The sequence below is a fragment of the Prinia subflava genome, chromosome 1 (assembly GCF_021018805.1).
Source record: "Prinia subflava isolate CZ2003 ecotype Zambia chromosome 1, Cam_Psub_1.2, whole genome shotgun sequence".
Lineage (NCBI taxonomy): Eukaryota > Metazoa > Chordata > Aves > Passeriformes > Cisticolidae > Prinia > Prinia subflava.
Genome location: NC_086247.1, coordinates 138,307,232 through 138,451,410, shown reverse-complemented (window position 1 = coordinate 138,451,410; position 144,179 = coordinate 138,307,232). Strand labels below are relative to the sequence as shown.

At 42.4% G+C, this 144,179-nt stretch overlaps 3 protein-coding genes across 8 annotated transcripts; 1 reads left to right on the top strand and 2 right to left on the bottom strand.

Moving 5' to 3' along the window:
* Positions 1-39,289: 39,289 nt before the first annotated feature.
* BAMBI (BMP and activin membrane bound inhibitor) lies at positions 39,290-43,945 on the bottom strand. The gene is made up of 3 exons (XM_063414446.1): positions 43,636-43,945; positions 40,530-40,820; positions 39,290-40,085 (listed from the first exon to the last, which is right to left on the bottom strand). Exons 1-3 carry the CDS (start codon positions 43,709-43,711, stop codon positions 39,667-39,669), a joined length of 786 nt encoding a protein of 261 aa, XP_063270516.1. The 5' UTR covers positions 43,712-43,945; the 3' UTR covers positions 39,290-39,666.
* A 29,634-nt stretch (positions 43,946-73,579) lies between these two features.
* WAC (WW domain containing adaptor with coiled-coil) lies at positions 73,580-128,725 on the bottom strand. Of its 3 annotated transcripts, none has more exons than XM_063414377.1 (14): positions 128,620-128,725; positions 128,453-128,489; positions 126,882-127,077; positions 108,693-108,799; positions 107,815-107,930; positions 107,091-107,203; positions 105,353-105,661; positions 90,720-90,965; positions 88,667-88,789; positions 87,552-87,700; positions 84,137-84,255; positions 79,389-79,575; positions 76,172-76,299; positions 73,580-73,781 (listed from the first exon to the last, which is right to left on the bottom strand). In XM_063414377.1, exons 1-14 carry the CDS (start codon positions 128,658-128,660, stop codon positions 73,712-73,714), a joined length of 1,941 nt encoding a protein of 646 aa, XP_063270447.1. In that variant the 5' UTR covers positions 128,661-128,725; the 3' UTR covers positions 73,580-73,711. The 3 variants fall into 3 exon arrangements, with proteins under 3 accessions (XP_063270447.1, XP_063270457.1, XP_063270465.1); XM_063414387.1 differs by having other exon boundaries at positions 79,389-79,572; XM_063414395.1 differs by lacking the exon at positions 90,720-90,965.
* A 555-nt stretch (positions 128,726-129,280) lies between these two features.
* LOC134559546 (microtubule nucleation factor SSNA1-like) lies at positions 129,281-143,179 on the top strand. Of its 4 annotated transcripts, none has more exons than XM_063414417.1 (2): positions 129,281-129,434; positions 130,389-143,179. In XM_063414417.1, exon 2 carries the CDS (start codon positions 130,435-130,437, stop codon positions 130,777-130,779), a length of 345 nt encoding a protein of 114 aa, XP_063270487.1. In that variant the 5' UTR covers positions 129,281-129,434; positions 130,389-130,434; the 3' UTR covers positions 130,780-143,179. The 4 variants fall into 4 exon arrangements, with proteins under 4 accessions (XP_063270487.1, XP_063270478.1, XP_063270495.1 ...); XM_063414408.1 differs by having other exon boundaries at positions 129,282-129,438; XM_063414425.1 differs by having other exon boundaries at positions 129,283-129,438; positions 130,394-143,179.
* The last annotated feature ends 1,000 nt before the right edge of the window (positions 143,180-144,179 follow it).

The window sequence follows — 144,179 nt, the reverse complement described above, 5'->3', positions numbered from 1 at the left end:
GTGGTGACACACGTGAGCTGGTGAAAACTGGGGCTTCCAGGTAGGCTTCAAAGAAATCTGGTCAACAATGAATGTATCTTCATTTTTTTGTAGACAATGGGAAAACTGATTCATCTGAAATCTATAAGGTTCAGAAGGCCCTCAGCTGAAACCAAGGCTTGTCAGAGTCTATTTTCCAGAGGCTCAAAGATCATAAACAAGCAAACAAAAAAACACCTACATAACAAGCAAAGGAACATGAACATGATAGCAGAGGGGAAAGCTTGTGCTGAAGAAAAGGGGCAAGTTGTGGTTTTGGCTCTATATTTCATTGCAGAAAGCAAACACAGCATAATGGACACACTAGTGCTCCAAAAACCACATCTCTGAGATACCATTAGCTCAGGACATTCACAGCATATGTAAGCTGAAAAAGACAAATATATACTTTGTGTAATCACAGTCCAAGTAAAGACTGCAGAGACCATTACCACACCAGAAGGATAACCCAGCCAACCACAGTCTCATAGGTTATAGAAAACTGCATTCAAGAAAGTAAAATAGGCTCCACAGAGCTCTTGAAATGACAGAAATGGCAGGAAAGCAAAAGCATTTCTGAACTGAAGGGACAAACCCTGCCCCACCAGTCATACAGCACAGTGTGAGCTGTGCATAATTATCTGGGGACAGAGACATAAAGAACAAGAAAATAATTCTCTTTAAAGCCAATAATTGTTTCCTATGGTTTCACAAAGCTGTGCTGAATAAAATGCATTTGTTATATTGTGACCGTGGGTCACAGAAACCGCAGTAAGGGAGGAAAATGCAGAAAGATTATATGTTGCAAGGAGACATAGCTGCACTAAAGATGAACATAAAAAGCAAAACTGAATAGAGATCTAGAATTTCTAAATTATCCTTGGCCCAAATAACTGGCTTACCACTGAAATAGTATAATTATAAAGCTGGCATAAAAACAGGACATGGATCTGGTTACTAATTTCTTACTAGCAATAGCAGCAAAACAGTTTCTGCCAGTAGCGGGTCTCTTGACAAAAACCTTGTGTCTTCTACATGATATGACCTATAGGGAAAACTGTTTTTAATCAGGCAAATCTATAAATGGTATGCAGTTGTGGTTGGTCTTCTCAGATGTCAAAAGGAACAGAGGAGAAAGTGGGGGAAAGGGAGGAGGGATATTCACTGTAAATTCTTGTTTAACACTTCACTTTCTCTGAAATACACACTGAAATTTTGTAGGTTTAGGAGGCTGCCCTTTTCATTTAAAAGGCAGGCCAGTGATGGCAAGAGTGTTACCTCAAAAGCTAGGTGAAAAACATAGATTAAATAAAACCCCAGCCTCTTCCTTAGCCCTTTGTTCCACTTCAGCTTTGACTGCAAATACAGGGGGCTTTTCATTGCTGCAGTTCTGAACTCAGTCATTCTAATCTCTTGTTTTCCAGCACACACTTAAGCCCAAGCACATGAGCTACACCACTAAAGTCAATGGCATTGCTCCAGTGCCAAGAAGTTAAGCATGTGTTCAGGTGTCTCACTGGGCCTGTCCAAAGAGCTTGGACAGAAAGTAATTCTAAATAGTTTTCTTTCTGTGTGGTAGGTGTCCATGAAACAGCAATCAGTAGAGTGGTGTCAGTGAAATAACAACATTTAAATGTCTTACACTGTACCACAGCTGATACATAGTGTAAGGTCGTGTGGAGATTTTTGTCCTGCCTCTTTACCAATGAAAAATTGTGTTCAACAAAACTGGATTTTTTTGCCATGTTTCTGCTTTTTACTGGGGTGTTTGAGCCCTTGACAAAACCTGAACTCCTGAAAACCTAATAGCTTGGCTGCACTGAAAAATGCAGAGTTTATGGTTAAGAAAACCTTTTAATCTTCTGATGGAAAGACAAAATTTTGTGCAGAGCCAAATCCCAGTCATTCAGCTATTGACCTGAACGCATTTTCTCAGGCAACACATGGCAATTAGATTAATATTAGGCATAGCCCTTTTCACATCAACCATCTGAGTTCTAACCCCAGCTTTGCAAACCTGTGATCTATACTTGGCACTTAAAATTTTGTTTATTTATGTGTGTGCATATTGAATGTATATATAACTCCCTGTTATTCTGCCTTGAGTATGTTGAGGGCCTTCCAATGCCCAAGAGCTGCCAGGGTACTTAAGCATTTATGACCTGTGAATCAGAGTGGGTCTGAAGGTCATTAAAGGCTGGGTGAGGAAGCGGGTTCACGCAACAGCCAGTTTACCATGGTTGATTCCTGTGCTGTAAAATATTATGAACCCTCCCCATTAACTCTTTTTTCCTGCAGAGGGCCTACAATGGTGGTGAAATCCATGAGGGGCAGCTGTGTCAGAGCAGGGGCACAGGCAGCACTTGTCCCTTTGGCTTTTCCAAATGGTTTTCTGAGTAACGTCACTACATTGGTGCAATGCTGAAAAAAATGTCACCAAGGCTGGCAAATAATGATTTTCAAAAGCAAACAAAACCCATGAGTTGAACAAATGCTTTTGCTCTTTAAAAAAAGTCCACATGCACCTCCCCAGCCAGGCAATAAAAGGGTTCATTGAACTGTGCTATGCTAGATGATGTTATCTTGCCAGGCTCATGGACAAAGGTGATCCAGGAGTTCCTCCTCCCTCCTGCAGCAAACAAAACAGACACAACAGCATTGTAGAGGTTTAACAATGATCACCCATGCTGTGTGTCTCATCCCACTCTGGACAGAGTTATAATTTTCTCAGGACAGGTTTATTCATTCCTTCCAGGTATTATTAGCAGAGCCTTGCTGCAGTGGTGTCCCTGTGCTTGCAGCCTGGGACTGTCCTTTTATGCTGCACCAAGGCCACAGCCCACTCCATATCATCCTTTCTTCCAAAAACCCTGAGCCTGTAAGAGACATGCATCAAACAGCAAAACCAAAAATCAGGTGTCTCCCAGCACCATCTCCCAGCACTCAGCACAGGTGAGAGAGAGGCACTTGCTTCCACACCTCAGCACATGTCCAGACACAGTGTCCCCAGCAATAGGACCTCACACATAACCTATTGGCATCCATATTCTTACCATAAGACCAGACATTCACTGTATTGGTGACACAATAAACACATAAACAATGACCAAGGAAAAAGAGGCTCCAGCATAAGTCTTTTCTAAAAGAGAAAGCTCTGATCAGCTGTTCCTTTCCCACATCTACCCCAAAACAGAAAAACAAGCAACTCCACAGGCTGGAGCACAAACAGCAGATCAAGTACTTCTTTTCTTTATATGTCACTGATCCCTTCTTACTACAGTGTTCTGTCACAAAATCCTACCACACACCTACGAGCAGCAGCCTAACCCTTGCCTGGTCCCACTGCAATTTATGGTCCACTGTCAGGCATAGGCCCAAAGGAATGAGCAGGTTCACTCAAAGAGCAAAACCATTTGTGAATAAAAGCAGCAGTATCCAATATTTAATACAAAACCCCCAGATGTCATCTGCTCCCTCTCATGATCTCAGTTCTCGAGTTTGCAGTCTGTATTAAAAAAGTGTCTTGTTTGCCCTGAGATGTCATTCACATCATCTCAAAGACCAGGCTGGGAGTCTTCAAAGGAAAAGTTTGTTTAAGCAAAAAGACATCTTTTTTTTGTCCCATGCTTTCAGATAAGGTGATTGACATTTTTGGCTTCTGCTTAAAGTAGAACTTCAGATTAGAGGGAAAATATTATAGAAAACAAACTCCAAACAATCAGTTTTTTAAAGGTCATCTTTTTATTTATAAAACAAAAGTAACTTTTTACTTTTACCCACACCTATTATGGAATCATTCTGTGCACCAGTAAAACCAATCAGAAAAAAAATACTTTCTCTGACAGAGCTGGAAAGTAAATTCAGCTCAGCAAGAAATGTTTGTTTCCACAGGCTTTGAGCCTTTTATAAGTTACATTTAACCATCTCTCTCCAATTATTATAGACATAAATTACAAGGTGAGCTAAAACATGTAGTCCTTTTTTTAGAGCAAAATGCCAGGGTTAGTTCTCTTGGTTTCTCTGAAGAATAAATTGTATCATTATAGCCTTCTTCTGGGTCTTGTTATTCTGACTTTTTGACTCCTGCTAGCTGCAGTCTATACAATGCACAACTGTATTTGTTCACAAGGAATGCTTTCGTTCCTTTTGACTTTTTCTTTTCCACTTCCTAATGGTTTACATGTAGCAGCAGAGCTTTTGAAAAAATGCCTAACACACACTATGTTTAATGAGTACATTTAAACGTACTTTAGCTACAAATCTTATCAGCTGATTATTTAACCTTTGTGAATAGGCTAAATATTTTCTTCAACGCTTAAATAAATATGATACATGGTTCCCGTGGAAAGCCTAATGAGAAGGAAGTTGTTTTTAAACTTAAGTCAAGACTTCTCCTTTAATTTATTTTATCAGTATTTTCTTCCAAGTGATCAAAGCAAGCAGTTTGTATGGCAGACCTAAATTGTTAAAAGAAAAATTAAGTACTAAAATATTAATGCTGCTGGACTTTATTTGGGGGATGGGAGTTGCCCACCATCTGCAAGGACAGTCAAGAGTTTTCTGCACACTACGAAGCACATGGTATGAGGTGCGAAGTCAAAATCCTGCCATCTGTCAAGGTGAATTTAGAGAATTAAAATCAAGATGTGTGCTAGTCTTTCACATTTCAATAAAGCATGTCTATAAAATGTCTGGCTCCTTCAAATGCCTTATGAACCAAGGCTCTCTCAAGAGCATCAGTCTCCTTGCAGCAGCCTGAGTGACTGGGACTGGGCACCCAGTCTGTTGGGACCACATAGGAGATACATGTGAACCTCATGTGATACATGTGGTCACTCAATAGACATGGGCTGCAGCCCTTTCAGACCCCCAGGTACAGCAGGGAGCCAGAGCATCCTTCCAGGCCTTCTGTCCCAGCCTGGTGCTCTGTCCAGGGCACTGGTGCTCCACAGACTCAGGAGATGCAGGTGCTGCAAGGTGAGGGGCTGGCCCAGAGCTTCCCCTGTCCCACATCTGAGGCTAAGTGTGTATGACACGTGCTCACACGTGTACACCACCAATATATCCACTGCTGCAGGAGAGGGTGGCTCAGGCTAACCAGAGCAGGAGGCTCCTTTGGGGCACAGGTCCTTTGATGGGCCCAGCCCTACTCCCCAGTGCATCTGCACGAATTGTTAAAACACCCATGACACGGATCTCCTTTCCCTCTTGAAACCAAAACAGGACACACACACAGGAAATCACTCAGAAAGCAAGCAGGAGAAAACTTGGGCTTTATTCTGGGCCAGACTGAAGGAGAATGTGAAAATGCACTGACGTCATGAAAAAAAGAAGTTGAATAGGTCAAGAAGCAGAGATGTGAGCTTAAGGAAATGGCAAGGCACACAAGGAAAGATAAGGGAGATTGTATAAATAAATAAGCACACAGAAAGGAGCTGAGAGCTCTGTGAACAAAGCCTTACTCTTGAGCTAGAGTTCACAGTCCCTTTTCAGCCTGAGAGCCCCTAAAAAGTTTTAGAGGAGTAGTGGAACCTTTCAGAAATTTCACATAGGGACACCACTGTATAGCACCCACAAACTTCTTTTCCTTTGTACCCTTTTTCGACCGAGTAGGAGTGACCTGCAGGCATCCCCACTCTTTCCCCTAGTTCAGAGACCCTTGGCTGGAAGGAATCCTACTTTCATAATTAAAAATGAAAAGAAGCAAGACAGCAAAGGGAAAATAAACAGTACAAGGGAAACTGGCTTAGCACGCCTTGTGTAGCCTGATCTTTTCAGAAGAGAGAAAACAGAGAGGTAACTGAAGTAGTATTAGTTTAGTCATTATTGGCAGCACATGTCTCCTCAGCTCAGAAACTGAAAAATAATGAGCACACTTACAGAGTTTTAATTAGTGTTCATAACTCCTGAGTGTAAACTTCATCTGCCCACAGGGAATCTTCTCTTCATTGCTGGAGATAGCTGTTAGAGGCATGTAATAATCATGGAATAGGTTTGCATCTTTTGCACTGTGGTGGCTTTAATTTACAGTGACATTTGTTAGATCATTTTTTGAACCACAATAATTTTATGTCCTTCATGCCAGAAGCAGATAAATACATTGTTCCTGAAACTAGGATAGTGGTGCAGGCAGACATATCCCACCAAACCCATATACTCCCTGTGCTTTGTCATTAAACTGAACTGGATCCAAAGAAACAAATTGGAAGCCAGTTCATGGTTACTTCTGCTGATCATCTGAAAGATCTGCCCATAGAAAAGGTGCCACTGGTTCTGCAAACTCACCAGTGTCAAGTTGTGTTGGTGACTTGCTGGCACGTGTGTGTCTCCCCACCTCCCTGCACCAGCTGAGGTCTGCTCCATGGACAGTCCAAGAGAAAATACAAATATTGACAGTCTAATTTGCTCTGCCTAACTTAGAAAGTATAATGAGGTGCAGAAGTGATTAGTGGGTGGTATTCTGGGCCTCCCATCACTGGTTCTTGATGTTCACTCACAGGACAACAAGCTCTTTATGTGTCCCTGGGAAGAATTGTCAAGCTGGAAACACAGACAAAATTCACTCTGCAATGAGCTTGCAAGTTGAATAGAAGCAATGAGATATGTTTCAGGTGTATGAAAATCAACATCCCGGCCTTAGTAATGCTGAGATGGGACTTGAGCAGCAGATTTTCATTGCCTCTAATTCAAAACAACCTGGGTTGAAAAACTCCCATCTTGGAGAATAAAAGAGAGGTTATTTGTGCCATAAATATATTCCAGCCCCTGTGGAGTAAATCCCTGGTTTGGAATTTTTTTGAGGGAAGGAACTTAAAACACAGAAACAAACTAAAACTGGAAGAAAATGCAACATAACCCTAACAAAAGGCAGCTTCTGCCTGTCTACCATAATGCTCTTATCTGATTTTGCACACAAAGGAACTATGGGAAGATGTCATTTATATGGACTAGAACAAAGCATTTGGTACACTGCCAGATGGAAACTATTGGTTCAAGTAGAAAAAGTGAGGATTAAGATAAGAATTTACAAAGTAGTTAAGGAATTGGCTAAAAGGGAGGTGACAATGGGTTGAGCTGAAAGGGAGGAAATCTTTAGCAGAATTTCGTAAGAGTCAGTATCAATCCTTTTTATATCTTTAACAATTTTGACACAAAAGAGTGCCTAATGAAACTTTCTGTTGACTGAGGTTGGGCATCCTTGCCCGTACTGATAAGCAGCAGTATTTTACCTAACAACAGCCAAATGGTCTTCAGAAACAATAGACATGGAGGGAAATGTTACTATTCAAAGTAAAAAGTGTGCACTTAAGAAATCAGGAGTAGGAACTTGTGTTAGCCATGCATCCAGTAGTGTGGCCTGACCACTTGAAAAGGTAAATGTCACCTATAATTATTTCCACTACAGGATGAAAAGTATTCCTGAAATCAATAAATTCCAGGCACAGGCTGGACCTCATCAAAGAAGACCCTGACCACTTTTAGTCACCAAGGCTCTGTGTGTGCTACTAAAAGAAAACATGCTGGGGGGGCAGGTCCCCCCTGGCTTGTAGGCCATGCAGCACAGAGCTTGTCTAAACCACTAAATCTTCTCACCTTGTCAAAAGAGCTCAAACAGCCTTTTAGGAATGTCCCCAACCTTTGCTGGTTCCAAAACCAAGTCCATGTATTGCCTGGGAGAATGATAATACAGGCAAAAGCCATGAGGACAGTAAACCATGTGTGGGTATCTTTGGCACAATCCCTTGCTCTGTTTAGTCTTCTGGGGTGGCCATAGCCCAGTGTGCCCAGCACTTGTGCTGGATTACTGCAGGAAATAATCTAAAACTGGAGGAAGTAACCCAAACTGTAGGAGGAAGACTACTAGAATGAAAGGAAAACTGGAGAACATCTTACAGGAGGAGATGAGAGGCACTTGTACCATCTAGCAACACAAAAACTGGGAAAGAAGATGAGTGAGATAAATAAGAACTAGGGAAGAAATACTTTAGTCAAAAGACAGCTCTTGCCATGAGTAGGTTAAGAAGCATGATGAGCTTCTCCATTCATCCAACAAAGCAGAGTTCATATCCCAGATGTGTTCTTTCTCTTCAGACTTATTCTCTGATACGAAATTATGTACATAAATCCAGCAATCCAGCACGGAATGGAAACACCTTCTGGTTTTTGTTTTGTTTTAGTTTTTGGTTTGTTTTTTTTTTCAGAAGAATCACTGAACACAGTATATTCCAATTAAAATAAAATGGTTTCAAAAAAAAAATAATTCAACCAAAAAACATCGTCTAGCTGCTGGATTTTTTTTTTCCATTGACCTATAAAACCCATCAGGAAAAAGAAGTTGCTATTTGACATTTCAGTAAGAACTCTTTCCTTGTGATGCACTGTGCTACAGTACAAGGGTGTAGTCAGACATTTGCTAAGCAGACTGTAGTTCTAATTTTTAATTTCCTAGAGGCAACATTCCCCTTCACCTCTCCCAAACCCAAGTCTCCTATAAGGCACTGTCATGGGCTGTTGCCATGCCACCAGCCAGCCACTGATCTTTTTTGAGAACAAATGTGTACTTATTACAAAGATTAAAGTGGTGACACAATTTATCCACATGCCAGACACCGAGGGTACAGCATCCCCATGCTGCTTTTGAATGACATTAATCTGACCTCGCCTGACCATACTCTTCACAACAGCACAGTTTCTCCTTAGCCAGAACCAAAGCTCAAATGAATTGCACTTTATTCACTGTAAAGCCCTGACCCTTCATCTGTCTGCACAAAACTTTCTCAATATTTCCTCTAAGTTTACTAAACTTTTCTTTGTTTTCAAGGCACAGAGAATTTGCTGGAGAGTGAGAAGGGGTGTGAGGGAAGCCCTCTGGCAGCAGCCTTCATCACTCTTGTAAGGATGATTTCTCACGCTCCATAAATCTGACCAAAAAGTTTCCAGTCTGGGAGGTCTTCCTCAAGACAATGGATTTTGTACCTGCACCTCAGAACATTAACTGTGGAAGAGGAAAACATTGTTTGACTAACAGAAACAAGGGAAGCACTGGAAGTGCTCTAACATTAGAAAAACTTCACCCATACGAGACCTCAGGAGCAGTCTGTGTGATGGAACAGAGCAATGGTTTTGAGCAGTTGGTGCTCAGGATGAAGTCTCAGAGGGTAGAAACTGTGTTTGGAAGGGAGAAAGGACAACAAATCTGATGACTTTCAGTAGCCTTTCTTGTTTGTGTTCAGCCCTGTTGTCAGGTGTGCCAGCTCCCTGCTCCTGAAAGGTAAGCACAAAATCAGAAGTGGTGTTTTGCTCTCTTCCCTGCCTTCCTGCTGGCTCCTGTCCTTCCCCTCCCCAGAATCCAGCATGTTTCTCCTTGCTGGCACAGATTTCACTGGCACCAGAACACAACCTACACTGGCCTCAGCAGCCTTTTTCTCCTTTGTTAGAAGAGTTCCCAGTCATGCCACCTCTTTCTCATCCACTTTTACTGCAACCCATGGGAGATGGAGCGAGAGGAAAAGGGAAGATGTAACAAACCAAGTTTTGTAATGCTTAGAAGCTGTTTCGCATCCAGGAAATGTGAGCTCCTCCAGCTACAGGGCTGACAGCATTACAACAGAAGCCACGCATCCTAATATAAATGTTAAACAATGTGGTTCTCTGACCTAACTTTCCTTCAGTCTTCCCACAAAACCACAAAATATAGGAGGGGAAGAGTTAACACATTTTCTTCTAGGTTTTCTTTAACAAATGTGACAGCCTGTCACCAAAGGATAGGCAATTAAAAGTGTGATGGATTGGTTCAAGAAAGGCAAGTCCTGCATCTGTCCTGTCTATCCAGGTCCAGCAGGACCTCTCCCACACTGAAAGCTGTATGGAGAAGCAATATCTGCCACAGCACCAATCAGGATCCTGCCGGGTGCATTGGACCTAAAGCAGCAGCAGCATCCCCAAACCTGATCCTGTATGTCTGCATGAGAAATCATGGGCTGGTTCCTCCTGCCACCAGAGTGGAGAAGAAGAGGAGACATCTATCAGAGCCCTGCAAAGAAGAACAACGCCCTCCCTTGGCTGCCCTGCCCTGCCTCCCTGCAGAAGCACTGCCGTCTGCACCAGTCACTGAGGGAAGGGACAAGCCACTGCACGAGGTCCAGCCTTGCATGCAGCATCAGCCCCAGGAGTTATTTCTGGTCTCTCAGGAAGTGGCGGGGATGTGGATGTGAATGGAGGGAGATTCAGACCAGATGTCCCCGGGCCCTTTCCAAGGGAGCCCACATGAATGTGCAGCTGTGTCAAACCGCTGTGGTTACCCAAGGACCAGTGCGATAGCGCCGAGCCAGCCTGGAGCAGGGAGAGGATTCCTGACTGAATGGAGTCCTCCACCAGGGAGAACAATGCGTGTCGCTGGGGCTGCACTGTGAGCCCCTGTGCCAGGAGTGGCCTCCATCTGCTCGCGGGCCAGAGCTGTGACCCTCACCCAGGCCGGACACAGCTGCATCCCACAGCTCCACCACCCTCCTCTGCCCAGGAGCCCTCACTGCTGGACCTGGGCTGGCAGAGATAGAGAGCTCCTCCGAGCACGGGGTGTGCTCCTTGTGTTTCCAACATTGCCAGTGAACCCCAAGCTCTCACCACAGCCTCATTGTTGCTGTTACCAAGAGACCAAGTCCACAATAACTGCATTTTTCCGATGATGGTTCAACAGATGCACTTGGCCAGCAAGGGGTTTTGTTGTTTTTTTTTAAAAAAAGAAGGAAACCAGCTTTGCGTGTGTTAGCTTTTGTTCAGTGGAATTAGAGGGAGGTCCTCAGATGTTGAAATCAGAGAAATGTTACCGAAGTCAACAGGGTTCACACTCTGTGCAGCTGAACTCTGGACTATAGTTTCACCAATGGGTGGGTGATGAATATACCATTAAACCAATCCCAAACTTAAAACCAGGAGACAGTTGCTACTTTACTAATGCCAACAAAAAGGAGCAGCAAAAACTAAAACTGAAAGTGAAGGGAGCCAAAGGAGGGAAAAGGAGAAGCCTGCTCAAATAGGAGAGCCTGAAATGACTTTCCCAAAACAACCCACAAACAATGCTAAAGAAACTCCCCTGACACACACCTCTATCACTAAACTCTCTGGATTTTTCTGTAAATCCCTATCCCTGAGCAGTTTCAGCTGCTGAGCGTGGGCTCCTTGCTGCCTGGGATGGCATGAGGTAAGGCACAGGAGGAAGAGCAATTGTTCATCTGAGCTGGCTCAAGACAAGGAAGGACTTTCTGCACCACTCAGTTACACAAAGCTCAGATCCTGGAGTCTTTCTAAAGACATGGCAATTTGCCCATCTGTCACAGTTTCAGAACCTATTGGAAAGCCCAGCACCATAGTGAGAGATTCTTAAGATAAAATAAGCCATTTAGAAATAAAAACAAGACATTCAGAAAAACTGAACTGAAAATTCAATAGAAGAGGAAGTGTTGCAGAGGTTTGGAAAGTTCCATCTGCTTGTGGTCTTTTCTAAATTTTCATGCAACTCTGCACTGCCCCATTAGCCAGATTCAGAAGCAGAAAAAACTCCCTAGAAAGGATGGTTAATTACCTCCCAAAGAAATCTGTTATTTACCAGCCAGTTCCAGGTAGTACAATTGAACTTCTAAATTTAGTTAGAAATTCATCTAAATTTATTGCAAGCTAAGCCTAGTTTTGCTTCCCCTTGGAACAAAATTATTTCCTTCCTCTAGAGTAGCACTTGCCTGTACCCAGAGTGGGGCAGATAGTCCTTTTTCCTCCCTGCCTGTTACAGCAGCTACAAACCTAAGCTGGAAAGGTTGGAAAGGAGCACTCTCCAGGCACTGAGCTCCAGCCTAATGCAGAGATGACACAGACCTGCATCGCTGCTGCAGGCAGCTTTTGCAGCCTCCTGGGGAGCATAGCTGAAGTGAATGCTGGGGGAGGATGGCCCATTCCACACCAGCTTGTCATTTGGGGACAGCTGGTTGAGATGAACAAGCACCATACATGAGAAAATGCTGTAAGGGGAATGTTTCATCCCAGAGTCCTGTTTACTCATGGTTTGCTTCAATCTTTTATGCAGAAAATCAAATAATAAATGGATCTTTCCTGTGTGTAGCCCCATCAGCTCAGCACCCAGCATATTCCCCGGTCATGTTTATCCAACTTTCCCTTCCGGTCTCATTTGTACTGATACTTTCGTTCTTGGAATAACAATTATTAAACCACTTGGTGCCTTTCATGGTTAATTATTTCCTTTCCTTAACATTGTCTGTCTCCAACTGTAGGCTAGGTCTTGAACACACCTCAACATTCCCATTTTCACTTCCTAAGAGAAACCATGTTGAAAGATCCTTGTTAGTGAACTATGGAATTTTGTCACATACATTTCTTCCCAAAGTTTCATCATCTTGAATTTTTAATGACCACTGTAAGAACACTTTCTGTCTTTTGAACCTGCTTTTCATACATCTCATGAAGATAAATTTCCTTGGTTTTGCTGTTTCTCACATACAAAAGTTAACAGGTCACTGGACTGACTTTCCTGTCGTATGATCAATGCAGTAATAAAAATATTAAATAAATAACTGCTGTGAAATGCACAAAACTTGAATGTGTTCTTTGGCCTACATTTCATGATTTTTATATATCAATTACCTTTAAAATCTAACTTGTATTTACTATTCCTGCAAGAAAAGCCCAGATGACTCTTTCAAAAAATCTTATAGAGTTCTTTTCTACTTCAGCTTTAAATGGTACAAAGAACCAAATCCTGTCTTAAATTATCTCTGTGTGATACAGGGCAGAAGCACATTACTTAATTTAATAGTACAATATTGGTAAGTACTGAGATGGTCTTCTTATTTTTCAAAGATATGCCTTAGGCTTTGTTCTCTTTTAGTTAGATAAAGTGTGTCACACTAATGTGCTTAAACCAACAGACCCCGTTTACATTTCAAAGCTGTAGGTAGTAGTGCAGAGCATATTGCTAGAACTGCAGTCATACAGAGACTCACACAATAATTGAACTTGAACTAATTCAGAAACTTGTGCAGATGTGACCCACATTATTGCTACTACACAAATTATGACACCAGCATTGATCCAAGTGATCAGAGTAACAGGGGCCAGTCCCTTGGGCAATGAGAGGCTGGAGAGCCGTGCCACAGAAAGGGACCTGGGGGTCCTGTCCATGACAAGCTGAACCTGAGCCAGCAGTGCCCTGGCAGCCAGGAGGGCCAACCCTGTCCTGGGGACATCAGGCACAGCCAGGCAAGGGAAGGGATTGTTCTGCTCTGCTCTGCACTGGGGCAGCCTCACCTCAAAGCCCGTATGCAGTTCTGGCACCACAATGTAGGGAGGATGTAAAGCTGTGAGAGAGCATCCAGAGGAGGACAGCAAAGGTGGTGAAGGGACAGGAGAGGAAGCTGTATGGGGAGAGGCTGAAGTCACTTGGTCTCTTCAGTCTGGAGGAAACTGAGAGGAGATCTCATTGCAGTCTACATCTTCCTCATGAGGGGAAGCCTGATCTCTTCTTTGTGGTGAGCAGTGACAGAACCCGAGGGAATGGCCTGAAGCTGTGTCAGGGAAAGTTTAGGCTGGATATTAGGAAAAAATTCTTCACCCAGAGTGTGTCTGAACACTGGAACAGGCTTTCCAGGGAAGTTGTCACAGCACCAAGCCTGACAGAGTTCAGGAAGGATTTGACAATGCTCTCAGGCACATGGTGTGACTCTTGGGGTTGTCCCGTGCAGGGCTAAGAGTTGGACTTGATGATCATTATGGGTTCCTTCTAACTCAGAATATTCTGTGATTCTGTGATTATCCACTGGCCAATATATAGTCTACAATGAGAAATGAAGATACACTTGTCAACCCATTGTAGTGCAAATGTTACACAGTAAAGGACAATTTGGGATGAGTTTTCCAACATTTGGCAGTAACTAGATTCTGCTCTAAACTGCCAAGAATTATGTGTATGTGTGTACTTGCTGCTCTTCATCCTGTTACCTCTTCCTCTGCTATGTACCAACATCAGGCTTTCTTCTGTAGTAGTTTCATTTATCACATAAACCAAGATGTAGTAAGAGGAAAAAAAAATACATGTCAATAGGTTTTATAGCCTTTTCTGCAAGACTTCAAGAGACACTATTCCTCATTACCTTTACAAAGAGGAAGTTAATGGTATGCTATATCCTTCCCAGGGGATAATCCCATGCCAAAGGCAAAGCTGAAGGCTAGGGAACATCACACCCACTTCTGTTTCTCTGAACAGCAACCAAGTGTCCTAGCATTTTTCTAAAGGAGCTGCCTGACAAATGCACTTATCACCACTGCATTTCTTCATTTTCCTCATATCAGAACTTCCAAATACGAATTTCAGCTAAAGACTTTCCCAATGGCTACTTCACTTGGCTTCAGGCATTCATTTAGGCGGTGCTTGACACCTTTGGGTGGCGGAATCTTTCTGACAATAGAGTCTTTTCAACTTTATTTCACAGACTGTCTCATAAAAACCATTGGGAAAAAACTAAAAATGCGGTGGGTCAACACAGAAAATTCAGCCTTTTTTTTTTTTTTTTTTTTCTTTTTTTCTTTTTTTTTTTTCTTTTTTTTCTGAGAGCAGCCAGTTCAAAGAGGTGCCACGTTTTGGAGAGGACACAGCAAAGGAAGGATAAATCCTATAGCCAGAGCTTGCAGTTATTCTTCACAGGCAAGGGGATGTCTGCCCTTCAAAGGAGAGAGTTGTTTGTAAAGAATCCTGCTAATGACACCCAGGATAATCAGTGCAAACAGGTCTTTCTACTTCTGGGCTCCATGCCATCCGCTCATTCAAAGGTCGGATAGCTGAAGGCAGGGCACTCGAGGGCTTCACTGCTTTGGGAGGTTCGGGTGGGAATATACCTCGGGGATGGGAGGGTTTACGATTAGAGAAGGTGATACAACCTTTCAATTTAAAAGTGTGAATTTAGCAAACCTGGTCTCTTTGTGGTGCTGTATGTTAAGTAATTATTGACTCCAACCCTGAATTTCTTAGGAAGTTTCCCTTCAGATCTCTCTGTATGAGGAGCTTGCCTGCGTGATAACGAGGTGCAAACTGGTGGTCCACTTCTACTGCTGAGTTTGTAAAGGCTCGGTGCAGTGGGGTCCTGACCTGCCTGGTTGGTGTTCCCACCATTCTGCATGTCCCCAAAAGCAGACTCCCTTGTCCATGCCCGGTGAGTTGGCGCTCCAGGCACTGCTCACACGGTGTGCCCCGCAGCACTGCACACTCCTGTGTCCAGGACAGAATCTCCTGGGGATGTCCAGAGCCAGGGACTGCTCACACGGTGTGCCCAGCAGCACTGCACACTCCTGTGTCCAGGACAGAATCTCCTGGGGATGTCCAGAGCCAGGGACTGCTCACACGGTGTGCCCAGCAGCACTGCACACTCCTGTGTCCAGGACAGAATCTCCTGGGGATGTCCAGAGCCAGGGACTGCTCTCTTCCTCCCTTCATTGCCACTCATCTGGCACTGCTTCCTGCTAAATGGTAAGCCTGTGCTGCTGAACTCAAGTGATCTCACATCAAAGAACTGTATCTGGGCACCCAAATAAAGGCTCAGAAGACTGACCAGGAACACTGATTGTGAGACTCTTGAGCCTTTGATTTCATGCTCTTAAGGCCAAAGAACTTTCTTTAGAAGTCAGAAATAATTTTCAAGCAAACAAAGCATGGAGAAAATTCTCAGTAGTGGAGTACAAAGCATCCAAGATACAGTGATGTCCAGAAAGACAGAAGAACAACTTTGTTAACATTGGGGTTTAAGGCCTGAATACCAAAACCCGTGGGGAAAAAATCTTAAAAACTAAAAAGCAGCATTGCTGCTCTTTGGACCTTCTGGAAGTCTTTAACTGGTGACAGCAATTCCAGACTCCAGGCTACACCAGAAAAATCTTGGTCCTTCACCTAAGCTAATTGACTTAGTATTTTGGCAAAGTGTTTACTCACCCCGCCTCCCCCTCTCCTTTTTTTTTACTACCTTTTCTATTTTAATGCTGTAAAACTCAACTAACATCTTAAAAAAAAAACAAAAAACAAACTTTTTTTCCAGTGTTTGTTAGACCTTCTCCACCTAGTTAATGACTGGCTGGAATAGCAGCGAGGCCAGGAATGCTTCATGCTCTGGGCACTCACTAATTGGGTTGTTAGCAGACTAGAGAGACAGGAGGAGATGAGGAAAAGCACTGCTATTATAAGCCACTGAGTGTAAAGAAAAAGAAAGTGAAATAAATATGGAATTGTTATGTTAGGGAAATTACGGTACTTAACGCCCCGTTTTTCTAAAAAAATAGCTCCCTCGGGACATCTTGCAAGCGCTAAAAACAAAATAGACCAGAAATACAACTGGCTTCATTTTTTATAGCAAACTCGGGGGAAAAAAGATACATTTTCTTTTCTGAAACAGCTCGTCATCCCCAACCCTGCCTCGGCCTGGCGATGGCTGAGGCTGTGGAGAGCCGCTGACGGCATCCAGGCTCCGTGTGGGTGAGCTGGGAGCACTGACCAGCAGGGTCCTGGCAGACAGCACCAGCACCACGCTGTCTGTACACCCTCTCCCGAAGTTCCTGCAGCTGAGGAGCACCATGCAGGCCCAGCATGGTGGGTTTGTGCTTCTGAGGCTCAGGGACCTCTCCGACCACGCAGCCATGGCCCTGCACCTCGCCCACGTCCCATGGCAGCAGCAGAGGGTTGATCTCTCTGGAGAAGGGGCCCAAGGCCTGCAGTGCAGGAGATGGATGAAATGGGCACAGATCTGCCCTGTTTGTGGTTTGCAAGCTGCCAGCAGTCGCTGTGGAAGGGTATCAGCCACCAGCAGGTGCTGTGGGCTCTCCTCTGGCACTGCTGGGGAGACACCAGGCAGGACACATGTAAAACTTCAGCAGCACGACAAGATGACAGGTTGGTTCATGCCACAAGAAGCTCACACACACCACGGTGCTGCAGGGCCAGCAGCCAGAGCCACCAAACCCCTTTGCCCACTGCACGCCTGGAGCTGTGGTCATAGAATCCTAGGATGGTTTGGATTGGAAGGGACCTTAAAGATCATCTAGTTCCAAACCCCCTGCCATGAGCAGAGAACCCTCCACTGCACAAAGTCACTCATAGCCCGATCTAGCCTGGCTTTGTGCAGGGATGGGGAGTCCAGAGTCTCCAGCCCTTCACAGCAAGAGAGCCGGCCCTGGGGCAAGCCAACAAGGCAAAGGCTCCATCCACTCCCTATTGTTCCTCAGCACCAGGAGGGCAGCAGGAGTCAGGACTCACCCAGTCTTATCCTTTCACCCCAAACTTCCCGAAGTTGCTGCACAGTGGGCTTTGTGTCCGTGGGGGCTGTGTCCTTACAGGTGCATGTGTCTGTGTGTTTGTGTAGGCTCCTGTGTCTGTGGGTGTGTGTGCACAGGCACATGTGTTTATCACCAGCCCTCCCTGGCCCCTTCTACAAGGTGTGAATTTCACCTCAGGTGAATTATTTCTCCGGGGATTACATAACAAAGTGATTGTGAAAATACCATCATCTGTGTTATAGAAACTTAACAGAGCCCCTGGAGTCTTTAAATTAAAACATTGCACTCGAGTGCTTTTTTGCCATGTATCTCCTCCTACACACAGCTCATTCTAGTCTGAAAAATAAAAAGGCAGGACAGCTTCCTACAGGCTTTCAAAGAGAAGATCCTACCCTAATTAACTATAATCTTGTTCAGACAGCATTTTCCTTCGAGATTCAAAGACTAGCAGGGGGCTGGGGCTAGGCAGAAAAGGAGATTATTAAAACTTTAATAACATGAGCCTTTGAACCTTTCAAATTCTTTACAATTTTCTCACATCTCTAACCCAGATGTCTGCATTTAAAAACTGTGCCAACAAACATGAACGTTTTGTTTATGCTTTTATATCTTTCAATGAACAGCCTTTTTTTAAATGATAGGAAACATCGTGCCTGCAGTTCACAAAGCCGGATGACAGGGCTGAAGATTAAAAAAAAAAAAAAGGGAAAAATGAAGGTTCCACAGGCTCTGTTTCCAGAAGGTGAACTTGTTCCAGGAGACACACGCAATGCCCCCACAGAGCTCCAGGCAGAGTTGGAACTGGGTGAGAAATGGTTTTCCTGTTCAGTAAACAATTCCAAGAGTTCAAAAATGTTCTCATGGAGCATCAGAGCATAGCTGAGACCTTGAGAATTTTTTTCTAATGGAAAAACCAAACCAAAAAAAAAAAAAAAAAAAAAACAAAAAAAACCCACAACACCAGAAACCAACTTATACACATGCCTGTAAAAAAAGTGCTCGTAGAAGTTAGCCCAGTGCAACAAGGGCTGCCGTGACTGAGATAATTCTCCAGAGTCATGATAAGCTCTGAGAGGTGATCTGAGCAAATTTCCTTTTCTGGGAGATTTTTATTGCTTATCAAGGGAAGAACAGCCTCAGTAGCAGAGCCATAGGAAGGCACCTCCAGCAGCCCTGGCGAGAAGGGCCAGGGCTGCAGCCCTGTCCCACCAGGAAGCCATCAGACCCACCCGGTCAGCAGCATTTCTGGAGAATGGCTTTTGGCATGCTGCCATCCAAAAGCCTCTGATAAAAGGAATAAAAGGCTCTTCTAGCCAATGCTCCCCAACAGCTCCAACTGCAGTTCAAGGGAAGGACCAAAACCTCACTAGCTATTAGGCCCTAAACCTGACCTAACCCGGCAAGATCTCACCAAACCTTATGACACAAGAGTAAAAATGGCAGCTATCCTGACATGCACTGCACTGCCAGCTTTTCCATAAGCCTAAGAGGGAAAAACACCCCTTTCCTTTCTACAGTTATTGCCCTGGGATCCACTAGTCAACAACTTCAAGTCATCACAATTGTTCCAGCTTTGGAAAACAAGTGGTTGTTCAGACACAAGTATTTGTTGTCCTTGTGTCCTGATCCCACAGTGGGCACAGGGGAATGAGCTATTCACCAGCCAAAAGCTCAGGTAAGCTTCTCAACACTGCTGGAGCCCTGCTGTCAGTACCAGCTGCTGCTCTGGCTCCAGGTGGCCAGGGTCTGCAGAGGGCTTTGCTGAACATGTAGCCAACAACCTCAGATCTGAAAGTGCCTTTTATTTGGGCTAGGGATGGGAAATTCATGTGAGGATCCTGACACAGGTTGCTACAACACATCAGGCTGTAAATCCTTCCTGGCTGGCCAGGCCTGCAGTGCCAGGCACCCTCCAAACTCCCACCTGGTCACCATGCTGCTTCTGTCAGAAACATTTACTGCTCCACATTTAACTTCTGTTTCTTCTTGCTTACAGAACAATGTTTTTAAAATTCAAATGGTCCCTAAGGAAAGGGCTCCTTGGCAAAGCACGTCCTGCAGTCACAGGACAGTTTGGATCTGCCAGGGAGAGCTGAAAATGGCAGAAGTCAGCAATGTTCCCAAGAAAAAAATCTCCAAATAGGCTTCAAAAAGACCATGCTCACATCCAGACAAACTGTTCATGTGTCTCCAGTTTTATGGTACTTAATCTTGCCTCCCTAGTGATCATTTTCCAGTTGTATCTCTAAGCTTCAACAAAAAGTGAAAATGATTTATTTAACTATTTCTTTCAGAATATGATTGGTGAAATATATCGGCCAGTTATGTGAAAAAAAAATACTCTTTTGTGGTTTCTGCGCAGATAAACCAGACATGCTCAGGTTAACCAATGAACACAAGCAGACTGAAAAGTGGAGCAGAGGCTGAGGCATGTGTTCTTCCAGAGTTCCCTAAGCAAGTGCTCTTGAAGTGCACACATACCAGCACCCAGAACTGCAGCAGGGTTTGAAAAAAATGTGTTGTGACTTACATCTCTACGTTTGGAGTTTTCTGAGTTCAAATCCCAACACACAATGCAGTAATCCACGGTTGTTCCCTCCCTTTCCTTTTCACCCACTCTGCACCTCCACTGAAGCCAAAGGAAGGAGAAAATTCCTCTTTGCCTGGATCAGGGATTCCTGGTCCTGCTGTCAGCAGGAGAGGTGATGGGCTGGGAAAGTCACAACAAGAGGATGTGACTGAGAGCAGGAGCAGAGTGATGCAGCTGCTCCTCATGAAACCCATCTGGAGACACATCATGACTGACCCAGCAGCCCAGGAACCTGGGAGCACCCCCAGACCCTCATCCCACAGGGCAGGAGAGACAGAACTGGGCAAAACCCCGCAGAGGAGTGAGAGCTTCTCATGCACCCATTCAGACTGCAGAAGCACTGACAGGCCTTAAAGTACGTGGATTTTAATCTGGATTTACTGGAGACAAGCAACTGCCCAGAAAGCATTGCTCAAAACATGTCACTTGGCTCCTCAGCCAGGTTTTTCAACCAGAGGCTGGTCAAATGCTGGAACAGGCTCCCCAGGGAAGTGGTCACAGCACCAAGCCAGACAGCATTAAAAAAGTCTTTGGATGGTGCCCCCAGGCACATGGTGTGATTCTTGGGGTTGTCCTGTGCCAGGCCAGGAGCTAGACTTGGTGGTCCTTGTGGGTCCCTTCCAACTCAGAATATTTGTGTCTGATGGAGAAAGAAAAATTGGGGAGTTTGGAGGTTTTTTGGGTTTTTTAATATATTGCTATTGGATATTACATATCTTGGTCTTGAATTCCTTACCTTGGGCTTTCACTTTAAGTGGCTCTTTCAGGCAACTTCCCAGAAAAAGGAAAGCTCATTTCTCAGATAAAATGCATGACATGCTCACACCAGCCTACCCCATTTCATACCATAACCCCCTTAGTGCAAGATATTAAGGCAGGGACAGGCAATCCAGTCCAAGATTTATTCTGCTCTAATCAGCTCAGGCTTTGAGAATCTCCTTGTGGATTTGAGCTTGTGTTCAGTAGCTCATTGACTGCTGTTTTAATACTGAAGCCTTTCCAACCCAGCTGCAGTAATTACCCCCACGGAGAATGAGGAATCTCAGTTATAAACTAGCTGGCAATCTTGCAAGAATATGTCTCCTAGAGGACTTCAGGATATTTCTCTCTGAAGTTAACCCTGTTAAATCATTCCTAAGCTATCTTCAAATAAAGAATGAACCTTCAGAATAACCCTTGCTTTGGTTTAAAATACTCTCTTTTCCCTTTGTAAGTCAGCTGATCTTTGGAGCCGTCAAATCTGTCAAAGCTATTTCAGTTAAATAATCCCTATTTCTCCCGAAATGGTGTAAACATTCAACAGGAAAGCTTAGAAAAGACATTAAGAGCTGTTAGACTCTAAGTCAAAGCTTAACACAGCTTGTGCAGAGACTATATCCAGTTATACTCAGCCAGACAGGATACTTTCACTCAGTTTATATCAGAGGAGTTTTTTTGCAGAGCAAACATTACATCAAGGCCTTGGCCGGCAGATCAAAATTCAGCTCTTGACGTTCATGTTCTGCTAAACTTTGTACAGGTCTGAGTAGAAATGGCACTGAGCTGTGGAGCTTCTCTTCTTCACCTGCATAAATCCAATCTGGCTCAGAAATGACTGTGACCCATTCAATGACACCTCCAAAGCAGCTACAGAAAAGTGTGATGCCTAAAGAGCAAGCAGCCAAGAGACTTAAGCCACGATAATGCCAAAGCTAATCCTTCTTGTCCCTCAGAGGGGAGAAGAGATGGGTGAGGAACACAAACCTGTGATAATCCAATTCCTGCAGTCCTAGAGGCAACTCTGTTCAGGTGAGCTCTGAAACCTCCCTGGCTAGCAGAGCTGATGCCACCCAAACCCGTGTTGTGCCTTCCCTGCAGAAGCAGAGCTCTTGGAGCCAGACACCACTCAGAAATGTTCACTGGCCAATTTGCTGAGGAGATACAGGTCATAAAAGGCAGTCAGTGCAGGCGTTCTTTCTGCAGTGATACATACTAATGACTTTTTAAAGCCTTTTGGCTTTGAACAAGTAACTGAAAATTAAACTGTGTGTCACCTAATCCCCGTGCTGGGTCCTTGGGTATATAAACTTGACTAGTCAGTTCCCAGACCCCTAAGGACTCTGGGCAGCCTTCACCTGGAGAGTGTGGACTCCAGAGATACCCAAGGAGAGGGAGGCTGCACAACAGAGTGTTTCACTACCACAGACCCCCATTAAGAAAGATATGGAGATAAAATAAAAATGGCTTCTTACTTCTCAGGTTGCTTTTAAATCCAGTCATGGTGAGTTTGACCATTGCTGTTTTCAGATTGCCATACAAAGAAATAGAAGCATTTTTAAATTGCTCTTTGTATATTTCTCTGAGTGAAAAAAAAAAATCTTTCAAAACATATTATTTAGTCATTGCTAGGGCAAATTTGGTAATATTTAGGCCAGATAATTTTACTGTGTAATGGGGAGGTAATGTTATTGTCTTTCCCAATACACTTTCTCAAGCTCAGTCCTACAGCATTCTCCACAGCTGCTCTCTCTGAATTTTTACACTTTTGTACAGAGTTGTTTGTTTTTCCCACTGATGGACTCCACAGGGAGCCAGGGATGGGATGAGCAAGCAAATGTGGCATTAGCACCACGTGTGGGGCAGTTGAGGGATGAGGGGCCTCAGGGCCACCCATGCTTCTCACAGACCAAATTCAGACCTGTCAGGAGGTCTGAAGACTTTTCCAAAGCAACAGAACTTATCAAACTGCAGAGAACTGGTTGATAGAAAAACTTCCTGAAGGACAATTAAACTCTTGCTGTGTGGGGTGTCCAGCAGCAGTTATCAAAGCCTTGTAGCAGGCAGTGCTGCTGAGACTGAACTAGGGAGATAAGTCACAAGTCAGCCCCTGTTAATTATCTTGGCCCTGCAGTTGCTCTTTGCCAAAATCAGGAAGGTTTAATTCAACATGCCAAAAAACCCTTTCTATGTCAAACAACATCTATCTTGACCTGAAGGGATGGTGGGAAGGGAAAGATATTTTTCAATTAAAAAATAATAATAAAAAAGACTCATATACACAAAGCAAAACACCTTCTGTTTGAATCAAGCAGTCCCTAAGAGACATCTTGGAGCAGCAAAGGAGCTGGGCAAACTTTAGTAAAGGAATTCTTCAGAGACTAGAGCTTTGCTTTCGTTGCTGTCTGCCTCCCGAGAAGAGAAAACACTACAGAAATGAAATATGATCATGCACCATTGTGGCAGAGCATTTCCAGTTCTTTCCCTTGCCCATGTGAGTAACACTTCCTTGTGTAAGGAGCTGCATTTCATAGTTACAACCATGGCAGTGCTTCACCACAGGTGACATTGCTGCATTCTTTCACCTGCCACTCACCAGTTGGGAGCTCTAACCAAACTACTTATTTTTACCTAAGATTTGAAGGATGTAACTCACTTACAGAACTTGCTCATGGCATTAGAAATTCCATGTCAGTCAGAGTTTTGAGACAAGGCTCTGCACCCTCTCCCTGCTCACACGTGTGCTTTGCAGCCACTCCTGCATGGCATGTCCTCCCAGAGCCAGCATGCACCATGACATGCTGGTGTCACCCCAGCCAGCCCATCCCATGCAGAGTTCCCCCATGGATTCAGCCTGCTCCTGCCTGTCCCCTGCCAGGGCAGAGCTGGGACCAAACTAGCCAGCCCCAAGGAACAGCTCAGTGTGGATAGAAACCCCCACCAGCCCATCTCTCCTCCAGCTCTCCTCCTGATACAGTAATCTCTAACAATCTGGCTTTCTTTTTTACTTTTTTAATCATCTTGTCTAAAATAATTAAAGGGGAAAAGCATTCCCCAAATAAAAATACCAACAGCCAAGTTTCCCCACTTTAGTCTGTGCTCCTCTGACAGCTGAGACCCTCCTATTTGCACTGTGCCAGTGTGTGATTTCCTTACCTGAGTAGCTGATTGTAGAGTAATTACAACCTTCCCTGGGCTGATGATTTTTTCTGTTTGTTTCAATTTCAACTTCCACAAATGGTAGGAAGTCCCTTTTTTGTTCCTGCCTTACTCTGCTGTGGTCTGTATGTTCCCAACCCCAGATTTTTCCCCCTGGTGAAGGGAGGGCTGGCTAACACTCGGGTGTAATTCCTGCCCCCATCACGTGTAATTTCATAGGGAATGAGTAAAGGTTCCTGTAATGTCACCACTGTCTCCCCGCTGGATGGTGGCACTCTGACACTGTTACCTGTTTGTGTCCCAGAGGCAGAAGCACTGCTGGCAGCCCTGCCCGTGGCTGTTCATGTGCAAGGAGTTAATACCCTGGCACTGCAGTGCCCCTTGGTGAAACTGTAATTAGGCACCGGTTTTGTTTCACTGCCTGTGAACACTCCCTGACAGCACAGCCACTGGGTGCCTTCCAAACTGCTGCAGTTTCAGGTCCCAACCTGAAATTCTCATTTAGAGGAGGACTTTTACTGCAGCTAATCCCTCAAGTACCTCTCTGAGGCCCTAAATTCCTGGGGGGTGCTGGGGCATGGGGCTGGGCTGGCAGGGCTGGCAAACAGCAGGGTGAGCCTCTCTGCTCTGTCCTGGGTGATGGGGGACAGATCCCTGGAGGGACACGGTGATGCTGCTGGGCTGAACAGCCAGGGCAGGGGCTGCAGGGTCCCAGAGCAGAGGGCTGAGCAGGCTGCTGGCCCTGGGAGCCAGAAGGCTGCTCGTGAGTGCTGGTGTGGGCACAGCAGCTCTGCGACCGCCAGCACTGGTGCCCACGGGAGCAAAGGAGGAACGGCAGAACAGCAATGCTCTTTTTGTCAGGGGAGCTATTTTAAACCATCTGCTTTGTGGGTAGCCCTTTTGGCTCCCAAGTCTGTCTGAGGCAGAGGTGTAGAACATGTTGGAGGGCAGAACATCAGAGCAGCACTACAGGAGGACAAAGACAGTCTGTCTGCTGAAGCACAGGTTTGCACAGGACTGAGAGGCACACATTGCACTTGCTCATTTGAGACTAAGGGAACAAACATACCCAAGGCTTCTGTAGTTACCTCAGAGCTACTGTTATTAAGGCATTTATTTGGGGTTTTTCTTCTCCTTCCAACACCAAATGCCCCTCTTCTTCAACAACCTCCTTGCAAACCATGGAAACACGCATGGCCCTGGAGGACACCAGCTCACAAGGACCTAATAAAAAACTTCTTCAAACCACTGCTTTTAGGGCTACTCAGATGACAGGCAAAGGAGCAGAGTATAAGCAACTAGGGTGAAGATTTATGGACAAGAAGAGTCACTAAGTCTTTTGTCTACAGTGACAGGGAAGCGGAAAGCCAAGAACAAGGCAGGGACAGATCCTGGAACTGCAGGCAGCCCTGTAGTCACAAGGGTTAGGCAACCTTGTTGAAGCACCTTGGGACTCACGTCACCAGCTGGGTACCTACCAGCCCCTGGCCAGGGCCTGGACGTCTCTCATGGCAGGGAACAAGAGCTGGGAAGTCTGAGGGGAAGGGCAGAACTGAGCCCTGGAGTGCTGGATGGCTGTCGTGCCACAGCACTGTCAGAGGAGCCCAGTACCCCTCTGCCAGGGGATGCCCACGCTGTGGGACATCTGCTTTCTCATGGCACACTGGGCACTGGCAGCCCTGGCATGCATGGCAGGGGTTGGAACTAGATGATCCTTAATATCCCTTCCCAAACCATTCTAAGATTCTGTTGCAATCCAGCTTCAGACACATCAAGAAATTAGAGTGTCCAAAGGAGGGCAGTGAGGATGGTGAAGAACCATAAGGGGAGGCTGTGTGAGGAGTGACTGAGGTCACTTGGTTTGTTCAGTTTGGAGGACACTGAGCAGAGACCTCACTGCAGTTACAACTTCTTTGTGAGGGGAAGAGGAGGGGCAGACACTGATCTCTGCTCTGTGGCAAGACCTGAGGGAATGGCCTGAGGCTGTGTCAGGGGAGGTTCAGGTTGGATATTAGGAAAAGTTCCTTCACCAGTCAGAGGGTGATTTGGGCACTAGGCACTTTCTCACAGCACCACAACTGACAGAGTTCAAGAATCTTTTTGACAGTGCTCTCAGCACATGGTGTGACTCTTGGGGCTGCCCGGTGCAGGGCCAGGAGTTGGACTCCATGGTCATTGTGGGCCCCTTCCAACTCAGCTTATTCTGTGATTCTGTGATCCTGTGACCTCACGGCAAGCAAATTCCCAGCTTTCAAAAGCCTGTCAGATTGTATTTCCTTCACACATTCACTCACAGCAGTGACTTACATTTCTGACATATGGACAACATGCTTGGCTGTCCCAATAAAGTATGTCTATGCCTTCCCATCTTCAGCAGAGACTGCAGGCATTTCCAGTGCAAGGCAGAGCTGCAGCAAGTTCTGCCTAAACTAACATTTCATTTCCTTGCTACAGCTCACTTCTATTGTCATCACTTTCATGCCTCTAATTAACTTGCATCTGTTTCGTGTTTGAAGTTTGTAACACTTGCCCACTTTGGCTACAGTAGTTTATAACCCAATGCTAAACATATGTTTATGTTTACTGCACACTAGCTCTGAATCCTTTGACTCAGCATTGTATCAGTTCATTATACCACTAATGGAGAACCCCAAAGACAGGGCTGGAGCTTAAGTGGCAATAAATTGGGGAATCATTTGGAGGTGGTTGAAGAGAGGTGGCCAGTGAGGACATGCCTGGCCTGACATCCAGAAATGTTGAGCACTTGCCACCCACCCTATAACCACTGGGATTTTTAGCACTTCCAAACATGAAACCACAAGAGCTTTCAGCAAAACTGTCATCTGGATCTTAAAGAAAAGACTAAAATCCTTTGCCATCTTTGTTCCAGAGGCCTTCAGCACATCCCAACTACCTCTAATCTAAGTGCCCATTGTCTTTGCAATAGGGCTAATGAGATCTTCAAAAGGATTTCAGAAGGCCAGGAGGGAGAGGGGTCTGTGTAATGTACCATATTACACATGTAATATATAGCATATTGCTAGGTGGTACTCAGCACCTGCCCTAGATGTTAGGTGACAGGCTGGTGATCTGGCACCAGCTGAGGTGAATATTAAGGTCCAGTTGGCCATTCAGACCAGTTTTACATCCATTAGCATCAGTGAAGTAAGCTGTTTTCTTCTGTTTTCCACCAGACATGGTAATAATGCCAACATCTGGGTGAAATAAGCACACCACCTCTCATAGCCAGAGCCATGGTGGTGGTGCCCAGACAAGTGTGGTGCCTAGATAAATGTGTTTATTTTTCATACAGATAACAGGATGCTCCTTAGGGCTAATAAGTATTTACTTTCCCTTACATTGCTATTATCTCCCTCATTGAGAACTGTAATTAACATCATTGATCATTTGTGTAGTTTGCCTTTTAATCTTTTTTTTTTTTTTTTTTTTTTTTTTTTTTTTTTTTTTTTTTTTTTTTTTAATCTTGTGCTATGGTGGACTGAAACTGCAATGTGCATTATGTCAGTACAGGAAAAGTTAGATTTAATCTCTGCCTTTACACTGGTCTGATCTATCTGGGATCTGCACTGTTGCTGTGACACCCCACAATATTTTACACAGTACCTCAAATTTAAAAGGGACCACCATATATTTTCCATGCAACAAAAGTACCCTTGCTCATAACACTGTCACCAAACACTTGTATTAGCTGCTTCCACTTCACTCATGGTTTCTTGATGGGGATAGACAGCCAAACCCTGAGGTTCTTCTCGGAGCAAATTTCTACCACCAAACCACAGGGCACATGGCATGCAAATACTGCTGGGGGCCCAAAGGTGAAAGGACCTTCCCCTCACTCTCTCTCTGCACAGGCACCACTCTCAAGAGGCTGTTTCAGACAGGACATTTTCAGCAAGAATGTGATCCCCATCTGACAATTGAAAATGTCAAGAGTCTTCCTGCACGGACTGCATACAGTGAGGATTAACTAAAGCCCTGGCCATGATGTGTGAGGACACACTCTCTCACAGAGCCTGAGATGCACAAGTTGGTGCTTTCCTGCTGGTCAATGCCACAAAGCTGGTTTGCAACAACAGATATCTGCCCAAGCATCTCCAGGGCTGCTGTTCCTCCTGTCCAGGAGAAGGCATCAGTTGACAGCCATCTATGGTCATTTGTTTTATTCAGACAGCAAGAGCTACACAAATAATATATTAACAATAATAAAATCTGTGAAGTAAATTCACCTGGAAAGTAAAATCTGCACAGCTTTTATTTTTTTTTCTGACCTCCATGTACTCACATAAGTGTGAGCACACACTGAGAGGCACACTGTGAAGAACCTCTGTTTTCCAAGGAGTCTCTGAGGAGAAAAGCCATCCCAGGGATGAGGGCCATTACAAGACCTCAGCACCTTGGAAGTGTGGCTGGAAGGGGTGTCAGCTCCCTCAACATCCCCCTGCAGAAAGGGGCATCATTGGAGTCCAGCCAAGCCAGTCACCTAATCCAGGACATCAACTAATCCAGGACAATCCATCCCAAAGCCTCTTAGCTGTGCTTCCCCTCTGTACCTGGCTCTATGTGCCTTACACCTCAGCTGCTTTCCAGTAAGAAGCAAGCTGGAAGAGAGTCCCCCCAGCTTCTGTTTCATCTACCTGCATTGCTTCCTAACCTATTAGAAATATGGAATGGGAAAAACTTCTTATTTCTTTTGGTTTGCTTTTCTCTCATCTTGTTGGCTAGGAAATGCCCAGACTCTTCCCTAATTTGGCATAAATTCAATGCACCTATTCTCAAACCTTCAGAGCAGTGAAGAATCCATTAAGCTCATTTCCATTTGTTCTAGCAACAAATCAGTATATGGAGACATGAAGAAAATAATTTTTAACTACTTCTTCCATTATCTAGTTCTCACTTCCTGCCATTTCCCGTTTGCCTAGCCTGGCTTCTTTATTCTCCTTGCATCTAGCCCATAGCAATTATCTCAATAGCTAGGAAAAAGCATTAGGTTTTAAGATCTCAGGCTCCCTTTTGACAAAGGCTTTGCAATCCAGAGACACTAAGAGGAGAGGATTAAACTTCCATCTGTTTGCCTTGAGGGCGCAAAGTAGAGAAATTAGAGAGAGGTTTCAAGAGATGCTTGTGTGATAACATTTCACACTCTCTAGGCAGGAAAGTCTCAGGTAAGGTGTATTTGCTTGGGAGTCATCCCAGTCACCAGCTGGAGCAGTTTCTTAAAAATTCACTTTATGCACAGCAGACTAGAAAGATTCCTTCAGGTCCCTTCCTCCGAAGTGTCTGATTGTCTCTCTAGACCTGTGCCACCTGCAGATGCAATTTTTTGGACAGCAGAGAGGATGTGGCTTGTCCCTGCACTCTGCTGAAGCTGGAACAGAAACACCAGTGTGGCTACACCCAGAGGGAGCAGAGAAATCCCACAGAGGAGCAATCCAGTCCCTTTGTAGGGGTGATCATCCCTGGCACAGACAGAGCACAACCCCTGCCCTGCAGCACCCCAATCCTGGGGTCACTGTCCCTGAGGAGAGGGGGAGCAGGGGCCATTGCACCCTGTCTCCTCCACCCAGAGCTGGCACTGACCTTTCTGGGGACAGAGCTGAACGTGGCCATGACTCAGCAGCATCCTCTCCCTCACCAGTGGCTGGTGACTAATTTTATTTAGTCCCATTCTTCATTCTTGTTTTGGGGAGAACAAACATAAACAGACTCAGCAGCAATTGTTGCTATGTCTCTACTGTTTCCTCCTCTGGCTGGGTAGGGGTTTTCCCACACATAATTTTAGAGCAGCATTTTAAGTACTTTTTCTTATTTTCAAGAAATTGTGTGACCATTTCTTGACTGGTGGGAAAAGAAAGAAGGAAATTTCAAAGAATAATTTCTGATTTTGTGCAGACTCTGAAGGAAAAGTTTCTCTAACCTGTCTACAGAACAGGGCTGGTCTGCTCTGGGCAGTTTTGCCATGACACAAAGCAGATTGCTTACCAGCACCCAGGAGAAGTCCACATCAGCCCTGGAAAGGTCAGCTGTAAGGATGACTTCTCTAAGGACATGGCCCAGAAACACGATGCCCCTGGAGGCAGCTCTCCTGAGAGGAACATTGGTCATCCCAAAGGCTGATCTGGAGAACTGTGGCTGCTGCCAAACATCCTGGCCTGGGAAGTGCATCCCTACAGACCTCTGGCTTCTCACACATGCTTGTGCAGGTACAAGTATCACTGCACATAGTGATCCAGTATTTGAAATCCCATTCCCACATCCCATATTTGGTGGGAATCTGTAGCTCATATCTGGAATGGACCTGCAAAGTTCTTGAGAGCTGAAGCCTTCTTCCTAGCTGGAGAACACACAGATTGGCCAGAGGAGGTAGAGAGAAGAGCAAAGAATGAGTCTGGGGTCAGCTGGACAGGGCACTCCACTCAGGTTCTATTGGATATGCTGTTAATTATACAAAATATTACACAATTGAAAAATAATTTGTTTACCAGCAATATAAAAATTAATCACATAATCCTCATAATCAGATAAAAGGCTTAGATGATTTTAGTTATAAATTTTATAAACATATATTTTTATGTATTTTAGAATATGTTTAACCCAAAGTTCACCAAGTCAGACACTTTCCTGAGGGACAGGAGACCTTTGGTCCAGCTTTCACTTACACAATACCCAGAGGACTGTTTAGTGACAGTGACAGTGTCCCTGCAAGACAATCGGACCCAGGCTGGCCCCAAGCACAGTCTGCCAGCCTTTGCAGCCTGCAGTTAAGTGTAAAATCCAAGGTATGGGGTTATCTCTGTGCTCTCCCTGCAAGCTGGCCAGTTTAAGGAGCTGATATCTTGGTGCCAGACACCTGCTTGTGCTGTGCACCCAGCAGCTCTCACTGCTGCTGGCTCTGCTGAAGGATTTGCCCCTCTCTGGGAGCTGTGAGCCTTGGGGGTGATGCCTGGGGCAGTGCCCATGAAACACAGCACCACCAGGCCCAAACTCACCTGATCCACGTGCTGTGTAATTCAGGATCAGCAAAGAGCTGTTGCAATTGAGTTCAACCCTACATGCTTCCTCATGCTGGCTGCAGCCATCCCATCAGATCCTTGCCCAGTGCAATCATCCACAGGCTGCAGCAGAAGCCTCCATATGCCTTGGGAGCACTGAAGGCTAAAAGCCAACTTGTCCATGTTGTATTACAGTGCTAGGATAAGTTCATCTGCTGCTATTTCTTTTAATTCTGTATAGCACACATGGATATTTTCAGGGGAGAAAATAGATTTATGCATGCTCTGATCTTCCCTTTGTGCCAAATTCTTCCACCTTCGTCTGGGCAAAAACTCCCAGTGACTTTTTTTCTGTCTGTATTCCACCATTCTGTTCTGAAACCCCACATTTCACTGCTACTACTGCTGTTTGACTGTACCAGACTTTTAGAAAGCTGTTGGCAAAACACTAGCAAAAATCAAGGAAAAATGGATTTAGTACCTATGAGTCCAGGTGGGCAACTGAAGAAAGTGCCTGGCTGTGGAAGGAACCAGTGAGATAAGATACTCAAGTGAAGACTGAAAACTACCTCTGTATATTGTATTTCTGATTAATTTTCACTCAATAATATATGTAGCAGATCCCTGTAATCTTGCTGTTGGATGTTTTTACCCACTGTGACAAAAAACCACTGACAGCATCCCCAGCTGTGATCAAGCAGATACCAGTCCATCTGTCCTGCAGCAGCACTTTCCTCAGGAGCAGACAACTCAGGAATCTCAGTACCGGCAACTACATACAAATTTGTCATGTGTAATGAAACACTCTGGAAACTATTTGAGAGCAAACAGCTCGCAGGATATTTCATTAGTGATTACAGATTTGCAAATTGCTCGGAATGATGGAGCATTAATGTGCAGATAGGGCGCAGTCCCAGCAGGGATGCACGGCTTTGATAAGAGGCGGGCCGTGCTCGGCGGGCACCCGCAGCTCATCGATTGCCGCTGTAAAACAGGGAATGTCACTCAGTGCTTGGCCGTGTATTGCAGATTACTGGGGCACTCTGACCTGCCTGCTGAGACACTCGGAGGAGCAGGGCGAGTGCTCCCCACGTGTGGAGATGCTCTGTCCAAAGGCTGCCGGGGCGGCGGCTGCGCTGCCTCCAGCACGTGTGCAGCTCCGAGGTGGGGCAGACTGTTTTCCTGATACCATGTACATAACGCTCCACCCAAGCCTCCCTGTGTAAATAAAAAATAAAGTCAAATTATGCTAGTAAAGAGTGGATTACACTGGTCACTGGGAGTGCTTGTGTATGTTCAGCCATAACCCATGATAAGATGCTTGCCATAAAATTCCTCCTGGAGCCTGCAGCTCTCCTGGAAGCTGCAAGATGCCAGCAGAACCGCCAGCGTTTTGCTTCACACAGTGGGGGCAGCAAGGGGGGCATTGAGGAATGGATTAGACACCCAGGAGGCTGCATAAATCCCTGGGGGACCCTCTCCCTTGCAGGAGAAAGACAGGAGTGCCAATTGCCACCAGCAGATATACGGAGACAAAGTTCAGTTCAAAGAGGTAAAGGGTGACAACCTTTCTACAGACCAAATTATCCTGCAGTCAGTAAAGCACAGCAGCAATCAGGACAGATAACAGAGCGAGTAATGAAGGCAGAGATTACAAAACTCTGCAACCAATCCATCCCATAGCCAAAAGCTGCTGTAAAGCAATTTTAACCCAGCCTATAAACACAATTAGAAATGTTATGCTTTGGTACAAGATGGTTTTTTAAAGAAATATGGCAAGTTTCATTTGCATTATGATAAATGAAGGTCTGAGCAGATTCAAAATTTGGTGCATTTTTTACAAACAACAACAACAACAAATTATTTCTGTAATCTGTTGATGTAGAAAAAGGAAGAGTTTCCAGCTTGGTATAAAAGTTTCAAAAAAAAAACCACTTACAAGGGAGTGGTTTGTACTTTTTATTTATGAAGAGGAAGACCCGAACGTTTGGGCCTGTCCCATCCCAAGAGGAGACTGCTTGTCAGTGGAGGCTGGCAGAGCCTGGCTCTGCTCATCCACCTGGGAGTCTGTCAAGAGGGAGCCACTGTCCTGTCTGCCCTCCCACTACACAACAGTCAGGTGCAATTGAGTTGGAAGAAACGTAATTGTGGCTGTCCCCTAGAGTCCCCCAGGGAAAAAAATCAAATAAGGGAAAGGTTACAGTGGACTGATAACAGCTAGGGAGGCTGGGAACAGTACCTGTTGCCAGGGAGAGTTTGCTCTGGCACAGGCAGGGCGCCCTGCACCTCCAGCCCTCTGGGAAGAGCAGAGAAAGGCATCCAGGGGAGGGACAGCCAGAGCAAGGACATGAGATGAAGAGCTGCAGAGAGATTGCAGCCAGCCAGACCAGGACCCAGGCAGTTGGGAGGGAGATTCAATAAGGAAGTTTTGTGAAAAAACCATTGCATACATTCATGTAATTAAAACTGCGACCATCACACATTGTGTGTGACAGAGGGGACTGATAGCTGAGAGCACAGCTTTGGGCACTGGGTAGACCTAGAGGGCTGATCTTCTGCAGGCTTGGCAGTCGTGATTTCTTCTGGGCAAAAGCATAAAAGGTTTTAGGTGATGGAAACTGTCAGATTGCTCCTCCCTACACTGCAGAAAGGGCCAGCTGTAGTCTAGGAAAAGGCTCTAGAGCCAGGTGAGATGCTGCCCAGACAACATCCACACTACTTTGGCCCCTGAATTGTGCCAGCATGGGCTTTTGCTCCCCCATCACCAGCCACAGGCAGGGCAGCCAGGTCACTGCTCAGGGGAAAACATGAACTCGATGGCCACCAGTGGTGTGACTGTGACAGAACGCTGGCATTAGCTCTCAGTTCCCCTCCACGCTTTAGCAAAGCAAATGCCATGGCCAGCAGGGACTCCCCCCAGCCTGCTGCAGCTCCTCCAGCCCTCTGAGAGAGAAGGTACCCAGCACAGAGCTCAGCAAAGCCCTGCCAGCAGCAGGGACAAAACAGCCCCTGGGACCGGAATGAATTATGCACACCCTTAAGTATTTACAGGATAGAGGCCTTAGCTCACTGGGTTCAAATGCCAGAACAATATAAAACACCTCCACCTCTGGAACCCACTGCACTTCATAAAAATGCCTGGGACCCTGCTGGAGCTAAGCCATTGTCGATAGCCATAAAAAATTGGTTAATAAATCTTCTTCCACTGATGAAATAGCTACTTCACAGCCAGAACTCAACAAATTGAGCATTTCAAAGCAACCTGCTTGACACAAGCCCTGATTTGCACACCAATACAAGCATCCCCAGCCTGGGCAGGACCCCGAGCCTGTACTGTTCCTGCCTCCCCATTGTCACAGCCAAGTACCAGGAGGAGATTTAGTGCACCAATATTTTCCTCCCAGTGACAAGAAGGGAATTACATCTGCAGCCCACAGGCCTTTGGAGTGAAAAGATCCCAAAAGCAGAGACTGGCCTGGTGCTCAGCAGCCACACTGGCTACACCACTGCCTCAGCCAGGGTGACAGTCCCCTGCCTCCCAGAGCCTCTCCCAGACAGACGCTAGTTCATCATAATGCCACTTCCACCTTTTTTGTTGTTGTTGGGAAACAGGTAAAAACTCATGTTAAGAGAAAGGCAAGTGCTCATCACCTTGCTGCTTCACAGACACTGTCCTGAAATTTTAATCTAATAATAGGTAAAAAAGCAATTACAGGAGAGGCTCCATTCTTAACATGCTGTCACAAGTCAGTATTTTTTAAACACAGCCCATAGCCAAGGGGAGTGAAATAATACATTTCACTCACTTTTCCCAACTGCACGGCCGTTGATGTATTTAAGTAGTGTGATAACGAGAAAGAGAAAATTACTCTAACATTTCAGTTTAAATAAAAAACTTCTTCAAAAATTGAGTCACTCTATATTCATGCCAGTGTGGTTTTTTATGAAGTCAGGGCTGACTTGTTCTGTTCCTTTCTGTCCACAGGGAAAAGAGCAGGGCTCGGCTGGGAGGCAGGACCTGCTTCCAGGCAGAAATATTTATCCAGTGAAAAGTTGCATTTAAATATTGATGTTTCAACAGAACTTACTATTTGCTTAACCAAATGTTACAGATTTGCCTAGACAATCACAATGGGGAAGAAAAAGTACATTTTTAGGCCCTTTTAGCAACACTGAATGACTTAGAAACAGTGATGAGCAAATCCTAAACTTTTCAAATCCATGTGAGTTGTGGCTCAAATTTCATGATAAGTTGTTAGGATTTGGGTTTGCAAGACAGGTGTTTGGCATTTCTAACTCCCTGCTCCCTTTAAGAGACATCAAACCGAGCAATGAACTCCTGCAGTCTTGAAAGTTCAAGTCAAGGTGGTTTTTGTTTTGCTTTTCCCCCTGAAGGTCAGTTCAGGATTGAATCCTTTTGTCAAGGTTGGCTGGAGAGCAGAAGGCTCTGTTAATCTGCAGGCACTGCGGCTCCCTCCTGGCTTCCTTCCCTTGCAGTTTGTTTTACTTCAGGATTCACCCCCTGGGATTGTAAAGGATGCAGATGAGGGTTAGAGGTGAAACAAAGAAAAGAAGGTTGGGTGTTTATTTAGAGGGAGCCAGAATTCATAATGTTGGAGACACTGGGCCCCTCCCAAGAGATAATCATACTTTACCAGCACCTCTCTAGGACTTGTTTTTCCCCAGAAGTAAAACACAGTGACACATCCAAAATACTACTTCCCCAAGTAGCTGCTAGAACCAAAACAAGGAAGAATTTTTTTCTGCCAAGTGACCAGACACTGCAACAATACAAATATGCTTCCAGTGATCTCCATGTGGGAAAGTAACTGAAAAAAGAAATAAAGGCAACCTTGCCTTCTTCAGAGAGTTTCTTTTTTTATTCACTCAACTTGTGCCTTATTATGGTGGGGTTTTTTTTGACCATAGATTCTTTTTCTAGGTAGATTGCCTTCTTATCCCTCCCCCTTTTCAATGAGAAGGCCAAATTTTGCTTTCATTTTTTCACTGTGGAACCCCACTGAGTGGTAGTTAACAGGCACATCCCATCTCACACAGGCAGCCTGGTGGTATATTTTCCCTTCTTCATACCTTGTTTTAATTATCACAAGAGCAGCAAGTGAAGGTGCAGATGCATCCATTACACCTAAGAAAAAAACCTTGCTCTTTTCCCAGGCTTTTTTTTTTTTTTTTTTGGTGTTTGGCCTCTAGGGCATCATCCATTTGCAATGAGATCCCTGGATTTACAACAGAGCAAGTGGTTCTACAACACCAACTGGATTCCGGGGTCCTGATAAGAGAAAACAAGAGTCCTGCGACCAGAGCCTGACCAGTCTCCCCGCCGCTAATCTGGCTGAATCAGCTGACGTCCGTGGTTTTCTGCTAAACACACACCGGGGTGAAAAATGAGAGTGGCGCTCGGCTCCGGCAGCCCAGCTCCAGCGCTCTGCTACCAGCAGCGGCTGCTTACTTTCAAGCTCTCCGCACAGCCTGTAATCACTCAATATTGAAACCAGATTTACAAGCTCTTTAGAGGAGAAGTTTGTGATTTCCAAAGCAGACGCATTTGGTATTTCAGAAAAAGGTCAAGCCCCCTGTGGAGTAAGGGGGTTTTAATAGAATCAGTTCAGCAGGAGTTAAGAGGAGACATACCAAGCCAGCGGCTCGCAAAGCCAGGAGCGGCAGAGGCATAAGAAAAGCTACAACCATTATTGTTTTGAGGAAAGAATCAGAGAAAGGCACCGGGTATGCTAAATTAAATCTTGGACATTTAATTTCATTTATTCCAATCCGAGAGACTTTCTCAGTTGGAAATAGAGGGCTGTCCTTCTGCTCTCAGGCTTGCGGGGGTTTCAAAGAAAGGAGTGTTTGTTATTGTCTGCAGGGGAAACCTGAGAGTGCTTAGCACAATGGCAAATCCAGGCTCTTAACTCAAATGCATTTAAAAGGATAGCCTTCGATTACTGTCTCACCTCTTCAGCCATTAATATTGGTTGCCTGCCTCAGTAGGTCGGGTGCAGTGCTTGTCTAGGACTGCTTTGTTCCATGCTGGTCCGGCACCCAGCAGCCGGGAAGCCCAGGGAACATCACTAAGGACCCTCCTTGTCACAGCAGTACAATTTTCTGAATAGTGCTGAGGCCGGCTACACTACAGAAATCCCAGCAATGAAGCTGGCGACTGCTCACTCCAATGCCCTTTGGACTCGGCAGTCAGTGGCTTCAGTGAAAAGGTTTGGGGCTCATTCCACAACTCACAGAGCTGCTGCCAGACAGACACCAGAGCCATAACACAATTTCCTGAATATAAAGGCTTTTAAATAAATTGGAAATCCACATTTCATACAGTCCCGCTTTTGGCTGGGATAGAGTTAATTTTCTTCTTAGAAGACTCATAGCCCAGAAACTCCTAGGCAGTATCAGCTACCACACCTAAACTCGAAGTACCACACCAGGAGATGGCAGCTGCTAACCCAAGCCCCAGCGCTCTGTGGCCCTGCTGCCATGACTGCAGGGGATGGCAAACAAGCTCTTTTCTTCTTCAGGACATCTCCACAGCAAGGGGCCAATTAGAGCATCCTGGTCTTACTAGCCTTTTAATGGCAAGCAAAAATAGGCCCTTATGTATTCAAATCAGCGGCAAATGAGTGGTGAAGGTCACAGGATGCTTAAATGACTCTACAACATGCTCCCTCTGATTGCTGAAGAAGGCACTTAAAAGGTTTAGCCATCAAATTTTCTAACTTGTCTAGTCACACTAACTACTGGTGCAGCTACAGACGGTATTTCAGGTTTGTCTCTTTCAGCATCAAGTTCCTAGTCAGCCATTCCCAAAAAATAATACACTTGGCAGAGCAGACAGCTGCCCTAGATTTTCAGATCAGTGCAAAGGAAGGGCAGAGCTCTTATAGGAAAGCAGCACTTTGAAAGGTCAGCCAGAAGACCACAGGCCAGATTCCAAGAGAAGTTGTGGCCACGTAATTTCTTAAATTTCAGCAGTAGAAAGAGGTAGAAATCAGTTATAATTCTCTGCATTAAAAGCAACTCTCCGGGCATGTTGAAGCAGTAAGAAGGCTCACTAGCTTAAGGTACACAGATGCAACTAATCCTTCTAAACTGCACTTTGATATTGCAAACGTGGGCATAGTGGGGCCTTGGCATTCCCAAGGCTCTCACTGCACTCAGCCCACATTAGGGGTAGGTTTGCAATATCAGTACTCTGTTTGCACAGCCAAGTGACCATCTTAGTCTCCAACAACAACCCTAGCACACTGTTTAAGTGTGCTTTCAGGAACATGAGCCTGTGACTTAGAGGGGCAGGTTTTCTTTGCTTACAGCCCCTTGCATTTCAGCCTGCACATCCCAAAGCAATCCACCACGGCAAACAGCACAGGGGCTCAGAGCACTGCTGCAAGGCTGTTGTAACCCTGTGTGTGCATCCCCTTCTCACTGCTGGTAAAGGTAGGGCCTCAACTTCACAGCCAGAACAGGAGGCAGAAGCATTTCTAAGGCTTCTTAAAACATAGATTAATACTAAACTCTTGCCAGGTTTTATCTTCTGAAGCAGCATTTTGGATGCTTCTTTCACCATGATGTGGCTTCAGCCTTTTAAGCGAGTACACTTTAATTATTGCAAAGCCTAATATAGCAAGAAAAACAAATACAATAAATTCCTTGAATAATCCAGAGGTTGGTTGTTTTTAGCAACTAAGCATTGAATAAATGAAACAATCAAGTCCAGCCAACTAGCAGAAGGAGTAAGAAACAACTAAGTGAACAAATATTGGCCAGGAAGAAAAGCCACCTATGCAAGAACAGCATAAAGGAGGAGCCAAAGATTAAAGTACAGTGTTGTTTCTTCAGTCCCACACAAACCTAGGAGCATATGATACTTAGTTACATGATAGAAGAGCAAGGCAAATGCCTTCCACTGTGCCCAGAGGGGCTATAAACAGAAAAAAAAAATCCAAACCTAATAGGCAGTGTGGTTTTGGGGTTTCCCTCTCCTACCTCAAAAAAAGTTTGGGTGTAAGAGGTACAAAAGGCAAATACATCATAGAAACAAGAATTGTGAGACAAGGGAGGAAAGCCAGCTATAAAAATGTAGGAGTCACTTTCTGACACATTTTGCACAGAGGAAGTCTTTCCTCATTAACAGAGGAAGAAAAAGCTATCACACAAAGCTTTGGAAGAGTTCACTGAGGTCACCAAAAAAATGCTACAGCCAATAATCAAGGATGTAAGTTCACTGCAACTTGAAGTACAAAACAAAGCTGCCACCTTCATTCTCAAATAACTGCCTAAATTCCTTTGCAGAGTAGGAAAAGAGCCTGCTTTCAGAATCTAATTGTTATGCATGGCATTACCATGCACACCTTGATTTGTCTTCCAGTATCACCCACAAGAAAACCCATTTTCCAAAACAAAAGTCACAAGCAAGTTTCAGACAAAATATATATATTTAAAAAAATCTTTACAATAAGTCAGGAAACATAGGAGCTTGCATACAGTTTATTATAATAACTCACTTCTCAGCTCCCTATAGTTCAGATAACCCTGGTGACAGTGTTTACAACTTCTAACTTTTGCTTTCACAACTCTGAAGCAAACAATACATTTGAGTGTATTTTACTCTGTGCAAATAAGACAACTTTTGGAATCCTTCAGAAGAAACATCCAAGATTATGTTTGCAGAGGTCCTTTGTTTCTCAAAGATGATTTATGAGAGTTTTTAAGATAAAGTGCTCCTGTCCAGTAGAACCCAAAGGCCTTCAAGAGTTCAGAGAGTAAGTTTAGCTCAGATTAAAAAATAACTGGTCATACAAATTCCAGCTTCCCATGTCCGCTGTACATTCCCCAGTGGACCAGTGAAAGAATTTTATCATTGCTGAGGTCTGAATGTCTCATTTTATCACAGGTCATGCAGCAGTTCTCGTGACCAGTCACAGGCACCATGCATTCCAAGTCCAATTTTGCCACCTGCCCTTTTTTCGAATGATGTCCATGAAAACTGTAGTGCAAACGAGAGAGCATTTGCTGTCGCTGATCCTGCAGTCTCTTGTTTTCACTCCTGAGCATCCTCAAGGCCAGCATGATAAGGAGCACCAAGATTAGCCCACCAGCTATTGGAACAGCAATTACAGCTGCCCTGAACCATAACTCTTTTGAAGAAGTCAGTTCTTGCACTTTGGTGATGAGATTCCTGCTGCTGTCATGTTGATATCTGCTCCCTTGTCCTGCAAAGGGGAAAGATGTGATGCTCATTTCAGTTCATACACAGACTGATTTACATATAAGCAACTCCCTTAAATCCCACACTGACAAGTTTAAGGAGCAACTGCTACACTCTGCAGTATATACAAAAAATAGCCCTGTAAAGAAAAAAATAGTTCCTAAGTCTGCTTATAACATGGAATTTCTTACTCCAATAGCCAGTTTAACTAGGAACACAAGTGCCACTGATTCTTAGAAGTCATGTCAAGATGGCAAGAGAAACTTCCAATTTTAATGCAGACAAAAAAGTTAATGGGCTGACATGTTTCCCTGCATTCATCTACCCTCTTCTCCCTCTGGTGTCTCTACTTACATTAACAACTAAATCAATAACAGCAGATGCACAAGGTTTGACTGTTGCTGGCCTGAGGGCCAGAAGAGGCTTCACTGAAGTTTTATTGCCCTACCTGAAGCATCGCCCCTGGAAGGAGACAAAACATCATGCAGTCCTCTGTAATTGCACATATCTTCATGACAGCATTCCAACGTGGACATGGTGGTGGTGCCAGAGTGGTTTTGTGCTTGTTTGGCTTGGCAGAGCTCAGCTGTGCTTGCAATAGAGTCCAAGCAGCCATGAGTAAGTGGGGAATGTGTGTTCTGAGGATCCAGCAGTCTGGAGAAGCAGGCACTGAGCTCAGATTTGCACATATAGCCAGTTGCAACACAGTGTGCAGCATCACAGTAGCATCTGATTTCACCTAAAAAACAAAAACCATGCAAGAAAGGTAAGAATTTGGTCCTCTAAGGACATCTCACCATATATCCTTATTAGCCACACGCATTACACAACCAAACTTGGTGCCAGTTTTGGTGTACTTCCCTGGACTGCAGGCCCACAAGAGCCGGGGTTGTTTCCTTCCCATCACTGTACAGCGCCCGCCTCGCTGTAACCTTAATCCCTGTAAAGGCCCTGGGGCACTTCTTTAATGACCAGTACTGTAGTTCTTTGAATTAAAGCAAGGGCACTTCGCTAAAACGGGGACTGGGGGAGGAAGGTCACAGTGGCTTTTTTTTCCCCTAAGGTAAAGAACTAACAAGATCATTTTATAGCTACTTCCACTCGATGTCAGCGGTTGCATTTAACCACATTTAAAGTGAAATACCAGTTCTAAAAGCAACACACACTTTCAGTCCTAGAAGAAAGTCACATCTATGTTTTAACCATTACTCCAGGAACAGCATTCTATTTTTATAAAAGTAATATTTCTTTTAACTGTGCATAAGCAGACAACAAAAATACCAGGCTTAAATATTTATGTGACAAATGAAAAAGAAAAAAAAATCGGAACTGCTGAATTGTTTATTACCTCTCAATACTGCGCCAAAATTTAAAAGGTTTAACTAACACCTTATAAAGCTATTAGCTAGAACCATTACCATCTAAGTCTCTCAGTCAGGAAGGTTTTTCTGTGTGAAACTGAGCAACTATTTGTAATTTCTACAGAAAGAGAAAATCTTTAACTAGTTATTCATGCAAAAAGACCTTTTAAATTAATATTATAAAACAAAAAAGTTCCAGTTTATAATTATTCTGTTCACCAGAGATAATGACTCTCAACTCAAATGTCAAGTTTTTTAATGGAGTGAAACTGCAAGGCTAAAGGCTCCCCCTTGCCTCTCCCAGTTTCACATGCAATCCAAGATGCAGTAGAAAAGAGGAAACACTTAAGATTGAAAATCCTCTACCGGCTCTATGAAAAAAATCTCAGGAAACCTCAAAAATTTCTGAAGGAAGCGATAAAAAAGTTCCCTTCATAAAATTCTTCATTTTGTGCTCTCCAAACTGCTCTGGTATGAATTAAACATGTCCTGTGCTGTAGTGAAAACTTACTCTTTCTAGGCAAGTTGCAACTCAAACATAATTCAGCGTGCCATCGAGCCAAGGTTTAAGAGCAAGGCAGATTTTGAGACATCCTTGGAAGAATGGACTTAAAACTACCTCCAGTGTGCCTACTGTACCTGCCACCATAGCAACACCAAGGTTTTCAAAGCTGACTGAATAGCCAGATGTCTGACTCCTACAGTCTGGGCTTCAAAAATCAATCTACAGGCTTCCCTGCTGCTACCCCTTCTTATGGTGTTACCTACCAACTATATATATAAAAAAACAAGACGTTAAAAATCATCCCAAACAAGTCAGCTTCCCCTCGTCGGGCTACCTTAATACTTTCCCCAAAATGCTACTGCAGGCTCCAGGCCTTGAAGTTCCCGCTGCTCTTTAATAACTTTGCTTAATAGAAGCCAAATGATGGAGTGTCTCACTGTCTCCAGTCCAACTCCCTTGGGCTTTCAGACCAAGTAACCTAATTTTTCATGAATTCACACTCACTGTCATCCAGCATGTTACAGAAAGAAAGAGTAAATCAGTTTCTAAGCATTCTATATGAGGTCTTCCCCCCACCCCCCTGAAAAAAAAACAGTTTTCGTAATTTTTACACTGTTAAATGTAAGATGCAAACATGGCACAGTAACAGAGCTGGCAGTTCTTTCATGAATCTCGGCACACTTGGGGTATAAAGTGAAACAATACACATACTTTCAATTTAACTACTTATACAATCACGTTGAAAAACCTACATTTTATTGCCCAAAGACAATCTTACAAACAAATTTTGACAGGCTAGTCATCAGGTTAATTCAACTGCTTTTTAATTAAAGCCACGTTTTCAGTGAAACAGAATGGACTTTGTGTTACTGTATTTCTGTCAATTCATAAAGTTTCTTCCTGTGCTATGCAAAAGGCCAGAAAGGGTATTTAGTATTTTGAAACAGTGAACAATGCCCTTCTGTTCCCTCCTCTTTCTTGTTACTGTATGTAGCTATTAAAGAAAAATGTCTGCTTTTAGTCAAGATGGCTACAGGAGAGACTGCAGGCTTCTCTTAAAGCTTTTGAAGTCAACAGCAGCCAGAAGTCTGTGATCCCCTAATTATATCATTATCAGGCACATAGTTTCAGTATCTGCGACTTCACATCACTCAGTCACTCCCTGTTCTGCCCGCTTTGATGGGGCCAGCAGGCTCCCCCCTGCACGCTGCAAGGCTGTTATTTAGGGTTAATTACAGCCTTCCTTCCAAAATAAATAAATACCGTCGCACATCACCACCACGCTAACTTATCCTTTACCCTCCTCCCCGGAGCACGAGGACTACCGGCAGCCTGCGGGTCGCCTCTGCCCCGGAGGGCGCTCCCCGGGCAGCAGAGCACAGAACACAGCCCCCGAGCCCCCGCAGAGCCCCCACCGGGCGGGGACAGGCCGGGCGCGGCCGCCCCCGCCGGGAGCCCGCGGGGCCGTGACTGCCCGGCACCGGCGGCCAGGTGGGAAGGGCGGGACGGAGGGCGGCAGGCACAGACCCGGCGGCTCGGCCGCCAGCACCGCTCGGCGCGGGGTCCCGACACAGCGCCGGGCCCGGCTGCTCCCGGGCGGCAGCCCCGGGCACCCCGCTGCCGCCGGCGCGGCCCCGCAGACCACGAGCCCCGCAGGCGCCCCCGGGTGCCCCGCCGCGGCCCCTCACCTCTGGTGAGCAGGACGGCCATGGCGCACAGCTCCAGTTGCAGCCAGATGAAGATGTAGCTGGAATGGCGATCCATTTACCCGGCGCCGCTCGCCACAGCCCGCAGCGCAGGCACGGCCGAGCCGCCGTCGCCCGCCCGCCCCTGCCCCGTCGGAGCGCTCAAGAGCCGCTCGCCTACGGGCAGAGCCGTGGTGCGGCCACCGCTGCGGCGGCGGGCCGGGAAGACGGCCGCGGCTCTCTGCCTTTCCCTCGCCGCTCCGCCGCGGCCGCAGGAGCAGCACCAGGAGCGGTGGCACACACGGAGAGCCCGGCGGGCGCTGCCTCACTGACACGGCCGCGGCGCCGCCCGCCCCGTAAATACGGCCGGCGCCGGGCGCGGACTGGGCCGCGCCGCCCCGCCCCCTGACCCGCCCCAGCCTTCCCATTGGTTGCTCGTGTCAGGAGTAGGCGGGGACTCGCCTCGCCCCGCCCCCGTCCGGCCCCTCGGCGCGACCCGAGCCCCGCCCGCGGCGCCCCCGGGCGGCGGCGGCGGCGCCGGGCGGGCTGGGAGCGCCCGGGCCCGGCCAGGGGCTCGGAGCGCCCGGAGCGCCGCCGGGAGAGCGGCCGCTGGCTGCACCGGGCGGGCTGAGAGCGTGCCGGGCCCGGCCAGGGGCTCTGAGAGCCCGGAGTCCCGCCGAGCCGCTGGCGGCACCGGGCACCCTCGCTCGCCGCTTTAGGTTCGGGGCTCTCCGGGTCCGGGGGGGGGGGGAACGGGCTCCGCCGGGTCTCCGAGATAATTCCCTACGGAGGCAGCAGCGCGGGTTTCCACTAAAAGACATCATGTTCTGACTGCGAGTTCGGCGCAGCCGCGACGGTCGGACGGACGGACGGACGGACGGACGGATGGATGGATGGATGGATGGATGGATGGATGGGCGAGCAGCCCTCCTCCCCGGGTCGCGGTGACGGGCAGCGCGGGAGCGGAACGCGGCGGCGGCCGAGCCCTCCAGCCCGCTGTCCCGGCGCTGCCGCCAGCCCGGCCGCTGTCTGTCCGCTCCCGCCCCGCAGGGCTGCTCCCGAGCGGGAACAGTTCCACTGCAGCCGGGGCTCTTTTCCCGAGGTTATGGAAATCCTGCGCTTGGGCGCAGCGCGGACCGAGAGCCCCCGGCGGGAACCGCGGTGCAGCTGGGCTGTCCGTGCCCGGCCCCACTGCCCCGGCCTGGGGTCACCCTGCGGCTCGGGGCTCCTCAGCCCTCAGCCCCGCAGGGTCTCACCCGCTGCTGTCACATTCACGCAGCAAGGACTGGCCCGTGGTACAGAGCTAGTGGCGAATATACCCCTCAGTAACTATTCTCCTTCCAGTATCTCCTTCCCAAGAACAGCTGTCAGGAATGGAAGCACGAGCTGGTGTTCTACCATTGAGCTCCAGTACAACTCCTGTGGGTCCTGTTTAGCTTGGACAGTTTTCCTTCATGTGTTGGTCCTGAAAAAAATGTGCTTCTCAATTAAAATTTCTTTGCTAACTTAGTTTTCTTATTTCTTTGCTCATTACATTTTATAAGCCTTGATTTCTACAGCACAGACTGTCACCCATTTATGGGCAAAATGCTTTACATATTTGGGTCTACTACTAGTATTAAAGCTGTTGGGCGATGTGTAGATAGTAAAAAAAATTACTTGAGAATTTTAATTTGAATTTTTTTGTGAGTCTTTAAAGACATTTTCAATAGGGGACATAGTACCTCATGTTGGAGACATTCCTCCCTGAAAGAGAAAGGAGGAAATATGAAATCTGAGATTGAGATAACTCCAGTTTACTTTGGCAGAGAGGAACAGACTGGATCTTGGCTAATTAGTGCTGATGCCATCATATGTTATAATGGTTTTACTGTGAGTCTTATTATTTGCATATGTATAAGATAGATACATGTGTGCTGTGCTGCAGTCTTTACACTTGTGTTAGATATATTTGCACTCCACCACAAACTAATTTTCTAATTCTTGTTTCTGTTTAGAAATTACAAAAACAGCAAGAACAGCCAAGCCATATCTCCCAGTCTGGCACCAGCTATCACACACTCATTTGCAAACATACGAAATATCATTCATTACAACTTAGCATAATAACAGCAACATGTGCAATTCTGCTTCTCCTGTTCCTGTCAACGGTGACAAGCGCATTTAACAGATCTCATTTGTTACATGCAGTACCGACAGACTGGAAATGGCTTTTATTCATGGAGCCACATTACTGCACTAAGTAACATGAGAGACTCCCTGAGTATTATAAACATCCTGGCCGAGGGAGCACAGACAGACTAACCAGAGGGCAATGTGCTTGAGATCAGTTTTGAACAGCAAATTTCACTGACAGCTGTCAAATTTGAATTGTGAGGTAAAATTTACTGTAAAAAAACTCTGATTCTGTATGCTCCAAGCATGCATGAAATACGGAAAATGAAGGAGGGACAGCTTGGATCACTGCCAAGCTTTAGTTTCCCCAAAGCAACTAAAGGCCCTTTTGGAAACCTGTGCATTGAATCAGTGTCAGGAGAGTTTGACCGACTTACTGTGTCTTTTCACTCTCTGGTACACTGCTCAGAGACACATGGAAGGATTGTGTGGGGTCCTCTGACAGGCTATAACATAAACGAGATAATTCAGCTTCTGCAGTGCTAATTTGCTTTTGTTTTAGAGACAAGAGCTAACAGGGCCAGATTGGCCTCTAAAAAAGGGACAGCAGACAGACCCAGCACAAAGCAATAACAACAACATGTTCTGCAACCAGAAGGAATGTGGGGTAATGACTACAAGGACCCATCAAGGAAAGCGTCAGGAGCCTGAGGCCGCATTGCATGTCTCCAGCAGCCATGGGAGAGCAGCCTGAAGCCTCCGCGGGGACGGGCTGCAGAGCCTGCAGTCAGAGCCTGCGGGGCACAGCGCTGCCCCCTCCACCAGAGACAGGAGGTCTTTGAAGCCAACACGAGCTGAAGGACCTGGTTGCAAAATCAGCCTCAGGGCACCTCAGGGAAAGGGACTGCTTTGGGCAGCATCTACAGGAGTACGTTCTCTGCATCAGCTCGAAGCTCTGTCACAGATGCAAAATCTTGTCTTTAAAAAGAAATTGCAAACTAAAACAAGAGATGCATCCAACAAGTCCTTGCAGGCCACACAAATGCTGGTTTGATTCTTTTACTTCATTTCATAACCCAATAGCCGCAGTGCCAAGTTTCTGGCAGGAGGACTTTAGAACTTACAAGTCCTTTTAAAAGACCAATTCAGATGAGCACTCAGTGTCCTGAACTATTCCAGACCAGGATTTCTCCTATCAGGCAAGCAGCAGCTCAGGACAGCTGCTCTCCTCTACAATCACATTCCAGAAGAGGCTCACTATTTTCCTCCAGGAGTTGTGAGCAGTGCAGCCATGCAAGAGTCTCCTTCCAAATGTCGGGTGAAATCCCTCCAGTGAAGTGCCAAATCACACCCATCACCTCCAGAATCTCCATGTGCCTGGGAGTTCCAGCAAAGGCATGAGAGGATGGCTGCCATGAGGGGTTTAGGCCTTTCCTGTGTCAAGGAGGAAAATAAAACAAGCCAAGACAGAGGTCAACCTTGCAGCACTTTCTAAGTACAGAACTTTGAACAAGAGACAAGCTCATCTCTGGCTATGAGAACACAGCTTTAGAAAATTCAACTTCCTCCCATTGTTTTACTTCTTTCTCTTTCTCACACGAATTGGCATTAGTACCTGTCCCTGCTGCTACTGCATACCGTTTATGTGCCACCACAGCAGTCTGTCTGTGAAACAAAGTTACAACTCCAGCTGCAGGTGCCTCAGCTTAAAGTAACTCACCCCAGAAAAACAGTTTGGAATCAAAAGTAATTCTTTCATCTGGCAGCTTTGAGCACTATCATGAATTCCTCACCCCTCTATAAACTTTCATGGTATGCTGGCAACTCACCACCATTTCCCCAAATGATTGGATGTAACCCTTCTGTCGATTTCTAGTAAAAAAACACATTTTCACAATATTATTCACTTGTTTGAACCTTTCAACAATGAAGGCATTGCTGCCAGCCACCACCCCCCCCCCCCAAAAAAAAAAAAGAAAAATAGGCAAAAATATAAATTGATTAGAACTGCAATTTGGAAATCCTTTTTACAATCACCTCTCTAGTCAGGGTATCACTGCAGCCCTGTCCCGGGGAGACCCACATTCCTCAGGGAGATGAGGATTTGCATGCTGCTGGATCTGCATGCACACACCAGCATTTGTCAGTGCTGCCACATCAGATGCTCATTGCACTAGCAAGGGAAGGTTAGTACTGCTGCTTTGGAGTCACTTCAAATTGGTGTCAAGAGCAACATTTGCACACCATATCCACTCCTTTTTGCACTTTACAATTATGATTCAGCTGGGAATTTCTCATTTGGAAATTATGTGAAGTTAAAAGCATTGGGACTGTTTAAAGCATCTTTAGAGCAACATTAGTCAGAGTAGTTCGGGGTTTTTTTGTTAACTACTTAACACTGGCCAACAAACAACCATTGTTTTTTGAGTTACTTTGCTAGCATTCGGGATATGATACACACAAGTTAATTCTACTGAATTACATTTCTTCATGCTGATTATTGCCTTTAAAAAAATAATTAAGGCTTAAGCTAGCTTAGCTTGGCATAAAGCCCAGGGGGCAGGGAACATAATGCGACTGTGCAATTCTTTTGGCTTCCCACTTCTGGGTCTGGCCGTGGATTTACTGAAGCAAGGAGCCATGTCAGGATCTAAGGCTATGCAGAGCCCGAAGGCCGGCTCCTCCAGCCGCCCCCTGTGACAGACAGGCTGCTGAGCAGGTTCCCTCAAGGTTAATAACTCCCAAGGAGCTTTACTCCTGTAACTGAGGCAATTCAAGGAGGAGCACATTAGTCCCTGCTCATTTTCAGCAGCAATTAGTGTGTCCCCAGTGAAACCCAGTTACCTTCAAACTGGAGGAGGGGAGCTGCGTTCCAGGGATGATCAGTGATACATGTTCACCTAAAATAAGTAGGAAAGCAGAATAATGTGTATGTCGCAGGATCCACCTCTCCATGCATATGATATATTGTCCAGATGGCACGAATCTGCATTCCCCTCAGACACAGGACATGATAAAGAGACACCACTTAAGAGGCCCAGAAAGTGAAGCATTTCCTGCCACCCTCATCACTTTACTTTTTTTTCCATTTAAAACTAATCCTCCCTCCCCCAAACGAGCTGTACTCCTACTCCTCCCAATCAATAGGGCGATTTGCATTTATCCTCCTGGAGGCGTCGCTCCTAGAATCGGGGCCAGAGCGATCCAATCGATAGGAGAAAGCTGGAGCAAGGCTGGAAAAGAAGCAGCAGAGAGATTTCCCCCAGGGAGAAATGCAAAACACTGGAGAGAGGCAACAATTATTGTAATTGAAGGTAATGAGGCCGAGGCGCCAGCTCCGGCTCTGCTTAGCATCATTCAATACAAAGCGAGACGCACATGAAGGAGCCGGCCCGGCCCCGCCCGGCCGGCTCCGCCGGCAGCCGCACGCTGCTCCCGGGACAGGCCTGTCTCCTGTGCTGCTGCGTTTGGGGTCACTCTGGATCTGCCAGGGCCCCAGAGGCCTCCTTTCCCTTTCCCGTGTCTGTAAAACTCTCCGTGTGTTCATTGTCACGGCGCGTTGAAAGTCACCCGCTGAGCCCCAAATCCCTCTGCCGGGGCCAAACGCCGTCCTGTCCCGAAGCAGGACAAGCTCAGCCCTAATTCCTTAACCTTCAGCCCTTCCTGCAGACACCCTCTCTGCCACCGCAGCCTCTTCCCTGCAGCTCCCCGGTGTGAGGTGTGAGTCCCCGGGAGGAGAGCGGGGATGCCGGAGAGGAGAGGGGGGATGCCGGAGAGGAGAGCGGGGATGCCGGAGAGGAGAGCGGGGATGCCGGAGAGGAGAGCGGGGATGCCGGAGAGGAGAGGGGGGATGCCGGAGAGGAGCTTCCCCCGCCCCGCGGCTCTCCCTGCGGCTTTGCCGGGGCGCGGTGCAGGTGTCTCGGTGTCTCTGCCCCTGTGCCCAGCCGGCACCTTCCTGGTCTCGGAGCAGAGTTCGCACAGGGTCTGCACTGGACCTACTCAGTTGCGCCTTCGCCTTTTATTCCTCAGGCACAGAGGGGGCTCAGGGAGGCACCGACACCGGGGCAGGCTGATCGAAGTCCCCGTGGGGTTAGGGCGGCCTGGCGGCGGGGCTGAGCGCCGCAGGGGCTGCCGGAGCCCGGCGGGGTGCGGGCGGGCGGGCGGCGCTCCCGGCAGCGCTCCCCGGGCCGGCCGCGGCTCAGGCGGGCACCTCTTGCCCTCTGCCGGCAGAGCCGGCCCTAGCAGGGACAGCGGAGCCTCTCCCTCAGCCAGGAACCTGTCCCTGCCGGGCCAGGGCAAGGGAGTGCCGGCTGGAGGTACGGGAGGATGCGGCTGCCTGCAGGCGCAGAGATGAGTAACCCATCGCCAGAAGAGTAAGAGCAGTGCGGGTGCACCGGGGCTCACATCAGCATCTACCCCCAGACACATCCTGCACGAGGGAGTTAACATCCAGTATTCAGCCATCACCCTCGGAAACATCCATGTAAAGGTGTTACATGTCAGAATTTATAAACGGTACCTAAAAAGTCAAGCACCACCTATCAGATCTGAGTTAACAGGTGTCTAGAGATAAGGTATGGCAAATATTAGGAATTTGCTTTAGATCACAAGCAGGAGAAACCATTAGACACATCCTGCCACAGCATAATGTGCACATGGGGGAGGAGCGCTGACACTGGACATGGCCAAAAACCCCTGGAAATAGAGCATCACTGTAGCAGGACAGAATAAGCAGTGCAAGTAACATTTCTTACAGAAAGCTACAGTTTGGATATAGAGCATGTAGCAAAACAGGCATGTTTGCCAGTGAAACCAGAGCCTTTTGAATAAGAGCTTATTGCCTAAGCGAGAGTCTCAGGCTTATATTTGCACATGCAAGGCAGACTGTCCATGAGTCTGAACACAAACACCAGTTCCTTGGAGGACTTATCCTAACCCTTGGAGTACTTACACCCAGCAGTCAAACCCTGGGTGCTCTGCAGGGCCTGAGGGATATCTGACACTGTTCTACACTCTGGCAAATCTATTGTCAGTAGCCCCTTCACAACAGCAGCTCTAAAACTTTTGATGCAGGTAAAGAAACTCTCCAGAGATACATTACTTCATATTAGTCAATATTTATTGCTCAAGCTCTGTTTTCTGAGTCGCATATTTCAGAGCCAAATGCCAGAGACAAGGCAGTCAATGCGAGTCAGGAAAGCCTTTACACATTGGAACAGGCTGGAGTCTCAGCTACTTAAATAGGCTGTACCCTGCCAGATTACACCAAGCTCCAGTTCTGACCGACATTTGCAAATACAGGAGAAAAAAGTGAGGGCTGAGCTAGATCTCAGAGCAAGGACCAGCAGTTTCAAGAAGATGGATATGTATCTTAATAAGATTTTAATAGTTCAGCCCCACAAATCTGCTGTTTGAAATAGAAGGCAGCAGGACATCTAAGCACAGATGTGCAATAAGAACAAAACCTTAATTCTCACTTTACCATGAAAATGAGAAGGGAAAAAAGTATTTCTGAGAGGGGACATGAAGAGCTAAGTCAATAAAGGCTGTGGACCCACTTAAATTCTAGCAGTGTGTGATGGTGTGCTCCAAAGGGAGAGCGTGGACACTTCCCTGCCCTGGCTCTAGGGCAGGATCAGTAAGTACATCAGAGACAGCTGGTAATTCTGATAACTCTGAGTCAGAATAATTGTAAAAAGGACAAGTTACAGGGCAAGGGGAGCTTCAGTGAGCTTTGGCAAATATGTAAGAAGCTGAAGGCATTTGATATCTGGGATGCCAGAGAGGGCAGCATCTGAAGGCCCAGGCCCACCACCTCTGGTGGCTTTAACCAGGGAGGGTGAAGGTAGTGACACCCTCAGCTTTCTGCCAGCCCTCTTTGAGCCCTCCCACCCTTGTGACAGGGACTGCAGATGGGATCACCCATCCCTGTCATATGCAGCCTGGTGCTGAAGCACCCAGGAACAGGTTTGGGCACCCTCTAAGTGAGAGGATAATTTCAGGCAGGGGAGAAGGATATGCAGCTTGCTGCCAGTAACACCTCAAGAAGCCACAAGGATTCATCTGTAGGAAGGAGCACTGTGAGATCAAAGGCAGATCAGGCAAAGGAAAGGGCGGGTGAGGAGAGAAGAGTTGGCAGAAAGTGATACCAAGTGCAACAGAAATTCAGATTCTTCACAATCCAGGCCTCAGAGGCAGCGAGGGGGCAAGAAGGCTGAGTTCAGAGAGCTGTGAGTCCTGGAAGGGGGGAGGAGTGTGACCTCTATGTTTTCATAACCACAACTGCAAGACATTAAAGTTACAGAGTACTAAAACAAAATTAAGAAGCTTCAGAAAGAGAAAGCCGTCCTGATTATTTTCAAAGCACCTTTTGTAACGAGTGTTATACAGCAGAGCAGGATATTAAACCAAGGTCTTCTCCACGGGTTGCAAGGCAGTAGTGAAACATGAGAACTGAACACACTGGAGGTGGGGAAGCAGGACAGGGCTGCCCAGAGTCCCAAGGCCAGAGCTGCTGGGCAGCCACCCCCAAGCCTTGCCCCCAGCCCCCAGATCACAGCTCTGCACTGCAGAACAGAACTGGTTCTGCCTCCACCAGGCTGCACCTCCTCCTCTGCCATACCTGCAATGTGCTGCTCTTCTACTTTAGTGTGCTCAGTGCTGTTATATGTTTATGGAGGAATATTTTTCCTTCACTTTGACAAAAAGAAGTTAAAAAAAGGAGGTAGTGAGTGTGACCATCTGAGACCCAAAGGGAGCTTCAGAGATGGAGTACCAAAAGCAATGAAGGGACTAAATTATGGCCTTCAGCAAATGTACCAATCTGCCCATGGACTGTGAACAGGCTGGCCAGCTGCTTTGTCTTATCTCTGTTGCCTTTGATGCTCATGGCAGAGCCGTGCTGCCTGTGGCTGCTGCTGTCCTGTGCTGAGTCCTGCTGCTGTGCTGCCCCTGTCTGGCACTTGCCCCTCTGCCAGCAGCCCATCTATGACCACCTCCTCTTCTAATCAATCCAATAATAACCTAGTTTTCACTTTCATCTTCATTATTGAGTCCTAATGAAACAAAATTCTATCAATCTCTCTAAAGACCCGTTCAGACTGATATTAAGTGTGTCTCTTTGCATCCCCATGGAGAGCCTGGCAGGAAGGTTGATAAAGTACAAAATGTCCTTTTTCCTCCTAAGGGCAGATTTTAAACTCTTCTTGTTCTAACCATGGGAATAACATATGGGCTGATATCAGGAGCCCGGTCAAGGGAAACTGCTGCTGAACACTTAACAACTGAATGGCTATTAGCATGATAGAAACAGACACAACAATCTGCATTAATTAGTATCCCTGTTGTTAACCCCAGATACCTGCATTTCTAAATAAATACAGATAATGTCCATCTGAATTGCATTCCTATGAATAAAGCAGGACTGAAGCTCTGTGCCAAAGAAAGAAGGAGCCTGTGGGATGCTGTTTTCAGAGCAGGGCTGGCAGAGGGGGACACTGGCAGCAATCCTGTCCCTGTGCTATGTCCAGCCACGGCCATTTCATTTCACCAAATCTCTTTGCCTTTCCCGAAACCCTCAGGTTAAAACAACATTGGCTAATTCATGACATGAGTGCTAACTGGAACATTTCTATTTCCAGTAGCAGGAGGTAACACTTGATCCAGCTCTGAGGAGGCTGGGCCAGGGTTTCTCTGCCTATCTGCTGGCAGCTCTGCCTGTCCAAATGGTGAGGAGCTGAGAATAACTTGCCACCAGCTTTGTTGGGCTGCTGGGCACCCATGTACATCTCTGCTCTTCACATGTGGTCAGAACCAGAAAATCATCCCTACTGACGTGCTCTTCAAACCTCTCCCCAAAGACCTGAACCTCCCTTTACCCCTGTCACTCACGCTCTTTTTCACTGTATTTACACATAAAGCTAGAAAGTAGCACCAGCAAGAAGAACTGAGCTGCTGAACAAAGTGAAGTGGAGTGAAAACTGGCCAAAATGGAGAGGAGTCCCAAAAGCTAGCAGGGAAGAAAGATGAGGAATGAGCCACCCGAGTGAAAAGCAGTGAGTGATGTGAGCACAAACCTCGCAGTGAGAAAAGCTGGTCCTGGCACTCTGCTGAGGGAACAGGGGGTGATGTGCCAGGAAAAAGAGATGTGGTAATGAAGGCTAAGGACTTTGTGACTGACAGGCACTGGCACTGCCAAGCACTGATGTGTGAAAAATCATCCTCAGTGTCTCCTCTACTGGCTTGCAACCTGACAAACTTGGGAGCCCAGCTGGAACCGAGAAGGTGCTTGGAAGATCTGGGGACAAGGAGTAGGCACAGGGAGAACACAAATATGAAGTGCACCTGAAGTTTGGGCAGCAGATATTTGGCAGGAGGAGAGAAGCACTCAGGGACACTGTGCAGGACAGTGCTGCCAGGATCCCTCTCTCAGCTGAGAGGGCCCCTCTACATCCATCTTGGCAAATCTGCAAGAGTGCTCATACATTCATTCCTAAAATCTAGGACCATGCTCCAGAAACAGATCATTATTTCCAGCATGGCAAGCTCAGAATTTTTCACTGTGCCCAGAAAACAAGTCTCCTCGTGGCCTACTCCATCCCTGACAGTCCTGCAGGAACACTTGGGTGAGGAATATCTCACCATGGCTGAGTTTTTCCTTTCTGATTTGAGTGACATAATTAGGAAAGCACAAATGATGTGGCTTTTGGAGAAGGCATGCTCCCTCCCTCTTTGCTGGCACATCTCTAACAGTCCTTCTCACTACATTTATGTCAGAGATTTACTTCATTTGTGTTGAAAGAAGGGGTTGTCACAAGTCTGAAAATGGAAACTGAGCCAGGGTCCTACCTTAATCCTTAAAACTACACAGCTGCCTCAGACTGCCTCACACAGATTGCTTAAAAATGTGGTGGTATGCAATGACTTACCATCATCAACCAGCAGGGACTGGCAGATAGTGTGTCAGGAGATACCCTAGCTTATAAAGCATGTTTCTTCTAGAAGGTCTCTAAAGCCCAGTATTAGAAACAGTCGGCAAAAATGATTAATTCTCATGATATTTGATTAAAAACCTTCGTTTTGTCAACTGTGGTAGAGGTGACGATCCTTTATAAAAATGCACATGCCAATTCTGAAGCAAGAGAAATAAATGTTAATTGATCCTCTATAAATTGGGAAACACGTAATTCTGTCACCAGCCCCCATGGCTCTTATCACAATATTAAACTTCACTGGACCATTACCAAAAACAATCCTGAATCCAAACAAGCTGATTCAGAAAGCTCAATAACTCCTTCATGAGCTTTTTATTTCCTCCAAACTCGGTGATTAAGAGTGGGATCCTTCAGGGGGGTTTAATGATTCCGGGCTCCCACAGGAACACTGGTATGTCCCACGGGGTGATGGTGACAAACCAGGGCTGCCCGGGGAGGACACGGGAGGCAGAGCAGGCTGTCAGTGAGAGCCCTGCAGCACCTACAGCCAGGATGAGTCAGTGAATTTGCACACCCAGCAGTAAACACCCATTCAAGCATCCCCACTGGAAAATGTCACACTCACTTCAACAGAGAGTTTCCCTCAGCAGAGCAGAGTCCTGTGGACAGTGCTCCACTGCAGGGGTCCAGTTGACCTCCATACGAAAGACCTTCTCTTCACCTGACTTTCCCTTGAACAGTGCCCTTAGAGAAAAACTTTAGGAAATACTAGGCATATCCCTGCAGAAATCATCAGGGACCATCCTGTTTGACCCTTTAAGAATAGATGGAACAGAAATGAACCATTTTTCTCAATCCATCAGCAGAAATAATTCAGTTATGCAAAGTGCTGCCCTACCCCACGCAAGACTCTTGCTCTAGTACATAAAATAATGTGTGAGATTTGTTCAGCATCCAAAATTGAAGTCATCAAGTTCTACAGATGTTGAAAGTTCATCTACAATCATCCAGAAATGACAAGGAAAGAGCTGTAGGCAGCTATAAAGTATCATGGCATACATAATCAATTCAGAGCCAAAATAAAATAAAAGTAACAGTTGACTAAAAAAAAATCCAACATAGTGTAGTCAGAGCTGCTTATTCCTTGTCCTACTTGTCAAGGAAAGAAAAACTTACGCTTCTTGTAACAGCCCTGTATATATTTGAAGATTTGTATTTTGCATGTTCCCCTCTTTCACCCTCAGGCTGCCCCAGGCTAAGCTGTCCTTCTCTGTCAGTCATGTTTTGGAGATCAATGTCCTCGTTCTCATCCAGATTCTTTCCAAAGTGCAGTCTACAAATACAGACTCCACCCTACACCTCAGACCCTCCTTGCCTGATTTTGCAGGAATTTAGCATATACCTCTGAATTTGCTGCTTTTCTGCAACAGCAACACCTGAGACATATCCTGAACGGGTCTGCAAAAGGAAGAAGTTAATCTCCCTGCTGCAAATTTTAAGGCTATTCCAGAGGATATTCCTGAAGAGTTGTCTAGCTAAGGCAGATTTCAATGTAGGAGATAACTGCTGGCTGGGAAGGGAGTTTGGGAAAGCTGGCATCAGCCAAGGTGTGTGTGACAGATACACAGCCAGTACCACATTCAGCCTGTGAGACACAGAAGGGCTCTCAGACATCCTCCAAAGGGCTGCTCCCCACAGCTGCTCCCCAGCCGTGTTCCTGTGGTGGGCTCTCTTCTGTGCACAGATGTTCTTTTCACCAAGGAGTTTCATTATGTGTTTTTCAGGAAAAAATACTTTTCACTATCTGTACACTCCTACCTTCTGAAAGAAGAGATTGCATTTTAGCCAGTATCAGCCCTTACTGCTTTTTCTTTCCTTGGTCCATGCTAGAACAACTTTTGGCATTCTTGGGACTCATATTCTAATTTTTACTTAAAGGAATTGCCAGCTCTGGTTAACTCCCTTTTCCTTCAGGCTTCCTCCCTGAAATCACCTACTAATTCTGATTTTACTCAAGACTTTTGTCTATAGTTTGCTCTTCTCTCACTTTGTATTCCTGGATGGTAAATACCTTTTATCTTCATAGTCAACCTGTTTTGTTTTACTGGTTAGACTCAGACCTAGAATTTACCTTTTAAAATTACTTCTTATATATATAAAGAAGGTGAAAAAGTATCTCATTCATATAGGTAGGAATAGGCACATATATTTATGAAGTGCATTATGGCAACAAGTGCTGGAATTTCTCGCCAGTCTGCATCCCACTCATCCTTTCCCAGCAGATGTGCAGACAATTACAGCCCTCCCTGACTGCCCCCCACACTCTGTGCTTTGGATGATATTGCTGGGTGTTGAAAAGCAGCCTTGTTCACCTGATTTCCCTACTACAGAAGCCTGCAGGGACATGTGCAGCCATAGTGCTCCTTCTTTCCCTGTCATCCTCCCTGGCAGAGCCAGTGGCTCCTGTGAAAGCCTTCACCTCTGCTTTGGTGCAGCAGCCATTGAGCAGGTGGTGTTTCCTGCACTGGTGGTGTTCAGTCCCCATTTTGTGTTTGGACAAGGATCTAGTCAATCTTTCCTGGTAGGGAACAAGTTCCAACTTCCCTCTCTCATTAGCAATGTGCTGCAAACCCTCAGCTTTCCAGCTTTTGCATTTTCAGCATCCCCTCTCTCTGGGTCTGTGGAATGATGATACTTTCTCTACCTGACTTTTCCTCACCCAGTTCTTGCAGTCTGCAGAAGTTTCCCCAGAACTGCTCTCCACACTGGAGGATGTTGGTCTCCTCACCCTCACCGGGAGTAAATTGTGGAGTTCAGTCCTTGGTAACCCAGCCAGGATCCAGGCTGAAACACCACGTGTTTGTGGTGACCGTGCTGGCCTGGCCCTCAGAGAGTCAGGTCAAGGCAGGTGTGGGCTCCAGCAGCACTGTGTTCCACCATTCCTGCTTTCAGGCCCTGTCCAGCCCACCTGTCAGTCATGTGAAATTGTCCTTTGTCACCCCTGTTCACTCACAGATGCTGGGGCTGGGGGTTCACAGGCTCTCTCCCAGCCCAGCTGCCTCCTGCTCTCTTATTAGGTTGCAAAAGGAGGGCAGGGATGCTACTCCTCATTAAACTGCTGTAGCTGGGGGAGCTGCAGCAGATGGCTCTGGCTGGAGGGATTATATGGCTGTGCTGGGATTCCCCATAAATTCATCTCAGTCAGAACCAGTTTCCTCATAATCTGAAAAGGCTAAATGAGATAGTCTCTTAAAGCAGCTGAGGAGTAGGAGCAGCATTAGAGCCACAACAAATCCCCTTCATTAGCTTCTGAACAAGGGTATTGCTTCTGGCTGCCAGTGCAGCTTGTCTCACAACAGCAGAAATGGGGCTGCTTGCACCAATTCTAGACATCAGCTCTCTTCACTACGAGATTACCTTGTTGGAAGGAGAGCCAAGATTCACCTAGGTGAGCTGGTGTCTCCTTTAAATAAGTACCTGCACTATGTAAGAGAAGCCAAACATTTGAGGGACCTGGTTTTCCTCACAGTGTGCACGGGTACCATTGGCTTTGTTAGCAGTCAGTATGTGTGTTAGGTGTTAAAACCACTAATATTCAAAAGGAGTCAGGTGAAAGTTTTCAGCTGTGTTATTTTAGCTGTTTTTCTCACCATTTATCTCCAATATCTCTGAAAACATAATGAGGTTGGCTCTTTCTGTGTTGAACATTATGAAGGAGCTGGTAACTGTCCCTCTACTTTTTTTACAGTCTATTCTCCAGACAGGTTACATTTTAACCTACCACAGGACACCAAGTTTCTCCAGACTCGGAAGGACTGGGCTAAGATCAAGGTTATACCTCTCTAGCCCAAATGTGGACAGGTGGCTACCAAAACAGGGCCATTTCCAAACTGTTTGTGAGCCAATGCTTTAAATTCTTTTACAAAGAATCAGGAATAAATAACACAAGGTTGTGTCTCCCCTCAATGTTGAAAGAAGTGTTCCTATGTATTTAAGTCAAGAAATTGCTGCAAACCTACATATTTTTTGACATCTCCAGAAACACTTAGGGGTTTGGATATATTGGGTTTTTTTTAACTTTGCAGTGGGCATCTGCACCATGGTACCTCAATTACAGGATGTGGGAAAGGCTGAGCTCTCAAAGGCAGGGGCTGCTGGGGAGTGGGGATGTGATAGGAAAGGGAAGGCAGCTTATAGAGTTGTCACTGATGGTAATGTAGATAAAGCAGTGTAGGCATGGGGGGATAATCATGCCTAGGTTAGAAGATCTATCCCAAAATTCATCACTTAGATGCAGCAAATGTTAGAGGAAATTTTAGACAAGCTAATTCACCTAATATACTAAATTGTTGCAGATAGGGGTTCAAACTGATTAACAATCAAGCTAAGGTACCCAGTTTCCTCTTTCTTTTCTCAGTACTTTTAATGGCTGTCATTGCATCTTGTTTTAAAAGCTACTGGCTGTGCAGTGTGAGGGTTATTTCCTAGTTTCTGAAATGCTCCAAATCCCTTCTGGGACTCAGAAGCATCAGTTTCCTATCCTCAGCTAAAATTATGAGGGCAATTCCCGTAATTTCTCCCAAATCTAGGCAAGTTTTCACTCAGCCTGAGCACTGACCAACTGTTGGCACAACCCAAACCCACAGAAGACATTGTGACCCTTTCAGCTGCAGGGCTGCCTTTGACCCATGAATGAGCAAGTAAGGGACAGGATCTCCACCCAGGTCACTCCCAGGGAAATGTATTCTTAATCTGAGATATGACTTTGTGATACAGAGGAGGTATTTTGGCTGAGAAACCAGCCTGTGTCCAAGCATATTTGGGAAGTCAAATATACAGGAGCCAAGTCTCAGTTCCCACATTAAAATCAATCAGTTGGGTTCTTAATAATCTCATTGCAACATTCTGTTTATGCTGCCAAGCTGGGCTGGTCAACAGAATTTGTTTTGTCTCCAGTATACCCCAGGATGAGTGTAACAGGCTAGAAAATTCCACATCTTGTGGGAGCTGCCAGGGCCTCCTCCTTTGTGAAGACAGAAAGATGACAAATCTTTTTGATTTTTTTTTGTCAGGGCAGAGCACAGAGCAAAGAGAACGGGCAGTCACACCATTCCCAGTCTCTTGTCCGAATTGTCTGCCTCCCAGATTGCAAAAGACAGAAGTAAAATGAATTTATGCAACCCTACAAGAAGCAAGGGACACTTAGGCAGAAATGCAGAGGAGAGCTGAGATCATGGAGCAACAAGCTGTGCTAAAAGAGAAGATGCATCCAGGAAAACAAAGCTGACTGGCAAGGCCCAGGGGAACTTTCTTGCTTTGTACCCAGCATGGATATTAACCAAAACCACTTTCAAAAGCACATATTAACCTTCCTTCAAGGAACAATGGCTCTCCTCCATGAACAGAAGCACCTTGTGAAAATGTCCCTGGGAGTCACAGCCTGCAGTCCCCCTCTCACCAGCTTTGCACTGAGAATGCTCCTCCAGCAGGTGCCAGCAGGAGCCAGAGCCTCCCCAGCAGAGGCTGAACACTGCCACACTCTGCTTCCAAGCCCAAGGTTCTAAGCACCTCAGAATTCAATTTCTCAATGCACAGAAGGTTTTTGACTCAGGCTTTTTGTCAAGCCATAGCCTTAGTAAATGGAGCTTTGATCAAAAACTATTCCTCCGTCTCTAGATACCCTCAGCCCCCTGGTATATTCTCTCATGGTCAGAAACTCTTAGCTTCACATCACAGTTTTCTGGCATGGCACCTCTGTAAAGAAACAGGCTGCAGCTGTACCCAAGCATTTGGCTTAGCTCAGCACAGCAGGAGATGCTGGAAGCAGGGGGTTAACATGTTGGAGGAACCACAGCCCTTCAACTTCCCCTTCCAGCCAAACTCAGAACCTGCCAAGTGCTGCGTTCCAATAAAACGCAACTCACACAATCTGTAAGTGCAATAAAATAGCTGTTAACAATTCTGTAACTCTCTTTTAGCTTGTAAAAGCCTGAAGGTCAGCTGGAAGTCAAGCTGCATTTCTTTGGAAAGAGGGCAGGCCAACCCTGGCTGACCGGTTCCTGTCCTTTTGCCTCCTCCTCTGGGGTTTCTGAAGGGCAAGCATCGTGCCTGGAGGGGGTCTTCTGCCTGACTCCCACCACAGGGGAGCAAACAGAGCACAAGGGTGTGTGGCCAAAGGGCAGCAAGTACCAAAGGACCTTGCCCATTCCAGGTCAGCTCAGCTCTGCCTTTCACCAGCGGTGACACCGAGCGAACATCTCGGTTTGGTCGTTTGGGGGAAAACGAGCTGATGTTTCCCCTTCTCTGGACTTGACACTGCAGACACTCAGGACCATGGAGTGAAAAGAGAAACGATTTCAAACCCTGCCCCTCTAGGAAGGAGCAAGTCTTAAAAGCACCTGGTGACTTCCAGGCTGGCTGATGTCTGGGGCTAGGTACGCACAGCCAAACACAGTGCTCCTGCAGTCATGTGTGTTGAAATTTAGCATCACACTTCAAGGGCCTGAAGCAGCTCTACCACATAGAAGAGTGGAGACATGGGATGGGTGCAGAGAGGAAGAACAAGGGTAGCAGAGGCAGGAAAAAATCATCACCACTCCCTCATCAGAAGACACTTCATTTCCAGTTTGGCAAATCAAGTAAATTTACTTGTCATCTCCAGGGTCAAAAGCCTCCTCATTTAATCACTGAGATTTGGAGGGACAGAATGTGCCAACACTAGGAGTAAAAAACAACCAGTATGAAAGCAATGTTTTCCCCAGTAATTTCCCAATTGTGTTCCCAAGTATATAAAATTCTTGAAAGAAAGTACATCCAGACAGGCCAGACTGAGGGCTGAGCCACACCACTGGAGCAGCCCTGGTGAAAGCTGCAGTCGTTGCACAATGGCATAACCCACTTCAGTTAATTACCAGTTGAGAGAGCAAAGCCTTCATGGCTGAAACCTTTTATTATTTTAGCAAATGCTATGTTAATACACTATTTTACATTAAAACTCTGATTATTTCAGGTAAGAAAAGAGGGACTCAAAGGAGAAAAACAAAGAAGTGCACTAACCTGCAAAACCAGTTCAAACACAGGCTTTGAAACAAGCATTTTTTCCAGGATGACATAGGAATACTCTAAGTCCTGCACTTCCTAACAGGATTTTTCTTGCCATTACTTTATAGTAGCTTAGGCCAGGGTCTTCAGGTGCAGATTTGGATGAGGGAGGAGGAAAGGTGAAGCCAAACACCATCAGCAGGCTGTCTATTGCCTTCCCCTCCAGGTGTTGCAAGCCCCTGTGCACAGAGGAGAGCCTAAGGTTTACACAGATGTGCAGCACTCACACAGACCAAATGCCAACCTTTTAAAGTCTTTCTTTTCTTTGAAGAAGTGCCCTTCAGAAATGCCATTTGCCAGAACACCTTTGGGAGAAAGATACAATGGCAGCTTAGGTAACAGTAAGATGCACTACAATAATGATGAAACACATTCAGTTTTTCACCCAGCCTTGTGTCTTCAGTCCATCTTTAATCAGGGAAAAAGCTGGGTCCCTTGGGGGTTTGAAACCAGCTCTAGCACTGGAAGAAGACAGAGCTTTTCCAGAGGGAGCTGGTGGGGTTTGTGCCTGGTACAACAGTACTACAAAAGTTCAAATTAGCCTCAAATCAAGCTCTGTTCTGTGCTCTCTTATGGGAAACAGCATGGAGACACGGTTAAGGTGTGGGTGGTCAAGAGCTGGTGAAAGAGCACATGAAATGGAAAACAGCCCCAGGATGTGTCACACGAGGCTGACATCCATCACCTTCATCCGCCAGTGTGTGCCTCCCCTCCCTGCTGCTGCTGCCGCCACTTTGGGGAAAACTGCTGGATGAGGTGAATTTTGTCCTGAGCCCGGCAGGATCCCCTCAGCCCAATCTCACCTTGCTGGGGCAGCGGGGGCACAGGGAGGCAGGGGTGGTGGGGGTGATGGAGGGGATGGATGAGGTGGATGCAATGGAAGCGATGGATGTGATGGATGTGATGGAGGCAGAGGGAAGTGATGGATGTGGTGGAGGCAGAGGGAAGCAATGGATGCTATGGATGTGATGGATGTGATGGATGCGATGGATGTGGCGGATGCAGTGGATGTGAAGGAGGCAGAGGGAAGTGATGGATGCTGTGGATGTGATGGATGCTGTGGATGTGATGGATTCTATGAATGCGATGGATGTGGTGGATGCAGTGGATGTGATGGAGGCAGAGGGAAGTGATGGATGCTGTGGATGTGATGAACGTGGTGGAAGTGGTGGATGCGGTGGATGCGGTGGAAGCGATGGATGCAGTGGATGCTGTGAATGCGGTGCATGCTATGAATGCGGTGGATGCAATGCATGCTATGGATGTGGTGGAAGCAATGGATGCTATGAATGCAATGGATGCAATGGATGCAATGGATGCAATGGATGCAGTGGATATGATGGACACGGTGTAAGCGATGAATGCAGTTAATGTGGTGGATGCGATGGATGTGATGGATGTGATGGATGCGGTGGGGGCAGAGGGAAGCGATGGACACGGTCGAAGTGATGAATGCTATGGATGCAGTGGATGCGGTGAATGCGGTGGAAGCAGAGGGAAGCGGTGGAAGCGATGGATGCAGTGGATGCGGCGGAAGCAGCGGACCGGCGCTGCCCCGGCCGGCGCGGACAGAGCCCGTGCGCGCAGCGCCACCGAGCGGCGGCCGGCGGGTCCCGCCGCACGGGATGTCCCGGCGGGAGGCGGGCGCTCCCGGAGAGCGGCGCTCCCGCAGACCGGCGCTCCCGCAGACCGGCGCTCCCGGAGACCGGCGCTCCCGGAGACCGGCGCTCCCGGAGAGCGGCTCACATCAGCGACAAAAGGAGCTCCCGCTCTCCGCTGGATGCGGGGCGAAACACAGCGCCAGGGGATGAGGAGGAGGCTGAAGGACTGAACGCCCCGCTGGCGCAGGTTTCCGCAGAGCAGGTGTTCTGGGGGTACTCAGCCCCTAAGGTGGAATGGGAGGATGGGGAGCAGAATGAAGCCCTGTAATCCAAGAGGAAATGGCCGTGACACGTTACACTGATCGGCCAAGAAGGCAAATGGTATTTTGGCTTGTACCAGCAACAGTGAAGCCAGCAGGGCTAGGGCAGTGATGGTCCCCTGCACTCGGCACTGGCGAGGTTGCACCTCGAGTACTGGGCTCAGTTTTGCTCCTCAGCAGAAGAATGACAGTGGTGGAGCATGCCCAGAGAAGGACAATGAAGCTGCAGAAGGGTCCAGAGCATAAGTCTGATGAGAAATGGCTGAAGGAGCTGGGGCTGCTTAGCCTGGAGTAAAGTAGGTTCAGGAGAGACCTTACCTCTCTCTGCCTGACAGGAGGCTGTAGAGAGCTGGAGGTCAGTCTCTTCTCACACATGGGAAGTGACAGGAGGAGAAGAAATCATCTCAAGCTGCACCAGGAGAGGTTTAGACTGGATCCTAGGAAAAATTTCTTTATGAAAAGGGTGGTCAAGCAGTGGAAGAGACTGCCCAGTGAAATCACCATCCTGAAAGTGTTCAGAAGATGGGCAGATGGGACACTTGGGGACATGGTTTAGTGGTGAACATAGCAGTGATCAGTCAACAGTGGCATGCAGTGATCTTGGAGGTCTTTTCCCTTATGATTCTGTATTTCTACATGTGCTGCCCACTGAGGGCTCTGTGAGAGTGATATGAGAATTGTCCTTTTACAGTAGAAGGAGACTGACAAAAGGAGGTGAGAGCAGCAGGAAGACTGAATGAGGCAGAGGACAAAGAGGCCACGATAGTCAAAACTTCAGCAGCAAGATCATAAAAATACAATGGAGGATAAAATCCTACCTAGGAAAAGAGAAATTGCATGACTGAAATATCCCGGCAAGACACTTTGGTGCAGGCATGAAGAGGGGACACAATCCCTGACCAAAGATCAGGATCACTGACAGGATGTAGCAAGAAATTTAAGAGACATAAAAGTGTGCTGAGAAGAAAAAAAAAAAAGCCTCAAATAATTAAAAGGAAGACTAACATTTTAAATGAAAGGGCTCTGATGGCTCAAAAGAGAACAAAAAATCAGGCTGATTTCTCAGTTCAGGGAAGTCTCTAAAGCCACTATAGCCTACTTCTGCATTGATTAAAATCCATTAATAATCTCTGAGTTTTATATTAATATTGTAAAGCAGATTCAGTTAAAAGTATTTCCCATAGTTCACAAAAGTCCTGTCACTCATCCCAGGAAATTCCACAAAATGTAAAAGCACACAGAAAAGGCATTTAATGATATTGAATACAACTTCACTGAAAATTTCCAGTCTGTGCAGAACTCAAGTGTGTAACAAAATGAAAAGGCAAATCTAATTTAACTTTTACCTTTGTCCTCCCCTCAGCAAAGTACTAGACTCTCTAGACTCTCCCAGCTTTTTTTTTTTTTTTTTTTTTTTTTTTTTTTTTTTTTTTTTTTTTTTTTTAATTCAGGAGTTTCAGGGTACACTGTTTATAACAACACTTCTCATTTATGTACAATTTGCTTGAAAAAAAATATGAAGGTATTAAAAAAGCACATCAAAAGCATCACAACTCTGCTTGATTCCCAGGTAGAAATTCTGTCTCTTGAATAACTCTTGTGTAAGAGAATTAATCACTCCACCTCTAAAGAGAAAATCTTATAAACTCTACTATGAAGAGGTACAAAATATGATGTTATTTCAATATTTCTACTTGTCAGCCTGGAATGCCATTTCTGAAAAAATGTGATGAACAAAATTTCCTTGTGAAAACTCTTGCAATAATCCAAATCCCACTGGAGTAGAACAAGGCAGTAAAAAGAACACAATGTCATTAGATACATGAGATTTTTTTTCTAAACAATAATGTAAAAGTTAATGGCAGGTTTCTTTTAGGTGTTCCCCATCTGAAACTATATATCACCACAAAAACCTGAGGCATCTCAGTGTTTTCACACTAGATCTTACAAAATTCAGTACCCATGGGTTGGCACACAGGATGTGAGCAGAAGTTAATCTTGTGATAGGAGTAGCTTACCTAAAAATAGTAGCAGCTATTTGGGTCAATGCATGATAATGAAAATTGTTTTCAGACTACTAAATGTTGAATAAGCAATCTACAGCATGCCTGAAGTACAGTCTCTTACTAAGTCTCTTACTATCCAGGGATGATGTGTAATACTACTACTCCTGACTGGAAAAGGCAGATTCTTGTGAGACTAAGACCACCCTCACACTTTACCAGTGCCATGGAGGGCAGACATGTGGAACTGCACAAGCACAGAACAAGCTCCCATGAACCACCTATCAAAATGCTGCCCTCCAATCAATAAACTATTTTAAATGGAACCTTTAATCTCAAGTAGCTTGAAACAATTGCTGACATTTCAGATTAAAATAAGTCAGTCACAAAACTACACCTCACATAATAAACTCCACTTAATCTTATATTGATCAAGGACAATCAGTACTGACCCTGGATACTAGAGAATGTAAACAAACTCAAATATATTAACAATTAGGAGAGAAAGCCATGAATATTATGCAGGAGAGAAATACAGAGATTTAGGAGCTTATACCAAAGATCATTCTAGGTGGGGTATCAGAGCCCCAAAATTTGTGACATTGATTTTTAAGCACAAGGAAGCCAGTTTCCAGAGAAACAGTGGTCTGGCCTAGCATTACCAAAATTAGATCTGAGTTGGCCATAATAGCTCAATACAGTTGAGGTGAGTGCTGACCCTGATGTGGTTTTCTGAACCCTCATTTTGGTGGCTCTCTTGCCCTGACCCTCCAGAGCTGGATTGATTCCCAGGTAGAATCTCTCTGTGTGTCAGAGAGATTCCTGCACTTTGGAGTTTCCTCAGCTACTACTGCACTAAAAACTCCAGTTAGGTAAAGAAATGCCAGCTGAAGCAGAGGCTTTTTGTCAGGCTAGGTCTGTCTCTGCTGAGCCAGGGGCAGCACTGCTCCAGCTCAGGTACCGTGTCCTGCACACCCCCTCATGCCCCAACTTGGCACTGGTTTCAGCTGCCATAGAAGTGAGGCAGATTGTCTGGAGAGTGAGAGAAAACACACGCAGAGACAGAGCCTGTGCCTCCCCAGGTACCAGCACAAGGGCAGGGGGCTGCCAGGCACCTGAGCTGGCCCAGGAGCCGTGGCAGGTCCCCAGCCTGGCTCAGGACCTGCAGGCAGGGCACGTGCTTGCTCACAAGGCTCCCGCAGGGGAGGCTGTGAGATCCTCACACAGCAATGAGGAGTGCAGGAAATGCTCCAAACTCATCAGATGGCAGATGAGGACAGCCAAGCAGATTTTCTCTCTCTTGGGAGAGGTTTGGTATCTGATGAGGCACTCCAGGGTGAGAATAGCAGTTCAGTGTTAGTTGAATAAGGAGTAGTAGTTGAATAGCACTTCCTTGGAGACACTGCTTCCTTCATGTACCAAACCTATTGAAGATGCACTGTTTACTTTGGGATGGGTGCTTTGTTTAAAATATATTAAGAGCATGTTTGATAGTTAGACCTTGATTTATGCCTTTTGAGTTTATAGCTGGCCCAAGCATTACTCTGACCTGCCCTTGCCTGGCTCCTCAGTGTGAGCCCTGTCAGCCTCTCAAGGCAGCTGACATATTACCAGGCAGGTTTCTGCTGGGGCTTTACTCCCTGGACCACTTCAGAGCTGGCAAAAAGGACTCAGCAGGAGCACATCACCACGAGCAGGGAAGGAGTAAGCAAGGGTCTGCTCTTTCTGCAGGGAGCTGGGTGGCAAATAAGCCTCACCCTCCGAGCAATTCTTTCAGTGAAACAACTGTGAGGCAAACCAGAGTCCTGAAAGATCTTGTCCTATCAATGTGATACGAATATTCCACCCTACACACACCCATGCCCCTGTCTCTAATTACTCAGGTGAGGAAGTGCCAGGGGATGTAAGAAATACACAACAAATTAATCCTCTTCTTTTAATTAAATGAAATTCAGACACCACCATAGTGAACTTTGGGAATTTTTACCCTAAAACCAGTGCAGTATCAAGAGGTTCAGTTATCCATGCTTCTACTGGAAATGTTAGTGCAAGCAGAAAGGCAGTTTTATTTCATAAGTGAAGATAGGGACGTGCTGTCAGTGGTTTAATAGCTTTTCCACTTAAAAAAAGATAGAAGACATACTGTAAAACTGAATCTCCAACACGAACAAAAAGTTTAATAAACCTTCCAAAATGTGGAAGAAAGGAAGAGTCTTTATTCTCAGGATGCAGAGCAGCAGCTAAAGAAACCTGTGTGGAATTGATGGCCATCAGAGCCCCTTGGCATCATCATGTAGTCCAGACTTGCTGACAACACATTCACCTTCTGTAGCACCATCTGCCATGGGCTTTGGTCGTTTTACCAAGTAACTCTTCCCAGGACAAGTTTTCTGCTAGTAACGAGGATACCTCCAGCAGAATAGAAACCCCAACCACATTCTGACAGCATCCCAATTACACTGAAAAAAAGATCCAATCACAGATTTTTGCCCAGAGAAGTATGTAAGACCTTGTCAGCAAATCTGCCTGGCCAGGCAGAAGAAAACTGTCCCAGCTATTCAGAATTCTGAGGCAACACACTAACTGAACCTCTATGTGCCAACTTTAGAAATTTGGGAGAATGAGAATCAATCTGTGACTTGCACTTAAATTCCAGCTGCTGATACAGAGGACTGTGACAGTGTTTTCCATGAATGATTTTCTTGTAACACACAGTGAAAAAGAAGATTAAACATTTTGAGCATCACTGTATTAACAGACTTACACAGCCCAGATTCTGGGATTTCAAACTGGAGCACAGGGATTAGTCTTTGAGCATGGTGCTGCATGCAGGAGTAGGTAGCATCCCTTTGCAAATGCTCTTTGGCACGTGTGACTAACAGAAGGTGACAAAATACTGTCACACATATTGAGTAACTGCTGGAAAGATCCGGTTGTTCAAGCTGTGTTTGCAAACCTGCTGCGCTAACTCTGGTAAATGGAGCTGTGTATTACAGCTGCTCAAGGCCCATCAGCTCCAGCTAGGACCCGTCCAGGATGCAATGTGACTTCCTAGGATGGTCCTAGTTCCCATGGGAGACAAAATCTGAGAGTTCATTCTCTAGAAAGTCCTAGATCAGGTGGGTTAGTGCCCTTATTAGGGAGGAGAAAAGTGCTGACTTCCAGATTCTCAGCTAGCTGGAGCCCCGAGTGGTAGAGAGCCTACATCAGTCTTTTCCCTCAACGTGCTCCCCAGACAAAAAAGCAATAGTTGGAAAATGCAGAGATCTGTAAACAGTTCCAGACGGGTTAGTACAGCAGCAGCAATACCAGCATCCATGGAGCTTAGGATAAAGCTGATGCCTACAGCTATGAAAGACTGAATCTTTTTGAGCATCTCTTGTAGACCAGAGACAAAGATAAGCTTAACAGATATCTAAAAAGAGTGATGTGTAACGGGAATCCAAAACTAACAATGCTGAAAATATTTTCTTTGCAGCAGTCAACATCTATATAGATCTCAGTTGGAAATGAGAGCTTTTGCTTGACTAACTACAGAAAAACAACTGTCAAGAAAAGGAATTTATTTTCCTTTTGCTAGGCAACGAAACAGATTCCTCCCACATCAAAAGCTCCAATTCCTAGGAAATAATATAAAACAAATAAGAAAACCAGAACAAAAGAAACATCCACGTATCATTAATCAGCAATGATGGGCAGAAGAGTAGTGCTGCTATCAATGAGATGGCACTTCAGCTCAGAACATTCCTCTGCTCAAAACTTCCGAAAGTTGAGGCATTCTTTTTAAAACATCCAGATTGGCCTCATTATCACCTTGTACCTGTAAATGAGACTGATTTGGTGAGGACAGAATATTACCCCAGGATCAGCAGTAAGGATGACATATTCACAGAAACATCCAGCTAATTCCAAGAGTGGACCTGATATTTAACTATACATAAAACAGTTGTGTGTTGATACAGAGCTGCAGTGACTGTCCCTTACACACAGCAGATTCACGAGTCCCCTGTGGCACCACGGCAGTGATGCTCAGGGTACACCAGTCCCTCCTTCCTTGCAGCAGAACATGCAGCACTGGCCACGGCAGCCAAATCCACAGCAACAAAGGACTCTGCTGATTCCTCAGGCTGTCATCACAGGCAAGGCAACACTGAATAAAAGGGTGACAGTAAAACATGGCCTTTGTCCCACTGACTTAAGAGGCACGGCACAACTACCCAGTATTTTCTCACGTATCTTTTATCTTTTATCCTGCAATGAGGCTGCTCCAAGAAAGAATGGGTATTTTAAAAATTCTTCCTGGCCTCAATTACATGCTCTTTCTGAATATATTTTTGATTGCAACAGTAAAGACAGCAGTATCCACCAAAAGGTAAGATGCTCCTACCAAAAGAGATGCAATTAATAAAATGAGTCTGAAAGGAAAACTGCATCGCTACAGATCAGTGTAGGCAGGGAAAGTTGATGCAAATTGAGCAGTTGACCACAGCACCCTCAGATCAGGGTCAGTGAAAAGAATACATTCACCTGCAGAATTATTAGAGTGCCTTAACAATAAAGTGAAAATAGGAATTCCTTGGATCAGTCATGCCATTTTATAGTCACATTAAGCTGCTCTTGCTGCAGTCCTTGAGTATGCCATGACATCTGATAAAGTACTACCCCAAGGGCACTGCTTGCAGTATGACTGTACCAGCTCAATCTCCTCAGTGATTCTAAAGGCTGTTTATGACACTAAATAGTTGCTTAGCAAATGCATAATAAGAGAATCAAGAGCAACATATGCAACCACAGCTCTTTCCCCAGTTTTTCATCACTCTTCCTTGACCACCTCTATTAAGCAATAAATACAGAAAACACATCCCACAGCTCCAATCAACACCTTCCCAACACCTGCCTAGGAAAAATACAAGGTTTGATCCAGGGGAATTTCACTTGATTTGACTTACAGGTGTAGAGCAATTCAATAAACCCCCTTTAATTAACCAGTGTGAAGGATGGCATCAGTTTCAGGATGGGTAATTAATGAAAAGCTGGTAATCTAATAACAGGTCTCAGCACACCTGCTCATTTTTGTCCAGCTTCAGATAAAAGATTTGATAGGGAGAAGAAAAATCAGTGTTTTTACCCCAAGGAGTTTACAGCATGCTGGCTTTGGCACACCACTACAGAAGCTGAAGAGGATCTCCAGATCACACAGGAAGGCCAGGATTGTATCTGCATCTTAGTGAAGCCATTTTGAAGGACCTTAACCTAACCTACTCTTTGGTTAGTGCTGACTTCAAAGTAGTGCCTGCAATCCTCTTCCCCAGCTTGTCTCATACCAGTCCAGGTTTGGCAGGCTGTCCCTCCTCAGCTAACAGCTCCAGGTCGTGGCTGGGTGTGAAGGATTGGGAGGAAAGCTATGGCATGGTGTGCAAATACAGAACCCAACAGGGTGAGGGGGACATGTCATCAGATGGTGACAAAGCAGCCACCTTTACTGCAGAGTTAGGGAGGGCAGCACCTGAAGGAGAGCCTGTCTCTGTGTGATGGGTATTCATCTAGGTTGTTTGAGGGGGTTAAAGTGGCACCTTGATCCTTTGTGACTTCTAAATTATCTGTGACCATTCGTACTTTATGAAAGTTTTCAAGTGATAAACAGACTAGCATTTTTTAGGCTGGAAAGGACACTCTTCTGCAATACTGCAAGATCAACAGGCAGCAGTTAAACATAAGAAAATTAATTCAAAACAGCTTTTTAAAAATTATGCAAAATAATTTTCTACAAATAAAATTAACTTCTGAAGCTCTTTGATACAGGATGTTATAGAGGACACTATAACAAGCAAAATGAAACAAAATAAGCTCAAGGAAAATAGATCCAGCCTACCTATTAAGATAGAAGCCACCTTTGTCTCACAAAATACCTAAAACTAGGGACAGCCACTGGTGAGAGATCCCTTGTACATCCATGCACTTCACATGCTATCTCCCTACACTTAGGCAACTTCCAGGATGCAAGGCAAATATGAAAGTCTCACGAAGAATTTGTCACTCAGCCTTGGGTCTCTAAAAATGCAGAAACAATGTATGTTCCAATTAATTCATTCAAGATTCCTCCCAATTGCTGAGAAAAATCAAACATTTGCATGATATGAAACACAACAGAACATACTGGATTAAAAAGTGAAGAAAAATTACAAGTTCATCAGTCCCAACTTCCCATTGTTGTTGTTAGTTAGGTGTTTCAACTTGCTCCATTTGCAATGTTTTGTTATGTTCTGTTAAGAAGAGCATTCAGCTTCCACTGATGAAAACTTGATTTTAAAAATCAGTCCAAGCTCACTCAACCCAAAAATCAAGTACCATTCCTAAAAGTATTTTTTAGGAACAAAATACAAAGCATCACATGTTCACATGTCAACACCTGTATCATTAAGTTCTCTTTTTTTTTTTTAAATCCATCTCCTACTATCTTTTCCTACTTAACAGACTGCTGTGACATATACACCTCTACAAATATTAAACTAGTACTGCCATCACGGTTTCTGTCATTTTTAAGCAAAGAAAAAGTCACGTTTATTTTGTAGTAGCAATAGTTTCTTTTTTATTTTTAATATACTTTAGGAAACAATATACAAAGCTGAGCTTTTCCACCATTTTCAAACGGTGAGTTGCTCCAATTACACAAATTCAGCGTTTTGTGATGGTTAAGAACAGCAGTCAGCACCAGACTTAAACAGTTAGCTACAACACAAACATCCTTCGAAATGAAATGTCATAATATCAAGACAGGTAAACCAGGAGTTAACATATGACAACTGTTGGGGAGGTGTCTTAAATCATCCTTGTTGAATTTTATATTTCCTTAAATATTTTATACATATTTTCCTGTTTACAAGTTTTAAACAAAACCTCCCTTGAGGAATTAAGTACAAAAATGTTCAACAAGAACAGTTCTAATAAAGAATCCCCAAAAAGACCAAATTTTCATGTGTTGACCAAAGGAAATGAAAACCAGTGTTTCTTTGCTTTAACATGTTTATTACAACAGATACAATTCACATCTGACTAGCTTTTTTTTCTTCCTCTTTCCCCTCCCACAACCATGTTAACATGTTCATTGGGCTATTTCCTTATATTTGAGCAAGTAATGTACTTTCAGCACACATGCCCAGCAGTACTCTAAGTCCATTCTTACAGGGTGCAAATGGAAATACGTTTCAATAATTTATACAAACAAGTGGGTTATGCTCAATCACTGCAATTTTAAGCTACTGTACACAGGAATGAAAAGATTATAGAAAAAGTGCCATAGCAACAGTGCCTTAAGAAAAGAGAAAATTAGAAGCATTAAAAAGCTGATAAAATCAGATTTAGGATTTCACGGGGAAATGGAACACAGAAGATGAAAAACATTTCTCTGTAAAACAGAAATGGAGAAGCACTGCTCTTGACTCGGTGCAAGTGTGGAAACAGTTGTTTCGTGGTATTCTGTACATTGCCCAAACTGTTGCAGCCTTAGACACAAATCGCCTGGCGCTTGCATTGAATTTTAGGAAACGAAAAATTTCTGAATGATAAATTAACTAAAAAAAAAAAGAAAAAAAAAAAAAGAAAAAAAAAAGGAAAAAAAAAAGAAAAAAAAAAAAAAAGAAAAAAAAGAAAGCTAATTTTGCAGACAGGTTTACATGTAAGAGGCTAGGTATTTAGCCACCTCAGCATTGATTAGTTTTGGATGTCTAAGCTCTGATACACATGGCTTCCCATGGCTTCACTCTACAAAATATATTTACAACGTGAAGAATACATCTACAAGAAATCTACATTTCAAGGGTTTTACAAATCATTCTTGTATCTTTCCCCTGAATTTGACTCCCTCCTGTCCCCTTCCCCATGTCAACTTTTTTTTCTGCCCAGCTCAACGGTCCAAAGTCTACTCAAATGCAGCTCAAAAGTGTTAAGACTGGGCATCAGTTTAATAGTTCTTGTACTCAAAACCATGTGCAATTGTTTAAAACTTTTCACACCATGAAGGAATTCTGATTCTTTAGCTTTTCAAGTTCTTTAATTTGTTGCCTCAAAAATAGTATCCTGCAAGAGAAAAAAAACAAATTAGTATAAACATTTCCATTACATAGGAAACATACATTACCTCTACAGTTCAGTGAAAGATACCAAGTTCTTAGCCCCATTCAAAAATTCAGATATCAAGTTAATTCCCAATCTGTTCAATAACCTACAGCCATATGCAGATAAACAAAGGCTTGGTGTGTTTGACACATTAGTTCAAAAAACTAAGTTGCTCTATTTCTCATGACTGATACACAGTTTTGCTTAGGTCTGCTCTTCACTTGAATGTAACTCCCAGAAAAAGCAGAACACTGGCCAAGTTAGCCAAGTAACTGAGTAATCTGGAGAACAGCATTATGTCTGTGTCATGCAGTTTTCCAGATTGTAAAACAACCTGAAGTACTCATTTAAAAAAAAAAAAGTGAGTTTTCTTCTCACTCGCTTTTTTAACGTATTTGGCTCTGTGGCTAATGGTAGTCTCTAGTTATGGTAAGCTCCAATCTCAAAAACAATTAAGGTATCATTTAAGGGCATCTCCGAAAAAAAAAGTTGTAACTGCACCTTGCTTACAAATAAATTATATTGCTCACAACTTTTTATACATTTTTTCTTCTTCTTCTGAACTGACATAAGCAATTACTGCAACTAGCAAACATCTGGTTCACAGGATTGTTTCCCAGAATTTTTAATGAACATTTTGAAACCACTTTTTGTGATGCTGAAGTGTAATGTAAACAGGTCAGTGAAATAAGAAAATACTCAGGGAGAGTTTAGGTTTTATATAAATATTCTATGAAGTCTGAAGCAACTTTAATAAATGCAGAAAAGGCATCAATTCAGCACTTTACAGTGGAACACTTTACAAGTATGTGCCCAGTTCATTAAAAATGAATTTTCTACTGGAAAACAGGTGAAAAAAAATGTATTAACACAGACACATCAAAAAGATAACATTTAGCTTCAAGGCATGGGCATATAAAATATATCAGTCAATGAAAAGTGAATTCATAGTCAATGAAAAGTGCCTTTTCACATGCTGTCATGATTCAAACAATATATGTGCTTTGTCTAGAGATTAAGTTCCTTCTTAGAAGAAACTGAAGTAGCCCTCTTCTGTGCAGAAGTACAGAAATAGTATTGTCATTTACATGACAATTTAAATTAAATAGATTTTCATAATCCCATCCTTTGCGAAAGCTTCCCCCATCAACCTGGTTACTTATGCCTTGTACTCCACATCTTTGGGATTGCAGCAAAAATAAAAGATACATGTTACTATAGGCTCAAAGTCATAATAATAATAATAATAATAATAATTATCCACTGACTGTTTAAGGATACAAAGTGTACAGGAAGGTGCTATTTAATGAGCTGAACAATGACATCTGACATGTTATTTCAGATCAAATGGGCAGTCAGACACAAATGACACCTTAGGAAATTAAAACCGTAAGAAACCATGCAGTTCATTAAATATACTACAGAAATCTCAATTCATGTAGTGAAGTTATGCAATAAAACTTCAGAAACAATGGGTATTTTCAAATCTTTATCAGGAAAGGTTTACAAATATTTTATTGCTTGCTTGAAGGACTGTTTCACTAACTGCCAAAATGTAAGAGCTTCTAGGATAAATGCAGCTATTTTAGCAGCAGGCAACACAATCAACATGGCTTCAAGTAGTAAATTAGAAGCACTGTATTCTACTGTAGAATGACTTAATTGTTGGGATAACATCATTGGAAGATGAAACTGAGTGTGAAAACAGATACAAAACCATGACCACTGGTGAATATTTTGAGTATGATTATATGATTATTATATTGAGCATGATTATTATTTATGATTATAGTTTCCAATCCTGCACAAAAGCATTCAAAAGCCTGTATCACTTCAGTGATACACATGACACCTGCTATCACAGGTTAACTTAAGAAGCAAAATCTACTTTGCCATAAGCAAACATTATTTTTTCCTTAGCTTATGATCTAAATTACACCTGTTCAAACTTGCTCTGGCTTTAGACCTATTGAACCTCTCAAATAAACTGTAGTGCTTCAGATCAGGATAAACTGTACAGATGTGTACCTATGAGATCTATGCATTACGTATGGGCTGATTCTTAAAGCATGCTGAAATACTTTGAGGTAATCAGTTTTTTGTAATGCACTCAGATTTCTTCAAAGATATTTCTTTTCTATCCAACTAATAATAGATACAGAAATTGCATATCTGGTTTTATTTAGTGGAGAGGAACAGGCAGAATGTACACAGGGAAGACAGCTTGCAACCATGGCAAGTACTGGTGTACTTATAAAGTCATTATTAAACAGAACTCATGCAAAATAATGCCAGAATGAAGTTCTAGTAACACCCTGAAAACTGAAGATAAGCACAGAGCACACACTTACCTTTGCTCACGCAAAGTTGCTTGAATTTCACATACTCGAACTAAAGACCTTAAATTCTTTAATTCAGTACAAATTTCTGACATATGCACACTTCCCATGTTATGGGCTTCCTCACGTAATCTTGATGCCTGCAGTGGTTAAACATAAAGGATTTTGAATCATGCACTGGAAACAACACTCAAGAGATTTGCTGGATGAGTGTCTCTTGAAACAGCAAAGCACTCTAATTTCAAAAGGGAGTATTAAATCAGAAGCACATTAAGTTCTCTACAAAAGCCTATTCTGAATCACAAATAAACACCACTGCTGCCCAGAAAGTGTCTAACCCACGCCCGTGCTAAAGCTGGGATACTTTAGACTTTCTTGATCCTAACAAATGTTTACCCGACCATCTTGAAAGACAGTACGTGACAGGGCTTGCAGTTTCTAAAATAATTCCTTCAAGTAGTTCAAAGTCTCCAACCATTATTCCAATGGCAGACTTAAATTTCCCATCTAATTAAGCCTTAGTGACAAAAATAACAGAATGCCATTTTCCTTCCAGCTACCTACTACCTGACAAAAAAAAAACCTTTGCAATCCTCTTCATGTGTTCTCTAATAGACCAACTCCATTACTTTAATATCGCCACTTAGCTGAAGACAAGTAGAAGAGTAAATTTAAAGAGCATGACCTCTCCAATTCCCAATTTGTGCATTTCTTGAAGTGTCATCACTGAACTGGATATGACTGCAGGAACTCCTCAACAGCAGCAAGGAGAGCAGTATAATTACTCTGAGGCCCTGTGTATTACACTGCAAGAAGGAACAGGACTTCTTTCAAGTGCCACATGGAAAAATTGTTTCAAAATACAGCCTTCCCTGCAGCATTAACTGTTTAGCAATGTTATCCTCTGCTACACTGGGTCTGCCTGGGATGGAACCATTTCTCTTCATAGCAGTCCAGGTGGTGCCATGTTCTGAATCTGCGACCGAGGCAGCGCTGACAACACAATCATGTTTTAGCTTTTTCTAAGCAGACCCTACACAGGATCAAGGGTTTCTCCCTGTCTCTCTCTGACCCCCTCACCACTCATCAAATACATTGTGGGTTGGCAATCAGAGGGAGAGAACAAAACAGTTGACCCGAACTGACCCCAGGGATATTCCACACCATACACTGTGCCATGCTCAGTAGTGAAACTGGGGGACAGTGCTCCAGGCTTGCCAAGGCTCGGGCACTGGCTGGTAGTGACTGCTTTTGCATCACTTTCCCCCACTCTTTTGTACTCTTTAACCTGCTTTTATCTCAACTCTTGAGTTTTCTCACTTTTGCCTGTTTCCCTGTCCAACTGTGGCAGAGCAAGCAAGTGGCTGTGCGGTGCTTAGCTGCCGACTGGGATTCATCCACATCTGCTAAGGTACTCGTATGCTTAATTTTCCTTCCCAAAAATAATGTTATTTAGCACAGGTCTTCATCAACTTTTGGCATTTCTCCAGTTCAAAGCAGCATTTTGTGTTCTAATTCCCTACATTAAAAGTTTTCTTCTCTGTACCCTGGTCTCCAGCGTAATTGCCCATGTCTTCTCTTCAACTCCAGTTACTGAACTGTTTTTCAGTTTTCCATGTTAAGTGCTTTTTATCAGTTCTGTGAGGTAACTGCTGTACTTCAAGAATGTTTTAGCTATTAACTACTGCACAGCACATTTCTTCAAGTCTAACTGATTTAGCACATACCTGTCCTGACTCTTCTAATTTATTTACTTACTTATTTTTCAGTATACTCTGGCATGTGTTCTTCTGCCCTAAGTTTAAATTACACTACGTATCTGGCCGCCATCTGAAGAAACCAAGGCACTGCATTTTTAGTCTCTTCACTTTGATGAATCTTTTCTTCACTACGCACTGCACCTCTACTTTCATTCACTTTTATATCAAATATCGCACTTAAGCGCCTCAAGTGTTCCTATTCAAAACTGTCTATAAACAAAACTACCATGTGAAATCATCTGAAATAATGGACAAGACAGCACAGCATGCAGCACAAAGGGAGAAGTACCCAACTGAGTACATGACTGCCTAGCATTAGCTGAGGTTTTGATCTCTTTATTATCAACAAGGGAAAAAGACCCCCAAACCTATGCACTGCATAAATCTGTTTTCTATATTAAGATACGTGTGAATTCAGTACACAGTGAAAATAATACTTTCAAAACTACTGACCAAGGCCATAGATAAGTGCCTGTGCTACCCATTTCCTTAAAGACACTCCGCAGCAATGGCTCAGTGTTTGACTCAGTACAGGTTGGTAATGTCTTAAAATTGATTTTAAAAAAATCAATAAGAAGAAGCAAGTACCCTAACAGGGTCTCGGTTTAGACTGTGCTTGTAAGAGTCATCTTGCAAGCTACTACCCAAAAGTCTCCAGTGTAGACCTGTGCCAGCATGCAAAAACTCTTTAAAAGACCCAAGTGAACTGGGCTAGGTCAGATTATTACCCTTCACAGACTGCATCAGATAGGGCTGCCTGTGGAAAGAACTGAACTAGGTTCAGTAACCAATATGGTTCCTTTCAGTAATCCATTCCAATGCTGACATGCATCCAGTCTCCTTGTATTACCACAACAGAGCAGGTTTCATGCAGTTAGCTACAATATATGGAAGGCAGTCCTGCTGGATTTCCCATTATAAAAATAGCCCAAATTCAGTCTGAGTACCACATCAATTTACAAAAAAGGTACAATTTCTTTTTCACTGTGTAGAACTAACAAGTCACTGTGTAGAACTAACAAGTCAGTAACTAAAACTGTGGAATAGTCTCAAACAGTTTAATTCTGTACCTAATTTATAACATTTTCCACATAACCAAATCATTATCAATTGAATTATGAAATGAAATCATTTCCATTTTCATATTAAAAAAATTAACTCTATGTTCTCTGCAAATTTCAACAGAACTTTAGCAGTAAGAAAATAGTTATGAGGATAGCTACTCATCTGAGGGAATTTCAAAAGCACTGACACTTCAAGGGAGACTGAAAATACCCACCCACTGAAAGGCAAACACATGTAAAACCTGCAGGTCTGGCCTAAACTCCCTTTCCTCTCTTCCCTTCTTGCTAAGGACAAGCATAATGGTTTTAATACTTTTAATTCCTAGAAAAAGCAACCTGAACAAGAAATTCAAATTTTAAGCTCACCATACACTCTCACAGGTAACAAAGCAAAAAAGTACTCACCTGTTTTTCTGCATGATCTGCAGGCCAGCCTTGAACATGCTTTATAAGGTTTTCATTGAAGTGTGCTGCTAGCGTAGGTGTTAATGAACATGTGGGTCGTACAGATGTATTCTGTGGTGCAGGTGTTGAGTTTGATGCACTACTGCTAGAGGTATGATTTGGACCTGGTGATGGACTTCTTTGACTACTAGAAGAAAGAATCAGAAAAAGCAAGTGAGCATTTAAAAACATATAGGAATCTACAGAGAGATGAACACTGAAATTTATTGCTTCCAGGCAGAAAAATCCTTTAAGTGTTCAAACCACAAGTAAACACTTCAGGTAGAACAAACCCCTGCCACCTTTCTACAAACCTCTAACTTTCATTGGAACTGAGTACTACAATGTAACAGGAGGTTTTTGTTGTTTAGTAGGGTTTTGTGTTCATCTGGTTTTTAACTCTGAGAGCTGTTCAAGAGATGTAAGCTGTGCCTAGATTTTGGATAGAAAATATATACATGTATGTTCTTCCTTCAAACAGCTGCAAACCTGAGATTTTCAGTAATGATGTGCCAGATGGGAGTCAAACAGGTTTATTCAACAGCCACAATAATCATTAAGAACAATGCCTGATGTCCTGATCTGAAAATGCAGCCGATGGGATTTGAGAAGTTAACTACTCATGTCAAAACACAACCTAGATGGTTTTGTGTCATTGCACATCTTCCCTTAATGCACCCAGGAGAACACAAGTATCACAGGAGCAGGGTGTTTGTAGGCACCAAACTTGACTGCTTTACTGGAACATACTCAGCATAACAGTGATGGTACTTCACAGTTAAATGTCCTTTGGCACTACATATACTGGGAAACAGTAGCACTAATTGTGTAAGTACAACTTTCCCACTGGCAGAAGATTTCCAACACAGGCCATAACTTCAGTCTATTTCTTAAAACTTTGTATCACTTGCAGGCAAGCAGAAAGCATTATGAGGGAGAACCAAATTTTAAAGGACTTTTGATTCATAACCTAATCTGTGACTGAAAACATCCTTACAAAATGAAACTATCTTTCCAATGCCCAGACATTTATCCTAATCAACTCACACTTGCAAAGAATTACAGCACTAAGAATTACAGCCAACAAATTTGATGTCTGACATGGACCTGCTGGAACAAAGCCAGAGAGTCACCAAGTCCATAAGAGGGATGAAGCACTTCCCCTATAAAAAAAGCAATTCCTCCCCTCTTTCCAGACCTTATGAGACTCACAGCATCTGGAGCACTGTGTAGTGGGTAGCCTAAAATTGGACAAGAATTAAATTGCTATATCAAAGGAATGTGGCAGAGGACCCCACAGATGACTAAGGGGCTGAAGCACATACTGTATCAGGAGAAGCTTATTCAGTCTGGAAAACAGAAGGCTGAGGGGAAGGGGATTGAGGGATCTTTTTACAGATTATTAGCACTTTTGGGGAGAACAGACTCTATTTTCAGAGATGCACAGTGATAGTACAAGAGGCAGAGACAAGTTGCAACAAGGGAAATACTAATTAGACATGAGGAAAAAAATCACCATAAGGGCAGCCCAACATCAGAAGTAGATGTTCTGAGATATTAGAAAAAAATCACCTAAATAATGCCCTTCATAATTCAGACTTGCCAGTCCTACTCTAAGTTGGGACCAAAGTAGACCCTAACTAGAATTCTGTTCCAATGTAAATTATTCTAAGTTTCAATGTATTCATTTAGCATCAGCACAGTGATGGTGCAGAAAAAGGCTACTATTATTAACCAAGTAGAATTCATGCACAACTTTATTTACTCCAAAATTCTACCAGAACTGAAGTTCCCCCTATAACTTGCCTCCTCTTCATTTATCAGCCTGCCTTCTCCATCTCCTACTTCACCAGTAAAAATCAGTCTAACAATCAGAAATTATTAAAAAAAAAAATAAAAAAATCTGTGGGCTTCTCAAAAATGAAGCTGTATCTTAATTCTGACTAAAACATACTGTCACAAAATATCCTAGGCACTGCTATGTTAGCAGCAGGGGGAGCTACGAATGCAGCCATGACTGTTCCAAACTACCACAGTATTTTTAAACGCTTCCCTAAAGGCAAACACTTGCCTTAGCTGAGTTAAAGACTGACTATGCCACAAGTAACAGAATGACTCCAGAAAGGCAAAAATATCTGTAACAAGGGTACAAGAACACGATGGGTCTGAAATACAGTACTACAAATGTCAGAATTTTGCAACTTACAAAAAATAGAATGAAATACCTCCCTTCACAGCACTTTCCTGAGGTTAAGGAAAGATTTTCTCAGTCCTTTCTGAAAACATAAAGAAACTACCAACCTGATGGCAGCACTCAGCTTCATTTTTAAAGCATTTCATGGCATATCTTTGGAATAATCTCTAACAGACAGACTCACTGCATGCCTGCATTGTGTTAATTTTCCAGCTTAAATGGCTAAAATGTTCACTTCTCAAACGTTAGCAATAGCTATACAGGCTTTCTTACACAGTGTTTCCATCCCAACAAGTAAAAAATAATTTTACCTCCATTCACTTAAAACTGTTAATAAGTCAAGAAAATGTAGTTGTGATTAACTTCTGCTCAATTACTCTGTATTTAAGCTGGAGAAAAATGCAACCTTAATTCACAGAGCTAAGAATATTCAGTTTGCTGAATTGTTGTTCACTCCTATAAAAGTAAAGTACATTAGCTCCCAAGAGCAATTCCCAATCCTACTGACTGCTTTCACCTACAAAGGAATCTTCTGTTCAGTATCAATTCAGACATACTGCCTGGATGCAGCAGATCTTTTGCAGGTAAGTAGATCAGTATCTGAGCTGGTCCACTTTCATTCAACTCCACTGCACTCAGCAGAAGAAAATACCAGTCACACAGGTTTTTCTAAGTCACCTATTCCTTAATCTTCCACTTGTGAATGAGACACTTCCAAAGCAAACTGATTCACATGAACTCACGATGCACAATACAGCAGAACCACAAGTGTGTATTAATTTGAGAGATACAGGATACTGAACAATACTAACACTGTCTCAGTATCCTTCATCCTGGCTTGCACACTCCCTCCCCCTCAGCCACAGGACTGTGTAGCTGCACAACACCCCTGCTTCAGCAGTGCTGGGGCAAACTCAGCCTCCTCCACCAAAACCTTGATGCTAAATGGAGCACTGGCTTGCAGAGGGACAGCAGATCCCCAAACTCACTCCAGGTAAGGGGCATGCCAGAGCACAAAGTCATGTAACCCAAAGGGAGGGTGAGGTATGCACTAGCAGGCCAAATGCCCACCAGTATCAACACAGACTCCAAGCCTGAGTAAAGGCTCCCAAGAATAAGACCCTCTTTCTTAAGATTTCCCATGGGGAAAAGGTGATGAGCAAAGAACAAAAGGGCTGGTGACTGAAAGCTTAGCTTGCTGCAAAGCGTAATTTTATCTTTAGTACTGTCATGCAAAAAGATTTAAATAGCACCATTCATAATTACTAGGGACTGGAGCTAGACACTTTGCCTTTATTCTCCTGAAAGAGATAAATGAGTTATAGGCTTGTAATCTGACAAAGATTAGAATCAAGTGTCTGTAAAATAGCCTACGTTAAAAACTCAAAATTTCTGACTTGCTTGTGTTTGTACCCTCAAACTGGTCAGTCCTGAAGAGTCTCCAGTAAAGCCAGCTTCTGGGACAGGACTGCCAAGCAAACAACAGATAACCCAGTCCCTCAAAAATCTCAAACCACAAAATAATCCCTTCTCCTCACAAAAACAGCCAAAACCAACAAAGAAAACAAAGGTCCTCTTTGTTATCAGTCCCAGAAGGGCAGATAAAAGGACCTCAGCATTTTATGCTCTAGAAAGCACCAGCACATGTAGCTTCAGGTATGCTGACAATGGAAGAGTACTGGGTTTTGGTTTTTTGTTTGTTTTTTTAATACTATACCACACCACACACATTATTCAGCCACTCTAAAAATCCAGCTATTAAGAACTGTAGATTTACAGAACCTCTAAAAAGGTCAATCTTTTCCTGCCACAGTTCAATACCATGACTCCATCACAAAAGATCTCATGACACATCTTTGCTTACAGGCCCTGGAACCAATATAACAAAAAGCAGAGCATCTGACACTATCAAGAGTCCACCTTCCCAAAAGAAAAATTTCAAACAAGATACAGATTCTAAACAAACCTTGTAAATAAATGGTTAAATGTTGGTATCATGCAACATCTAATTAAGTTGCAATGTTGACAAGAAAGTCTGGCCAAGGAAAGGTATTTGTGAAACTTCCTTAATTTTTAATGTTTTTCATTACAGCAGCAATATCACCTGACAAACCAAAAAATCAGGCTAATTTCAAAATCAAGTATCACTACAGCAAGACCCTACAAACATCTAAACACTAAGCAAATCACAGATTCCATAACTGCACAGAGACAGAAACTCCAAACTCTGAAATCACAATACAAGGAATCACTTGTAAAAATGACACCAGTGACAGAACACAACAAGGAGTTCCATTTCGCTTCTGTGAGAATGTTCTAATGATTACCCCAAAAATGGAGAATTATCACATTAATTACGTAACAAAGGCACTCAGCTGCATCATCTCAGTAGCAGCAGTTAAATTTCATGTTCAATAAATGGGCCAAAGAAGAGTCCACTAACTGCAACATATACAACACACACTGAATGCAGATAAAAAAACTAATGACAGAACAGAGAAGCATTTCAATATACCTTGAACGCTGAAGACTTCGTGGAGAGGCAGGTTCATGACCAGCCTGCTTGTCAGCTATTACTGGCTGCTGAGGTGCTGCCTGGGAAGCTGGTCCTTGTTTAACACCTGGAGTAGCAACCTGCAAAATTCAAAATTTCATTAGAATTCCTCCACAGTAAAGAGCAAGTGTAGGAAACAGAGAAAAACAAGGGAATTACAGTTTCAACACTTGTGAGGTTTTTTTGATACAACGCCTTTTGTTGACACAATTTTTATCCTCTTCATAAGGTGTTCTTTTAAAAAAAATTCTAGTTTCACAGCTGTGACAGAAAGATTTTTTTTTTACTAGGAAGGGTTTATTAATAGACATAACAGAAGCAAATTTAGACCCATGTGACTTGTCAAAATATTGCAAGCTTATTAGGCAAAACAGTTCAACTTAGTATTATTTTTGACTGTATCTTCCATCTGAGCATTGAGTTCATTTTCAATCTCAGAACAGTTGTTCATTACCCAAGTAAAATCTTCATGTACAATCTTAAGAGTTCCCTATTTGAAAATACATTACACAGTGTCAAGAACATAATTACATCACAAGTATATTAAAAACATCTCTATCAAAAATGGGAAAGAAAATCTAAAGCGCATTTATCAGTTTGCTGCTCCCTTTTCTCTAAGTTCTAAACTCACAGGTGACCACAAAAATAGTCATCAGTACCTTCTTGCTTTTCCTTTGTAGTACACATTCAAAGCAAGGTATTAAGATACGAGCAGTAAGAAACAGTCTTTTCTGTGAATTTCTGAACTATGTCAGGATGACAAATTTGGGAATATCGTCATGTCTAATTTACAGCAAATGAAGTTCAAGATACTTCAATTTGCCCAATGCTTTGCATACCTCAGTCAATTTTAAAGTACGTACAAGAGAGGTTCAGCTTCAAAATTTATCCTCCACTCTGCAAAATCAAGCTAACAATTTTAAGAGAAAAGGGAGGAAGCAAAGGAAAAATGGCTTCTAGGGATCCATAAAGACAAAAAACACAAACTGTCCAGCCTGTCTGGCATTTGCTGACTTCACGTGAGTGTGGATTACTAACTAGTGGTCACTTGAACCTTCAGAAATTGTCTATTTCAGTAAGACTTCTGTGACTACAGATGGTAAGTCAGACACGATCTGCTAAAGTAAACTCAAGACATAACTTGATTCATTTAAATACGCAGGGGGAGAGTCTTAATGCAAATTCAAACTCTTTTATGTCTAAGAGGAAAAGTCACCTTTTAAAATTATCATCAAAATGCAAATGGGTTCTTTCTGGTTTTTAGATTAATAGGCATATGCTAAATAAATCTGAGTAGCACATGAAAAGCCCATGGTACTAAAAGGAAAAAGCAAGATAATTGTAAGATCACTCTGCTGTTGAAACCAACAGAACTATATAGTTGAAGGGGCTAAAAGTTTCTAAACTGATTTAGCAGAACAGACTACACAAGTATCTTTATGAAATGTATGACATGAAGAACTTTGCTATTAATGCCTGCATTTTGCACAGCCTGTGAACACACATTAAACCATCAAGGCTGTTCAAACGGAACAATTTCAAAAGGAAGTCCACCAGCAATAATGGAAGAATGAATGTAGATCCAAACTGGTAAAGTAACCAGCTCCTTGGCTGGTAAAAATAAAAACAACAAAAAAGAACCCTGAAGAAGTGGGATTTTTAAGGCAAACCACAAAACCTCTCAACTATTCCGTGTTTTCCAAGTGTTTTAACAGCAACATTCTCACTGAGCTTGACATGTCTGTATAAAGTGTCTTACACAGCTATTCTGCAGAAATTCAGAACAGTTTCTGATCATACAATTTAGGCACAGCTAAAAGACGAAAGGTGACTGGAGTTTGTGAGCCCTGAGCTGCCACAGGCACACAGTACACCTGCAGGCAGACACACAGCTCCAGTGTGAAAGCAGGACTGACATGTTCAGGCAGTCCTAAGCAACAGTGCTGTGCCAATGGCACTACTGCAGTCCCACAGGCAGCTCCAACACCTGTGCATCTGGCACTGGGCTCCTCTTGCACAGGCCAGTTCAGCTTTGTCTGCCCTAAGCCCGTGTGCTCTAAAACTAAGGCTCCTGGCCAGCACCACATCTTGATTAGCATAATTTAGCTCAAACTGTACAACTGGACAAGCTAGCCTGACTGACACATCTGACAGGCTACTAAGACACACTCACACTGGAGCTATCACCACCTAAATTCCCATCTCATGGAACTGAGTACATAAATATAAGAACTATCAAGACAGTTCTTTCCCTACTGAACTGAAAAAGTATCTGCTGTTGAATCAAAATTTGTTACTTCTGGGACTAACAAACAATCTCTGGGCTGTAGAGATCAGAAGAGCTCTACTTCCCATTATAGACAGTACACAAGAAGATTCTTTTTCATATTTCGGGATTTGTAAGTGCCAAATACCTCAACCCTGCTATCTGACAATTTCATTACTTGCCACTTAGCTATGGGATGTGAGGACAGATTGAGGATGCAATCCAGGGGCAGAAACCAAGGTAACAACCAGTACGGGTACACACACAAAGCTTTAGTAATTCATTGTATCATTGTTGATCACAAGAAACTGGGAGAATCACTTGTTTTTTCTTGTACCCATGAAAGAAATCTGATGAGAGAGAATGAGGCATTTTGAATATGAGGAATGCAAAGTGTTCTTCTGAAAAGTATTCCTCAAAGGTATCCACGACATTAGAGGTTCACTTGTGATCACAAAATTGAGAAAAAGACACTTTAGCTAAGCAGGGCTAGTGAAAGAGAATACAGATTTTAGGAAGGTGTCACCCCAAAATCTACAGTCTGCTTCTCAGGAAGAACCTCAGGAGCTTATATGTTAGCTTCAATTTACATTTCCTGGTCACTGATCCAGTGAAGGAATTCTGAATAAATAGAGGTGAGGGGCAGGAAGGGAAAGGGATATTATGTTATTGTTATTGATCTGTAAACACCTAGAGCATTTCTAAACCAAATCTGAGACTACATCACGTTAATTTCCCCAAGAAGCTCTCTCCCATTCTAAGCATCTTTTATTGGGTAAGTAGAGAATTGTATCAGCTGTTGCCTTTGAACTATGTTTTTGTTTCTATTTAAATATGCTAGAGAAGCAATGCCTTCGTAGTATCTCCAGACAGCATCTGAAGCCAGCATAAGAATTTCCTCAAAAAAGTAAACAAGATTTCAAGCTGGATCTGCACTGCCAAAATACAGTCAAGTAGGTGCTTCCACTTGTTAGTTTCTATTGGCAAAAATAACATACATATTTTATCATCCTATATACAACTGTTAGCAAACTGATTATATAGAAGCAATACTTAATATTACTTATATAGTGACTTACTCCAATACAGCATCAATCAGCAGGAGCTTACCTTCTGCTGGGATGATACTGGTGGGGTAGTCATCAAAGGTTTAAGTGGAACAGTGTTAGTCTGCGGCGTGCTTATCCTTGGAGACACGTACGATCTTGGCGATGAGGCATCAGATGTTAAAGACATTGGAGACTGATTAGATGGCTGAGCTGCAAAGGAGGAAAAATTGTGTTTACTAAACCATGTTCTATCTTAAAGTGAATTAGATTTTCTTTTGGTACTTTGGAATATGCTATATTAGATGATATACAAAAGAGTTCACTGTGAACAACTAGAATAATCAAATGTTCAACAAAAATCCTAGCTAAGGAATTTTATTTCCCCTAAGCTCCCCACTTCTAAAATTTCAGGGGAGGGGCAAAGACAAAAAACTATTAGGAAATGCTTTTTACACATGAAGAGACTAAATCATTTGTGACTTGTATTTTAGAGTGCTCAACTCTTTGATCTAACCAAAAGAAAGCACAAACAGTTTATATAGAAACCTACTAACCCATTCTAGGCACACACCAACAGTTCCCCAACCACAGTTAAAAATTACCATTTGTACTGCTCACCTGCTCGGTAAGATGACTGCATTTATTGTTTTGGTTTAAGTTTCTAAACTTAAGTTCTAAAGTTTTTTTATTAAGTTACAAGCCAGAACATATTGAAAATACATGAAAGAGTATCTTGCCTGGAAGATGAATAAAGAAGTCCCTCGCCAGAGGAAACTTTCTTTTAAGAATTTAAAGCCTCCCCCAAGAGTCACAGTTGCACAGCACTACAAGATGGGTGTTGCAGTAAGGAAGAGTTTTGTTTTATATTGTTAAATAACACTAATTTCAGTCCAGAATAAATAGAGAAGGTACCACAGAAGTTTCACATTACTAATAAAGAATTACTTACAAAAAAATTCCTAAAAGGTGAGACAGAGAAGCATGTTTACTTTATTGTGTGTCAGCTTCCTGCTCCTCAATAACAAACTTTTATCCTATCTTCGGAATAAGAAGTAATTCAACATTCTCCACACCATGTGGCCAAAGATATGACAAGAGACAGATTCTACAACTGTATCAGCCTTTTTAAAACATTGCATAATAAATTTATGTAAGTGAAAAAAAGACTCTGAATACCTTGCGTAGACAGTTGCGCAGCTTGAGAAATTAGGGAGGTGATATTGAAAGCAGATGGTCCAGCAGTAAGAATTTTATGGAGTATAGACTGCAGAGAGGCTTGTGTCACAGCTGCTGTTAGAACTGAAAACAAACATTCTGTTTTACTGACAGTTCTAGAACACCACTTGAAACTGTTCAAACTGGCTAATTACATTTATGGTCCATTTTCTTTCAGACTTATTTCTACCATGACCAAGGATCTACCTGAATTGTTTTTCAGTTACTTCCATTCAAGTTTATTTGGAATGTCTAGCAAGTAATCTCTTTGGTAGTTTTAACTTTAAGACACACACTTACAAAAATTCTTTTAAAAATAACTTCAAGTCTTCTGTTTGACCTTATGGATCAGTAATAATTTTTTTAAATAGCAAGAGAAAATTTGTTTAATATGCTACTGTAGTAAGCTTCACTTCACTGTGTGAAGTGTTTTTACAATAATTTTTTAAAAAAGCAGAATCACTTTAACTCACTAAAAGAGATGAGGGGCAGACCTCATGTTCAAGAGAAAAAACAGTATCTTTCAAGTTAAAAATCTGTGTTTCTTCTTACTATGAAAAAACCCCTTATCTGTTCCTAGTTTAGCTATCCCATGTCACCCTCCCCCCCTAAAAAAAAAATAAATCACTTTTAGCCATTTTAAAACTACACAACACAGGAAGAGGATCTTTGAAGTATGATATCACAAGACCCTGAACTGTGAGCTTCTGAATAATCTTTCAAAAAAAGTCTACAGGCTCCATGGTATACTTCCTGAGCATGCATTCCACCCATGCACTCTCCTGAAAAACCTGACTCACCAGCACAAGCACAGAGTAACTCTGAATCGTGTGCACAGTAAGGGCAGCCCTGCTGTGCAAGCTGAAGTCACTCTGCCCACATGGACACAGCCAGGCCCTCATGCCATCAGAACAATTCTGAACACTCTTCTTCCAAGACATACACAGCTGCTGCTCAGATATGGCAAGAGAAAATTACTAGAAATTTCTCTGGGCAGCTTTTAAATAAAATACAATTGGAGTTGAGTGGACCTTTCATTTTTCAACACAACCATAACACTCCTTTTTTTAGTCCAACCTAGTGCACTGCAGTTTTAAGGGCATCTCCCTGCACAGGAAAAAGAAACCAGTGACCTACTCACCTATTAGTACCTAATGAAGACAGAATATTTGCTGATTAAAAAGAAGCAACTGACAGCTTTTTCTGATATTAATTACAAGACACAGAATACTTTGTATGTATTTTCACTTACTTGATTGGCACTTTCAGAAAGTTAAAGACAATTAACTTTCAGCTCTACATGTAAATGTTTTACTTCCTATTTCAACTCGTGATCTGTGCACAAGAAGCAAACAAAAAATCCTACACTAGTTTTATCAGTAAACTTTTATGTGCAGACACATTAGATAAAATTGCATTCAAAATGCAGCAACGCTACCTGCTCTTTCAGCAAAAGGCACTACAGGTAGGCGATAAGCTGACTTCTAACAAACTAAGCCAATGTGACAAAAACCTAAGGGATACACTGATCAAATGTACAAAATTTCACTGGCTAGCAAAGTTATTGATAAGCTACCTATATTCAGAGGCTAACTTGTTATGCTGAAGAAAAAAGTTGTTAGGCAACAAGATTTAAGAACTCCTAGAAGTTTCACTATTTGCAACAAACATTAATAGAACAGCAGCACAAACTACAGAAAACAAAGAACAGTGCACAAAACAAAAGAACAAAGAGCTGTAATGAAATTTTGTGCAACAGACAAATGCTGATATAGTGATCAAGTCACCAGTCTCAATTAGACTGCTCATGTACATCAACATCTATTAATTTGAAAACCTTAAATGTTGAGAAGGTTTAACAGAAAAAAAAACAAACACAAAAATCTCCACTTTACCTAGGGATTCATTTATTCACTTTCATTTAAAATAAGGCTTTCACTTACAACAGCCTGGTATCCAATAATATACTAATGCATGTAAATGAGAGATTACATGAACTTTAAAGAATCCTTACCTTCATTGATTTTGGATATATCTACGCTAGAATTATTAAGCTGCAAGGTGGCTTGCAGAGCAGGCAGCAGCTGTCGAAGGAGATTTGGGTCCTGAAGTAATGGAGGAATTGGTGATTGTGGGATAGGTGAAACAGGAACTGTAGGAGCAGATGAAGCAGGCGCAGAAGTTGGATTCAGTCCAGAAGCAGAAGATGTAGAAGGAGTTGTGCAAGAATGGGATACAGACTTGTCCACAGATGCAGACTCTGAACAGAAGACAGAGAGTATTTTTCATCTTCCCCAATACAACCTGACAACTCACTAGTACAATACTCAAATTCAGAAGATCAAATGCCTAACTACCATTTTTAAGAAACCTCACAACATTATTAGAACAAAAATTGAAGATAAGTGATTTCTAATGCAATTTACGCTACTGAGCCTAACATTTATTACGAGCACACACACACAGCTTTTCCACTTCAAGATACTGGATGAAAAGCAGCCAGTATTAAAAATGAGACATTTTTCCCTTAGCTTTTACTGCAAATGTGGGGCAAAAATTCCTTACTCATCTTTTCTTTTACTGTGCCTACACTCATATTCTACATATTTACTTATGATTTCAATCTTTCTTTGAAAATATAAATGAACAAAAACTTTACAGCCCATGGATTTTGCATATAGGCTACTGTGTCAAATCTGAGGGGAGGGTATAAGCCATGCTTCATTTATGAAGAGATCAGTACAAGAAGCCACACATGTAAGTCTTTCATACAAAATCCAGCTACATTGCTGAGGATTTAGAAAGGATAATGAGCTGTACCAGAAATGTAAAAACAGTGCTGTTAACATCCCCACAGCAGAGTGGAAAAATATCTAAAAATTTATCTGCCCATTAATAATTTTTAACTTGTCAGCTTCTTCAGAAGCATTGAGGCCTATATCCTTTATTTTATTAATACCATTTTAGGTAATATTACCACTTACTATCCACAGAAATACGTATTTCTTAAACTCAACTGTACTGTACGGCAATTTGTTCTGATTAATATGAGTTAATTATTTAATTTTAAATATGAATTCCACTTAACAGGAAGTTGCTCCTCCATTCTAATACCATGAGAAATCTCTGCAATGAAAGTAATTCAACTTACTATAGGTGTACCATCAGTCACTTCAAATATCCTTCCTTTCAGAAACCTAGATCATCATATTCAATCTTAGCTCCACCTTCTCTCTTCCTCATTAAACCCTCAGAGATCTCTGCCCCCAAATTCAGTCCAGACTAATGCCTCTATAGCACCAAAGAAGTTGGATGCAGAGCGTAAAGCTATCAGATCCAAGATTTCATGCAGGATGTTCGCCCACAGTAATGAAGACCTGGATTTTAAACCCACCTCAAACTGGGAGAGAAGGTCAACCTGGATATTCTACATTTCAGGCAAAAGTCTAAATGAACTGGGAAAATGAGCTGGGAAGTTCTTTTGCTTTAAGGTTGTGCTTGTTTTTTTATTTGGAGAAATGGTCCATGTAAAATTATGCTGCCTTTATTAGTCAAGAAGTGAAAAGGTCTTGTTTTGGTTTACTACATAAGAATAACATGTTACAGAATTTCTAACAGCTTCTGTATTCCAATAACCTTAACTGCAATTTCCAAGATTAATTTGGAGAAGAACCCTGAAAAAATAAACATAACAAATTACAGAAGTGAGTAATGATGTGTAAATCTTTTCACTAAGATTTCTAACCTCCCTGGGAGGAGGATTTCTACTTCCACACTGTTGCAGTATAAATAGCTTATGAAGGTCACAAATACTCCAGAAAACTTTTTCCAGACAAGTAGCTGAGAAACCTGAACCCAAAAAAAACCCAGCTCAAGAATCCAAATTCGAAAGCTTGCAAGGATGGAACAGCCAGGACACAAAGACATAGTCTGGAGCTTTAGGCGAACTTCCGAAAAAGATGCGCCCATATCTAGTTACAGTCTCCTGTTGCAATGTATCTGTGAAGGGACCTGGTCATTTGGCCAGCAGCTTTGATAAGAACAACTTTAAAAGGGACAGAAAGGGTTATAAAGATTGAAGATAGGGAAAAAAAGAAAAACTAGTTACAAAATTTCTGTACGGTTTTCAGCAACATGAACTAGGACAGCTGATGAGGTATTAGTTACTTGTAAAACACCAAATCATTAGTAAACATTTTTGTTATTAAGTATTGCATACGAAATCTTATGTTAGAGTATTCAAAATAAACAAGTTGTTTACTTGTTAAGACAACTGCAGGTCAAGACACATCTAACAAGAATCTTATCATACTAAACAAAAGCATGTGAAGTTTAAATTGAACTTGGATCTGTCAAAGTCCAAATAAGATCAAGATACACTCGCAGACAAAAGCAAAGGAAATAAGCACAATGGCACATGTCAGTACTTTTATGTACAAGTCTGCTACCTACAGTTTTTCTTACCAGAAAAACAACCATTAAAACACAAAATATCCTCATTTCAAAATGAAAAAAGAATACTGAGCAACTGCTAGCACTAATTTCAAAACATCTTTAATGTATTTAGGCTTGTCTTCAGTTAAATATTTATTTTAGGTAAAGAAGCAACTCATTACTGTACTATTTATTCATGTAAGTGAATACCTGACCCTCAAACCACACCACCATACCGAACAGCTGGAAGTGCTTTTCACCCACGCTGCAGTTCTGAACAGTAAACACACTGAATCAAAGGCAAACTCAAGCTAACAGTGCAGTTAATGCAGACCTGGGTATTCACTTATTTCTCACATAACAGAACTCAAAACATGTCACTCAAAACCACTGAATTCCATGAGGTCTGTAAAACTGCTTGAGTTTTTATGCTATAAAAATGCACACTGAATTGCATCAACACAATACAGCCAAGTTATTTCTTTCAGACAATATGGAGACACTATTTCACAGCTGTATTACTGCAGGTATTTAAAGTATGTGTTAAAATATATCTGTGAAAGGGATTTTTGTACAGCCACCCTATTAAACCTAGAGAAAGGATACAAAGCACGGATAATGCCTAATGCTAACATTCCAATCTTCTGAGATGTTTAACAACTCAAAACCAAAACACTAAATGCTATAAAAGAATACATTGCTACGATCATGACTACCTACATCACATTAGAACTGGTATTTAACATCATAGAGGATGCAGAGTAAAATGACTGTTCAGAGCATCACACAAATGAATTTAAGTTATTATTACTGAAATTCAAGCTATAAACCTGTTTCTGCCAAAAAAACCACACCCCAACCTATAAAAATATTGGTAGAAATTCAAGTATTTCTTGTTTGTATTAAGTTGTTGTGCTGGTTCTCACCAAGACAAGGTTAATTTTTGGAGTAGTCTGAAGGGTTGGTTATTCTATACCACCTCACTTCACTTCCAGCAGCAGGGGTAAGGGAGTTGTTTCCCAGTTGGTGTAGTGTGAATTGGTTCTCTTGTACACCCTTTTATTAATATTGCTGCTGTTAGTGTTCATTTCTTATTTCACTGCTGATTCCAATAAATTTTTCTTATCTCAACCTGCAATCTTTTCCTTCAGTGCCTCCAATTCTCCTCTCTAGCCTGTCACACAGGGAGGGAGGAAGCAGTGAATGAACAGTGCATGGGAAACATCAATCATAAATCTCAATAGCCTTATTTAGCAACCAATGGGGTACAAAGGGTTGTGATAATCAGATCCGACCAGAGGGGTTTGAAACAAATTTGATTTAAGCATTTCTTGTGCTAGGCAGGGAGTCAATGGTCACAACACTGCTTGGTCTGTTCACACGGTTGTGGCACCTAACCCTGTATATTTTCCTCTATTGGCCCTGTATGCCCACCATGGTATTTTTTTCAGAGCAGGGGACTGAGGGATCAGGATGGCTGTATTCCAGGGGACCAGTTCATGACATGTGGGGCAATGGTGGTCATTTGGGATGTGTGTTCAGTAATGCTGTTTTACCCTTCCTTAGGGGCCTACCTCTGGGAGTCCATTAAACTCTACCTAGTCTATGGGGAACAGGGGTAGGTAATTTTCCCAGCTTTTTATGCCCTTTGTCTCTTTCAGGCATGTTAAACCAGCTTTTGAGAATTCTGGATTTCCTTTGGTTGTTAAGAAAAGCGCAGTCTCGTTGCTATGTCTCGAGTACAGTCTATATCACGTTTAGAGTCAGTGTGGCCCACGCCATGTTGAGAGTCAGAAGAGAGATTTCTAAGAAGGTCTGCCCCACAGGTGGATTGTCACAAGTGGCATGGAATGTGGGACAAAATGGGCCAGTTTGGGGGGAAATTCTCTGCTTCAGTGGCTTGGATGTTCACCCCCAAACAACTACAGGATCCCAACAAGGTGACAGAGTATTTTCAAGGAGGACGGTGTGACATCTCCAGAGGGGAGCAAATCATTGCAGTGTGTTGGGCACTGGCTATTCTTTACCAGACACAGTTCAGTAGTAGACAGTCCCTCAGGGAGAACAGGAGGAAAACAAACAAACAGGCACTGAGCCACTCAAACAGCAGGTGAACCAGAGGAAAAACCTGTGCCAGTGGCAGTTGTCCCTGTACAGAAGAAATCCAAGATCAAATTGGCTCATTTAGTGAGGGATGAAGAGGTAGTAGAACCCTCACAACAGCAGGAAGGGGAAGGGCCAAAGATCATTGTCCAATCCCTGTCCCTGAGTGAGTTGTGAGATATGCAGAAAGACTTCAGCTGCCAGTCAAATGAACCCCTGGTGACATAGCTGCTCCAGTGCTGGGGTATTATGACCCATGATATGAAACTAGATGGCAATGAAGTCAAGTAACTGGGATCCCTGTCCTGCGACATGGGTACTGAAAACAGAATTGGGAAGGAGACAAATTCACAGCCTTTGGAGGTGACTCCTGTCATGCAGGAGGGAAGGGGCTGTCTCACAGACAATCTAGTAGTGCACCCCAGCAGGTAGAATGCCATGGAAAAAAGGTATGCAGTATGTGAATCAGATGTGCTGGAGGTAATCTACAGAGATTTAAACAATGAGCAATCTCCTGTAGATTCACATCAGCTCCAGAGTACACAATCTATGTGGCAGAAGTTTGTACAGAGCATGCCACTCATATGCCAACACATTAATGTCAATGAAAGGAGAACAAACAGTGCTTCATGTGACTACCCAACTCCAGCAATATGACGATCATCTTGACCCACACTTCAGCTGTGGAGACTGTCCAAGATTTTGGACAGACTTGAAAAAGTCAGTGAGCAAACATCCCATGTCCTGCCAGTACAGAGTCTCTGCTATTGGGAGCAAGAACCCCCCCTGCTTGAGAGAGAAGACACACACGACAAGGTAACCTGTGCTTTTTCTGGGAGCTAAACAGAGGACATGAGGAAGTGGGGTGGAAAATCCACCTCTGCCCTTGCAGTACAGGTATGTGAGCTGAATGTGTGGAAGAACAACCACGACAGGAAATTCTTCAAGGAGAAATGCCACTCTCATTTTCAGTGGGCACGTCCTCAGACAAAAGAGCTGATGTTACTTCTAATTCTCTAGAAAGGACCTCGAGTTCATATTTACAAGGAGTGAGCAATGAGAACTATGACCAGGACTAAAGGCGCCCTTCCTGCAGCCAGATGCAGGAATGGGACAATCAGGTCTCTTTGTGGATCCAATGGCCTGGCATATCAGACCCACAAGAGTGTAAGGCTTTAACTGATACCAGCACATAATGTGCCCTGATGCCATCAGGATACACAGGGGCAGAATCAATCTCTATTTCTGGGCTGACACAGGGATCCCAACAGCTGACTACTGGAAGCTAAGTGAACCTTACTGGGAATGAGTGGCAAAACTACCCCACTGTGACTGACCCAGAAGCACCATGCATCCTTGGCACAGATGACTTCAGGAGAGGGTATTTCAAGGACCCAAAAGGGCATTGTTGGGCATCTGGGATCGATGCTCCAGAGACAGAGGAAATCAGACAGCTGAGTATCTTGCCTGGTCCATCAGGGGACCTTTCTGTTCTGGGACTGCTGAGCGCTGAAGAACAAGAGGTACCCAGTTGCTACAACAGTAATTGCTGACCACACCACACCAACTGTGACTCTGTGACCCCCATCATGAGAGGATTTGTGAACTGGAGAGCCAGGGAATGAGAGCAAGACTCAACTCATACTTTAGTGGCTCATATGGCTCATGTGTAAGTTCAGTGGAGACGGGAGACTGACAGTGGACTGTTGTGGCCTGAATGAAGTCACACCAACACTGTGTGCTGCTGTGCCAGAGCTGCTTGGATTTTCCTATGAACTGGAGTCCAAAGCAGGGAAGTTGTGCCACCATCGACACTGCCAATAAATATTTCTCCATTCCTCTGGCAGGACAGTGCAGGCCACAGTTTGCTTTCACCTGAGGAGGATGCAGTACACTTGGAACCAACTGTCCCAAGGGTGCAAACACAGCTCCACCATTTGCCATGGACTGAAAGCACTGGTAAAGGGTGAGGCTCCAGAACACTAGCAGTACACTGATGACATCACTGTATGGAAGAACACAGCACAGCAAGTTGCTGAGAAAAGAGAGAAGATAATTCAAATCATCCAGAAAGCAAATTTTGCCATAAAGCGAAGTAGGGTCAAGGGACTCGTCCAGGAAATACAGTTTTTAGGAGTAAAATGGCAAGATGGAAATCATCAGAGTCCAATGGATATGGTCTGCAAAATAGCAGCTATGTCCCCATCAATAAGCAAATAGTAAGAACAAGCTTTCCCAGATGCTATGGGTTTTTTGAGAATGCATATTCCAGATTACAGTCAGACTGTCAGGCCTCTCTATCATGTAACATGGAAGAATTATTTCAAGTGGGGACCTGAACAACAAGCTTTAAACAAAACAGGATTGTGCAGTAGCCCTTGGGCCAGTCAAGAAAGATGTGAAAAATGTGCTCTACATTGCAGTCAGGGAGAATGGTCCTTCCTGGGGTCTCTGGTAAAAAAGCACCTGGGGAGACTCAAGGACAATCCCTGCAGTTCTAGAGTCAGGATACAAAAGATCCAAGGCCTGCTACGTCCCAAATGAAAAAAAGAATTGAATCAGACAATGGGACTCATTTCAAAAACAGCCTTATAGACACTTGGCCACAGTACTGAGTGGGTACATAACATTCCCTATCATGCACCAGCCTCTGGGAAAACTGAACTGTTCAACAGACTGTTTAAAACCACATTGAAAGCAGTAAGTGGTAGGACCTCCAAACATTGGAAGATACACTTAGCAAAGGCCACCAAGTTAGTTAACATCAGGGGCTGTACCAAGTGAGTTGGCCCTCAAACAAAACTTCCATGTACCACAGAAGGGAATTAAGTCCCTGTGGTGCATATGAAGAATGTGTTAGGGAGACAGCTTGGATCAGTCCTTCCCCAAGCAAAGGCAAAACCCATCCCACAGGGTAGGCAAACCCACCCATGTTTTTGCTCAAGGACCTGTGTGGACTTGGTGGGTAATGCAGAGGGATGGAGAAACACTATGTGTACCTCAAGGGGATTTGACTCTTATGTGAGAACAGTCTGTAAAGTTGAATTTTAAAACACTGGCCACTGAATGACACTCTCACTGTATGTTGTAACTACACGAACAGTGAGTATGGACTGCTTCAGATATACAAATCAGGAATTTCTGATAGATCCTGCAATTAGCCGGGAGCACACCAGTTGGAAGGGCGTAGGATGTGGGCATGATGCAGGTGGTACAGAATAAGGGGTGGTTAATATCCTGGTTCTGGCCAGCACAGGGTTCATTTCTGCAGCAACCAGGAAGAGCAGTTATTCTGTACCACCTCACTTCACTGCCAGGGTTGGGGAAGGGACTCTTTCTCCAGTTGGAGAAGTGGCAGCAGTTCCCATACTGCTTTTCCCTCGTGGTAAGCTTCTGTTCACATGTGAATTTTTCACCTCTCTTATACACCCTTCTAATAATATTGTTGCTTTTACTGTTCATTTCTTATTTCCTTGCTGTTTCCAGTAAATTGTTCTTATCTCAAGCTGTGATCTTTAGCTCTTCTCCACAAAGGGAAACTCCTCTGTGATGGAGACTCACATGTTAAAAAAACAATACTAGAAACTAGCTGTATATAATAATCACAAATTTCTTTAGCTTAATTTATACCCATTTATCTTCATGGCTCAGACAGGATACTAAATCATAGAAATACTGCAAACAAACAAAAAGCCTCCAAAGATTTTCACATCCATTTTTGAATAATGTAACTACATTTTGAATAACGTAACTAATGTAACTAGAAGGTTAAAACCTGGTTTAATTTATCATGCTGTACAGAGCCTGCAAGTTTTGCCTTTTGAAGTTAATTTAACTTGTTAGAACTCCTCAAGATGAAATATTTGTCTGACAAAAACCCTCAGATATCACTCACTGGGGTGTATGCATTTCCCCTGTTTTTTCCACAAATAGAAGCAAAAACTGCTCACTCCTTTCTTTTCCTCCCTTATTCCCTTGTTCTGAGAGACTGTTTCATTGTTTATTTTGCCACAGAATTAAGTTTACTTTCCAACATCTAAACACTATTTTCTAGTTCATTAGAGTTTTTACAAATACTTATTAATAATACAATCCTGTAGCTCTTAAGTGCACTTGAAGCCCTCAAACATCATGAAACACAGTCAAGATGAACACAGCATGCTGAGAAAAGTTAAATATCTTCACAAATTTAAATCCTGTAGTTTTACAATTCTGACACACTGATCCTACATCTGTGTCAACATCATTTCATGTTCCTTAACAAGCAATCTACACTATTATTGCAGAAAAAGGATTTGGATTACATGGCAGTTATTCATAAACCTAATCTGAATCATTACGCATCAGACTAATTTTGAAATGACAACTGGAATTTTACCAAGAGAAAAATGCAAATTAACCTGGGTGGTTTTTTTGTAACAACTTAAGACTTTTGCAGGCTTTACAGCACAGATTATGACTGAAGAAGTGCAACAGGGCAAGGCTACAGCCTCTTCATTGTCAACATCAATTTCAAAACAAATGCTATGCAAATGCACCTGAAACTCCATCTTTTATCATGGAAGTCCCAAGGAAGGCTTTTTAAATAATAAAAAAATGCAATTAAAAACTAAAACTAGAACATAGCATGCTGTAATCTCTTCAAGTTTTAAGAACTTCATTAAATAAAATTTGTTTTATCTCTTCCTCTGAATGACTAAAAAAAAATTAGATTATTTTAAAAATTGCTTGTTGTGATTTTTAAAATATGACTTTGCACCAATTTTTCCATTATAAGGTATGCATAATAAATTCTCAATATCTGTAGCTTTTAAAAAAACTTTAAAAATCCATTCACTTTGTGGCAATAGCATGAAAATAGAGTTTGTTTTCTGACAATTATGCAAACAAGTTTATTAGATGCAGCCTACATACAGAACTATATTATAGAACTAAACAACTTTCTGGACCATCAGCTTTATTCACATGGAAAAAAACTGACCAAAAAATAAAGCCATCCAAAGCAGAAAACAAGAAAGGAGGAAAATGAAGTCAGCAGATGGTAAAAAGAAACATCATTAAATGTGGAGATTAACTTAATGGGAAGAATTTTGAATTGGTTTAACATTAAAATGGAGCAGTAAAAGAACTTTTTACAATGAAAATAACTTTTGAAGACCGCAATGATTAAGGAAGAGCTTTCTATTAATAACCCTCTCTGCTGGGTGTATGACCCACAATCACATCTTTTGGACAGAAATGAAAGAAATCCAAGTTATCAGTCTGAGTTTCATATGACAAGAACCTGTATGACACAAGATGCAGTTCAAGTTTTGCAAAGAAGTTTGCTGAAGTTTTGGCTTAAGTAGAAATACCACATCAAGTCAGAATGGGAACATTCTAGTATGATGCTTCCAAGCAGTGGGAATTTTTTAATAACATGGCCAAACAATCCTTTCTGAAAAAAATAACAGATCATTTTCAGCAGTTGTGCCAAAATGATCTTCAGTTTTTTCTGAACACCCTTAGCTTCTCAGTTTGGTGATGCCAAAACTGAGTAGCATGTTTATGTGTGTGTATAAAAATATATATATATATATGACTCAATCTTTGCCCCTTACGACAATTTCTGCTCCTAAGCAAACAGCTGATCTGCCAGGACTGACATTCTGAAAGGCAACCCTAAGCCTACAGAGGAGTAGAAATGAAGCCCTCTGACTGTTCAGCTACCCTGCTACGGAGAAGAGGTTTGACACTGACAGTCCCACACCTCTGCTGTGCCTCTGCCACCCTGCTGTCTGCTGGAGTCCTGTGAGCACCTGCAATTTGCTCACCCTCCTCCTGACCAGACTGTGCCGAGCTCATGGGGCACGTCAGCACGACAGAGAAGAGGATGGGGAAAAAAGAAAACTGGGAAATGCCTTTTTTGTGAAGGAAGGACTTTCCTTCACAGCCCTCTTCCTGACAGCTAACATGCAAGTACTCTCTGCATGACTAGCTTTACATTAATGCTATATATTAGCATGCTCTTATTCTGATTGCTAGCAACAAAGATTTATTTTTAATGACATGGAAATTACTGACTGCTGTTGACTAGATGATTCCTAAATTATTAAAGTGGCCCTCTGAGTGTTCCAATAGCTCTTACTACAGATGTAAATTTTATCCCATTTAAAACAAAACAAATGCATCCAAAGTCCTTTGGAGTCAACACTACAGTATTACCCACCCACTCTGTTGTGAGCTTGAGCTGTTATCTTTGCACTGCCAGCAACTATTAGGTACGTGTGCTCTTGCAGTGTGCTCTCTGTGGGAGGAAAACTGCATTACAAAATCTTCAGAAGTTTGTATCTTGTTACCCTATAAGCCTCATCTCTACTTCACTGATTAAAAAGCTACTACCCAGAGCAGCTAACAGAACTGCTTCATTTTCTGCTGATGATTAAGAACCGTAACACATTTTCTGTGCTGAAGCACCTGGAGTGTACAGTCCATCAACTAAGCTCTCTGAACACTGACACTCACATTTATCTGTTTTACACAGTTCAGTTCTGATCTGCTACGGACCTTAAGCCACAACAAAAATACACAAATATTTAAAAGCAATGCATTCTGTAAACATATTTGATCAAATGAAACTACAGTAGCAATAACAACCAGATTCTCAAAAATACTCGAATCATCTAATATATAAAAAAATTCCCTATTTCTCACATTTGGATTTCTCCAGTCTTAAAACTGAATTTTTTGTATTTTACCTCTGCTGTCAAAATAAATGTAACAGCAATGTTCAGCAAACAATTATAAAACATTGGAAGAAACTAACAGTCTCACGTGTAACTTTTTCTAACTGACATATGAATTGAGTAATATACTTGAAACTGTAAAACTCAGCCAAAGAAGATGCAACAATACCAGAAGCAATGTTAATAACTGACCACTAAAGACTAGTGAGTGTTACAAGAAAACCACAGGGGTGAGAAAAGGAAAAGAAGCACCAGAGTCACAACCCACCCAGCATTGCACTGACCAGCTTGCTGTGTTCTCATAGAAGTTTTAGGGTACTGCAGCACTAGAAACAAAAGTGCTGCCTGATGGGACTCAGAGGAAAGGTGTGAGAAGCAGTATCCTACAGACAGACACACTGTTAAGATAAGGACAATACAACATTTCATTCTGAATTAGAAATAGGAAATGTGATGTGCCCTACAGATAAAGCAGCCAAAAAGTAGGAAAAGCAACCCCACACTTTACCTGCATAAAGCACTCACAGTGAGCACAAACAGAAGCAGCAGATTCTGACTGGAACATTCAAACCAAAGGGTAGAGGTCAAATAGTTCCCCAGGAACTCTCCACTACTGCCAGCCATTGAGGGCAGAGGACTACTGCTAACAGCTGAGCTATAGTTCAGCCAGGGATTTTATTCAATCTCCTTGTGGGACTACAACATACCCCTGCAGCAAAAGAGATTGAGCTGAAATAAAGCATTGTTGTTGGGTTTTGTGTTTTTCTGTTGTTCTGCTGTTCAAAACTATTACTGCTTAAAAAAAAAGCCACACTGAAATCAGAACTAATAGAACAGTGGTACATATAGGCTGGCACAAGGCAGCCAGAAACACATTCACAAGAAGCAAGTTTCATTTAAGGAAGGACTACTGCGCATTTTATTCAGTCATTTGGACCAACCTATTTTTATAGGCAAAAAATACAGTTTTACCTCCTTTTAGAAAGAGAGAGGGATGACACAGACAGTCAACAGAAAAAGAAGATTAAAGGCTATCTGCTTTACTACTGTAAACATAAATCTCTCAAACTACTTTTCAGTTCTGTAAAGACACTTTTAGAAGACTGTTTGAACCAAGTGTCTCAGGACAATTATTGTATTTTCAATTTTTATAGCAGCTACAAAAAACTTTATAAACTGCATACTTCTAGTACTGCAGGTTCACAGTCACCTCTGAGAGAAGGAGTAAATCATGCAAAGCAATGTTTCTTCCCTTTTTAAAATTTTAAATATGCAAAATGCTACAGAAAATTTACTGGTTTAATTTCCTTAGAAAGACAGTCCGACATTCCCCACAAAGTCAACTGAATGCACTCTTTGATGACCTTTAATCATGACAGAACCTGCATTGAATTCTTCTGTTTCTGTACAAGAGCTAAAGCAACACGTAAAGCTCACATTTTCTAGAGTAAGAATTTCAAGCCCAATACTCACCTATCCTAATTCTTCAATTATGTACTAACTTTCAGTAATCCACCCTTTTCTGAAGCTCAGTAAGTACAATATTTGCTCACAATCAAGTGCCATGAAACAGATCAATGAGGCATGATTATTACAGAGAATCTATTCATTTAACCCACATAAGAATACAGAAATTCAGCAAATTATTTAATATGGAACCATCATCCATGGCATTATGGATTCTAAAGTAAGATTTACAGTATCAAGACTGCCCTGTGTGATTGTTTTCATTATTATACCCAGATGTTCTCAAATTAATGTTGTATGTAATAAGTATTAGAACTCTCTGCCAACATCTGTAGCAGTTGTCAGAATGGGAAGTTCCTTCAATTGCTGTAAGAATCAGCTGTTCAATCAATGAAGATGTGCAGTAAAGCAGTGAAAGAACACCCAGTATGCAATCTGATCACACACCAAACAGGCATCAAGAACATGACAGAATTGAATAATAATAAGAGGGGTTTCAAGTGTATTTTAAATATAGAAATGGAGTAGTACACTAAAGGAAAGAACACTTGACATGGATGTTTTATGCTGTAATGTGTACAAAGTGCATCAGACTGCAACCAGAATATAGAGGCTTAACTGAAGCAGGTAACTACTGTGCTCAGTACAAGAACCATGCTTGAACTAGTACACCTTACTTCGTGCTTTACTGCATTGACTGGGAAAAGGCTTGCTGAAAATAACTTGTTCCTCTGTAGTTTACAGCCAGCATTCATGACCCAGGTTATGTAAAAATTGCACGAAGTGTCAAGAAAAAACAAAAAAAATTCTTCTCATGCACAACTGTCTTACAATATTTGTCAGTGCATGCTATTGTTTGAATATTTTGGGTGGCCAGCTGTTCTTAAGTCTGTGCAGAAGTTGGAACTCTTCAATAAACAAAAGTGGAAGACACAAAAACGAACACCAAGTACAAGACCAGTGTCAGACCAGAGTCTGTTTTGAGCTTCTTTTTAAAACTACTTAACTAGGCCAACTTGCAAGTATATACAGGGCAAAAAGCCATCTTTCAAAAAATAATTCAATTACATATTAATTATACAGTATTTTAAATTAAAACACAACATGATTATCAAAAATTACTTTTCTCCCTCCCAAAGCTCTCAAAACAGAATTTTCTTACACAATACCACTCTCTAAAATTCAACTACACCAAAGTAACACACTGTGAACACACATCTCATTCTCACAATCTTCTTGAGCTCTTCATGCCTAATAATGAAGTAAATCTAACCAAAAGACAGGTCTGAAAGGTCACAAACAATGCACAGTGAAATCCTGATCTTTGCTTGACTCTAACTGTATCTAACAGGTATTATCAGATGACAGAAGCATATACTACCAGCAGATTTAACACTGAAGATCCAGAATTTCTCAAGATATAGATCAAAACAGATTAGCTCGTACAAACACGTAGAAAGCTCTTGCTTTCTGTAAGAATTGTGCTTGTGTTGATTGAAAGGTTTGACACTGGCATTCCAAACAGTAACAGCAGTTCATAAATCATAATGGTCCAAAATGACTTTTGAATTGTGTAACTACATTACAACACAAATAAATGGCAAAGATCCAAAACAACGAGAGAAGACAAGAATTAAAATATGTTCTACAAAAACACATCTTTCAAATTACCATCTGAAATGTTACTCTGCAGAATGAGCCAGTAAATAGTAAATATCACAGTGTCAATTTGAACTTGTGTAAGATATCGCAAATGGAGTTTAGGGAAAAGTAAACACATAAGAACAGCAATCAGGTTCTAAGCACATACAATCAAAGAGGAAAAAAATCTTTTAAATTCTAGCACTAACATACTTCAAACAAGCAATGTAATGCAATGCATCATCTTGAATATTAGAGGGAATTTCATCAGACATACCTTTTCTCTCTGTTTTCTGTGCAGGGATGGAAGATGTGGATGTAGACAGTTTTGATAAAGTAGATGCTCCATTAGCATCAAAGGATTTCTTTGGCTGGTGATCAGATTGTAGAGAAAATGGACTAGGAGGAACAGTGCTTGGGGTAGCAGTTGGATGAACCACTGGTTTGATGGGATGCTGTACTGGAGTAGAACTACTGTGAGTCTCTGCTCTTGGCAGTCTGTAGTCTCTGTCATTGTGCCTGCTTGTTTGAGATAAAATATTCTGTGGGAGCATACTGCTGGTGTCACTGGAATGCTTGTCTTCCACTTTTTTCCAGGATTCCCCAAGTAGCGTTGCAATAAGGAAAAAAAAAGATTAAATTAGAAACAAGTCTAAGATTGCAGTGACTGATTAATACAGCTGCACACCAACAACTAGAGCTGATTGAACTTCTTATGACTAAAAAAAGCCTCAAGTAGATCAGCATAAAAAGGGCAAAATTTAATTCTACTCACTGACAAAATGCATTTTCTCTGACCTTTGCTTGATTTAGAGTTCCGGTTAAGCACTGTGTTTTGATGAAAGGCTGCTTTAGAACCAGTGTTACAGTCAAATTAATTTTTGAAGTCTCCTAAAAAGATCTAAATCAAGATCTATTATTTCCATCTTGTATTTAGTGTGAAGAGATAATTTGTGCCATTTTTCTTTTGTTCATCAAAAACCCTGAACATCAAGTATAATTTAATAGCTTCACATTCTAGCTTTCAAAGAATTCCTCTCCATGTCACTTGAATACTACTACGACAAATTTACACCTAATTGAAGACATTTATATGTATTAAATATATTACTAATCTGCACTGGTCACATGATCACAGACTTCAAAATATGCTACTCTGAACATACCCAGTAAACACAGAGTAATTCTCTTTATAGATTCTTACATTTTCACCTGTCACAAAACAAATGCTCACTGCATTATGCATGAATGCTATATTTTTGCAGCATCCAGTATATTTTAGCATATGCAGTAAATTTCAGTGTACACAGAAAAATATCCCTTTATACATCTCTACCTTGTCAAATCCAACGAGCGTGGGTGAAGAGTAATATTTTGACTTCTTCTTTTAAACTACCCTGAGAACTATGCTACAAATTTATCCCAACTACATCAGCATACAGACAGAATCTCACAGTACAACTATCTTCCAGAAGAAAATTGACAAAGATAAAAGCTAGGTATCAGGACAAAAATCTCCAAGTTACAGAAATTTATAGTCCAGGAAAGATTTTGCTAAGAGTATTGGTAAGGTAAATATTCTCTCAGTAACATACACAAGCCTCTGATAACCCTGATATCAAAATCCATTGAATTAGGTTATTGTTTTTAGATGTGAAATCTTTATTTTTGAGGTCAGAATACGACATTAGTAGGTCTCAGTGATCACAACAGTCCAACTAAACCACAGATTATGCAAGCTGTTTAAGTAACTACCCACGAAGATAATTAAATTTGACCGTAAAAGCCACAAAAAGGAGGAGTACCATGAAAAGCATTAAGCAAGCATTGCACTAGTAAAGTTATTTAAAGAAACAACATTTGGGAGAGTTAACTGTGCTATCCACTTTGGCTTTTATATATTAAAAGGTGAGAGAAAGAGCTAAGAAAAGGGATTTTTCTTAAATTTTTGAAGTTTGGGAAAGAAAACTAATGCAAACAAGGCAAGAATGTATTGCTGTAAAAAAACCACATACTTCCACTGGCAAACCCACTGGCAGCTGTCGCCTGCATCACCTCTCTTCTGTAATCCCTATCTTTTGGAAAACTGTTAACTGACATTTTGCTAGCTTCTTTTTGTCTCTGCTCTCTGAAGAAAAGAAAACAAAAGATAAGTAAGAACTTACATTATCAAACAATATAACAGTTTCTGTAAGTTACATGAGATGAATGAAACTGTTCAGAGCTTGCTGCTACAGGTGGGGTTAGCAAACTCCAGCCACTGCTTCCTTACATCTGTGCTTGTTGAAGCCCTCAATGCATCAGTTCAGCTCACTAATCTCAATTAAAAAAAAAACAAAACCCAAAAAACAACAAACCAAAACAAACAAACAAACAAAAAACCACCAAAAAACCCCACTCCAACACAAAACATTAAAAGCAACACTCACAAAACAAAACAAAACCCCGACCAAAACAAATAAATAAACCCCAGAACAAAACAAAAGCCAAATCAATCAACCAACCTCCCGCCTCCAAGAACACCACCACCCAAAAAATCATCCCCACACAAACCAACCATACTCCCCACTCAGGCTATGGACTGTCAAGGGATAACAGGTGCCAGGGGTCATGGTAAGGCTAGGAACACAGCAGACTTAGCACAATCTTTTATAGCAGTAATCTATTAGATAAGCTCAACTGCTCTGAAAAGTGCTTAAGAATATTTGTTCTTTATACAATTAAAACAAACACATATACCTTTCCAGCCACTCTTTTGGTTTTTCCCACTGTGAAACTTCTGTTCGGCAGTTGTAGTAGTACTTTTTGCCTGAAGAGCTGATGTGTTCAGACCAATCATCCGCAGAATCATAAGCCTTTAAAATACAAACAGTGTTGGACACAAGACTACTTGAAAGTTTTAATATACAGATTTAATAGCTTTCACTGTTTTTAGAACTACAGGGCACCCTTTTATGTACCCAGATCATTACTTTCCACCACCTCTAAATGCCGGTTTCATTGACAGCTTGAATACATGACCAGTATCCTCCTGTTGCATTCTGCAATAATCTCCTCTGGTTTATTCCCATCAAACCCTTTAACAAAATCTAATAGCACATTTAGTGGCATACAGTAAGGTCAGTACTGATAACATTAGTTTCCTTCACCTTACAATATCCTCAAATTATTATCTTTTCAAAATTTTTCTACTGATCACAAATCTACCAATTATGGTTTTGGGCAATTTTTTACAAACACCACTCTACCTACTCAATCTTTGATAATGAAGGGACTAAAGTTCACAATACGTAATGTATTTCAAATAAGTTAAATCAGACTGTCTGCTCTAGATTTACCACAAAGTTCATGGAAAATATTTCTGCATCTATGTCATTTAAATAATCTAATATTTTAAAATTAATGACAGGTAACTAAAAGCTTTAATGATTACCAATTAGAATAGTTTTAAAACATATGACAATTGCAGGTTGGGTTTACAGGGTGTTTATAAAATAAAGACTGATTTTGGAAAACTCAAGCACAATGTACATGCTGCCCAATTTAGACAAAACCATGAAAATATGGTATGTATCAACAGGGCAACACTTGGATGAAAATCAATCAGAAATACTCACTGCATCAGAAGTTTTGCTTGGATTATTGCTGGGATTAGAAGAATGTGAATTTGAACTATGAAGAGCACTGTGGTTGTGTGAATTTTCTTGTGGAGAGTAACTGGTCCCTGAAAGGAAAGAGAAAGACCATTCACCACTTATGCTTTCAAAGAAATCAACCATCTGCATTCGAAGGAGGTGGAAGGGGAAAGAAGAGGGAAGGCAAGTTGTCCAAAATCTGAATCACATCATAGTTCAGATGCAGAAGTATTTCAAGTGACCACATGCACGTTTCTTCTTTGCATAACATAAAACTTACTTTGATTTTATGATCAGAGTAATGCAGTTTGTCCCTTCACTGGTCTAACTCTCAAACTTTATTCCATTACTAGCAAACAAATAGCCTTTACAATTTTGATGCTTCTAAGAGCCCTAACATGCCAATTCAGAAATTAACAGATATTTTCTCCTCAACATTAGATCAGAAAATTTGAACAGGCTTATCAACAGCCTACATGGTTAGATGCATAAAATCAGATTTCAAGTTTACTGAAGTAATTCTGTTTTCTTCAAACTGCTGTTTTCTTCTCAGACTACTCATTATTAGTTCTAGGTAACTATTTCTGTTTACACATACCAAGCAGACTAAATTTTCTTGAACCTCAGTCTCTGCAATAAAGCTACTGACAACTAGAACACCAAAAGCACCACTTCCCAAACCATCACCTGCTTCTGGCCTCCCTACCAACTACTCTTCAAGGCAACTTGGTTTTCCTCAATGTGAAAACCCTTGAACAGCTGAAACGAGAAAGGAGATAATTCTCAACATCCTTTAGATCTGTATTTGTGCCTAAGCTCAATTCATCTGAACAGTTCCATCTACAGTTAAAACAAGGACACCCATTCCACTCTGCAATCTTCTTTTAAATTTCCTGCTCTTAAGGCCTCCGTTCTCTAAAACTTCTAGGCAAGTAAAAACTCTTCTTCTTGATGGGATTTTTTTTAAAGTTTTAAATGTTCACATAAGTCACACCAAACTAAGAAAAATCATTATCTCACACTTTTCAGGGAAAAACCTAGATATTGCAAATCTAACACTCTCCCAGCCTTTATTTTCCCTTTCCCTGCTGAGAAATTTCTCAATACCCAGGGTACTACATGAAGTACCATTACTTCACAAGTTGTATAGCAATCTAAACATGAAGTCAAAGTGATTCAAAAATGGCAAAGACTTTATCTTATAGGCAATTACAGTAAAGAACTGATAGGTAGGAGTGAATGGAGCCATAAAAAAAATAAAGTAATTGTTTCAAAGTCTTCCAAGAGCTACACACAGAACATGACTAAATGACACAGTAGGGTGCAAAATGAGAGCCATTATAATGCAAATTCTATCTTGTGAGCCTTCAAACTACACAAGCAGTGAAAAAATTACTATTTCAAACTTTTCTCCCCACCTTTAACCCTGCGGGGTAGAAAAACAGTCCATCACAAAAGCGAAGAGGTACACCACCACCCAACTGTTTAGTAGTCCACAAGGGTTAAAGGTCAGTTTGCACAAACATGAGTTACTGAACCAGCACTACCTTAAAACCTTTCCCTGCACTATGTTGGCTTAAACTGTATGTTATTCTGTGTAAAGATATAAGGGGGGAAAAAAAAGGAAAACAGACTAAGTCTCATACTCAAATACAGTCTTTCGAAAGCTAGACCATAATCCTACACCAAAACTATATTGCATACTCAGAGCCCAGCAGAATGACATAGCATGCAGGCAAGTTAGGCTTGTCAAAGCAATACTTACAACCATCACACACTTGTGATGCACATGCCTAACAACAACTACAAAAAAAAATTACGATGCATTTGATTCCTGTATACATATGTAAGTAGTTCATCATCATTACAAAACTGTACTCCTTACTTACATCAAGATGCTCAAATTTTTTTTGGACACTGATTATGCCGTGAAATAACTGTTTAATATTTTTGTATTAGCCATTATTCTAGTCTTTACCATATTCTTCTACTGAAGGATATAGTTTAAATTTTAAATCACTAAAAGTTCTTAATGTATTTTTGTAGGTTGTTCAACAGACATTTTAATTAATTTCTGCTATGACGTAAAAATCATCTCTCCTTTTCAAGGAAAAAAGATGAAAATTTACCAGATGGCTTTGTTTGAACAGTCCCTTCAAAACATCAGAAAACAGCAATGCATTTAATTTACTGTAAAATCCTGTACTATGGATGTAGTATCAGTACATTTTGCTCAGCATGCTCAAGATGTACATGGTGATTTTAAAATACTGTAGTGGCCTAAATACACCGCCACTGGCAATCTAATCTACCAGTTATTTTCCAAACATGAGAGCCATATATCAATAAAACACTGTAAAGTCAATTCCATCCAACCCATAAACAAACCCCTCAAATTCCCTGTGCAGACTTTTGAACCCCACACGGTGTATCAGCAGAATGCCCCATTTCACAGGGTGCCCAGCCCCGGCCTGAGTCACCAAGCACACCGCAAGAGTATCGGAGCAGCTGCAGAAGTCACACCCACCTCCAGCTGGCCCTGATAGGAGAACACCTACTGAGCAGAGCTTTCTTCACAAGGGGCCCTGGGGCTCTGCAGTCCCCCCAGCCAGTCCACCCACACACTCCACCCGTCAGGAACACTGCCCTACCTGGGCCGGCCTCAGCTGCAGAAAAACTGATCACGGCTGCTCCAGCAATGCCGACTGCCTCGGCCCACCAGGACACACGACATGGGCATGTACAGGGCCAGCCGTAAATGCTACTGATGGTGCAGGGACAGTCACACTGGCTAATCACAGGTGAGGGTTCACCACCGTACTTCCGTTCTATTTTACACATAATACCACTTTATGTTTGGATCTCTACCCAAACTTCAGGAATGAGCATACAGAAGGACTGCTGAACTGCTGTTTGCTGGTGGAAAGCTTACAAGACCAAAGCAGATGATCCTCTGGAGAACAAGAATTTTAGGTACTTCAAACAAGTTAAAGGCTTAAACACTGTATGTAAACATGACAACCATATTACCAAATTACCTTTTTATACTGAGGCAACAAGGTTTTACTATGTGGTTAAATCCATGCACAGCGGTCATCTAGGAATCTGACAACCCAGCCAAGCAAGCAGCGCCAGCTCAAGCTGTCTGGGAAAGTTGTTGAAGATGTTTAAAAGGCCAGAAAGCAGCCCACAAGCAGAGGTCCACCTCTAAAAACAAAGGGGTTCCCCTCACTTGAATGCTAATTAGCAAAGCCTAACCCCGAGCCATTTTAAGGTCACTTGCCACCAGCTCTGCATGTCCCAGCTGCATCTTGGCAAAGCAGATCCTGACAACAGGACTGCCAGGACTAGCCCATACCCCACAAACAGGCCTGACAAGGCGGAGAGCACACTACTGTCCCTTGAGACAGCGCCTTGTGGCACCTCTCACCTTTGCCTCTTACAGCTGAACTTCCTCAGCAGCTACACTTTCTTCAAGAGAGGAACAAATACTTGTTTTTGCACTCCTTATTAGCATACTATCAGATTTAGCAATTGCTAATATATAACTTCGATGCACCATAAGGAAATTCATAGTGTTATAAATACCCCAATTTACTTTCAGAACTCCCCATGGAAATATTTACTGCACAATCACACCGAGTTTCCTCAGTTTAAACATTATTTTGAAAGCAGTTAAAGCTGGAAAGAGCTCCTCCTAACTGGATGATGACAACAAGGGCATCAGCTCTACAGTTACATAAAACTGTAGTGGTGCAACTGTGTGAGCAAGTCTTCCCTAATGATGAATAAGTCACAGGGCAGATCAGAGTCAAGGTTAAAATACCACAGCTATCTCCTAGTCCTTCCAACAAAAATCACATCTTCCTTATTAATGCGTGAAAATCACCGGAAAGCACAAAGGGCAAGGGTCTGGGAACCAATTCAAAATTGACTTAATGCCTACCACAGATCTGAGATTCTGTTACACTAGGACTCATTTAATGATTTTTAAGTTGTTTCTATATCCCAACTGCTGAATCCAAATACACTTTGAACTGCAAGAAGGCTCAAAACTATGCTGGACATGAAAAACAGATTTAACATATAACAAAATAAGAATACTCCATTTTGCAATACAGTCAACTTTCTCTAGAAATTATCACATTTAATTAGTGTCTCCATTAACACCAATTCTGAAATATAAATTCAAATTCTGAGTTACCTAAGGATCAGACAGCTCTATTCAAGCACCTGGTTTCCCTCCCTTCTCCCTGCCATCTTTCAAGACCAAACTGAAACTCCTTCCTTTTCAAAACCTGTACTTAAAACATCCACCTGAAACCACCTAAAATAGATTTTCTTGCCACTTGATCAGAATAATCTAATACATGACTGTGCACTTCCTACCATCCATACTTGGATACTTGGCATCCAAGTATCTTAGTCTCTTTTTGGTTCATAACATTGTACAGTATCAAAATAATAAAATCTCCAACTGAAATGCTCAAGTTGGAACAAAGAGACATTACAGCTGCAGTATAAACACTGTTCCATCGCTTTACACAGTTCACCACTGACAGAGCATTTGTTTTCTTTTTAGCCACAAAAATACCTTGTTAATATCCTAACTCTCATTTTGTCCATACCAAAAGTGTCAGTGTAGCTATAAAATAAAGGACGTTTAGGTAAAATGCTCACCAGCTGGAACTCAAAGGCAGTCTGCTCCTTCAGCCCCTCCACAGGGAGCTGGGATTCAGGAAAGGTTTTAGGAGAGTCACCATTTCTGTGTCCACATATTAGGCATGTGGAAAGAAACACTGGCCAGCAGAAAAGCAAGGAAGATCATTACATTTGTGACAACTCCATCCATACTGTCTGGTTTCATGTTCCACCTCTCAGCTAACATGCAATCAAATTCATTAAACTACAGACAGTACCAGAATCTGAACTGTCTCAAAAGAACAAACACTGCCAAGTGACAGATACTAATTAGTTGTTAACAGAGAAAACAGCAAGATAGTTTATGGTGGTGATAATATATGGGGATAACTAATTAGGAAGACTTCTTCCAACAGTAAAAATGATAGAAATTTATCTAGGATAGGTTTAAATTAAAATGCCTAAAGTGTATTTCAACTGGCTTTGTTAACTTCAGTGCAAATCTTTGTGCAGAACACTTTCTAAAGTACTGCATATGGGAGGAAATAAAGCAACACAATAGAACACCATACCCAACATCCAGCAGTAACAGAACATCCTACCATGGTCTTTTTGATTTGCCAAATATAAAAGCAGTAAGACAAAACAATTTTTCTTCACTGTATTTTTATGTGGCCTGGTGTATTGAAATAAACATGGCTGCCTTCCACATGCAACCAAAAGCATAAAAACTTGCAATTTTCCAAGCAGAGCAGTGGCCTCAGAGAATACACCAACTGTGCAGTAACATTTTCCAGAAATTCATAACCTACTAAGTTGAATGCACAATGCTCTGCCAAAAAAAGAAAATCTAGCCTGATCACAGTACTGCCCAACTACATACTCATTATGCCACCCCAAATAAATGTTTTATACCAGTCAACAAGTAGCTCTATTGAGCAAAAAACCTTATGAATCCTTATTGCATTCCCTACCCTTCTCTCCTGCCACACTGCCAATCCAGGACAGCAAAGTCTGTACTGTTTTACAATCTCCAGCTCACAGGGTAACCATTCCAACGTAAAGAAGCCCTTCTCCAAGTTACCATTCACACAGAATTTCAGAGACATCAGCCAAAAACATTACTGTAAACAGACCAGGAGTCATACATGCATGGAGTGGCACAAATGACCAGCAGATGAAAATGATACTTTACAATTTACACATTCAGTTTTATTCATAATAGAATTTTTCTTCTAAAATGGTAGTAAGAAAGTCCACTCCAGGCATCTTGAGAAGGAAAAGTAAGGAGCAGTAAACTAATGGAAGTCAAGCACTCTTTTTACTAATGCAATACTCAGCATATGCAAAGGCATTACTGCTTATTAAAATGAAAAAGATAAAGTTAAATCCCACACATTGCATAATGCACAGTAAATTTTATTTTGCTCTTTTCTGCTTACTTTTTTATTTTTAATTAGTTATACTCAATTTATTTCAGAAACTGAAGCTTGATTTTAGGGCAAACAGACTAAACTGCTCTAAAAAGAACACCACGTTATTCCTGCTGACCACAAAGGAAAGCAAAACATAATAAAATGCCTCAAACTATATTCAAATTTTGAGTTTTCAACTAATAGTTCAGGGTTTTACTACTCCAGCAGGCTACTGTTTTCCTAGGGTTGTACTTCAGCCTAAATGAGTAACACAGCTTGGGTTCTCCTCATTGTTAGAGCAGATAAACTTATTTTTGTCCAACCATCCCCTCCATTTGCTCCTTTCCTTGTTACAGCTACACCTTAATAATTAAGTAATTTTGGAGTTTTCTTTCTCCCCTCAGTCCACTTCCCAGTAGCACTGAGAAATCCCTTTTCCACTTAAGACACAAGTTTGAAAATTATCAGGTTCACTAACAAGGTCCACTGCATGCAGTGAGTTTCTGTATGATCCAGTACTCAAATGTCACAAATCAAAGAGCTGAAAAAAGCCCAAGGGATGAAAAATGCATTTTCAACACACTCCAGACAGAATGCCTATCTGTTTTCCTCTCCAAAGAAAATCAGTATATTGTCAGTTTCCTTGATACCTCAACTATTGAAATAACAATAAACAAAGACTACATAAATAATTTTACCATCACCCATAAAGATGTTTATTCTTTACTTTTAAGTGGGGTAAACAGTATCATTCAAAAGAATTTGCTTGTTTCTCAATAATTAAGGCAAATTCCAACCAGCTTCTAAACATTTCTGGTAAGACTCAAAGGTTGCTAAATTAGATTAAACAAATTATAATTTACAAAATGAATTTACGTGAAATTAAAAACTATGGGTAGACAAGTTCTTCAGATTAACATCTGTGATTCCCCTGTGGAGAACTTTAGGTTCAGGTCACCTAATAAAATTAAAAAATGTTAGCAACATCCTCAATACTGTTGAAGATCTCCTAAGACAAGCACTTCATTTGAGATCAATTGACATGAAAAAAGCAGCTGAAGCATTTTCAGCCATGGAAAATGTGAGTAAGTACCATGAATTTCAGCAACAGTCATATTTCTAACTCTCTGGCTCATGACACCGTAAGATTTCAGTGTGTTTAACAAAAAATCAAAATCCTTATTCAACATCACTAATGACAGTTTGAAGTATTTTTAACCTTGCAACAATAATTAACATAACCATATTTGTACCAGGACTGGGACATTGCTCGAAAAAGAAAGGAGGTAGGTTGAGAATAAAGCCAAACTCTGCCTTCATTCTGGACTGTGGCTCATAGAACATTTACATCTCTAGTACGGTGTCAGAGACTGCTCAAGAGAGGTTCTTCCAACCTCAAGTAACAGCTTCACATAGAGACTTTTAAATTATTATGACATGCAAAAACAGGCATGTTAAACTGACAGCTAGAATCCTTACCACAAACTAAGAACCCCATTATCTGAACCTCACATGGATCAGCAGAGTAAATGGACAATGGACTGAATTTCCCCTTCCAAACGCTCCCCAGCAACACGCCACAAAACCCAAATGAGCCTCCATGAACACGCGGTAACACAGCACTCAGAGAGCCAAGCTCAGTGATGGAAACTCAGCACCACAACACACTCCTACTGACAGCAACACCACTGCCACAGAACTGATCAACTAAGAGTAAGCAGAAGACTAAATCTATTTCTGATTCACATTAATTATCACTAGATAACTCCAAATTTAGAAGTTTTTCCCTCTCAAAAGTAAAGAAAAACTAGAGAACTCAAGACATTTCTAAAAAATGTATTAGTCATCTGAGGCAACAGCCACATACTCAAATGCTTCATGAAAATTAGGCTCAAAGGATACTGAAATGATAAACATTTTTCTTAACATTGCAGGAGTGGGAGGGGGCAAGCATCATATATTTTACTTTTCATTCAAAGAGCTTCTCAAAGAACACAGAACAGTGGAAGAACCACTGACGTTTATCAACACATACCTCAGATGGGAGTTACTCAAATGCAGACACTTTATAAAAAATGTATATTTAAGTATTTTTAGATTACAAACAGCAGAGTAAGACTGTAAAAGACTGACACACTGTACCCAGTCATCACAAATTCTAGTTTGATTAAAATCAGGGGTCATATAAAACAACTTCTGCTTACAAAGGAGGAAACAAAGCAGTTGACAAACACAGCTCTCAGACTATTTCCCCTTTTTCTATATATCCACAGTACCAAATTAGGACTCCCACTCAGAAGGCCCAAACAATTAAGTAAGATATGACAACTTAATCTGCCTAACAAAATCCACCGAGCAAAAATAAGGTTAATTAAGTATAAGGCCAGGTTGTTTAGCCTCAAATTTCTTTTGATGTCTTGAGAATAGCTTCTTGAGGACAAAGGAGCTTAAACACAAGACCCTGTGAATGCAATATTACTTACAAATGAACTTGCACTGAATGTTTCCACTACTAGGCTTAGAATAATGAAGGTGAAGCTACAAGTTTTTATGCATATAGGTAGTGCCATGCAAAGACAAATGCTTGTGAACTTCATCCCATCTTAAGTTTATTTCATCCCAACTGAGCATGCACCATTCAGAATCAGCAATTCAACAAGTACATGATGTTGTAGAAGTACTAGAAAAAAGGGAGTCTGTGTTATAAAACATTACTGCAATCCTGCAAGAAGGTTAGTCACACACGTAATACACTTACATCCTTAATCAGAAAGCTGTGGCAGAATCAATATCGAACCACATTAAAATAAGACAAGAAAAAAACACACTATTGTGCAGTATATCTCCCTTTTAATTGTCTTAACACTGTAGGTCAGATTATCTCAAATTCGTATCTTAAGATACATCAAACACAACAGAAGAACAAATCTCCACTTCAATACCAGATCATTCCTTGAGTGCTACTTATATTTGCTATTTGAAGAGAACTTTCTTTTCTTCTATGACTACAGCAATGCCCATGTCTCAATAAAACAGAGAAAGCATTATTTCACCTAAAATTTAGATACTGACTGATCCGCCTATAAAGAATTCTGGAATACTTCTGTTTTCAGAAAGATTACTCTTTTTTTTCCTGGACATGTTATTTCTTCACCACAAATGAGCAACCTAACTTGAAAATATTTAGTATTAAAAGCAGCAATTGGTCTGTATACTTTTATGGAACTTGAGAAATTATTAGGTTTAGACAAAATACATTTTCAGTTCTGGATATACGATGCTCCACATGTATTTATTACAGTATAAATATGCAAGAAGCATAATTTTAATTTCATGCCTATTTAATTTTCAACTGGGAATTGTTTCTGAACAGAAGAGGTGCGAGTAATATTCAAAAAAGCAAGTCAAATTACTTTATTACTTTCTGTTACATAGAAGTTCTTCAGTAATAAAGGAATGCTGACCCACAGCTCCGGGAGGAAGCAAAGATAGCAAGCAAGGATTGACCTAAGAATTAATACCTACAGTGCTGTGGTTTAAAAAAAAAAACAGCTTTATTTCAGGCTGGCCCAGCTCAGCTTAACAAAGCTTAGTTCAGCTTAACAAAGGTATTGTGCAACAGAGCTTTCAAGCATCTAAAGCAAAATAGGTGACAAGACAATTCAGTCCTCTTCCCATTAAGTAATTATTGAATACATACATAAAATTCAACTGGTCTTTCCTGGAACTACCTTACTATAGGAAAATAAGCCTCTTCACAAAAGCTGTAGTTATGTTTACAGACTCAAAATCTATTTTACAATTGTTTGATTGCCTAAGTGTCTCATTTTATTTCTCTAGTTAAGTAAGCACTTTCAAAAGGACTATACAAAAACTGCAATCATTATTATCGACAGTGTCTAGCCAGTAAGAGGTGAACTTTATACTACTTGAATTTGAAGAGGATCATATTATTTCTTGCATTAAAGCAAGCAAAAATTGCATTCTTTCAAATGAGCAGTTTTTAAAATCAAGTCTATGTTAATTTGTCAGTAGCAGGTGCCTGAATGAGGAATCTACTTCAATGACCTAAACTAGATGAGATCTAAACTCCTCCCTATGTTATTCAAGGGGCACAGCTGGCATGAATACAACTGCATACAGAAGAACATAATTATGTGAAATAAACACAGCACAAAAAAAAATAGGTAGAGCACATTACCTAACTTGTATTATGGCATTTATGCACAAATGTGCATTACTTATTCTATATCTTAATTTTAAAAATTCTTTGTGGTTTTTGCACATTTTGGAGTGAATAGGTATGATGTTTGAAACATAAAAATGAGATGAGCAGGACAGACCATAATTTCCTTTCCTTGTTTTTGCTACTGATAGACATGAATAATTGATAACTCTGCTGCTCCAACAAACTCAGTAACAAACCTAGAAAAACACTGAGGAAGACTGTTCCTTTGGAGGACATAACTGGGAAATCATCACAGGGGAACTAAACTGTGTAGCTGGGATGGAACTGTAAATCTGCTTCATGAAAATATTTTCAGAAAACCTGACATGCCTAAATATATACAGCACATCACAGAAATTATACTGATAGGTATCAGAAAAGTAATGATAAAAGTTTAGATCAAAAAAAGACCTTTAGAAGATTTCTGCTTCCCCTCAGACACAAGGAATTTAGTTCATTTAGCTCATTGTTCATATTTCTGGCTGCCTTTTCCTTGTCATGAAGTACTTGAAAACTGTTTTACATCTCTTTTTTTGAGTGATGACAAAAGGAGGGTATTAGCATTTTTTTATCATACCTCTGCTATAGAAACAAAATAAATTTTGTTTTAACACTGCAACAGAAAAAATTCCATTTAACTTTGACAGACTCTCCTTTGTAACAACAGTCACATTAAGGAACAGATGATTATTCCAAATGACTACAGGGTCTAATCATAGGTCTCTAGGCCTCATTTTTCATTAATTTCTAACACGACATAACATTGCTGCATGCATGGAAAGGTAAGTCAAGGCTACAAAAGCTTAAGACATCTCTTAATGTATCTCGTAAAAAGAGTGAAGTCTCTTGTCAGCCATCTGCTCAAAAATTTATCTCCCTTTTCCAGTGACCTGAAGGACAGACTTTCCAACTAGATATACCAAAGGGGGCCCTCATCACTGCCTACAAGGATCTGAAAGGACGTGTGAGAAGATGGATCCAAGCTCTTCTCAGCAGTGCCAAACAACAGGTCAAGAAGCAATGGGCACAAACGGTGCAGGAATTCCACCTGAATATGAGGAAGAACTTTACTGTGTGAGTGACCGAGCACTGGAGCAATTGCCCAGGGCAGTTGTGGAGACTCACTGGAGGGATTCAAGAACCATCTGGACACAATCCTGTGCCATTTGTTCTGGGATGACCCTGCTTGAGCAGGGAGTTTGGACCAGACCCACTGTGGCCCCTTCTGACTCACTCTGATTATTTTTGAATAGTATTCTATCACTCTACTTCCAGTTAGCAGGCAAGTACGATTTGTACCTTAGAACACACATCTCACTTCACAAGCTCAAAGTAGGGAGAAAAAGGGGAACAATCCTTACCCAAGTGTCAAGCTGTTCATGGGTTTAGGGTCCTAAAAGGCCAAGGGCATTTTACTGGTTATTATGGAATTGTTTATTACATAAATGCATCACTCTCGAAGGCAAGAGTTCTAAGTATGTGGTTTTACTGAAAGTTGTAAAGCTTAAAGTCCCAGTGGGGTGTAACAGCAAATTGACAGAGAGCTCTGATCACGGGGGAAGAACAAACTGACAAGGGGTCCCAGCCACAGGGAAAGACAGATGGACAAGGGGTCCTGGCCACAGGGAGAGCCAGATGGACAAGGGGGATGATCTCTCTGTACAGCAAGAGGTTTTCCCTGAAAATGCCCATGAAATTGCATAAAGGCCTGACTTTGTAAACAAATGCAGTCACCACTCCAAGTTGGGCGCCATTACATTACTATCATTCACAGTAAAGTTACTACAGCATCACCTCCCCTCACAGAGGGGAGGCACAGAGGCACAGCATTCTCTTCCAAGTTCTGCACAGCCTCAGTGATACTTGGCTTACTGGACACTTTACACTGAATAGGCAGAAATGGCCAGGAAAACAAATGTAAACTGTCAATAAACACTGCTTCTCTTAAAAAGCAGCCATATCCCAAAATGTGGTTACGGGACAATCCTAATTGGGGCCCACTGGGGAATACAGAGCAAAATGCTACATAATTTACAAATTGCCATCTTGACTATGGCCTGGTAGCAGGCAGCTCATCAGAAACTAGTAGTTTTCATCACGTCTTTCCATCTCCAGAAAAGAAGCCCAAAAGTAGCTTAGTAAACTGTATATTCCAATTCTGTAAAGTCAGAGGCAGGTAGTATAAGTTGAAGCATGATGCTAAGTAAAAATCATTCCCTTCTGATTAGCTTACATATCAAAACCAACCAAATTCAACAAACCTTGTACATTGTCAGTTATTTTATCTTTTCCAAAACATAAAATGTGCTTATGTAGAAAAGCTTACTAGGTCTAGCAGGCAGACTACTTGAACATACTACATACACTTACAATCCAATTAATTCTTAAAACTAAGATATATATTTGCCTAAACAGAACAGCTACAAATGGAAACCTTCAGAGGACCTATTTACAGATCTGAATTCTATACTCTCACATATAAAAGAATGCAAAAACAGTAAGTTAAAATTCCCAATGTCAAAGTCCTAACAGCTAACATAGTCCTAAGAGTTTGGTAAGCAGCTGCATCAACAGGTTACAAACAAACAGCGCTGCTTATTAACATTTGATGCAGCCTCCATTTCAGATCAAGTCTCCCACTAATACATCTTTTACTCTAGCAACCTACACTAGATACTTGAACTTCATTAAGAGAAACAGAGGACTCCATCCACCTACATGAATAAAGACTTAGCATTTAATACCATCATATTAATATCACAATTCTTACCTAACATCACTAATATAAAATTAGGGGCTTTATCTTCCATTCTGAGCTAGTTAAAAGCAAGCTTTGGAGGTACTTTTCAAAAGCAATTTTCAATATTAACATTCTAAACCTCTGGATTTAAAAAGTACAAACACAAGTCGTATCTTTTACTGTGATTCTATGAGCACATACTTCTCAATTTCTTTTCTACATGAGAGCCTCACAGCAGGGTAAAACAAAGAAATGGTTATATAAATGATCCTGCAAAAACTCACCTCAGAAATATTGCCAAGTCCAATTAGAAAGCTTCTTTCTATCTAAAAGTTTTAAACTTGAAAGTGAACTTAAAATTAAAACCCTGTCTGAAGGCAGTAGTACTACTAACACTTAAAAGAAAGCTCTTGTAAGTATCAGGAAACAGAAATTTACTTTTCCTGAATTTATTTTTTTTAAATCCAAAGAAAAGCTTCTAAAAGCTGAATGATCCTGGAAGTAATTCCATTTTTCTTAAAAAACAAACCAGCCACCAACCCCTACATCCTTTAAAACATCCAAACAGCCAACATTCAAGGAACAGTGAAGTGAATCACTAAATCTAAACTTGGCTGTTAGGGGGTATTCAAAGCATGTTTCATGGAGAGCTCACTCTCCTCTGTGATCAGACTTCTCTCATCCCAGCTTTGACCATATAGTTACAGTAAGGAAATGGTTTTCACAATAATGAATAATACTTTAACGTTAACAGCAGTTAATAGTAACTGCATAGATAGAACCTACCCCAGCTTCTTCCTGAAACCTTCACTATGTTCCATTAGTCTCAGACTTGCCTCTTTCCACCTACCCAGCAATTTCCTCTTTACAAGGCCCATTGCCCGAGCATCTTCCATTCTCTTGCAGCTGCCCTAGCACACCACTCGTTCCACTGGCCATGATCACACTAATTTAACCAGCAGTTCCCCTCGACTGCCAGGGCTGCAACACAGGAACCTAACACAGTTCTCTGTTTAGGCTGTCTGCTGTCCCTTTGCTATGAGGGCTCTCAACTCCTTCAGGAACCAGTGGAAACAAAGCAAAGAAACATAGAAGCTCCCACCACCACATTCATAAAAACAGGAACTCATTATTTAATATATTTCTTTCAGCCTCTAATAGCAGTAAGGTTTTTAATCTTAGAACTGTATTAGTCAGTAACACTGCTCACTGACAAATGTTCTTAATTGCCAATTAAAATAAAAACAACTCACGTGCAAAAGAAACAGCCACAAAGCTTCAATTATGCTTTGGAATTTAAATATCACAAGTTACAATCAAATTTCATTAGAAGAGCCTACACTGCACAACAGCACACAATTCAGGAGATTTCATGTATGTACATTTACACTCTTCAGTTGTTATTTTAAGCAATTCAGTAAGATCATGGCATGAAGCAAAGTTTCAAAGTTTCTTAAACTAGATGTAGTGAAACATGCAGTATTTTCTTCACAATAAGAAACAATTGAGTACAGGTGGCTTAGCTGAACTAATCTTTCTTGCAGGAAGTTCTACCATGTATCTTAGTGGGTCATTCTGCTCCATACAGTTAAGTAGAAATACCCTTTGCCATTTTTTTAACAAGGATTGCATCTCACACTTTTATTCTTAAATTATATATATTTATATCTATGTATCCCTGTTTCATTATTCCCAAAGCTACACTACTTATCTGGCCTCTTTATTTTCTTCCCTGTACACCAGTATCTTGTCATTCATGCATTTTAAAAGAACTACAACAGTTTTCCATCCTCAAGCATGAGAGCCCTCAAATCTTTGTATTTCTCTTTTTCTTTAATGGAAACATTTTTCCACATCTACAAGGCCCTTCATAGTTCTATTCCCCATAAACAATGCTGGCGTTAAGTCCCTATTTGTTACTGTTAAGAAACTTCACACTTGAGCTGGTCTCCTAAGACCCCCTAATCTCTTCAAACCCCACACTTGCCTCTAGCAGCTGACCTATAAATAGGAGATGCACTGAGGGGGGGAAGCTGCTCATTGTGTTTTAAACACTTGCGTACAGACAATGCCCCCACGCACAGGGACCTGAAAGCAAGAACAAAGTTAAGGCAGTTTTTTGATATGCTGGATGTACAAGTGCTCTTAGGAAACCAGGGATGTGACAAAAACTTGCAATTACTCCACTGTGTTAGTCCAAGATAAACTTGGAAGTCTCTCCAGAGAACGACTGTCTCTGTACACAGTCTCTTTCCACAGAAACCATGCAGTAAGCAACTTTGAAAAATGCTTTGTTTGCACTGTATCAGTACAGAGGGCTTACCCTAACACATTTTAAAACCTTAATTGAATTTCTCACCATGGATTACAATTCTACAAAAGACTCTGCCACAAATATTACAAAAATAAGTTGTTACAAAAAATACCTTTATACACGTACTAAGGATATTAATAGGAGCTCATTCTACTATTTTTGACTAATTAATTTTCAATCAATTCCTGCTCTTATATTTTAAATGTGTACACTTTAATCTTGAAATAACATTTAAATTACATTCTGCATTTACCACAAAAACATGAACCAGTCATGACTGAATCAGTGTGCTACACCACTGTATCTTCCTGTTTCTCTTCACAGCCAAAATTACTAAGAGATGTTTGGGAGTTCTTTCTAAACACTGAGTTGAGAGGGAGAGATCAGGTTAAATGGCTTTATGTTCAGTAGTAATACTTCGAAATTATGTCTTATTTTGTTTTCTAAGGTAAGACAGAAGAAGAGATTCTTTGGGCCTTTAATTCAGTTTAGGAAAATGAACACTAGAGATGTTTCAATGAGATTTGCCTTGTGAAGTTCAGCTAGATCACAGGGAGGCAGTAACACCTGTAGTTGTTTCAAATCAAGCAGCACCAATTTTAAAATAATGCACAGCAATTACAAAAAATCAAAACCACTCAACTTCTTTCCTCCTCTACAAAGAATGCAAAAAGAAAACACAACAGACAATTAAAGTAGTATCAAAGCCAATTAATACTCTTCTGTCATATGAAGGCTTAGATGAAAAATGTTAGCACTTTTGCAGTGTTTATCTTTTTTCCACTGTATGTCTCTAATTGCAAAACTAAGGGAACACTATAGCAATAGCATCCCTTCAGTGTAATTCAACCGAGAAAATAGTAAATTATTTTGTCTTCTGCATATTAGCAATATGCAAATGTCCATTACATTACAGCATTTCACCTATATAACACCTACCTTCAATTCATACTGACAGAAATATTCAGTACACTAAAGACAAATTGATATCCTTCTGCTCACATCTGCTCAGCTTTGGTTTACTACATACAGTACACAGGACTTAACATAATTTTGGTAGTTTTGAATGTATTTTACAAACGTGAAACTGCAAACTAACGTTACTAATGACACACAAAATAATCTGTTATTTGCATTAGACAGTACAAATGTTCAACTTTTAAAATTACTAATTTCCCTCAGACTGTTGAAGAGTACTTCCTTCTTCCAGTTTGTTAACACATGATGTGAAAACACCTGCTGTCAGATGAGAATGAAATTTTCCACTAATTGTCTTAACAACTAGGAGAAGGTACAATGGGACGATGTTCCTTTCATTTACAAAATTACAAATAATTCATTTTCCTTCATCCTGACTGCATGCATAGATATTTCATACCACTCCCCAGCTATTAAATCCAGCTGGACCCTGGAAGAACTTCAGAATCTCTCTCCTATCTTACAATACTTCCAACACACAAATAAGCAAATGCATTCCCCACGTAGAGCCTCATTCTCCAGATGTTTCCATACATGCATGATTCCACCAAATGCAGCTCCACTCAAGCAGAAAAAATTACTGACTGTAGCAAAACTAAGCAGAATTGCAAGAGCGTGTGGGACTAACATCTTTGGACAGGTGAAGAGGAAATAAAAGAGGACACCTCTGTATCCTGAAAGGTAGCACAGAATAGCAGTATATGGGCATTGTATATGCATTTAATTCTGAGATTACTACACACTCAATTATTATCAGATACAATGAAAATCAGTGTATTAACAAAAGGGGCCTATTCTTATAATCCATCCACACACTTCTACGTGGATGGTCTACAGAGCCTCAGCATTAAGAAGGAAAACCAAATAGGATTTGTAAGAATAATTGGGTACCATGAACACATTTGTGGTGTGGAACTAATATTTCCTAAAAAAGTACTCGAAAGATACTGCTTTTATTTTACTATAACTATCACATCAAGTAAAACTAGTGCAGCAATAAATGTAAATGTACATCAGAATTTGCTAGCTTTATACAGAACAAAGAAGCACTGATTTAAAGCTCCAAATTCTCTACTTGAATACTTCACCTTGTACCTTGACTCAAAGATCAATTAACAAAACAGAAGAACTTTTCCAAATTCAGACAGTAACTGCAATTTTCTAAACTCTAGCTGTTACCTATCACTGTTTATTACCCAGCAAATCCTACTCTTTTCCTATGAAGCAGGGATACAAAATAAGGTCAATTAAAAAATACTTGGGATACTACTACTGTTTATAAATCTGTAAAAAAACAGGAAGCTGACTTGACTGTGACCACTCTTCTTAAAGCTCCTGTCAAGAAAGGCTCTAGTATGTGCTACCTTTGATCATCTAGTAAGAGTTCTACAGAGCAGCTAAATACAAAGAAGCTTTTTTCATTTCTGATTGGGTTTAGTCAATGGAGCATGTACCTACACAGTACAGCATCACAACAAACCAAGTTATTAGAAAGGATTCAAAACAGCCAATATTTATTGCTAATGAAAAATAAAAAAAAAAAACTATTTCATGTTATCAAATGTTGCAGTATGTCTAAATAAATGAGACATACTAGTTAAAATAGTTTTTTGAAGGGTTTATTTAATCTTTGGGACTATAAGGAAAACTACCATACCTGTAAAAACCAGAAAATTATTAGGTGTTACAATGCCTCAATGATTGCCTCCAATTAAATTCCCATTTGGGGTTCACTGCAGTCACCCCAGCTCAGCAAAAGGCACATTTAGTGTAAGACATCACCTGGGTGATAATGGCTGATTTTAATGAGAAATCAGTGACTGCTTAAGGAGAAGTTTGTTAAAAGATAACTCACCACCATCCCTCTCTCTAACTCTGTGAGTATGCACACTTTTTGCTTTAGCGTGCCCTGTGCTGTCACCGTATTTGTTTTCGGGGCTGTCCGAGCGCCGCAGCATTTTGTTTGGTGGCGAAGGGTCTGCGGTGTCTCGCATCTTGTCATGACGGTGATCGCCACCACTGGGGTGACTCTTGGATGAGTACTTAAGAGCCTGCAACGGATCACAAGAAAATGGACATTCACATCAGATGTGAAATTGTGGGATTTTTTCCATTCTCTTTCAAAAGAACTTTTAAAAGTTAATTAGTTTTCATTTCCTATTAAAAAAATCAGCATTAGTCTTTCTAGTTTTAATTACCTGCATTAAAGCAACAAGTTCTGTAATTAGAAATCAAACCACTTTCTCCCACTATTACATCCAATGCAATACTTGCTGTTAAGAAGAACCTCATTTCTCTATCTTTTCACTGATGGACTACACACCTTCAGCAGTAAATGGGCCACAGTTCTTACACACTTTTGAGAGAAGAACTAGTCTCCACTTGCTATTAAGAAAACAAAGTTACACTGAATCAGTGTAAACTTTGAATACGTCCTCCATATTCTGGTCAAGACTATTTGGTTTCAACATTACCTTGAACTTCTGTGATGTTTTTTTCAGTACTAATATCCTTGTAACAGATGTAATTAAAAAGAAAAAAAATTCTAGGAGGCCAAACATGTAATGTAATAACTCATTCTAAAGTCTTTACCAAAAATTACATGCTCTGTCTAACTGTGACCTGCTTGGTTTTGCAGTGTGAACTGCTGAATGGCAAGTGTTTACATTTACATGAACTGTCACTGACAGCTGCCTTGGACTGCCGTACTGCACTTTAGTGATTCAAATACACAGAAATGCAGTAAAACAATTCAATTCAGGGCTCACAGAGAGCAATATCACAACATACAGCTTGCCAGACTCAAACCTCGACAACTGGGGTTTTTCAGTAGACACAGCAAAGTAGTGCAGTATGCACCTTACAGAAATTGGGGCTATTGTCGGTAACTCAAGGATTTCATGGTTTCTAAACATGCCTAGCAGCTGGCAACTGCAGAAATTAAGCCTCACTTGCAACCCCAAGTTGGTCAGGGTCTAAACCCATGCCCTGCTCAGGTTACAGCCCACAGCAGCAGTTTTGGGGAGAAGAAAGGACTTTGGGAAGGGGGTGAGGAGGTGGAAGAACAAGACTCCTTTTGTTTTTAGAAGAAAAACATTCACCTCTCCTGGGTCTCCACTCCACCGTAGGTGATCCCGGCTCCCTCTCCAGCCCCTCGCACCCCCCCGACTCCCAGGCCCGAGCCCCGCACGGGTCGCACTAGGCCGCTGCTGCTCGCCCCGGCTCCGTAGGCCTCGGCCGAGCACCGGGGCCCTGTTCCCTGAGCCGGGGTCGCCGCCGCCTCTCCGCCCCGCGGCCCCGGGCCCAGAGCGCCGCCAGGGGCCGGAGCGGGGCGGCCGCGGCACCGCGGCCTGCGGCGGCGGCCGGAGCCTCCGCTGGAGTAGCACCCCCCCGTCTCCCCTGCTCCTCCTCCCGGCCCGCCGGTACCTGGTAGGGCTGCGAGTCCCCCCTGCGGTCGTGACAGCTGAGGAGAGAGCGAGAGAAAGAGAGAGAGGCGTTAGCGAGCGCCCGTTACCGGCCCCGCGGCCGGGCCGAACATGGCGGAGGGGGGGGGCGGCCCCGCGGGGCCGGGGGGGGGAGGGGGGTGAATTTACCCATCACTGAGTCTCTGCTGTTTCCTCGCATACATTACCATCAATGCCCGGCCTGTGTGTGTGAGGGTGAGGGGACCAGGAGGGCACGGCCGCGGCCGGGCCACAGGCGCCGAGGGGGGAGGCGGGGGCGGCAGCGCTCCGGGGGCAGGGGCGGGGGAAGGGGGCGGCTCGGGCAGCTCGGCTGGAGCGGCGCTCACGGGCCCATCGCCTCGAGAGGGGAGACGCCGGCAGCTGGGCCCCGCGCGCGCTGAGACACACCGGGAGCACCGACTCGGCCACCGCCTCCCCCCGCCGCGCCCGCCGCCGCCGCTCCAACTACATCCGGGGAACTCGGGCGACGCCGCGCTCGGTCAACGTCGGCTCTTTCCGGCTCTTTCCGACGCGCTCCGTCCCCTCTGTCCCCTTTGCTCTCGGGCGACTCTGCCTTCGGTAAACATCGGCTGCCTCCGCCGAACCCGACGCCCCTCAGTCCCTCCCTTCGGCAAACATCGGCTGCCTCCGCCGAGCACGACGCCCTTCAGTCCCTCCCTTCGGCAAACATCGGCTCCTTCCGTTAACGCTCGGCCCTCCCTGCCCCTCCCGCCTCGGCCTACTCTTCCGAGCGCTACCTGTCTTCGGAAAACATCGCGTTTTTCCGGAGAGACGTTTCCGCGCGGCCGTCAGGGCGGCGCCGCGTTCGGGAGCGCTCGGGTGTTTCCGTGACCCTCACGGGCCGGCGCGGCCGTTGGCGGGCGCACGGGGCCGGTTAGCCGAGGGCAGCGCGGCCTCGCTGGCAGAGCCGCTCCCTCGGTGGGGAGGAATCGCGATCCTGCCAGGCAGGTGGGGGCAACACGGGGAATTGCGGGGGGGAGATAGAAATGGGAAGGTCTCTTCTTACCTACCCCCTCCTCCCCTTCCGCCCGGGCACCCGATGTACGGGCAGGAGCCATTTTGTGCGCGGCGCGTGTTCCGCGGGGCCGCGCCGGGCGGCGAGGAGGGTGTTAAGATGTCCCTGGGACGGCGGCCGCGCGGCCGGGCCGTGGCCCCGCCGTGTCTGCGGGGCTGTGAGCGGCGGGCGAAGGGGCTCGGCGCGGGCCCGGCACAGCGTTCCGGGTCACCCCGGTGAGCTCCGGGCACTCGCTGTGTCGGGGTGATTCCATGCTGCTGTCGGTGCCTGCTGAGCCCCTCAGGGTGGTGCCCGGTGACAGGACGAGGAGCGATGGCCATAAACTAAAGCATAAGAAGTTTCACCTCAGCATGAAGAAGAACTTCCTCGTGTTGAGGGTGGAAAAGCACTGGAATGGGTTGCCCGGGAAGGGCGTGGAATCTCCCTCTGCGGAGACATTCAAAACCCACTTGGATGCTCCAGGTGACCCTTGCCAGGGGGTCGGACTGGATGATCTCCAGAAGTCCCTTCCAACCCTAACCATTCTCTGATTCTGTAATTTTTGCTTATTTCTGATCAGGCCCTCGAAGTTTCAGCTACAAAGCATCCTATATTCAGAATTGTATAAAGGTATTATAAAACGTGTCATAAGTACTTTGATACCATTGCCATGACAGTGTCATAGGAGCTAGCAGTTTTCAGTAAAGCTGTAAGGGCACACGCCAAATTTTGTCCTGCCCCCCACCTGAAAAGGGAAGAGATGTGGCATATCTCAGAGTGGGCATATTAACATTAAACAGAGAACCTTGCCCCGCGGCTCTGTCTGTGCTAGTGAAGCGTTATTCATGGTAAACCTCTTACAGATTGTTTTTCTGTTTGTTTGTTTGTTTTCCTTTAATTGTAGTGCAGAAGACCGCTGCTGAAAGGGGACTTCGGGGAGTGAGTGCAGGATGACTCAGCAGGGAGCTGTTCTTCAGGGTTACAATAATGAACTGGTGAAATGCATTGAAGATTTATGTATGCAAAAAGAAGAACTGAACAAACAAATCCGGCAAGCAGAAGAGGAAAAGAATAAACTCCAGCATGAAATCCAAATCCTCAGTGAACAGCTGGAGTGTGTGTGTGAAAATCTGGCCCAAAAGGTGGCTTCACGGAATGAGCTTGATAAAATACTTGCTGAAACTGAAGCTGCTTACATGAAGATTTTGGATAGCTCTAGAACTTTACTTAATGTCCTGAAGAAGGAAGTGGGAAGCTTAAAGCATTCACCAGATCTGAAAACCAATGTAACGTGAAACAGTCAAATGTTTGGACTCTGCAGTGCTAAAATTCCACTAGGTGAGAAACGTGGTAGCCACGGAACCTTACAGCCACAGTATAACAGAGAGGGATTTTCTTCCAGTCTTTCTGTACATTTTATTATTTTCAAATGCACTAGAAAATAGATTAAATAAAGTTGCCTTTTGCTTTAAAAAATCTACTTAATTGAACACTACAAAAAAAAGCAAATAGATAGTTGAGGCAGATGGGAGACTGTCAGTTTTGACATCAGGATGCTTCAAGGCTTGGAAGAAAGGCATGTTGTATTGGTTAACTTCAGATGGCTCCCAGTAAATTATTATTTGAAAACTAGTGGGTGCAAGTCAATCAGATACTACTTCTTTTCACTTTACAAATGCTTAGGCTTTACTGTTGGGACTAAGTAGAAATGAGCTATTTAGCTTCCTCTAGGAGCTTGGAGTTCTGTCTGATGCGTGCACAAAGACAGCCTCGTTTACAATAATTGCCTATGTGAATAATAGAGAGAGAAGGTCAGAAATCAGGAGTAATGCAGAGCATGGAGGCTTAAATTTTAACACTGTATGTGGTTCATGCATCTTCTGTTTTGGAGAACCTATTCTCCAAAGCCTTCTTAAGAAAGGAGGCGTGCTGCAGTGAGAGTCAGGTTTGGTGCAGATGCAGACAGCTACACCATGAACACCTGGACAAGTAGTTCACTTGGGGGTGAGAAAAATGTGTCAGTAGCGATCAGAAGTCCTGAAAAACCACTGGGGTCCAGTTAAAAATACAGAGGTAAATACAAGACCAAAGAAGGTAATCCTGGCTAAATGCCAGTAATAGAATTTCTGGAAGCCTTTTTAGTGTCTTTTAGCTCTATACTTATCTATTAAATAATTGTAGTAAGATTGTGGAGAATAATGAGCATCCTGAAATAATGTGAAAGAAGAAAGTGGTTTGCAGCTATCAGCCTTTCTTACAGAGGACATTAAAATAGAACTTGGTTTAGAGACCAGGGATGACATAACAGCATGGCATAAATTTCGGTTTAATGCTGATTTTTGTTTCTGCTGAACCTCTGTTCAGCAGAAATCTCTCTCAGCAGTGTATGTGTATGTACACGTGCATTTTGTCCCACTTGTTTGTGTGTTACAACAGTAACTATTTAAGCTGTCTTGAAGTCAAATCTTCATTCAATAGCAACTAATTAAATTGAAAGAAGTGCAGTTGAAATATCTGTACTTGATAGTCATGTATCTCTGAGGTGCACATATAGAGGGAATGGAGATGTGAATAGTTTTGGTAGTAGCTCTTCATCTATAATAGGGAGCAAATTTTATGTTCTGGTTGCCAGGCTACATCAGAGATGAGTGTGAGGCAGCTAATCACAGTTTACTTGTATGGCACTCCCAGGGGCTTCCCTCTGGGGCATTCCCAGTGGGTAAGGCAAAGGTGATAAAATTACTCATTACTCATTACTGATCATCTCAGAGGTATTGCTGTTGTAGTACTGCAGCACTCAGGACCACCTTGTTTATGCTGAAGTGAAACACAAAAATTTTGCTGTTTTTAGTTGCAAAAAAGTGATTTATTTGACTGGACATTTTTATGACGTTCTGTCTGCCCTCAGACTGGTGGCAGTAACTGATTTACAGCAAAATAGGAAGACTCAGGAAAGACTAACTAAAGAGCAAGAACTTTGAGTGTCAAATATAAGCTGCTGCTTCTTATTAGCTGCACTGGAACTTGAACTTGTGAACAACAATTTGTATCATATAAAGCTCAATTATAGGGAACAGTACAGTTAATTTCTAGTATTGGTCTCACACAATAATTACAGGTTTGTTTGCCTTAGAATAATCATAAATAATGCTTCTTGTTCTACTGAAGCTGATAAAACTAGAGAAGCTTTAAGAGAAGCCTTACAAGATTTAAAAGAAATCTATTTCACAGCCATTATTATGTCTACTTGTAGCTATTGCAAAACTAAATAACTGGAGATGCTTATTTTTTTTTTTTGTAAAACTAAGGGAAAAATGTAAATTATTGGCTATATACTTATGCACCTACTGGGGCCTCCCAACATTCAAATAAAAAGTTGAAATGTTGCTAGAATTCCATTCAGTAATCCCAGTCTAAAATTAACATTTAAATTCACATTTAAAAGTGATAGAAATAATATACCTCTAGGGCTTGCCTATTTTTGGAATAGGCACATGTGTGGCAAGTCATTGTGCACCTGTAAAGTTGCTGCTCAGAAATAGTGTTTAGCATTATATTCTGTATTGACCCCAGTGAACCCTTTTATTGAAGTGGTAACCTTTTCCACTGCTTTTTCAGACACTATAAATCAAGACATGAATAGCTTTTGTTAAACAACTTCACTTTGTTCAGAAGACTTGCAGACTAAGCTGATCCAAAGTATTGCTGGAAGAGAAATGATAATTTGCAGATGGCAGCAGCTCTACAGGGATGCCTGAAACAGAAAGTTTACCTTGAATAAGGCAGGTGATAAGTTTAAAGTATCAAACTTATTCCCAACGTAATTTTTATATTGAATTTTATGATTCTGAGTTCGACCTGGTGCTTTTCTGGAGTGTTTACAGTCTAGGAGCTTTACTGACAAAAGTCGGGTTCCTAATCGAAACTGCTTTGTTGGGTGTTCTGTATCTTATTTTGTGTGTGAGGAGACAGTTTTTGAAACTCCTACCTGTGCCTGATACAGAGATTTAGTGAAATGCATCTGGAATATTGGTCTGAAGTCCTCAATTTATGTAAAGGCACTTTTACCTGGTTTCCAAATAACAGAACATAAGTGGAAGAGATTCCATGCTTTTATAGCAATGCTTCTTGAAAATGTGCCCAGCACTTTAAACACTAGTGATCAACAGTTTTTTCAAAACATTTGACTGTTGACTTCTTGCAAGTAAACTGAAGAGATTTTGGCAGTTACCAAAGAAACTGCTCGTGGGCGGTGTGTTGAAGTAATTTTCTGTGTGGAAGTGATACAGGAACCACTGGGTGAAGTGCTTATGCCAGCAGCCTTTCACACCCCATTGCTGTCTCTTTTCAGAGATGCTTACCCTGCAGTTCAGGTACCTCCCACGTGCAGTTTCTGTTCATTAGTTTACAGAAATGGAGGTGAGTGGACTGGGAGGTCACCCTGATTTTAAGGGTAGGGAGTAAGGAGAAGGCGTGGATGACAAGTCCTGCTTTGGGAAGACTAGTGCATGAGGGTATGATAGAGAGAAGTGGAGTTTCTCTTAATTTCTGTCTGCTCTAAATGTACTGAGCTACTGCCTACAGTTCTTGCTACCCAATAAATCCAATTTTGGAAATCATCTGAACTTCATCTGAACTCTGGACTTTCTTCCCCTTTAAGCCCTCTGACGATCAGCAAAAGAAGCAACCTGTGTTTTGTTTTCTCTCTCTTTTAATTCTCTCTGTTGCAGCAGGAGGCTGTGGAATCTGAGCCTCCTGTTTGCTGGGTAAGTGCTGCCAGGCTCACACAGGATGCAGTGCTGGTGTTCCATGTCCTGGTTGCTCTCCTTTGAACAGTCCTCAGGGAAGTGCTCGGGTTGTATAAAGAACCTCAAGCTTTGTGTGTGCTTGGTATACCTGTATGTCAGATTGACCTTGGAGAGTTTAGGCAGAGCATTGGCAGGTTTTTGGCTCTTTGTGAGTGCAGGAGATTTGTTTCCTTGGACTAGGAACTCTTCAGGCCAGAAAGACTAGGCATCTTCAAATACCCAAAGAATTGTCCTTTCAAACAACGAAGCAAGCTGTACTCTAAACAGAGGTGCCTGGATCCTGGATTGCTGTTTCAGTATTGAGATTCAATTCCATCTAGGTCTTGGGGTACAAGTGTGTTCCACTCCTAATCAATTAAATGGATTAAGCTGAACTGGAATGAGGTACTGGTAATCCTGTAACAAGAACATTCAAAGATTGTTAGCCAAAGGATCAAATGTCTACTGTTAATTCATCATACAGATGAGTCTTGTGCAGAAGACCAATATCTATTACTCCTTAGATGATTTTGCTTGTTAGGAGAGTTTGAGTGATAAGGTGTAGCTTGTGGCAGTTGCCTTAACTTTGAGTAGATTCTAGATTCTTGGGATTTTATGCAAGAAGTAGACAAAACAGTTATTTTTTTATAATTTTTAAAATTTCTTTCTTTTCAAGAATGAGCAAAGAAGTATCAATAAATACTTTAGTGTTGATTTATTTGTGTGTGTATTGGTGGTTTTCTTAAAGGATGAATAGGCAAGTTTTCCTAAAATCAGAGTGCTTTTTCAGCTTTCCTGTATGCGTGTGTTTTTCAATATAGATGTAAATATTTTATTTTTCCTCTTTTGGATGAAGGACAGACTAGCTTTTGATTTAATTTGTGCACCAATTGTTTTGTCAGTGTCTGTTTTTTTACTGGGGAGAAGTCAGGCACCGTGGCCACTTCTTGGGTGTTCGTTCTATGCATTTTTAAACTTGGGATGAGTTTTTTGTTCTTTGCCCCTTAACTACTTATAAATCTGTCAGGGATTTTATTAGATGCCCCAGAGTAGTCCTTGACTGTTGTCTACCTCAGTTGGTTTCAGATGAAGTTTGTTCACTGCCTAGCAGTAAAACCCAGCTACTTGCATGTTAGGTGTTGATAAAACGTGGAGGGGTTCAAGCTTGCAGAACAGGGAGGTATATGGTCATTCATAGCTCTAGCATGTGGGGATTGTGTGAAAAGTTCAGTGTTGTAGCCTATTTACAAAAATAAGATGTTAGTAGAATTGGGGCTAGTAGAACACTTTCATTTTGTAGTAATTTCAAAAGTAGTTTACAAGATCTTGTGGGTGGGAACAATTTGCAGGGTTTTTTGTCTATTTGTGCCAGACTATGGATATGCTGCAGTAACTACTACAGAAAAATTTAAATTTTAGTACAAATTTGGGCATCTTATTTAGCAGCACAGTGGAAAATTCCAGTGTAAAATATATGCATTTTTATCATAGCACACCCATTGTTTGTGACCTGATGCAAAGCTGATAATATGTGTAATATGCTTAATTTGAATGTCACAAATGGGAAAATGTTACTTTTAGAATAGGATTCATCCCTGTTAGAGGAAAACAAGCACATGTAGACAGAGATCATGCTCAGGAAAAAAGCATTTGAAAAAACGTCCTGGCAGTCGTTCTGGAGGTGGGATTGATCATGATTCCACGGACTGTGATGGGAGCTTGTTTCTCTCATACCTCCCTTCAGGCCTGGGAAGTTTCATGGGTGGCTTCTCCTCTCAGCCTTAGCAGCACTCACGCACAGGGTGTGTGTACTTGGTTCTGAAGGGTTTAGAACAGTGTAGAGTGTTCTTGTTCACTGTTTTGTGTGAAGGAGAATGCAGCTTCCTGGCCAGCCTGAATCAAGACACAGGAGTGTTAGAGACTATAAAACAAAGTAAGAGGCTGAGCAATTTTTAACACCTACTTTGAAAAATGTGTAAGATTATGAAACCTAATAGACTGGTCACAGAGCATTTTAAAGTTAAATCTTCAGAGGTGGTGGTTTTTGAGCTTTGTATGTGTAGGTTCCCTTGCTTCAGTCAGAGCTCCCATAATTGGCTTGAGGTTTTCCATTGATGTGGGATATATGGGAACATTTCTAGAAAATTATTTACATCATAGTCCATGACAGATTTGTAATTTACATTTTTTTAAAAACCATATAGTTGATTTAGTTGAACGTAGTAAAAAGTATCATATTTCTTTCCTAAAGGCTTTCAAATCTCTCTGTCTGTATTCAGAATCAGATCAAAGTACTATTTGTTGTTGTTACATGATTATTAACAAGTTGATACAACTTGGATACTGATTCTGATCAGGCATGTCTGTCAATTCCTGACACAAAACCCTCTTCATATTCTGCAAGCTTACACTTTTTTAAAACTTCTTTTTCCGTATACAGTAAGAGCACTTTAAGTTGAATATCAGCATGAGAGAGACTGTTTTCTGAATGTTTTTTTAATGTAGTTAGTATTCAGGGCTGAAGCATACAGTGTCAAGTTTTTAAAACAAAAAACTGGCAGTAATCCTTATGTAGTTTTGCAGTTCAGTAATAGAAATCCTGCTAGACATTTGTGGTGTTCACTGCCTTGTAATAAGTGAGATTAATTGCTGTAACTCATGAACCCAAGATACTTTTTGTTAAATACTGATTCTTCCTCAAGTATCGTTGCCGGCATGAGTGGAATGGATACTCCATTCCAGGGAAGGTGGGGTGAAAGATGAGCTGCCTTTTTAGTGGAGACCACCATCGGGAAAGAGAGGGGCATCCTTGTTAGCCTTGTCCATGGTAAAGTGATGTGAGACAACTCAAATGGAGTGCTTAGAATGGTCACAGTTCTCTGTTGTGAGGTTCACTGAAGAAAGCTGAATAAAAGAAAGCCCAGTCCTTGCTGTCAGTCACAAGGAATGTGATACTCGATTGCAGCCAGGTTATCTTTACGTGCAGGAGCCCAGGTGCAGCTGGAAGCAGTGTAGCAGCTGCAGAGCTGGGCTCCCTGAGGGTTGTTTTGCCCTGCCCAGAAGCAGTTGGCCCTGTGGACACACTTAGGAAATCTGATACACTCTGGAGTCACTGGTTTTGTTAGAAAAGTGTCACCTCTTCCTGTTCTTGAAACTCAGGGGATTCTGCATCTTAGTGACATGTGACTTGGTGGCATGACTCCATAACAAGGATATTTATTTTAAATCCTGTACACTTTAGTGTTTTCTCTCTGAAGCCTAAAGTGTTCTTGCTTTAGATTTAGGTGGTTCAAGTTCAAACACCTGTTACCAAAAATACAGATGTCCAAGTTCCACTGAAGCCCACAAGCCTGTAAGTTGTTGGTATTCACTATATAGTACACCAAGTTCTTGGTCAAATGCAGTCTTAATCCTTCAGCCAAGTTGCAAACTTTGTGGCCCCTCTTAGTTTAAAATGATTTGCACCAGGTGTTGCATGCTGGGTTTGGAATGTGCTTTCGGTTTTTGTTTGTTTGTTTTTTAATGAAGTATTCCATTGAGGCCTCCCGTGGCACTCTGCCATACACATTCATGGTGTGCATGTGAGAATGTTTTCTTTGAGAGTGTCAGAAGGAAACTACCTGTACAGCAGCAATTTAACTGAAACAAGATTTGGGTTTATGCCATGATGGTTTTGTTTTTAAAAGTGTTTAAAAATCATGCATGTATAAATAGATGCATTTATATAGGGTATATAAACAAGTGCTTCCAGTGAACTGATCGCATAGTACCTTACAGAGAATATTAATATCTTTATCCCCTTGATTGACAGTGACACTCGGTAGTAATCTGCCCCAAATGAGGGACAGATCTGGGAGTGGAGGCTTTGCTTTTTCAGTCTCAATTGAATGCTCTAACTTGGACTGGTTCCCAGGGATTCATGTCCTGTTTGGTGTTTTGACATAAACAGGATTATGCATTCTCAACCTCTATGTTGGGGGAAGGGATAGCTATAACTGATGAGAGGCTTTTTGCTGTTGCTTCCTCCACATTGCATGCAGCATGATGATGAAGTTTAAATGTGTTACTCCTTTCTCCATAGATAGACCCTGCATGACAAGGTGTATCAACTCCTGAGCACCCACTCTTGCTTTGCAGACCTGCTCTTTCCAAGCCCCTGCTGTGGGACCTGACTGTAGGAGGTGCAGCAGAGGAACAGAAAGAACTCATAATGATAGTTGCTATTTAATTACCTTCAAAAGCCTAATCTTTTTCAGATACCTTGCCTTTGTAGATCCTATTGTTTTATCACGCTGCTTATTACCTTATCCTAGTCCATGTAAGACCAGTTTTTTTATGCATGGAGGCTCCTTGATGCATAAAGGTAGTAGGCGGTCTGAATTCTCATCCAATCTGTAACAGCATACAGAGCACATACAACAGCAGCAGGCTGTGAGGCAACCATGTTCCACCACAGCTTGTTTTGGTTGAAGGAGTGTGGCAGGTGGGGAACTCTAGATATCTGGATGGATGGGGCTCTTATATAATGAAAAGAAACTGGCTGTATGAATTCAGATTAAGAACTACTTTAACTTAGGACAGGTGGCACCTGACAGCAGTATTTGTATATTCACATATCATATACACACATATATATACACACATACACACTCACACATATATATACATTAAAATGTATATATAAATATACTCAACATTTTCATAAGTATAGAGAGCTCTTGGTAGAAGGCTGTCTAATACTTCAGTATTATCTGCCGTTAGAAAAGACAATTTAAACACGTTGGACGTTAACAACTTGCATGAGGTTGTGTACCCTGTTTTTTCAGTAGCCTTCACAGTCTTGTGTCAACATAAGCCATCATTTGTAGCACCATCCGTGTCTTCCTCCTGCAACAGCTTTTGTTGCCTCTATTTCCTACTCCTTGTTCACCATGGTTTGAGTTATCCCAAGCTGCTGACCAGAAACACGCTGTGGGTCAGAGATGCTTCCAGTATCTTGATATTGTCCAGACATGCTCTGGCACACTTGGGAAAATTGTTTGCAAAGATAAACAGATTACATTCAATGGGATAGTGCCCCAAAAGTTATGGTTGGATGGGGTGATGATATTATATTCCAGAGAAACAACAGACACCTGATCTTAATTTCATCCTAAAAAAAGGGTGTGGATCAAAGCAATGGATGGATAGGAATTTTTCCTGATATGCTATGGAGATTAAAAAACAGAAGTTTATTTTGTTTGAATTGAGGATAAATAATAAAATCTTCTGCAGATAAAGGACTATATGAGAGACTGTAATTTAATTAGTATTAAGGTTGTGTTCAGAGTGACGTGAGTTTGTTCCAGAAATGTTTGCTCTGTGTTTGAGAAAAGATTATAACTTGAAATTAGAAAGAGAAAAAGGAACAGAGTGATGAATCTTGCAGATAATGATCTCATCGAGGAAGCTGTTATAGGTCACCTGTGTCTTCTTCAAAGCTCTTAGTGTGACCTGTATTGCAAATTAATAAATATGTGCTAAGACAGAGTACATTATTGTATGGCACAATAATGCTACTTGGAAAAAGTTATGTCAAGCCATTGTATGTATTCAGCAATTTTCTTTGCAATCCTGCTCTGTTTTACAACCTAGTCTATTCCCCACTAAGATGTGCTAGAGATAAACATTGCAGATGCCTTTGTGTGCAGGGAGGACGAGAGGCAATTAAAAGTCTGCATGCTGTGAAGTCTCTGGGTACCAACAGTGTCTGCACAGACCTTTGCAATGTTTTAGGGGAACAATTGGTTTTCCTGCTCTCTGGGGTGACCAAACACAAATAGCTTTTGAACGAGGACAGTAACTCAGTTGTTTTCACACTGGCTAAAGTCCTGCTGGTTTGCATGAAGGTTTGCTATTTTTATTTACTGATAGCAAAGTCTTGGTGACAAAGTGGCTCCTCCAGATCAGACACTGTTTTATTAGAGCACATCATTTCATTTCTGACAAAGAAAGGGCAAACTTCTGATAAAGAACCTGGGGCAGGGCAGTATCTGGTATTGGCCTGCATCAAAGACAAGGAAAAGCACAAAAGGACAAAACTGCTGGCCATGGTCTGAATCAAATGAGGTTGCCTGCAAGAGCGGCAAGTGAGAGGGCTTTTCTTTCTTTTAACTTGCTCCCTCCTACATCATTACTGGGCTGAGTAAGAAAAGAATTTTCTTTTGGATAATAATAAATGGGATAATTTGCTTCAAGAAAAGCTAGTTCCACATAGGAGGCAGTTAAAGCTGCTCCATGGGAGCTTTATTTATTTTTTCTTCAAAAAAAATTATAATGCAAATTCTAAAGGCAAGCAGCCATTGTAAGGAAAAGAGAAACAACAAAATGTTGTGTTTGCCTGTCATTGCAGACCTTTTATACTTCAGTAAATTCACTCCTATGTGCACTTTCTTGGCTGCAGGTACTGCTTGTCCAAAACATGGATTTTTGGTCTCAGACCTGTTCAGTCTAAAATTCCTTTCCTGATTTTAGATAAACTTAATAAAACAGTGTACATTGTTACTTATATTGTATATATATTATATATACATATTATATATTACTTATATAAGTGTGTTGTTATGTAGATAGGTATAAAATTTACCTATAACTCTTAAGTAGAAGGTTTTTACCATGGCTTACTATGCCATGTATTACTACAAGTATTATCACACTGATGTAGCTGGTGTGAGGCTTGGTTCCCAGACATTAAGATGACCTTTGAACTTAGATTAGCTGCTAAGTGTTTTATAGTTTCAGGTGTTGGCAAAGTCAGAAGCAGCCAAACATTGAGAACTTGACTTTGCAGATTTAAATTAAAACTTGCATATTGCCTTACATGGAACTTGCCTTTGTTTCAAATAACTTCTGCATCTGGTTGTGTGGTGGGAGAGCACAGCTAAATGTTTTAAAGAGGTATCAAAAGCCATAGAACCATTTAAATTGAAAAGAACCCCTCAGATGGTCGAATCCAACCACTAACCCAGAGCTGCCAAGCCCACCACTAAACCATGTCCCTAAGTGCCACATCTAAGTGTCTTTTAAATAAGTAATAGCTGCTTGAGCTACTTGATGCTACCTCTGCTACACTGGGATTGTTGCATTGGGAAGCTGTGATGTAACTTGTAGTTAAAATAATCTCATTAGCAGGAGCACAAATCCCCTTTAAACTACAGTGCTACTGGATTTCAGAATGTAGACTTGATTTGTGTGCTGTGGCCTGTGTAAGAGCAAAGAAGGTAACAAAGAATAATTTTAAAGTTCTGGAATGAGTTTTGAGATCTTACTTAGAATTTAATAGGTGCCCAAGGATTGTATGCCACAAGACTCACTGAAAGTTGCTGGGTCTTGTGCTGTGCTTGCTTTTGCTCTGGTTTTTAAGATTCAGGATTCTGCATGCATTTCTCAAAGGCCTGGCTCCTGAAAGCAGAGCATTTTCTTTGTCTTTCTTCCCCCTACCCTCTGAAGTTACATTTCTGTTTCTTATAAAGAAAAGGCTGAAAGTGCAAAAGCAAGTAAAAAGGCTCAGAAATGCAAATATAAATAATTCTAAATATTTTTCATGATTTAACAGTAGTCTCACACTTTGTGCTTGGCCTGATGTGTGTCTTTTTCAGTGCCTGAAGCTGGTTATGGTCAAAGTCCTATGGAAAATTTCACACCATGTTCCTACTTAAGTCAGGTGCAGTGATTGCTCTAAGAAAGGCACCCATGATCTGTGGCTGTAGGACGTCAGTGGCTTTCTGTACGTGTGTATTTAAATTCCCCCCTTAGTACCTTTAACAGCTGCACCCAGCTTTCCACAGCCATTGTGGATTACTGAACTGTCAGGGGAGCCCCTTTGAGTCCAGCCTCAGTGTGATCTGCGAGTGCCAGGGAACAAGGGCTGGTTTGGAGAGGGAATTGTGGCGCTTCCAGGCCAGCAGAAGCTGGAAGCCCCATGGGATGGCAGGGGAAGGGGGGCTGCTGGCTCCTGGGAGAGAGAGCATGGGCTGTCTTCTGTCACAAGTATCAACCTGACATGATGCTTCCCAGAACCAGGAATCTTAGAGGAACAAGCAATTTCTGGGCTGAAAGAGGCTCCAAGGGATCTCCTAATACCACAATGTATTTATTCCCTGCAAGTGAATGCTGGAATGGTAAATGGAAGATGACTGAACAGAAGGGGGTTGTGGTACTTGCAGAGCTTGCTTTGGAGTCTGAAAGGCCAAAACTATGATCACAACATCTAGCTGAAGACTGAAGATGTGATTTAGAAATGGAACAATTTATCAGTCTGAAGCTAAAGATAGAAGTAAGTATGCTGTATAAAGGGCAGGACAAAGACATTTTAATAAAACTAATTCTGATCAAGAGAGAGTAAGCAGCTGAAACATCCAGAGAAATTTTTCTGAGAGAACATCAGAAGAACTGCCAGAATTGTATAATTTTTCAATTTTTTTTTTGTTAAAACATAGACATTTAGTATCTAACATGAAGAAAAATTTATCACAATGGAAATAATTGAATCCTTGGTAAAATGAACATGAATTTTGATGCCATTCCACAATTATTTTTGATAAATGCTTTTGATTTGGCCCAAACAATAGCAAGGAGGCTTTGTGGGTGTCATAATATGCAATCTAGAACTGAATGATTTGTTTCAGTCATCATAAAGAGGGAACAATAGAGGAAACATGACAAAAATACAGACAACAATGAGTAGAGCTGTGCATAATTTTGTCTCTCCTATTTTTATGGAGATCTTTGTGGTTTGCTTAAAGCCTCAGCTCTCAGATTCATGTAGTAAATAATCTAAGATTTCATTACACCAAAATAAGTTTCTAATTTCTGCAATTGAAAAAAAAAAAAAAAGCTTATATACAAAGCAAGAAGAGGAACCAAAATACATCTTTTTAAGAAACAAAAAGTAAAATCCACTTTTACTTTAAAAAAATCCAAAGGTTGAAAGACTTGATGCTGCTGTTAGAGCTCAGGTCAGTATTTACAGTGTGTTGGTTGCTCAGACAGCATTGCAAAGCCTTGTATCCCATCCTTTTTCTTTCCTTAGCTACATTCTCTCAGAGCCTGGAAAATAACACATCTCTGCCCTCTGTGCATTTTTCTTCAGCAGATGCTGCCAAGCCCAGCGCCTGATTTCTGTCCTGATCTGGAGTAACTCCAGGGGTGTGCACGAAGCCATCTCCTTTTTCCCTCCTAAAGGGTGGTGGCAGGGAGGAGACTGCAGGCTATTGTTCTCCCTCCCTGTGTCCGTCCTGCAGCAGCAGCCAGCATTGTTCCTTTTTATTTACTTCCCGCTCTCTGTAAACCAGCAGGGCTCGCAGCAGAGGGATGCAGCTCTCATTAGAGTAATTAGGCTGATTTATGAGAGAGTGGCACAGGGAAGGAGAGCTTTCCTAATGCAGTGTTCCCCACGGGAGGCTGGGCACACACCCAGCTGCTGGCAGGGCAGTGCCGGGTCTCCCTGCCAGCTCGGGCTGGAGGGCCCCCATCGCTTCAACCTTTAATGTCAGTGAAAATGGACAAACACGTGCAATAAACACTTCTTTCCTTCTTATGATATTCTTCACAAGTTGTATGTTCCAAGTTAATATTAGAAGTCTAATTAAAGTAATAGAGGGGAGAGATCTTTCCCTAATGTTATCTAAGTGTAAGTTTTGGCTTATAAAGAACTTCTCAAGCAAGTTTCCTGTGTCACTGGAACAGCAATAGCTGGTAGGTTTGTTCCTCTCCTGCCCTGTGGAAGTTTTGCATTACTTTTATGAAAGGCTTGTATGATGAGCTAGGAAATTTCTTTATTCCAGGGAAAATGTTATGAATATCCTTTGTTCATCACATTACCATGGTATCTTCATGGCAAGATACAGTGTGTCTCTGGAAAGTCCTGC

Excerpts from the sequence above, each read along its gene's own strand:
- BAMBI (XM_063414446.1), bottom strand. The coding sequence starts at position 43,711 with ATGGATCGCCATTCCAGCTACATCTTCATCTGGCTGCAACTGGAGCTG. Across the intron at positions 40,821-43,635 it reads GGCCGTCCTGCTCACCAGAG|GTGAAATCAGATGCTACTGT; the intron begins GTGAGGGGCCGC and ends TTTGTTTTTTAG. Across the intron at positions 40,086-40,529 it reads TTCCAGGGGCGATGCTTCAG|GACAAGGGAGCAGATATCAA; the intron begins GTAGGGCAATAA and ends TCCCCTTTGCAG.
- WAC (XM_063414377.1), bottom strand. The coding sequence starts at position 128,660 with ATGGTAATGTATGCGAGGAAACAGCAGAGACTCAGTGATGG. Across the intron at positions 127,078-128,452 it reads GGGACTCGCAGCCCTACCAG|GCTCTTAAGTACTCATCCAA; the intron begins GTACCGGCGGGC and ends GATCCGTTGCAG. Across the intron at positions 88,790-90,719 it reads TATATCCAAAATCAATGAAG|TTCTAACAGCAGCTGTGACA; the intron begins GTAAGGATTCTT and ends GTTTGTTTTCAG.
- LOC134559546 (XM_063414417.1), top strand. The coding sequence starts at position 130,435 with ATGACTCAGCAGGGAGCTGTTCTTCAGGGTTACAATAATGAACTGGTG.